Here is a 119,937-nt window from a genome sequence, read left to right as displayed (position 1 = left end):
CTCTTTCAGAGACATACATGTCTACATAGGATGTACAATGGGTATGGCAGGATCCAAAACAACTCTGGAGGGACTAATGTGTTGAATACTCGGTGACTTGTTGATGGCAAAGCTTGCTGATGACCTTTACTGTGGAGGGAACAGCATTGAGGATCTATCCTCAGCTTGGCGTAGAGTCCTCGCAACTCTATTTCTGCCCAATTTAAGATTATCTGCCAGTAAAACCAAAATATGTCTTAAACAAAGTTTAATTTTTTCAGTATTTTTTGTTTATTAAATCGTTATGTGAAACTACAGTCTAGTTGAATTAAAAAAAAAATAAATGAAAAAAACATTTCTTAGTTATTTCATTAAATTTTTTCGGTATGTTTTCTTTATTAAATTGTTATGTGAAACTTAGACTAGTCGAAAAAAAAAAACAACAAAAAAAAAGGTAAATATGTAGTTTAACACCATAATAGCTCCAACCAAAAACAATTGTTTTTTTTTTGGGGGGGGGGGCTGACAACTGATATTCAAGCCCATCGCAAATTTACCATTTGCATGGTATTAACACCTAAACCCAGGTAGAGAGAAGAGTAACTTATCTTGCTTTTGGTAACATTTGTTTGTTACTAGCAGGACCCGTTAACCGGCGTTGCCCAGTGGAAGCTTCTCCCCCATCACTCTCGCAAAAAAGTAAACTGTAGGTACTGTTTGAATTTGAAAAAAGCAAATAAGGGAATGCGTAAATCCGTATGCAATAATAAAATTAGGAATAATGGGCCATCAGAATAGGAATAGAAAGTATAAACAGATTTTTATAGAATTTAGGGATTCTCACTGTATATGAACTGTTTAAATTAATAGAAACTCCCATTGTTACATGGAAAAGGGCTGTCCCCTTTCCATGTAAATAAGAAGAATATTAGATTAGTAAAAAAAATGAGGTTAGGATAAGCCTAGAATCGAACCTTGTAGGCAAGGTTAAGAAATGGAATCTTAGAAATGAAGTCTATTGTTAATTCTTTTAGAAATCTGAATATTAAATATGTCAGTAAAAGAAAACACAATGCAAATTAAATTATATTGTTTAAAATAGGTTAGATTAGAATTGAGGATTCTTTTGTTTGTCAAAAGTGTGTTGGACAAACATATGTAAAGCCACATCAAATTGGTCACGTTTGAAAAACATACTTCTGACGTCATAGACAAAGGACATTTCTCCATGTGGGTTTGGATTTTAGTCAGCAAGAGAGCCACTCAGGCAGATAAGTTGACAGTCAGTCAGTTGGTCAGTTGATCCCTTGGAATCGAAGGGAAAACATTTAGACTACGTAGATCCAAATTTAAATTCCTGACGTCAATCGACCAGCCGATCAGATGAATAAAGAAGTCATCATTATATTGTAACTGTTGTCTTGTGTCATCCTTCATCCCGAACGAAAGGTAATTGTATTTATCATCTTATAATGAACATTGTGTAACCCTTCGAAGATTATGTATCTCCCCCTCCTCTGTGTTAAGAACTGTGCATCGTACATCACTCAGTCCGTAATAATATGAAACTCCAAGAATTGTCTCAGCCGTCGTCATGATGTAAAATATATAAATGTCATCATCATTCTAATATTCTTAATACGAAGTCTTCAATATAAGAACTGTATAAATGTTTCCATCATCATTATACATGTCCCTGTCATATTTTTATATGTACCCCTATTTATGGAAGCAAATAATACAACACCATCTTAAGAACAGCTTTCGGAATAGACACCACCAACATCCCCATGTAAAGAACATATATCGAAGCAGAGCATCCCCTTTTTAGTTGGGGATGGTAGATAAATAAATCCCCCAAATTTAACCGTGAAAATTGTAGGCAGTATACCCACCCACAATTGATATGGTTGGTGACAGTGTCGATAGAAAAGAAGTGGATTTTTTTATCACGCGCGTGAGTACAAATCTGGCAGGCATTGAATTACAGTGCTGAATACATGTTTATATCTCTAGAAGCACTTGTCTGTGCAAAATTTGAATGAGATTTTTGTAATCAGAATAGACGAAAACCCAGAAAAGTGGTATTTATAATGAAAAATGTGGAGGTAAACGTAATGTAAAAATTTACCCCCACCTCCCCAAAAAAATGTTAACGTGTGCGCGTGTAAAGAAATGTAACTGTCAACATCTATATATATAAAAGCCAAACGTCTGTGTGTATGTATGTATATTTGTTTGTAACGCTAAAACTTTTGAAAGACGGAACCAAACTTGACAAATTTGGTATCATATCGAAGCCCCATCACCCGGATGACAAATATCGAAATTTCACGTCAAACGGACCACTAGTTATCTTCGAGGGGGGCCCCCAAAAAACCTGTCATTATCTATATATATAAAAGACAAATGTTTGTTTGTAACGCTACAATTAGAGATGAAAGATTCCTCTCCCCTAAGAATAAAACATATGTTCAATATCTGCTTTTGTTTTTTCATTGTTTATACGGTCCCGAGCAACGCCGGGTAGCCCTGCTAGTTACTAATAAATGGCAAAAGCAAAAAAACAAAAATAAGCAAAGGTGAACATGTTTTGGTTGATTGTGCACCACTGTCACATCGCTATTTTTAACTAGTTTATTCAGCACAAAATAGTTACTAAATACTCTCCCCTCCCCATGTCAAGAATGTCTTTCAAAATAATGATGTCATTATTTCAGCACGGAGTCAAAAGAGCACAATTACCCATGATTATTTTTCATGGCAGGTTTTTATTTGAGGGGTTGGGGGCAATATTTCCGTGTCGGTAGTTCGTACATTTCTAAACTATGGTACTTGTGCACTTTTGCTACCTCTCTGTTTTCCAATAATTCATTCAGGTTAAATGCAAGCTTCATGATATCTTTCTTTTATGTAATTTTTAGGTGGAAGCACAGAATAGTTACCAAATACTCTTCCCTCCTTATGTTAAGAATGGCTTTTTATCATTTCAGCATGGTGGCAAAAGAGTACAAGTAGCCATGTTTTTTCTTCATGGCAGGTTTTCATTTAAGGGGATGAGGGTGATACTGGTAAATGTTGATATTGAAAATCACTGCAAAAAAAATCGTCTGCGTCCATCAAACTTAAACATCGAATTGGAAGCTTGAAAACAAAATGAAACAAACTTTATTTTTTTGTGTTACCAGTGAAGATGTATTTCTCCTGTTATTATTTTAGTAAGAACGAATTACTAATTCGTTATCTTTCTTACTAAAATGAAATAAAATTATTAAGTCTTTTATTTTTTCCATGCGTACTTGTGGGGTTAGAAAAGAAGAAAAAAAAAGAAAGAAAAAAACGTACCGGGCGTATCTGCATCACTCTTTGGGAAAGAAGAAGGAAAGGATGGCCAGCGCATTTGTATATGCGAAGGGCATCTTGGGAAGGCAGAGCATGATGGGAGAAGCTATTTTTTTTCCTGTCTCTTCCTTTTTTTTCTAGATAGGAGGATATAAAAGCAGGGAAAAATTCCCTGTGGCAGCAGAGAGAAAAGAGTTGTGAACATCTTCTCTTGAAAAGAATTTTGTATTGCTGACGTTCGGATTGTGCGGTGTGACATTGGTGGCAAGAGGCCAGGTGTGGTCGATTGGAAAAGAAGAGGGCAGAAACGTGCTGTTGTCGAGTGTGACTCACTTCTTCCCGAACCCCAGAACCGAATCCTGATTATAACCCTACAAATTCACTGAAAATGTAAGAAATAAATAACATGATGTAAGAAATAAATAACATGATGCTATTGGTCGAATAACACAACAAATAAGTAATAAAGAAGGCCAAAGAATGAAAAGCTCCCAAAACTGTCAGTATTTTAATTAAATGAGAATTTGCTAATAATTTGCCATGAATTGTTATTCAACACTTTAAATGCTGTACCTACTCCGTTTATTTTTTTTGTAAACAAAGCAATTTTAATCATTTGTTATTAATTACTTTGTAACTCCTCCAAAGGCTCTGAACTGTCGAATAAAAATTTACAGCTGTCGAATTCTTAGCAAATTGTCATAGTAAAAATAAAGTTTGTTTCATTTTGTTTTTGAATTTCCAATTCAATATTTAAGTTTTATGGATGCGACAATTACTTTTAGCAGTGATTTGGCCATGGTATTCTGATATCAAATGAGAATTTGCTAAGAATTTTTAAGCTGTGAATTTTTATTCAACAGTTTAACGGCTTTACCTATTTTGTTTATTTTGTGTAAACAAAGCAATTTCAACTGTTTGTTAATAGTTGCAAACATATACGGAGAAGACTGTGTATATATATGAATACTTATGTATGATAGTTCCATGTAGTTAACTGTTTGTCAGCGGTTAATAGTTTTTATTTGTTTATTTTTTTTAGTGCTCACTAGTGTGTCCTTTGGATAGCGAGAGAAGTGTAGATAATCGATGTAGGAAAATCCGACCATATTTATGCAAGTTTTTATATCTGTTGGTGTCTGTAGCATTATATGAGGCTAGCAATATGTAAATGTCTGTTTCTGAATGATTAATAATAGGTAAATGTTGGTCGTTTTAATGTTAGTGTCTCCTGTTGAGGTCGACGCCATGTTTGTCAAATTTTAGAAGTGGTCGTTAATGTAGGAATTCATTTCAATCTAGAATATGAGAATGTCCGGTTTCCACCAATCATAAGCGCCGGAACATTATCAGGGAGAAGTTAATAATTGTCTTGCGAAAACGGGAAGGAATATGTTATGTCTATGTATATAATCTTGCATTACAGAGGGTGTAATCTCGGTGGAGTATAAAAATGCAGGATCGTACCCAGTGACTACTAGTAGCAGTGGTAGGACTAAATCTATAGAGAGAAAAGTAATGACTCCTTCCTCTTAAAATGTTGTGATTGTGATGGTGGTTCTTCACGGATGTAGCATTTTAATATTACGACTGAATGTGTATGTAACGGCATGCAAAAGTTATATAAGATGGTGCGTAATAGTTTAGACATAATAAATCTATGTGGCATCTGTTACTGCAAACCTACCGTAATTTGATCCAGAGGGTAATATCTGCAATCAAAATATTATATACAGGAGGAATACAGAAAGGATATACTTGTTTCTTTACCACTTTTTCAGTTTGTTGTCTATAATAATAATTGCTAGAAATTTCTTTGCACTGTTTTTATTCGGGGGTGGGGGGTTGTACAAAGATACCACCATGATGTTCTCTCCTTTAAAGCCCCGACAATTACCTAAAAAGTCGTAAATAAAAAATAATGGCAGGAAAAAATGGGAGGGTGCATATTTAAAACTTTTATGGAAGGAGGCGCTGAAAAACTACACGGATCAAAACAGAGGAGGCTATGTTCTTTGCTGTGAGTACCGTCGACCGAGTATAATGTGACCTAACTTTTCCCAAAGTGAAAATAAGGCTCAAATTTCAAACTCCATTGTGCTATTTGCACCAAAAATAATAAACTTTTATTTTTTTTTACATTTCTTTAAATAAATTTTTTTGTAAGTTTAAAAAAAATTATTTATTACGTAAAAAATAAAAGTTTTTTTTTTTCATGATAACGCAAGAATTATTAAAACTAAAATTTTTTTAAATGAAATACTTCTTTATGGTTTCATATTTTGTTTTATGCTTAGTGACTTCCATTCCATATTTACATCAACTATATCCATTTCTGCCATCTTAATTTTGGGACGCAATTGTCAGAGATGACCTAAAATTGTCGCCAACGAATAGTTTTTATGAACTTTATTATCTAATGTATTCTCTAATGGTTTTCAATGATTGCCATTTTGGTTTTCACTTAAAATCATACAAAACAAAGTGAAACCATGTGTATGTGCATTTCGTTTTTACTGCAGACGATACAAAACAAATAAAAACAATCAATTTTACAGAACATTCTTTCAGTATTTAATAATTTAAACATAGGCAGATGATACCACCACGTGTATGCCAAGCCATAATGACATCAAAGCTTTAACTCAGGTGCTCACTGAATATAAAATGTCACAGCAACCATTGTCAACAGTAGCAAGTCCATTGGCCTGCGGTTGGGCGCCTGGTCGGAGATTATCATTCTTCCAGGCAATTTCCGTAGGTCAGATGACTTGGTTCATATCCTCGGTGTTTGGTTCAGATCCACAGCTGAAAAAAAATTGATTGGAGGTAGAGGCTAAGGTCGAATCGTCAATAGGGACTTGGATTCAAAGAAAATTATCTTTGTAAGGGGCGTGCTGAGACGTGCGCCACTTACATCTTTCTGTTGATTCTTTATTGCATGCCTGCGAACAACCTTAAAGCATTTTGAGCAGCTCCTGTTCTTGTTTCTTTGGAAAAGGGGAAAGCTGTATGTTCATAGACAGGTCTGCACGCAAAGTCGTAGCATGGGAGGCTTTGAGATGCCCGATCTGGTGTATGATCCACATGCTGAAAGGTTGGTTTTCCTGAGTCGGACTCTACTCAAAGATTCTCCATGGGTCCCTGCAATTGAGCACTCCTTTCCTTACCTTATACCCAACCACTCCATGAAAGGTCGTCGGAGACCGGTGTAGAGACACTGTTCTTTGCTAAATGCCAGGCCGCCTTTAGGGTATTGCTGGAGTTCAGTGACCTTGCTGAGTCTAGAAAGAGATTGTATAGGGACTGAGTGGAGGGTACTGCAAAGGATCCATTGGTGGAATGGCTACATATGTTGGAGAAGGAGGTCCACTCGCAGTGAAATTGGGCGCCAAGTCAGAGCTACCTAAACAATTCAAAATTTTCTTTGACCTGATGACTTGTCTGAGATGCACTGCTACTCTACCATAGACTTGCCAGAAACGGAGGAAGGGATGACGAGCTGCCTTTCTGCCCGCACTGCAATGAAAACAAAGATGAGACCATGGATCATGCATTCTTCCTTTGCAGTAGACTTCGGAGTCTCTGAAAGTATGTCAGAGAGATAACGGCTTGCATCGACCACGACCAGTCAGTGCTTTTTGATTTGGTGTATGTTGTCAACAAAATAGACCCGCCATTTACTAGGGAGAAAAGGATGGCTTTTCTCACGATCCTAGCAGTAGCTAAATTAGTGATGTGAACTTCATGTCTTGATGTGGTCTATGGGCTTGGATATGTTTCTGATCAGGATCTAGTTGCTTATTTTAAGCACCAACTTAAAGTAAAAATCAGATGCGATTGGAAAAGATTACATTGCATGGATTTCAATAGAAGATGGGTGCAAGACACTGGCTTGTACATCTGACGAGTCGCTGGGTTTGAGTACACATTCCTGCCCTAGCTATGGCACATGCAGTGCTAGGTTCTGCAGAACCCAGCCCTGACCAATTTTAGAGTAGGATAGAGTAGGTTGGTTAGTATGAGAGTTGTTCCCGGCCTTGCTTTATTTTTTCATCAGTACTAGATTTTCCCAATTTTGTCCTTGGTATGTTGCCCCTATATGCACATTTATCTTGGAAGACACCGTCCATTCTCTATGTTCCCATCCCAATTTAATTTGTTTTTGAAAGATTACCCTTAGGTCCTTCACTCCCTATTAGGAAATGACCTGCTTACTTTCGACTTTTATTGGAAAACAGTGGCCATTCCACACTTAGAAATAAGTTGGAAGGACCTTACTAACCCGCCTCACAGGCATTTGATTTAGTTGTTTTCTTTTTCTTTCTTTTTGGGTGTTTTTTAGTTTGCCTCTCTCCCCATCATCTCATGTTTAAAAGAAAAAAAATAAGTTTATATATAAATTTTTTACTTTTGTTGCTGTAAATACATGTTTTTTCTTCTTTTTACAGAATTGTAAATAAAAAATTACAGCATCTGGGGATATTTTAAGTAGGTAAACGCCATGGAGAGAATGGGGTATTATGGTGATAGAGACTAGTTTAGAATTAATTAAATTTCAATAAAGTTTTATCAAAGTAGTTAGGCCTTGACCTCCATTTCTCCCTACTGACCTTGAGCCCAAGTTCTGTGTTACCCAAATGAAGCTCTGGTAGTAGATTATGCTAGAGCCGGAAGCATTGAACTAAATAAAATCTGTTCTGATGCTACACCCAAGTTTTTGTGCTTAGTAAATGGAGGGGAGAAACCCTTCTATACTAAGGCAATTTTGTTTTTGTCTACTTCCAGAGTGCCCCTTTTTGAGGAGTTGGTTTTTCCCTACATTAAAAACGACCTTGTGCCGCATTTTGCTTTCGTGGGAAATCAAATAAATACCTATTCATATACTGTAGCCAAGACCACTCAACTACTTCAAACAAATATCAGTACTGTTCCATCATCCAGCGGAAAATCTCATTAATCCTTATGTTCTACTCGAGCTGCTTTGGTAATGGTAAAGCAGACAAACAAAGGGGTTCATATAACAATCATTGTAATGTTGGTGTTTCCTTGTTCTAAGATCAAATATCCTTAGTAAAATTGATCCTTAAAGTTCTCTCTTCTTATCATTTTGTTTTTGCTGGGGATGGGGCATTCTACCAGATGCCACACATTCTCCCATTAGTTTAATTACTCCAACCGAGAGATCTTTTTAAGATTCTAACAGTCCCTTTAAGTGTTATTGTTTGTATTTCTCTTGCACTTGGTTCACTAGATATATTCGCCAGATAGTTTTTGAAATTCATTTTCATTAGCCTGGTTGCTTCGATAATGACTGGTATGATTGATACCTTCTTAAGATTCCAGTTTCTCAAGTATAGCTGAAGTGGAGACTGCCAAATCCCTTCATTAAGGCTGCATACATTTGGCTGTTAAATCTGACAACATCAACTCGATTTAGTACTTTACTTTAGTCATAGAACTCTTTTTACAAGCATGCACTTTGACCTTTCTGCACACCAACTTGTGGTCAGTGTAGCATGCTGCACTATGCATGTTGTAGGCATCACCCTGATCTTACCTACAGATGATGAAGTCTATCGTGTAGCTATACTTAAATAATGGTTGTTACCAAGTAGCTTTTTGTTTGAACTTTTGATGAAAAATGTGTGAAGTTCAATCACCCTCAGACTGTCTCCATTCCATCAACGTTTCACATCATGCAATCTATAATCACCAAGAAGCAACAACTTGGCATTAAGAAAAAGCAATCTTTTTACACTGTACCCTCTTAGGGGATGTCCTTTTTTCTTCTCTGCAACCTCTTCCTCATAGAAGAGATGTTGCGAGTTTGTCTCTGCTTTATAGTTATTTTCAGGGCAAGTGGTCGACTGAGCTCCTGTTGCATACTGGTCATATTTAGAGACAAATATTATATGATATATTTGAGGGTTCATATTGTAGAGAGAGACGGGTACATTTTAAAGAGACATGTAATACAATTGGATGAGGGAGAGATATATTTATACCTTCTGTGAGTGTTTCTATTACATATATTTAGAGATGAGGATTATCAGTTCTTTTATCACAGGAGGGGACAGTCATTATTTCTTGATAGAGAGGAAGACACATTTCTTAAGGATGGGGTTTATACAAAAAATTCATTACTACGATGAGTGGACACAAAGTTCATATAAATGGTTCACAATACCTTTGTTTGTTGAGAATGATACAACACAAGACGCAGTTACAAAATGATGATGTTCCTTTTATTTCTTTGACCACTCAATGAATACATTCCAGAAATTCAAAGTCACTACATGATTTCAACTTCTAACTCTTCGCTTCCAAAGGAGGATTCCTTCTGACTCGACTCTCCTGTCTGCTGACTCTGTCTCCTTGTCTCACTAAAACTAGCCAACTATATTGAGAACTCATCTCCCTGCTATGACGTCATCGCATTGCCAAAAACATGCATGATCGATCCCATGGCCTGGACATGCTTCACGTGTCTTGTTCCCCAATGTCCGAGCATGTGCTCGACTCACGTGGTCCTGAACTTACGTGCACTGTTCACACATATATTCTTCTAACCTATTTTTCGACTAACCTATTTTTCAATATGTTTAACATTTTCTACTGTTCGCTTCTAGATAACCTTATTTTAATTTAATTTTCATAAACGGAATTGAATCATCAAATTCCTTTTTCACAATAACATTTCTAAACAATCAAATTCCTTTTCAAACAAACATATCTGCTATTTATTTTTAAACTAACAATCGGAATTCTCCTGAATCTTAATTCCAAACTTAGCTTTCCAGGTTCGAATTCTTGGTCTATCCTATCTCATTTTTACTTATTTACAAGAACAGGGGACTTATTCTTGTAACACTCCAATCCATGGTCCCCCCTCGCCAAACTTTCACAAGAAACACTCATCTAGTTGAAAACACTATCAATAATTCCCCCCACTCTTTACCTCTGCCTAAACTTAAATGTAGATTCCATGAACAAAGGTTCTTTCTTAGAACTGCACGCTTGTGGAACTATTTTTCTTTTGTCTGCTTTCCAGCTGACTACAATCTGATTGTCTTCAAGTCCAACATAAACAAGTTCTCGATGAGCTGTTCCACTTAAGTTAACAAATTTACCGAATTTCCATTGCTAACGATTACTATATTGTCCCATTGACTACTGTACACTCTTTAACCCTTATCCTCAAGTGGCCTTTGGGCCTTGATAAGTAGTTATACCTATGTAAAAAAAAAAAAAAAAATATGGGTGTTATCGCTAGTGAGTGATCAAAAACACAAATCAATTAAACTTTTTTTTACATACTAATATTCATTCTTTGTCACTTTTCCATTGCGTCATCTAGTGGCTGGTAATCGGCTATTTAACCCAGACAAATAAAAATTTGTATATAGAAACACAATAAAGACTTGTTTTAAAGGTTTTATTTGGGAGAGTAATTTTGTTCACTAGAGGAGAGACCAAAATTAATTCCTTCCTAGATCTTTTTTAATTTCTTACTTAGCCTTAAAATGATCAATGAATGGACAGGTTTCGTGGAAATATTCTTAGATTTTTACATTGTCGACAGGTCTGGTCTAGCCACTTCCTCATCTCGAATTGCTTCAAAACTGTATGTCTGGAACATGTGATGTTTTTATACAATAGCATTGACACCTGCTTCTAGCATCTTTTATCTAAGAAGCTAACCCTTGATCCCTCTCGCATCAATCACGGTAGGTGCAATGGGTCTATTTACATTTGTCACCAGGTTGTCCTGACATGTACTTAATGTAACCCTCGCCAAAATTTATAATAGTTAACAATCTCTACTTACTGGCATAGGGTCCGAATATATAACACTTTTGTTTGTTAGAAAATAGCATAGTTTCAATAAAGTTTTATTTATTTTTGTTCCAAACAGAGTGAAGTCATCTAGTGGCTGTTGATTGGCTTTTTAACTCAGGCAAATAAACTCATGTATGGAAACACAATGTCGAACAAGAGATGGTGAAACATAAAATGCAACAGATAACCATTTCTGTGTAATTGATGAATTTAAAAGTTGGAGTGTTAGAATATCAGAAGAAAGCAACAGACATTATCAGAATTTTAAAAAATTCTGAAATCTTAGCTGCAGCTCAAGTCCTTCTTTAATACATTGAAGAAAGAATTATATCCAGTATTTTTCACTGTGTCTGCACAAAATTTGTTGTGAAGCTTGGGGGAGGGGGGGGTGGAACAGTGCTTGTTCAGATCGGCACTTATGGTGGAAATTAAAAGTAAAGAAAAATTACAGAAAAGTCTGTTGATGTCATGTAACGAAGATGAAATATTAAAAAAAAAAAGAAAAATCACGTAATTTGATTGAGTATTTTTTTTTTTTTTTTTTTTTTTTTTTTAATATTCAAGAAAATTAAATTTCACTCCATGTCCATAACGGGGAGAAAAAAGTATCCGTGATGGTAAAATCAAGCGCAGGCAACTGATTTCCATTTCGAATTGGGGGGGGGGGGATAATGTCAGAAAGACACGGAAACGTAAGATTTAAAACTAAACAATTTATTAACATAAGATTATTGTTTTTTTTTTTTCCAAAAATAAACTTTTTAAATTATTTTTTTTTAGGCAGGCCATTTTATATAGGTTAAAAAAAAAATTTGAAAAATATTAAAATGGCTTCAGCCTTCAATTATTGGTAAAAAAAATATAAAATCTGTTTTTTGTTTTTTGAAAACGACAAAAAAAAAAATAAATAAAAATAAATAAATACTTGATCAATTTTTGTGATTTTTGAAATATTTTTTCATTCCTTGACAAGTAGGTACACGATAAGTGTTTTTCTTCATTTTTGTTTAATATTGCCGTAAGTGCCAATCTGAATAAGCACCGGAGAAAAAAAAAACAAAAAAAAAACACTTATTTCTTTATGATTATATCATAATGCTAGCGTTTTCATGACACTGCAACTTAACATGTAAGAGTGTAAATAATATTCAAATATTTCATATCAATATCAGTTTTGGAGATATTAATATGTCAGCTAACTTAAATAAAAAAAAAATAAATAAGAAAGACAACTCTGCCTGTGTTACTTTCTTTCAACGTAGTATTAGAGATTTTACTGATCTAAAATGCTACAGTGTAGAAGAAAAGACATGTTATATAATCCCAAATTAATAACAATAAGTCAAACTGAAAGTCCACAGCTGCTGGAGAAGAGCTGTAACAGCATGCTCCAAGAGCAGTGAGGAGAGAACAGACCAGCAATAGGTGTATCAGAAATTTGGAGGAATTTTTGACACCCCCCCAACAGAAAACTGCGAATAAAATATAAAAACTCGTAATTTCTCTTTAAAGTGGGTTGTTTATTTTCTGTATGGAATATACTTCCAAAATGAACTATTAAAGTAGTTTAAAAAAGTAGAAATATTATTTTTTATTTTTTAAAAAACAGTGTTTACAAAATGGTTACAAAATGCACGCCTTCATGCAGCCATTTTTTTTACGTAATGAAATCAATTGAATTTTACAAGTTAACTATTTTTCAATTTTTAAACTTTAAAAATCTATAAAACATTTTCTATTGGTTCAATTTTTACGATATTTTCAGGGTCAATGTGAAATTTTATGCTCTTTCCAATAAACCAAATATAATATTTTAGGCAAACGGTTTTTTTTAAATTCACCCCCCTCCCCCATTTTGAAATGTCTTTTAAAATTTTAATAATTAATTTATGTACCAAACTTTTATATATCACAAATTGAAGATAAAAGATCAATAAAGAAAATATTCGAATTTAAAACAAAAAAAAAGTATAAATTTTGAAAATTTACCTGTAAAGTCCAAAGTGTAAAATCTTTAAAAAAAAAAAAAAAAAAAAAAAAAACTTTTTTTTTTTTTTTTTTTTTAAATGAAAGCTCATGTTATGCTTATATCGTCAAGTAAATACCAAGTAAATATTTAGATATTTAAAAAAAAAAAAAAAATTCAATCGATAAAGAAGTATTAAAATATATCAATCAAAAACTCGTGTATTTCATTAAGAGAATTAAAAAAAAAATTTTTTAATCGGTGAACTGAATTTTTTGTTTTAGGGGGAAGAAATGTGTGTTTCTTTTTAACTACGGAGGACGAAAAATACTAATACATGCAATAAAAAAAAGAGACATTTATGTCCCTTTGACGAATCCATATTTGATAAATTTCATAGTAACAGGAGGAGCTCTTTTAAGCTTGGTACAAAACACGTTACGAAAATGCGATTTTCTACGACCCTCGCTTTAAAAAAATTTTTTATTTAAAAAATACATGGAATTTAAAATATAAATATGCATAAATTCTTAACAATGAAGAATGGAACTAAACATTCAATAGTATTTTTTTGTAGGTAAGTGATGTTTTGGAATTTATATCGATTTTTTTTATAATCGATGTAAGTTAAATTTCGTTTATTTTCTTCAAATCTTAAATGTTAAAGTACACAAGTTCTATATTTGAATACCCTCCTTCCACCAAAAAAGAACGAAAAGCATAATATGCTTTTGTAAGCAGCTTGTGAAAACTTACCGACAGCAATATTTTTACTCTTAAATTAGGTGAAAACTTTATTTTATGAAAAATATTTCTTGTCATTTAAAATGTCCGCCATGTATCCATGCACCTTGTGAAACGTCAAGTGACTACGCGCGTGTGCACATTTTAGTAAGAAAATGAACATAATTAAGAAAGTGAAAAAAATTAATGTCCATTTTTATATCGGGAAGCGGAAAAATATCTATGAGTTCATTTCGGCATTGAAGCCGAAAAATGTTTTGGCGGCCATGCTTTGGCTCCGTTTGGCTGTTTTTGGCGTTTTTTCCTAAATGGGAAACAAGATGGCCACCAGCAAAAACAATAGTGATTACGTTGGATACAGAATGTCTTTGCGTTTGCGCAAAAAATAAATGCGATATGCGTCCTCAGCGTACCCAAAAACCGATAAAGTCGACAAATTAGAGGTGAATGCTGAGGGGATCGGTAAACTAAAAAAAAAACAAACCTTTTTTCTACACAACAACCAAACTAAACACGATGAATAAATTATGACTTTAAGCATAAAAACTTTTACCAAAATAGCTGAACCCCCAAAAATGGGTTGATATGTCATAAAACCAAACAAACAAATTAAAAACCATGAATAAAATGCTTGAAGATATAAAGGAGAAAACATTTTTCTCCAAAATTACTGTATTCGGCATTAAAGAACCATGAAAGAGGTTGATATGTTAAAACAACAAAATACCGTGAATAAATGTTTGAAAATCTCTACAACTTAAAGCAGAAATAATTTTTTGTTCAAAATTACTGGATTTGGTATCAATAACCTAAAAAGGGTTGATATACTGTAAAACAAAATAACCAAACCGAGATCTAATGTCTTAATCGGTTCTGTTCAGTGTTTATTTGCTTCCCCACAAAAGCAAAATGTGACACAAGGTCGTTTTTAAAGTGGGGTTAAACCAGCTTCCTGAAAGAAAGGCAAAAGATGCTCTCTGGTTGGGACTAAAAATATTGTCTCAGTATAGAGGGTTTTCCCTCCATTGACCGAGACAAATTACCTTAAGAGTAGCATTGGAACAAATACTACATTTCAATGTTGGCCCGAAGGCCAAGAACAACAGGGTATTTATTTGCTCCCCCACCGAGCAAATTAGGCACAAGGCCGATTTTTAATGTGAGGAGTGAAGGGGAAATAGGGACCAGCTCCCCGGGGAGTAGGGGAGCTGGATAGTGACAATTGGTATGAAGGGTTGCCCCTACATTGACCAAGGTCTGATATGTGGGGTTACCCCCACATATGGTTTTGCTTGCAGTATCTGCCAGAACAGATACTACACTTTGATGGCCGAAGGCCAAGAACAACAGAATAAAGACGAGACTTTTTTCTATTTATTTAAAAAGAAAATACACCTTTGTTATATATGGACCTTGTAATTTACATTCATCTACAAAAGATCTAGTTAATTTGCATATTCTTTTAAACATTCATTTTAAATAATTCCCTATCAGTTTTTTTTTCAGTTTTCTGATGGGATAATCATCTTTAGTTAACTATTATGTGTAATTATATTCATGCAGATATTCTACATGATTTATACTTGCATAAAAAGGTTATAGTAAACACAAACTTCTTTATATATGTATTTATGTATATATATATATAACTAAATTTACTCACATAAAATTAATATACGAAAATATAAATTTATGTGTAAACTAAGTATTTACTTCAAAAGTGCTCAATACATAGGTAGAGCTAGTTACGCATAAGCCTGAAGAGTCTTAGAGTGGATGAAACGCGGAATATTCAGTGTAGCTTAATCGCCATAATATATATATATATATATATATATATATATTGGTTTGAAAAATTTTGCCTACCAAACTCCTGTCAGTTTTTGGTCTATAGACATGAAACTTAATACATAGGATATTTGATGCAAAACTTTATATTTGAGTTTTAGTCGGAGAAAATCGGTGCAAAAGTGTGAAAATTAAAAATATGGAATTTGCCAGGTGATGGTCGAGCAACAGCATTATGAATCTACATGCATAACGCAATAGCTATTGATACATGTTTTAATTTTTAGCCTTGCAGAAAACGTTTTCATAGCTCAGGCATTAGCATCAAAGGAAAAAGTAAATTGTAAGCTAAACGTTTTGATTTCAAATCTTGGCAGTGGCACACTTTTTTTATTTTTAAATTATCACTATATATTGGGTCCAATGTAATATAAAAAATATGAAATCTGCATTAATCAAAATATCATTTAAGCATATTTTACAACCAGGCAATGCTGGGTGGTCTGCTAATAATTATTAAAATAACATGACAAAACCTATTAAGTGATGCCCTGTTCTCTTCCCTGCAACCTCTTTCCCCACAGAAGAGACATTGCTAGCCTGTCTCTGGTCTGTCGTTATTTTCATGCCAAGTGCTCGCACGAGCTCCAATCTATGGTCCCCCCCTTTGCTAAACTTTCACAAAAAACATTTGACTAGCTACAACTACTATCTATGATTTCTCACACTCTCTATCTGTGCCTAAAGCTAAATGCAAATTTCATGAACAACGCTTCTTTCCCAGAACTGCACACCTGTAGAACACTGTTCTGCTGAACTGCTTCCCAGTTAAATGAAGCATAGTAGTCTCCAAATCCAATGTGAACAAGTTCTTGTTGAGGTGTCCCCATAAATCAAATTTTATCCAATTTACACTACTGACGATTACTACACTACCACCTTACATTCATTTACACTTATTAAGGCCTGAAGCCCACTCATGGATAAGTGAGACTAAAAAAAAAAAGAAAAAAAAAAGTAACCTTTTACCTTCAATGAAATGAAAATTCAAAATTTAGAATTAAAACATCAAATTCGGTGGGAGGGAAAAATTTATTTTCATGATTTTAAAAAAATTTTTGTTTTACAAGAAATGATTTTTGCTTTGGTTTTTTTTTTTTTACACTATGAAAAAAAAAAAAAAAGTTAAGATTTTAAAATACAAGTGTTTACAAGATTTATATAATATATATAAATGAAAATTAAATGACATTAAAAAAAAAAAGATAAAAGTTTGTAAAAATTTAATAAATAATGATAATTAGGCTTCATCGTCACATTCTGCTGAATGGTAGTGACCACGCGACCCTCCTCAAACTCATTTCATACATAGTTTGGTTCTTGTCCAGAATTCCCCATATATTAAAAATCAAAGATAAAAAACAAAAAAAATCGATACCAATGATGAAACAAAAATATCATATTCCGAAAAGTATGTAAAATAATTAAGTAGTTTTATTTTTAGCTAAGAAAATCAAATTTCATGAGTAAGCAAAATAGGAACTGTCTCACATCGTCATCTTGAAGAAAGAATGACAGATAACTCCAAAATAATTCAAACTTGCGAGATCAGCCTTGGAATATCTACAATTTCCCATTAATAGCTTTGTCGTTTAAAAATGATGTTCTTTTTAAAAATAAAACTACCTGATTAAGTTATGTAATTTTTGAAATATGATTATTTTTGTTCTGTCAGGAGTACGGACATCATAAAGACTTTCTGTATTTTTTTTTTTTTTTTAATATAGGGGAAATTCTAGACAATGACCGACAGTTTTATAGAGATTCAGACCAAATTGTGTTCAAAAAGGCATGTTTTTGTGTTGGTGTTTGTTTGAATGTATCCACAATTTTGTTTAATATTCTAAAAGTTTTATGTTTGCTCCATCGTTTTTAGTCTCTCAGCCTCAGGAAAGATCTTCATCCATTGCATTTTCATCACTGTCTCCTAAAGTAGCGGCTTCATCAGTAAATGATTTGAGGCTTTGTGACGACCGAGATTTCAGACATGCCTGAGCATTCCCACGCCGTAGTCTGAAGAAAAAGACAAAATAAAATAAATTTTAAAAATTAAAAAAACATGCTAATCAGCAAAAGATATGTAATGCATATGAAAAATAAATATTTGAGAGCTCAAAAAAAAAAAAAAAAAAAAAAAAAAAAATTATGACTGTATTCATGTTAGGTAATTTGGAAATATTTTTTTCCCTTCCAAACTCACTGTACACATAACGATATTTGTACCCAAGGCAATGCCAGATGGCCTTGTTGATATATTCTTACATGTGATGATGTCAGATTGAAAAGGAAAAAAAAAAAAAAATTTAATTAATATAGCAAGAAATGCAAACATAAGTTTCCCAGGAATGGAGATATTCGAATAACAGGTGTGATCTGTGACCCTGCCGGGATTGTTTGCAGCTGGTTAGTGGACAATGCTATAGACAAAACTGTCAAAAGATATTTTCTACAATCTAATTTGAGAAAGAGACAAAAGAAAAAAGAGAAAGAAAGGTTATCAGTTTAGAATCTCTACATGCGAAGCGGAGGGAGGAAGGAGACGCAAAACTTATCAATAAAAGCAAAGGCAAAATGCAAGTTAGTGATTTGTTTCTGTTTGCCAAAAGAAATTCCGTCATTCTTAGATAGGCTTTATACAGATTGTCCATTTTGAAGGGCTTTTTTAGGCTTTTCAAAATTTTTCAGAAATATTCAAGTTTTCAAAACAAAATTAGATATATAAACAATGATATAAAACAAAAAACTTAATTGACAACATTCATTCATCTTTTTTATTTCATAAAGTAGTTTTAAAGGTCACACAATTATTTATATGAAGTTCTCTAGCACGCAACAAAACTGGTCAATTATTTCATTCACTTTGTGTTTCGTGTCAGCCATGTGCAATTTCAAGGCACTTTCACCCATTTTGCTCAAAACAGAAGCATTTTTTCATACACAACAATCTTACTGTTGACATTCATATTTACATTTCCTGATCCACTTATATTTGGTCAACCAAGCACGATTAAATGTTATTTTCTTCATTTGGTCTATGTTATTTTCATTTTACTTTTAAATTTTGAATTTCCAAGATTGTGGATACAAGAGTTATGTCCCTTCATCACAAAACTACCCGATATTATATGGAAAACATCAGGTAGTTTTGTATTATTGTATCCACTAAGTTAAAAAAATATTAATATATGATGCAATTTACAAACAATGTATTTCGATTTTATTTTCAATATTTAAAAATTATTTTAATGGTATTTTTATTAATTATTTTTAATATTCTGACAAATTTTTACTGGACATAAAAATACGATTTTCAAACACATTCCAAGACATTTTCCATATTTTTAAGGATTTTTCAAGGTAAAAATAGAAATAAGGCCTTTTCAAGGCAAAAGTCAAAATTCAAAGACTTTTGAAGCCTGTGCGCATCCTGTGAGTAGGGTTGAATCAAATACAATTGTATTTGTATTTCAATTGTATTTAAATACAATTTTAATGTAATTGTATTTGTATTTTTAGATTTAGGAATAAATGTATTTGTATTTGTATTTTTAGACTTAGGAGTAAAAGTATTTGTATTTCTGGTAACCTAAACGAAAGTATTTGCATTTCAATAGTTAAAAGTCAGTATTTGATCCAACCCTGTTCACATACATGTTGCGTACGTGTACCAGTCTACCAGCCCTGTCCACTTCCAGTCACACACGCTGCTGCTAGTTGAGTGACGATAAGTCTGTGAGTCAAGTAGCTTCAATTCAGGGTTGCCAGCTTGGCTTTTTTAAGGCCAAATTTCGTGAATTTGGCTTTTTTTGAAGCAGTTTGGCTTTCAAAATTTTTGTTTGTTTTTTTTCAAATTTATGCTTCAAATTTGGCCTTTTTCGGATAATTTTATATAAATATTTATTAAATATGGATTATTAAAGAAAAAGTTATAATAAAGTAATTTAAACAGTTGTTTGGATGTCTAAACTTGTAGATTTAAAAAAAAAACTTTTGACCTCCCACTCCCATTCATGGATTTACACCCATCAAGGAAAATGGAGACATAGATAACATTGATATTTTGGAAGAAGAACTTGATATTTTGGAAGAAGACCTTGATCTGAATGAAGTCCTTGCCCTTCTTCCACCGGATCGGTCCAGTTGCTTTGCACACACACAACAAATCTGCATACGAGATGCCTTCAATGATTCCAGTGTCAGATGCAGCGCAATTGCAACTGTGATACACAAGTGCTGTAGTATTGTACCTATTTACTATGCCTCCCCACGGGACAGAGTTAGACACCAGGGTCGTTTTTTAACGTGGAGAAAAGGTACAAAAATAAAAATTGTCTCAGTCGTGAAGGATTTCTCCTCCACCGAAAGAGAACAAGAAATAGAAGTGCAGCATCTGAAGAACAGATACTACACTTTGATCTTGTCCCGAAAGCCAACTGCAATACGGCGATCTACTGTGGCAGCACCGTTCTTGGAAAATATTGGGATTTCACTGCAGGCTGCTAATGCTACTAGATGGAACTCTCAACTGACTATGCTTAAGTCAGTTCTCAAAGATGTCAATGGCGTCAACTCAGCTATTTGTCTCCTAGGATCGTGCAAGAACATACGAGAATTGAACGTAGTGGAAATATCAATGCTAAAAGAAGTGGTGCAAATTTTGGACCCATTCCAAGAGGCAATGTCGCAAGTGGAAGGAGAAAACATGGTGACACTTTCTTGCGTTGCACCAGTTGTATTTGGCCTTTTTTTTTTTTTTTTTTTTTTTTATTACATTTTCACCCCAAACAAGGCAAATTGCCACTTTGGTGTAGGGGGCTACTATCAGGGGCAACAACTACTGGGGTACTATGTAGGGATTTGGGCAGCAAGGTGTCGGTTCACGTTACACTTGAACTTCTGCACGTCAGTACTGTTGGGGAAGCAGGGACCTGGAATGGAATTCCAGAGTCTTGCGGTTCTGGGGAAGAAACTATTGGAGTAAAAAGATCTTTTACATCTAGGGACCTCTACAGTGTGGGGGTGGGATCTAGTAGCCTGTCGGGTTTGTCGAGGGTGCTCGCGTCGTGGGGGCACAAGTGATTGCAGTTCATCAGAGCATTCACCACTAAAATACTTGTAGAACAGGCAGAGGAATGCAACATTTCGTCGATGGGACAGAGGCTGAAGCTTAGATGCCAGTTCAGGGCCTATCAGATTTGCGACTCTCTTTTGAACCTTGTCAAGGAGCGAGAGACTAGTAGCAGATGCACCAGCCCAGATGTGGCAGCAATACTCCATACATGGGCGAATGGTGGCCTTATAGAGGTACAGGATACTTTCGGGTGTTAGTAGTTTTCTAGCACGGTAGAGAGAGCCTACCTTTCTTGCAGCGGCCCTGGCAATGCCTTCAATGTAATTGTTCCAACTCATGTTTCCTGTGAACGTTAGGCCAAGGAGTTTGAAAGATGGACTCTCAGATAAAGGGTCGTTGGCCATTGCTATTTGTGGTAGAGAGGGTTTCTTGTAATTATTGAATGAAACTAGTTTAGTCTTGGCAGCATTGAACGCGACCAACCACTTTTGTCCCCATTCCACTACAGATTGGAGGTCTTCCTCTAGTGTTTCTGCCATTTCTTTAGAAATGTGTTCATTCGTCTTCCTGTCGTGTCTGCCATAGAGTGTAGTGTCATCAGCATATATACCCATCTCAGAGGCAATGTTGTCGGGGAGGTCATTTATGAATATCAGGAACAATAGAGGTCCAAGGATAGAACCCTGGGGCACTCCCGCATTTATATCATATTGTTTAGATGTGCGACCGTCGAGGACTACCTGGATTTTTCTCTTATCTAAGAAGGATTTAATTATGTTAAGTATTCTACCAGTGATACCGTAAGATCTAATCTTCCTGAGGAGACCCTCATGCCATACCCTGTCAAAAGCCTTAGATATATCTAGAGCTACCGCTCTGCCTTCCCCCGCTTTGTCCAGTGATTGGTATATACGTTCAGAGATCACGGTGAGGATGTCTGCTGTGGAACGGGCTTGTCTAAATCCATATTGTTTGTCAGTCAGTAGTTTAGCATCTGTAAGATGATGGACTAGAGCATGGTTAATTATGGTCTCAAATATTTTGGCAAAAAGTGGGAGGAGGCTAATGGGGCGATAATTTGATGGGTCTGTCCTTTCGCCAGAATTCTTGAATACTGGTACAACAGAAGCAGTTTTCCAACAGCCCGGAAAGCAAGCTTCATTAAGACATTTGTTGTAGAGTTTGGAGAGAACTGGAGCTACTTCGGCTGAACACTTTTTTAATAGCACAGCTGGGATAAGATCGGGTCCACATGCTTTTGAGGTGTCAAGATTTTTTATGATAGCATGCACCTGAGCAGGGGTGGTTTTCAGATCGTCTAGTGTGGCGTCTGTCCGCATAGGAAAGTCAGGTAGGGGGTGGTTGGAAGGGTCCAGTGTGGAGTTTGAGGCAAACCGACTGGCAAGCATGTTAGCCTTGTCGGTTGCTGAGGAGACAACCTCGTGATTGTTGGTTAGTGGGGGAATTGTTGATTGCCCATTATTTACTACACTGTTGTAGATTTTCCAGAAGTCTCGAGTTCCTAGTTTTTGTGCTTCGATGCGCTTTTTAGTGGTTTCCGTAAATTCTCTCTTAGCTGTCGCTATTTCTTTCTTAACGTTATTTCTAGCTTCTATATACTTCAGTCTGTTTGAACTGGACTTATGTCGGTTAAACCTACGGTATGCATGCTGCTTTTGAGTAATGGCAGTTGCACAAGTCGACGTAAACCATTGGGGAGAGTGGGGCTTACTATAAAATTTCCGCATGGGAACATGCGCTTCGATTGCAGTTTTGAACCAGTCAGTGGTCTCGTTTGCACACTGTTCAGCAGGGAGAGAGAAAATATTTTTCCATGGAGCATCTCTAATTAGTTCCCTGATGGCTTCCCAGTCAGCCTTGAACACAGCCTCAAACTATTCATGGAAAGTAAACCAACCTACTGCTTAAACTTGGCTAATGCACTACAGTCTTCTATCAAAAAGAGATTGCATCCGTTTCTTGATAGGACTGATGTCATTGCTGCAGCTGTCATGGACCCCAGGTTTAAGCTGTCATGGCTGTCATGTGAAAAAATGAAAAATAAAAATATTTCAAAGATTGTGGACCTAATTATTTCGCAGTCAACTCGGTTGTCTTTGAAGAACACAGTTCAAGAGAGGAAGTTTTTCATGACCGTGAACACAAATCAAGACGAGGCTGACATGAATGCAAAACGCCCTCGTCTTTTTGCCTACATGCCACCAGCTGGGAAGCTAAATGTAAGTCCATCAATAAGCGACACTACAGCGGTAAAGGCAGAACTCGATTCCTACTTAGAAGAATGTGTTCTGGCTTTTGACGTCAACCCACTGAGGTACTGGCGGGAAAACAAGAGCTTCAAGATTTTGAAGCCTTTCGCCAGAAATATTCTAGGGTGCTGTGCAACATCGGCACCATCTGAAAGAGTTTTCAGCAAGGCTGGTAATTTTTATACCCCAGAGCGAGCCAAACTTGGCCCGGAAACTTTCAGAGCTCTAATGATGATAAAATGCAATGAGGACATGATATAGAGTGTAATGTAGATGTCAAATTTGGAAGGAAATATTTCTTCTTATTTCTTCGCATATTTTCAGATTGTTTAAATCAGTTATTGTATTTTTATTTGTATTTTGAGATTGAGGAATAAAAGTATTTGTATTTGTATTTTTAGCGTTAGTATTTGTATTTTTAGAGTTAGGAATAAAAGTATTTGTATTTGTATTTCTGGTAACCTTAACGAAAGTATTTGTATTTGTATTTCAATTGTTAAAAGTCAGTATTTGATCCAACCCTGCCTGTGAGATAGCCATCCAGATTGAGGATTGCTGTCATCAACTTAAATTGGAGAAATTGACACTCAAAAGCCAATCTAAGACTTTAAATAGAAAGTACAATTATATATTTTTCTTGTCCAACTCAATATTGTAATATTTATTGAAATAATTATTAATATTTTATATTTTGTTGTATATTTTTCATGCTTAAAAATGATCTCTGCTCCTTAGACCAACACCAGATGATTACACTCATGATCTTGTTACGTGCAAGATAAATGTCTAGGGGTAGACACACAACATATCTATAAAAGTGAAAGTGTCTGTCTGTGTGTGTACATCCCTACACAATAACTGTCAATTTTTAGTCTACAGACTCGAAATTTGATATACAGGGTATGGAGATTTGGGAAAATCTTTGTAATCCGTTTTCGGACAGAAATTTGGCTGTTAAGGAGTTAAAGTTCAACGATTTGACCTTTGAGAACTCTACCAAACTCCTCCAACAATTTTGGGTATAAACAATTGAAATTTTAGATATAGGTTCCTTGGACATGGATCTAATTGAATAACTTGATTTGAGCCCAAAACAATAAATGTTAAGGGGTCATAATAGTGGTCAAAGTTTTTAAAAATTTGATCTCTCCAGTCTCTACCAAATTACTCAGACAATTTCTGGTCTAAACATTTGAAATTTTACATAAAGGGTATTCAGAGATAGGGAAAGCTTTTTAATCGGTTTGGGTCGAAAATTTGAGCTACCAATATATAAATATATGTATGTATGTATGTTTGCATGTCTGCGTAAAACTTTCGACAAAGGCGACGGATTTTCACAAGATCAGTATCGTTTTGAAGCTCGACCCTTCAGATGACAAATACCGAAAAATTGGCTAAAAACATTAATTTCTTCACCCTCAACTGGGCACTTTTCTACAGGGAGGGGTCGCTTTTTTCACCGATATTTTTGAAAGTCATCCCCTCTTTTCGATTGTTTAGCCTTAATTTAAACCTACGTCATTTCCAGTTTGGCGGTGGTCGTAACAGCAAAGACGTCATGTTTTTTCCTGTTCTTTTCCTCCTTTGCGGTACGGGTTTGAGCCTGCCTTCCTACTACCACTTTTTTTTTTTTTTGCTCAACACACCTCCAAACACTCGGGCAACGCCGGGCACCCATGCTAATATTGAAAAAACTCAAAGTTTGGAAACAAATATTTACAAAAAAGGTAAGTTCTGTTACTAGTTTTTGTCATGGAATAATAATAGAGTTTGAGAAAATATAATATATTTTTACTTCGGGTCAGATTATAAGATCAGAAAATTAAAATTTACCAAGTGTCCATTTATTTTGTGAGGGGCCTTACAATCAGATTTTATCCCAGGAGTCATAAATAGTTAAAAGGTCGCCCTAACTTAGCGTTCTTTGGTGTTACTAGATCAGGCTGTCTGAAGATATTGGCTTTTATGTCTTAGAAGCACTGTCCATGGAGTTTTGTGCTAATGGTCAAAAAGTGATGCTGTATACGAAAAGGTTTGCTTGCTGGAATGCTATGAAAAGTAAAAGTCTGCGAGTGAATGCTAATGATAATCGGTAGTTTTAGTGTTGGAAAGCCTTCACCTTCACCCCCCCCCACCTGAAAAAGAGGAATGTTCCATTTGAGGAAAAGGAGTCAGTACAATTCAATTTTTATGGTAATAATTTTGGTCTTTTCAAGATTAAAGTCAATAGGAATCTGCTGTCTTAGCAATAATCATCTTTTGTCCTTGTTAGCACCTTACGTCAAGTGGCTTCATGCTGTGTCTTGAAAGATTTCAATTAAAAAAGTGTAAAACAGAACCCTGATGTGCTCCTATTTAACATTAAAGCTATCACTTAATGTGTTGATATTTTTTTTTTTTCTATATGGGAGTCATCACTAATCAAGGCCCGAAGGCCATTTAAGGATAACGGTTAATGAGTGTATGGTAGTCACTGTGATAACACCATATTAATAGTTAGTGGTAGAAATGGATTAGAAATGGATTATTTGAGGTGGGTAGGGGTGTGGTGCTCAACAAGAACTTGTTTACATTGTACTTGAAGATGACTATATTGTAGTCAGCTGGAAAGCAGATCAGCACAACAGTGTTCCACAGGCAAGTAGTTCTAGGAATAAAGCTTTTATCATGGCATTTGCGTTTAGATTTAGGCACAGATAGATAGTGAGAGGGAAACTTGATGGTCGTTGGAGGTAGATGAGGGTTTTTTGTGAAAATTTGGCAAGGTGGGGATAATTGAAAGTTCAGACACTAAAACAACCTTCACCAACCACTCATTTGATCCTAGTTTACACACATCAGACAACATCTCTTGGCACTGATCCATGATTAATTTTAGCAGTAGACTATGCAGCTTGATCATAGTCTCTCAATGTTTCTTACCTGCTTTGAAGGTGTTCTACTTGAACCTGCAAGTTACCCACTTGTTCTTCGTACTCTTCATTGGTACGTTGTAATTTTCTTACATTGTTAGCTTGTAGGTCAGCCTACAAAATATGTAAAACAGGTTTGTTCTATTAAAATATCAATTAAAAAAAAAAAAAAAAAAAAAAAAAAAAAAAAAAAATCAAATTAAAATAGGTTTTTGGTTCTTGTTCAGAATTCTCCCTATATTAAAAAAAAAAAAAAATGAAATAAAACTTGTATGAATGTATGTACCCATAACAAAATGAAAATGTCATATTCCAAAAATTATGTAAATTGATCAAGTAGTTTTATTTTTATATAATTAATGGGAATTCAGCGGCATTACAACATTAATCTCACAAGTTTGTATTATTGAGTTATTTCCATTCTTTTTTCTTAGATTGTTTACAACCCTTCCCTTGACTAGAGAAACAAACCTAGAAACGGATGATCAAGCCTTTATGTGCTTTAGACTAATTATGCAACACAACATTAGCTACTTTTACTGCCGCTCTCCCTCAACCCAAGACTGCACCATAATAAACAAAGTCTCTGACAGCATAAACACGGCACTCTCCCTCGACACTAGCGGCGAAGTACATGTATTTGGTGACTTTAATGTCCATCACAAAAACTGGCTTAGATTCTCTACTTATACAGATGCAGCGGGCAGCACAACTCATAGCTTCTCTATATCTCACTCCCTATCACAAATTGTTACTTTTCCAACCCGTTTCCCTGACCAGGAAGAACAACACGCATCACTTTTAGATCCGTTTTTGACCACAGTTCCTGATGATTGTATAACGAATGTTGACAGCCCACTTGGGAACGCTGATCATGCAGTGATAATGGTTGAAATTGCCCTAAATTCTAGAGCCAAAACTGAAGAGCCAGTGCTCAAAACAACGAGATATTATAAAAAGGCTGACTGAGAATCCATCAGAGATCTTATCAGAGATGCGCCATGGGGAATATTTTTTCTCTTCCTACTGAACATTGAATGGTTCAAAACGGCAATCGAAGCGCATGTTCCCATGTGGAAATTCTATAGCAAGCCCCCACTCTCCCCAATGATTTACTTCGACTTGCGCAACTGCCATTGCTCAAAGGCAGCATGCATACCGCAGATTTAACCAACATAAGTCCAGTTCAAACAGACAGAAGTACATAGAAGCTAGAAGTAACGTTAAGAAAGAAATAGCGACAGCTAAGAGAATTTACGGAAACCACTAAAAAACGCACCGAAGCACAAAAACTAGGAACTCGTGACTTCTGGCAAATCTACAACAGTGTAGTAAATAATGGGCAATCAACAATTCCCCCACTAACCAACAATCACGAGGTTGTTTGCTCAGCAACCGAAAAGGCTAACATGCTTGCCAGTCGGTTTGCCTCAAACTCTACACTGGACCCTTCCAACCACCCCCTACCTGAATTTCCTATGCGGACAGACGCCACGCTAGACGATCTGGAAATCACCCCTGCTCAGGTGCATGCTATCATAAAAAACCTTGACACTTCAAAAGCATGTGGACCTGATCTTATCTCAGCTGTGCTATTAAAAAAGTGCTCAGCCGAAGTAGCTCCAGTTCTCTCCAAACTCTACAACAAATGCCTTAATGAATCTTGCTTTCCGGGCTGTTGGAAAACTGCTTTTGTGGTACCAGTATTCAAGAATTCTGGCGAAAGAACTGGCCCATTAAATTATCGCCCCGTTAGCCTCCTCCCACTTTTTGCCAAAATATTTGAGACCATAATTAACCATGCTCTAGTCCATCACCTTACAGATGCTAAACTTCTGACTGACAAACAATATGGATTTAGACAAGTCCGTTCCACAGCAGATATCTTAACTAATCTCTGAACGTATATACCATTCACTGGACAAAGCGGGAGAGGGCAGAGCGGTAGCTCTAGATATATCTAAGGCTTTTAACAGGGTGTGGCATGAGGGTCTCCTCAGGAAGATTAGATCATACGGTATCACTGGTAGAATACTTAACATAATTAAATCCTTCTTAGATAAGAGAAAAATCCAGGTTGTCCTCGACGGTCGTACATCTAAATAATATGATATAAATGCGGGAGTGCCCCAGGGGTCTATCCTTGGACCTCCACTGTTCCTGATATTCATAAATGACGTCCTCGACAAAATTGCCTCTGAGATGGGTATATATGCTGATGACACCACACTCTATAACAGGCACGACAGGAAAACAAATGAACATATATCTAAAGAAATGGCAGAAACACGAGAGGATGACCTCCAATCAGTAGTGGAATGGGGACAAAAATGAATGGTCATGTTCAATGCTGCTAAGACTAAACTGGTTTCATTCAATAATTACAAGGAAACCTTCTCTACCACCTATAGCAATGGCCAACGACTTTTTATCTGAGAGTACGTCTTTCAAGCTCCTTGGCCTAACGTTCACAGAAAACATGAGCTGGAACAATTACATCGAGGGCATTGCCAGGGCCGCTGCAAGGAAGGTGGGCTCTCTCTACCGTGCTAGAAAACTACTAACATCCGAAAGTATCCTATACCTCTATAAGGCAACCATTCGCCCATGTATGGAGTATTGCTGTCATATTTGGGCTGGTGCATCGGCTACTAGTCTCTCGCTCCTTGACAAGGTTCAAAAGAGTCGTAAATCTGATAGGCCCTAAACTGGCATCTAAGCTTCAGCCTGTCCCATCGACGAAACGTTGCATCCCTCTGCCTGTTCTACAAGTATTTTAATGGTGAATGCTCTGATGAACTGCAAGCACTTGTGCCCCCACGACGTGAACACCCTCGACAGACCCGACAAGCTGCAAAATCCCACTCCCATACTGTAGAGATCCCTAGATGTAAAAGATCTTTCTACTCCAGTAGTTTCTTCCCACGAACCGCTAGAATTTGGAATTCCATTCAAGATCACCGCTTCCAACTGTACTGACATGCAGAAGTTCAAGTGCAACGTGAACCAACATCTTGCTGCCCAAATCCCTACATAGTACCCCAGTAGTTGTTGCCTCTGATAGTAGCCCCCTACACCAAAGTGGCAATGTGCCTTGTTTGGGGTGAAAATGTAATAAAAAAAAAAATTTTTGAAGTGGCAAACAAGACAGCCGCTTTCCTGTTACTTATAAAATTTAATTTTTTTTGTTAAAAAAAAAAAAAAAAAAAAAAAACAAGAAAAAAAAATTACTTGATCAATTTATGTGATTTTTGGAATATATTTTCGTTTCATCATGGGTACATGCACCTTATAGATTTTTCATTTTTTTTTAATATCGAGGAAATTCTGGACAAGAACCAGACTTTCTTTTACAAGACAATAGCAAGGGAATAATTCTCAATGTACATTTGCTGGCACTGCCTATCAAACCTCATTTTCCAAGCAATTGTTTTCAGTAGCAAATTGTATAATTTATTATTGTTGATTCACATAGAATTGTTTTCATCCAATTATTTCTTCATATTTGTGTCTAACTACTAATAAAATACACTTTATAAACGTATAAAAAAAAAAATAAATAAAATAGAATGAAACCATAAAAGGTTGACTAAATGAGCATACCTCATCTTCAGCAGAGGCCAGATCACGTTTTAATTCCTCTATCCGAGATCGTAATTTTTTTACTTCTAATTCATACTGTTCTGCTCGGCGTCGTGTGTGGTCAAGTTCTGTGTGTTTCTCAACATGAATTTTTTTCAATTTCGCATGGGCATGCCGCAGTTCACTGAGTTCCTAAAAAGAAAGGAAGGAAAAAAACAAAATAAATAAAAATATGAAAATATTTCTACATGTGTAAAATTTATTTTTAACATTTGGTGCTTGTGCATTAAAAACAAAAAAAAAAAACATCCAAATAATGAAAACACTAGTACTGAAAAAGCATGGCTGCCTATGCCACAGTATTTCCTTCTGTGACTGCAAATACACTACGCAACACACAAATATCTGTGCGTGATGTAGTCAAGCTTATCAAAGTCCAGTAAAGCAACTGGCCCTAATGGCATTCCAATCATAGTGCTTAAAAAGCTTCAACCAGAAATAGCTTCCATACTTACAATGTTGCCTTAAGGAGAAATGCTTCCACCATCAGTTTGCCCCATATTTCAAATTTCCAAAGATTGATCATCTGCCTATCAGTAGAGACCAATCAATTTCCTGTGTGTCAGGAATAAGTTGCTGGAATCTGTGATAAATAGGGAAATGGTCAATCACTTGAGCAAAAATAACCTACTCAGTGACATGCAATATGGTTTCCATTCTGCTATATTCTGCATTATTCTATAGTTGATGTGCTAGCTATAATATCACACAGGATTAGTGAATCACTCTCAACAGAGGTTTTATTTCTAGAGCAATAGCTCTTGACATATCCAAGGCTGTTGATAGAGTATGGCATAAAGGTCTACTTCACAAGATTTCCAGCTATTTCTTAGCTGGAAATGTCATCTCAACATACTTTCTCTTTGATAGGCTTATAAGAGTAGTAGTCAATCGGCAGAAATCAGAAGCTCATAGTATCAACGCTGACATTCCTCAGGGTTCCATCTTGGGCCCAACTCTTCTCAATCTTCATTAATGATCTCTTGAATTACATTTTTAGATCATTTGCAGACATTTATACAAATGACATCACAATCTATGGCAACACTTGAAATGACAAAGATCTTTGATTGTTTCTCTTCTGATCCTGAGCATGTGATGCAATGGGGAAAAAGGTGGCTGGTTAATTTTAATGCAACTAAAACAAAGCTTCTCTCTTTTCATCATAATCATTTTGACCACCATCTGGCCTCAACTGAAATGAATGACTTATGTTGGGAAAACACCATGTCTTGACTGACCTTCACTCCAGATCTGAAATGGAATACATATATCAAATCTGTTGACAAAATCTGAAAAAAAAAAAAAAGGTTGGATCATTTTTATTACTCCAGTAAGTATCTCACTGCCGATCTAATACTCTATCTGTATAAAAGCCAAGTACATCCTAAAATGGAGTACTATTAACACAGGAATGCTTGGCGTGTTCTATCTTGTTCAAAACTGGCTACAAAACCTAATAGGGTATGCCCTTTCCTCTTCCCTACAACCACTTTCCCACAGAAAAGACATTGCGAGCCTGTCTCTGCTCTATCGTTATTTTTGTGGTAAGTGCTCAACTGGGCTCCAATCTTTTTTTTTTTTTTAATTACATTTTCACTCCAAACAAGGCACAGTATCACTTTGATATAGGGGCTACCAGGAACATCAGTTGCAGGAATACTATGTAGGGAGTTGAACAACAATATGTCTGTTTACGTTACACTTTAACTTCTGCCTGTTAGTACAGTTAGGAAAGCAGGAACCCAGAAGGGAATTCCAAAGTCTAGCAGTTCTGGGGAAAAAACTATTAGAGTAGAAGGCTCTCTTATATCTAGGGATCTCTACTGTGTAGGTTGGGATTTTGCTGCTTGTCGGGGTATTTACATTGAAAGGGGACAAGGGCTTGTAGTTGTAGTTGGAGCATTCACCATTAAAATGCTTGTAAAACAGGCAGAGAGATGCAACATTTCGTCGATGGGACAGAGGTTGAAGCTTAGATGACAGTTCAGGACCTATCAGGTTGGCAACTCTTTTGAACCTTGTCTCGGAGTGAGAGACTACTAGCAGATGCACCAGCACAAATGTGACAACAATACTCCATACAAAGGCGAATTGTGGCCTTGTAGAGGTACAGGATACTTTGAGGTGTAAGTAACTATCTAGCATGGTACAGACAGCCCACCTTCTTCGCAGCAGCCTTAGCAATGCCCTCAATGTATCTATTCAGTCTCATGTTGTGTGGTTTCTGTCTGCAAAGAAAAATCAGAGAGGAAATGGTTTGCTGGGTCCAAAGTAGAGTTTGAGGCAAACTGATGGGCAAGCCTGTTAGCTTTCTTGCTTGCCGTGTAAACAACCTCTATTATTATAAATAAAAATTAATCTCATCGTAAACTGCAGTTTTTTGTAAAAAATAATTTTTGAAGGAGTTATCTAAAAAGAGGGACAATAATTCAGTTCATTTCAACAAATGTTAACATCTTTCTCAAAATGGCCACCACATGCATAATATGATAAAATTGAGTTTTACTAATAATTAAACTTCTACTTAATAATTTTTTTCATAAATTTTTGGTGAGGATATTTATTTTTAGAGTTTTTATTTACAATGTTGTTTTCATCTGTGTATATTTATATGTATAAGCACCCAAAACTAATTCCAACATAGGTTACTAATAAAAGAAATTATTTTTATCCACAAAATTCCTGCTAATATTAATCTTTGGAAATCAATGTGACCCAATAACCAATGTTTACTTACTTTATTTTTCTCAGACAAATCAAATTGCATTGTTCTCATGTCAGAGTCGATCAGTGTAGCTGCTTGTTGGTTCTTCTGTTCCAATTGTTCCTGGAGGTCTTCAATTTTTGTTCGTAGTTTTTTGCTTTCTCTTTCTAAGGCCAATTTGTCAGTTTCGAGACGTTCACGCTTTGCCCATTCAGAGGCATTTTCAGATTGCAGTACTTCTAACTGGAATTTGAACGCAAAAAAGAAAAAAAAAAAAGAAAAAAGAAAAACAATGTAAATTTTAAAATGAAAAAATATAAAGGGGCATATTGATAAGGCAGGTGCTTTTATATATATATATATATATATATATATATATATATATAAAAAATAATTTTTGTTTGCAATTTTTTGTGATTAATAGTATTTCGTAGCCATTACAAGTCTAATTTTAAAATCTTGATAGTTCGAATTAAATTGTCAAGATACACCATTCTCCTTTCCTCATAAAATTTGATTTTCCTAATTAAAAAAAAAAAAACAAACAAACAAAAAATTACTTGCTCAATTGACATGATTTTTGGAATATGGCATTTTCATTCCATGACTGACACATGCATGATAAAGATTTTTGTTTTTTTTGTTAGGTTGAATTCTGGACTTGCACAAAAGATATAAATAATCACTCCATTTAAGCTAATTTTATCAGCCAAGCCTTTTGATAACCAGTTAAGAGAGGTCAGGTGTCACAAAGATTAGAGTGAAATTTCACATTGGTCAGAAAATGATTCCTTGACCAGATGACAGTAAATTTTAAGAAATAATTTGCTGAGATTTTATTTCCCTTGGCCGGTGTAACAAAATATTCCCCCGTGAAAATTCTTTTTTATCTATAAAGAGAAAGACTATTTTTAAGATCAGATTTTTTTATTTTTGATATTTATCAGATAATTTTTTGTACAAAACATATCTAAGAACACTGCCAGACATATAAATTAGCTTTGTGTGAAATTTGCAAAAGATAAGCTCAGCTCTTTGGGAACTTATAATGAAGGGACTCACAAACACAAAGTGACTTTTATATAATAGAGATATGATAAAATTTTATCTTTTGGTCACTATTCAACTGACCTCTCATGCTACTATTTGTGAATTTAATGACCTCTGACCTAGTCACCTTTTGTTACATAGATTTTGTAGTTATTCAGGTCAGGATTAAATAAAGGGTTCTGTTCGTCATTCTATGCAGATTCCCAAGTTTGACAATAAGATTTTCAAGATACACCTGAAGAAGCTCTGAGATTACATTGACAGAAACGTTGATGAGAACAGTAGTCCGAAAAAATCCAAATAAGTCATTTAAAAATTCAAAAACAAAATAAAACTTGAGTTGTAAGAAAGACAAATCATTTTATAATCCTCAATAAAAATACGAGTTATTCCCCTTGACACACTGACAGCGAAATGGTTAATACTATAAGAGGATTGACATTCTTTACAACACTCATTTAAAACAGCCAACCTAGAAAACTGTCAGGAACCTGACTGATGGAATATGATAACTCAACAATAAAATGAGTGTGTGTTAAGGCATCATTCTCATTTCCTTCGTAATTTGATGAGATTTTGGTGAAATGTGTTGGGAGATTGCAAAACATAAAATTAAAATCCTCAAACTTACCTCTTTCCTCAAATCTGCCATTTTTTTATCCATGCCCAGACGATTCTCTTGTTCATCTTCGAGCTCTAACAGGAGTCGAGATACTTCGTCTTTGTGCTCTGCCTTTACACGCTCAAGCTTAAAGAATGTTTAAAAGAATAAAGTAAACATTTAAAAGTTTACAGAAAGGATAAAGCAAAATTTTGGTTCTTTTTTGTTATAATAGCAAAACTTGAAAATCAAAATATTGAATTTCAAGTAAAGCCAATGGTATCTACTTAATTCTCATGTCACAGTAATGAGCATATCCAAAAATTACGAAAAACAATAAAGTAGAAAATTATTAATGAAAATAGTTTTCAAAGATAATTAGCAAAAATTCAGACTTACAAAAAACAAAAAATGTTCAAATCATGACAAAAAAGAAAAAGGGAGATAAATATTTTCTGAAAATCATTGGTGAATTTAGCAAAACTTTATTTTCGATAATTGTTTTCAAAAACTATTTTCATCAATAATTTTCTATCTGATCATTTTTCATAATTTTTTTGATATTTTCATTACAACATTAAGTAGATACCATTGGTTTTCTTTGAAATTCAATATTTTGATTTTCGAATTTCCCTACAATAATGAAGAACCAAAATATATTTGTAGTTGCATGAATATTATTTATAGAAAAAGTAAGCATTAAAAATTTGCAGAAAATGTAAACATTGCAATAAAATATTAGTATTGATATATTATGGTTATAGTCAGCTAACATACTTCTTAACTTCCTGCATGGCTGCTACTGGGAGGGTGACAGTTTCTTCAGTTTTATTGTTCTTCAGTATTTCTATTGTGAAGCGATTAATTGAAATAAAATATAAGAAAACATTATTGAAAAATATACAATAAGAAATTAGCAAAATGATACAGATAAAAATAATACAATTAGGCATTATTGCACTTAATAACAAAATTAAAAAATAAGTTTTTATTTTATTTGAAATTTTATAAGAAATGTTTATGAAATTATAAAAGTATATTCTTTAAACTAAAGAATAAGTTTTCTATTTGAGTTTATATAATAAATGTTTATGAAAGTATACAAATGAAATTACTAAAATCAAACTAACAAATGAAATTACTAAAATCAAACTAACAAATGAAATTACTAAAATCAAACTAACAAATGAAATTACTAAAATCAAACTAACAAATGAAATTACTAAAATCAAACTAACAAATGAAATTACTAAAATCAAACTAACAAATGAAATTACTAGAATCATACTGAATGAAATTACTAAAATCAAACTAAAATTTCAAACAATAAAAAAAAACCTATCCAATGTATAATATTCCCAAAATAGTTTTTAAAAATAAATGAAATTTCTAAAATCCAAATAACAAATGAAATTTCTAAAATCCAAATAACAAATGAAATTTCTAAAATCCAAATAACAAATGAAATTTCTAAAATCCAAATAACAAATGAAATTTCTAAAATCCAAATAACAAATGAAATTTCTAAAATCCAAATAACAAATGAAATTTCTAAAATCCAAATAACAAATGAAATTTCTAAAATCCAAATAACAAATGAAATTTCTAAAATCCAAATAACAAATGAAATTTCTAAAATCCAAATAACAAATGAAATTTCTAAAATCCAAATAACAAATGAAATTTCTAAAATCCAAATAACAAATGAAATTTCTAAAATCCAAATAACAAATGAAATTTCTAAAATCCAAATAACAAATGAAATTTCTAAAATCCAAATAACAAATGAAATTTCTAAAATCCAAATAACAAATGAAATTTCTAAAATCCAAATAACAAATGAAATTTCTAAAATCCAAATAACAAATGAAATTTCTAAAATCCAAATAACAAATGAAATTTCTAAAATCCAAATAACAAATGAAATTTCTAAAATCCAAATAACAAATGAAATTTCTAAAATCCAAATAACAAATGAAATTTCTAAAATCCAAATAACAAATGAAATTTCTAAAATCCAAATAACAAATGAAATTTCTAAAATCCAAATAACAAATGAAATTTCTAAAATCCAAATAACAAATGAAATTTCTAAAATCCAAATAACAAATGAAATTTCTAAAATCCAAATAACAAATGAAATTTCTAAAATCCAAATAACAAATGAAATTTCTAAAATCCAAATAACAAATGAAATTTCTAAAATCCAAATAACAAATGAAATTTCTAAAATCCAAATAAATGAAATTACTAAAATCCAAATAACAAATAAATTACTAAAATCCAAATAACAAATGAAATTACTAAAATCCAAATAACAAATGAAATTACTAAAATCCAAATAACAAATGAAATTACTAAAATCAAAATAACAAATGAAATTACTAAAATCAAAATAAACGAAATTACTAAAATCAAAATAACAAAATTTCAAAAAAAAAAAAAAAAAAAAAAAAAAAAAAAAAAAAATGTATCCAATGTATAATATTCCCAAAATAGTTTTTTAAAATTTTAAAGTGTTTTCAATAATTCTTTTTTAAAAAAAAGAGCAAAAATAAAATAAAAAAACTAATTTCAAGAATTTTTAATTAAAAACTTTTCAATGATTATCAATTAAAAAAAAAAAAAAAAACGATTGGAAAAACGTAATTAAAAAGAGATTACATGCACAGGGGCGATATAGGCAGGAGAGAAAAAATGTGAAGTAACCGATTTGCCTTGTTGCTGCTTCCAGTAGCAACCATGCCGGAAGCTAGGAAGTATATTAGTTGACTATAACCTGCATTACTAATAAGCGTATGGCGAGAGGAAAGCAACAGACAAACACAGGATGAATTTTTAACTGATTGTAATATTCAATCATTTATTTTGTAATAATAATGGAAGAAATGGTCGTTTGGTGAAGAGATTTATTGGGTTTGTGTTACTATACACAGATTCGAAAACGTGGTCAAAAATCAAATATATAACACATGTCATCAAAGGCAAGATAAGTTACTCTTCTACCTATCTGCAAAAGGTTTTAGTGTTTTTACTCACTTTAAAACTTGTAATAGGTTCAACAATCATGCAGTGTTTATCGGTATATTTGAAAAAGCAAAATGGCCGAGTGCTCACTGTTGAATACGGTAAGTTTGGGAAAATGAGTTCAAACTAAATAATTATACAAAATACCGTTAGAAACTCACTCAATGTATGTTACCGTGACATAGGCGGACATATATTCGGTGGGTCTCTAACAGTATTTTGTAGGCACGGGCAAAAATGGGCGAACAAAAATAGGGGGACCTAGTTTTGAAAGCCGATTTATCATAATTTTTTGGTAGGTTTCCGACTACTTTTTGATTGTATTTGAAAGATTAGACACTAAAGTTAATTTCCTAAAGAAAAAAAAATATTTGTACACGTGAAAAAAAAAAAAAATATTATGAAAAATGTCTTCAAGGCTAGCTAACCAATTCAGCTAAATTTTGAAGTTAAATAAATTCATTGTAAAAATCCTTTAAAACATAAACATTAGTTTTCTGGGTCTATTTCAAAGATAATTAGTAAAGTCCTAAGATATTGAATTAAATAATAATAAAAAAAAAAACAGTTTGTTTGTGCAAAAATAACTTAATCAGCCCTCAAAAAGCAAGTAATTTACCGTTCGCCAAAAACAACAAAAAGGTTTGTAAACACGATTATAAGGAGGCCCAAAATTTAAGCCAATCGAAACGCTGTTTCAAAGTGAAGGCATGATAGTAAAAGGACGTAGGGGTGTCAGATTTCTTTATTTTTCTCCAGACGTGCATCCACACATTATTATTCTGAACGTTTGTATCAATTTTTATAATTTTTTTAATTTAATTATTTTTTATGTTCCTGCTTTTAAATTAATTTTTTAATTATTGTTTGAGATTATATAAAAATTATGTTACACCGAAAGTTTCACATTCTTGTGAGCAAGGACATTATTAAACTCTTGCATATAAAAATTATGCGAAATCTGTAATTAAAAAAAAGAAATATTTTTGCTATTATAATTTTTTTGTGTAAAAATATTAAATAAATAATGCTTAATTCAATGGTAATATTGGTAGTTTGAGAAATTAATTTTTCTTTGAGTGATATAGAATTCATTAATACGGACTTCAGGGGCTTTTTTCATAATGTTCCTGTAAAAATTATTTCCTTTTTTTTTTATTGTTACAAATTACGATGCTTTATTTATATAAAAAAATAAAAATAAATTCTTGTGTTTTATATTTACTGCTGAAAACCATAACTTTAGTAAAGGTATTTCTTGTTTAAACAAAATAAATTTCTACTCAGATTTGAATAAAAATAATTAATTCATTATATTCTGCGATCATTATTTGATAAATACTGAAAATTTCAATCAAATTAGTTAATTTCCTAATTTTTGGTGAATTTTTAAGTAAAGGGAGGGATCAAAATGTTTATACATTTTGAGCATCAGCATTGATTTTGCCTGTACCTAGTATTTTGTGTACTTGTGTAGTTTGAACTCATTTTCCCAAACTTACCATATTAAACAGCGAGCACACTGCCATTTTGTCTTTTCAAATATACCGATAAAATCTTTGTGTGATATTTTTTTTTTTACATAGGCATCACCACTTATCAAGGCCAAGAGGCCATTCAAGGATAAAGGTTAAAGCGTGTACAGTAGACAATTGGACAATATAGTACTCGTTAGTAATGGAAATTTGGTAAATTTGTTAATATATGGAACGGTCCATCAAAAACTTGTTTATGTTAGACTTTAAGACAATATTGTAGTCAGCTAGAAAGCAGAAGACAATTCCATAGGTGTACAGTTCTACGAAAGAAGTTTTGTTCATAGAAACTATGTTTAGGTTTAGGCACAGATAAAGAGTGGGGGAAATTATCGGTAGTGTTTTCTGCTAGACGGGTGTTTCTTGTGAAAGTTTGGCGAGGGGGGACCATAGATTGGAGCTCAGTCAAGCACTTGCCATGAAAACAACGATAAAGCAGAGACAAACTCGCAACATCTCTTCTGTGAGAAAGAGGTTGCAGGGAAGAGAAAAGGACATATCCTATGAGGCTACGAAGTCTATTTGTAACTCTGCCAAGGCAGGACAAGTCCTTTCTAGCAGCTCCTGCTCAGATGTAGCAACAGTACTCCTTCCTTGGATGTACCTGGCTCTTATATAGATAGAGAATTGCATTAGCAGTGAGATATCTACTGGATTGATAGAAGGATCCCATCATTTTTCCAGCGGCCTTAGAAATGGATTTAATGTATGTGTTCCATTTCAGATCAGGAGTATAGGTCAAGCCCAGAAGCTTGTCAAAACATGAGGCCTCCCCAAGACGAGAGTCATTCATTTCAATTGATGCCAGATGGGGATCAGAGCGTTGATGATGTAAAGAGAAAAGCTTGGTTTTAGATGCATTAAAAGCAACAAGCCACCTCTTTCCCCATTGTACGACATGCTCAAGATCAGGGGAGAGAGAATCGGAGAGAACTTGGTCGTTTACGGTCTTAGATGTGCTACCATAGATAGTAGCATCATCAGCATAAATGTCTATGAATGATGTAAGGATGTGATTTGGAAGGTCATTAATGTAGATCAGGAAGAGAGTTAGGCCCAGGATGGACCCCTGAGGGGCTCCAGCATTAATACTGTGAGCTTCTGATTTCTGCCCATCAACCATTATTCTTATGAACCTATCTGAGAGAAATGATTTAATAATTAAGACATTTCCAGCTATACCGGAACTGGAGATCTTATGAAACCTTTATTTCATACTCTATCAAAGGCCTTTGATATGTCAAGAGCAATTGCCATAGAAAGGTAGCCTTCATCAAGAAATTCCCTAATTCTATGAGATAACTGTAAGCACATCTGCTGTAGATCTAGCAGAACGGAAACCATATTGCGTATCACTAAGGTTATTTTTGCTGAAATGGTTGATTACTTCTCTATTTAACACAGTTTCCAGCAACTTACTCATGACGCACAGGAGACTTATTGGCCTGTACTGAGAGGGAGATGAGTGATCACCTGAATTCTTAAATTCAGGGCATACTGATGAGATTTTTCAGGGTGATGGGAAGCAATTCTCCTTAAGACAACGTTTAAACAGCTTTGTAAGTATGGGCGCTAGTTCTGGTTGAAATTTTTTTGAGTATTATAATTGGAATATTGTCAGGGCCTGTTGCTTTACTGGAATCAAGGTTTTTGATTAGTTTGGCAACATAAGATACAGATATTTGTATATCACATAGCGTATTTTCTGATACAGGAAGAAATATTGGGGGTTGGCGCCCTTGGTCGCAAAAGGGTAGAATTAGCTGCAAAGTTCTTGGCAAAGAGTTTGGCTTTGTCTGATGCTGATGAGATTATCTCAGGTCCATTGATGATAGTTGGGATAGAGCACACGCTTCTGTTCAGCATTCTGGTCACTGCTCAGCTACTTTAGACTTAACAGACTAAGCAAACAGCTCTCTTGTATTCTTTATTACATTTTTACAGTAGTTGCTGGCAGTCTTGAAAGCGGCTTTAGTCTCAGTACATTTATTATGTTGGAAGCAATGGAAAATGTTATTTCTGTGCGCAATGGCAGCAGCACATTCTGGAGAGTACCACGGCTGGTTATTAGGTTTTTGCTGGAACTTTTTTGAGGGTATGAAACGGTCTATAACTACAATTCATCATTATGTCAGGTCTGATACTATAGAGGACACATTTTTAAACATGGAATGCAGAGGTAGATCTGATATGAATGTATGGAAGCTACCCCAGTCAGCCATAGAGTATCAATATACTGTACGGTGGAGAAGTACATCTGAGGACTTGTTACATTTCATTTTTATCTTAACTGATACAACTGAGTAGTCGGAAGATCCAAGTGGAGACAGAACGGAAGCTGAACACAGTTCAGGGCAAGTTGTGAGAAAAAGGTCTAAGAGACTTGCATACTGTCCGTCAGTATCGAGCACACGGGTGGGTTCGTGAGCAATCTGAGCGAGGTCATAAGCAATGGAGAAATCATGACAGAACCTTCCCTCATCATCTGTCTTGTTTGAGTGAGTTAACCATTCCACATTTTGAACATTGAAGTCTCCACGGACATGAATATTAGCTGAAGGATAAGCAGATAGGACGTGGTCAATTTTCTCAGATATGCTTTTAAAGATAGTAACTCTGCTGTTGTGGGGGCGACAGAGACCAAATATAAATGGAGTAGTTTGAGCAAGTGCAACCCAGAAGCACATATAGGGTAAGTTAGGATCTTCTCTAGAAATGTTCCTACCACATAGAAAGCCATCTTTAATATAGGCACATATTCCATGCCCATGGCGATCTTGGGGGTCAGATTTGGAAGTTAATTAGAGTATCCTTTAATTACGAACTCATCTAGGGAAATAGTCTGTCCTATGCCAGTTTCACTTAGAAATAATATGTCTGGTTTAGTCTCCTGTAATTGGGTTTCAACCTCTGGAAGGTTAGAACGTAAACTCCTAATGTTCGAGAAGGAGACATGGTAGTAGGGGTCTACGTGAGAAGTTGGAGATCTGGGTTTGTGTATTTTTTCTTGAAACTTTTCATAATGGAGTTTTGGGATTTGTGGACTAAGTCAACAGACTTGCTTGGAGCAGGGCAGAGAGGGAAAGTAAGAGAGAAAGAGAAATTAATATTTTTTTTTGTAGCATATAAAAAGGTAAAGCCATAACAATTACACCACTAATATGGCATCGAGAGGCCCCACCAGAAGCTACTGCATGATCCAGAATCCATTCACCAAATGGCAATACAGCAGCCCCAGTATTTTGCACCTGCTTATAGGACAGCCTCCTTAGTGGTTAATCCAAGGTTCGGGTCCCTGATTATCAGACGGATAATGTCAGTCCAGATAAAACGTTTATCTCCAGCACCTTAACTACTACAAAGATAGACATAGAAACAAAAAATTTCTGACATCTCTGGCAGCTGTTCACGCAAAATACTGCCAACCTAGAATACAGCTTTTTCTTCTCCCTTTGTCAGAAAAATCACTCATTAAAGCAAATAAAACCACTAAAACCTTTTGCAGATAGGTAGAAAAGTAACTTATCTTGCCTTTGATAACATTTATTTATATATTTGATTTTTGACCACTTTTTCGAATCTGTCTATAGTAACACAAATCCGACTTCTTTAATGAAATTTGTTTTGACTCTCAGCTTTTTTTATGATAGCAGTAGTAGTGACACCTCAATGTGTTTTTTAGTTATTGTTTTGAAGAAAATATTCAAAGAAATGGTTGTCTACTCATTCAAAGGGGTGTCGTTACCGATAGTTCTGCTTAGTCTTACAGCTTTTTAATATAGTAATTCTCATCTTTGAGCACTGAAACAACAGTACATTGATAGAATAGCATAGATTCAGCTTCAGACAGATACCAAATCTCCACTAATAATTGTAGATTACTTACCTCTGTTATTAGATCAATTTTCGACTGTTTTATTTCTTCATGTTTTGTTTTTAGTTGAGAGAATTCTTCTTGCAGCTGGTCCACTTGTTTAGATAATTTGCCGTTTTCACTTGAAAAAGAAAATGAATAGAAAATTAATGGAGGTAAAAACGTACACAAACAAGTTTGGTAAATCGATTTTTCTTTTATCAAAATTTTTAATAAAAAAAATCATGAAAACATCTATGAATATACAGGAAAGATTTACAAGGTAGTTATGGACTATTGGTTACCATTTTTTAAATTTTATTTTCTAACTTAGAAAAAAAATAAAGATATGTGTTATATTGCGATGTTTATGTTGAATATTATTATTCTACAAAAACAAAAAACGTTTTTTTTATTGATTAGTATTACTTAGACTATTGTTTTCGTCTTAAGTGCTATTTTTGCAATCTTTCGGACAATGTAACCTCTGACAGGGCTCTACGGACAAACTTATCTTTAGCTGACCTAAATATTTTCGTTTACAAGCTAAACAAAACAGAAAAATTACTAGCCAAACCCACATGATTTTTAGAATATTTCGTTCATACTAGCCAAACCTTGTTTTTTTTGTTTTTTGTTTTTTTAGCAATATTAAGTTTTGAAACTTTTTTAATTTAATTTCACTACTTTAGCGATGAGGGGGTTACCTACCCTTTGTTTTGCATATAAATCCGTCACCCCTTTTATTGACAGGACATATTTTATTTTTTAAAAGAAAAAGGTAGTTTGCTTGAAGCATTTCTGGTAAACAAATATGAAGAAGTATATTCTTATACTCATCCATAGTTATTTACCAGCAATTTATTTGCTACAGCAATGCAGGGAACCAGGTGTTGAAGTGACATATTAATAAAAATAGAAAAATGAATGAAGGTCCTGTAAGTATTTTTTTTTAATAATTTTTTATCTTCATATATCTATTTTCTAACACAATCACAAATGCAATATGGACTTACTGTTTAAAATAAGCGGAATGTTTTTTTTTTTTTTACATGCGTGTTTCTGATTATGGCTAAACTTTGTGGCAACAATCAAACTCATGATTACACAATCTAGTCTGGTATTTTATCACTGAACCACGAGGCCTTGTCAAATTTTATGCACAATTTTTATCACTTTGGAATAGAAGATCTGTTACGTTTTTTTTTTTTTTTTTTAACAATATTAACAGTTTTGAAACATTTTTTAAAAATTTAATTTCACTTCCTTAATGAGGGAGTTACCTGCCCTTTGTTTTGCATATAAATGTGTCACCCTTTTTATTGACAAAATCTGTTTTATTTTTATTTATTTACTTTAAATATTTTTACATGCTCAGTAATAAAACAGCAGATTGGGGATTGTGTAGTCATGGATTCGATCCTTGCCCAATAATTTAGCCACACTGATGACGACTGATAGAAACTGATGCACTTAAAAATATTTAAATATTTAAAAAAATAAAAATATCTTTCAAGGCTTAAACTGGGCCAGATTTTGTATGCAGACATTTTCAATGTTATCTATTCTATAAAGATGAAGGACTGACATTATTTCCAATACATTAAAACAAGAGGTAGGAACGAGCTGGGCAAAGATGAAATAGGTCAAGGTCAAGGATCAAGTGTAATTAGGTCACTGAACGTGATGGAATTGTGATTGATTAACCACCCTGTGCAACATTGCTCAAGACTGCCGTGCATGGACTGCTACGGTTTGGGGTGTTATGTAGGCCAGAGAAGAAACAAATTTGCAACATCATAACATTGTTGCAATGTTGGGCTAATGGATAGAGTGTTTGTTTATGGGGATTCGCTTTTGGAGGTTCATGCCCAGCATCTGTTTTTCTTTTCTTTTAATAACACTATGAGCATGAACCTCCAAAAGCGAATCCCCATAAACAAACACTATCCATTAGCCCAACATTGCAACAATGTTATGATGTTGCAAATTTGTTTCTTCTCTGGCCTACATAACACCCCAAACCGTAGCAATCATTTCTAAAACGTAACATTTTAGTTTAAAAAAAAAAAAAATACATGTATTTCTATTCTTTTTAAAATTAAATTAATTTCAGTTTGTTTTATTTTTTAAATCTTTTCTCTCCTATCTTTGAAGAAGACATAAAAAAAAATTCTGAAGTTTATGGAATGTGCTTAGATAACCACCCACAAAGTAACACGGTTGTTGCAACAGACCGTAAAGAGAAATCTTTCTAGACTAAGGCAGCGTTTAAGAAATTCGCTCAAGTGGTATATAATCATCAAAAAAATGCACAATATCCCGGAAAGAGCTTCTCTTTGTATTCCTTTTGCCAAAGTATCTGGTTGAGTGGTGGTCAGGTACTTCTTTTTTTTAGGGCAATTACATTTTCACGTTTTTATCAGTTTTTTTTTTTTTTTTTTTTTTTTTTTTTAAGTAGGATTACTGTATATTTTGCTTTTGAAATTGTTACATTAAAGTACAGTTACCAAATCCCCCCACCATCCATATACTTGAATAGGATATCAACATTGCCCACGATGGAATTAACATATAGTTATGAAAAATTGCTCAGTATCCTTAGTATAGCAGGTGTGTCCAAACGAAACTTCATTTCTTCTATTTATTATTTGTGGTCCCGGGCCATGTCAGGTTTTGTTGGTCTATGAAACAAAGCAGTTATATGTGTGTATGTATATGCGTATATTTGTATGTCCAACTAAAAGTAAAACACTACAAAGCAAACACCCACAAAATTGGTATACTCTTGATCACTGTTGGTCTGAATGAATAATATCTAACATTAAGAAAAAAAAATTTTTTAATGGTTAAACTGGGCCAGATTTCGTTAGTGATGGATAGTTAAGCTTTTCCAATGTTGTTATATAACGGAGAAGGACTTACATTATTATTATTATTACTATTTCCAATATATTAAAACAAGAAAGAGGAATGGGCTGGGTGAAGGTGAAAAAGGGTTGAGGCAGAGGGATGTAGAAAAGTAGGGATGGGGAGAAACAGAAATATGGACTGAGTGACCTAGAAAGATAGAAGCATTTTATAATATAAAGATTTTACACACTTCAGCCCCTTCTATTTTGTTTGGATTTTTACCCAGCAATGCTGGGTAGCCCTGCTTGTAAAAGAATAAAATAAAATTAGAAACTTACTCGTGCTGCATTTGTAGGCTTTTGTGCGATTCTTCTAATTTAAGAGTCACCAACGAAAGATTCTCTTCAAGTTTTGAATCCAAGTTTTCCTTGGCACCAGATTTTGGCAATGTTGAGACGGGTGAGTCTACATGAAGCTCAAGCTTCCCGTAATGGTTCTCGGCAGAGTCACTGTCGCCATCAGCTGCTGCTGCTGCTACTGCACCAACTAAATCTTCTGGATCCGCATCGTACTGGATCCCTTCAACATTGTTATTGTTAATATTATTCTCTTTGTTCTCCACGCCATCCACCTCAACCTGGGGATTGGCATCAACAATGTCAACGTTCTCTTTTTTCAATCTTGGTTGGCCATCGAGTTCTTCGATCTTTTGCTTCAACGTGTCGATCTCGTTGAGTAGCTCCTGCTTCTCTCGCTTGTGATCGGACGCCTCCTTGACGAAAGAATCCATCTTGTTACGCAGCGCTCTGTTTTCTTCGATGGCCTTGTTGCGCTCATTGCGCACTTTGCTCCATTTTTCGCGCCAGTTGGCTGTGCAGTCTGACCACCAGCGCATTGTCTTCTCCATCTGCGCCGTTCGGGAGCGAGCCTCCTCGAGTTCGCGAAGGTGGATCTCCTCCCTCTCGACCCACTCATAGTCGGTCATTTGGTTAAATGAAATCGGAGTGCTGCTAGCAGAACTCAGGCGTTCTCTTCCAGATGTAGGAGACATTGGTAGGGTAGGGGTGGCCCGGATGTTGGCTACATCTCCAGCTGATGAGAGTGTGGATGACAATGGAACTTTGTGTGCAGAGCTACTAGACGACCTTTGGCTCATTAGGAAGCAGCAGGCACGGTTGGGGAGGGGGGTGTCAAAGAGAAAAAGAGAAAGAGAGAGAAAAAAAAAGAAAAGGGGGGTTTCTTTTCCTCTCTGTCCAGTCAGTTGCAGGTGGGGGCATCACCTGAGATCGATGGAAAACATTTCTCTTTTTGACTGAAAAATTACTCCACACCTGTGGGGGGGAAAAAAAAAAGAAAGAAAAGATTTTAGACAAATACATAAGACAAAATAAAATGAAAAATAAAAATTTGTATTATTTATTGATCAAATGTTCAAACACCATCCATTAAGTAAATCTATTGAAAAAAAAAAAAAATCTGAGTTGATTTTAATTTCATTGTGAAACACCTACATGTCTCACCACACTAAAGAGCCATGATTCAGCAAAACAGTCTGTGGATGATTGATCCCCCAACCCTTTACAACACACACTGCTTTCTTGGAGTTCCTAGAAATGATACTGTTTCATAGCAATATAAGAAAGTAATTTCTTTACAAAAAAAAAAAAAAAAAAAAAAAATAGTAAGAGGCTAAGAAGATATTTATAAAATTAAAACCCCTTTCGCTGCCACCACCACCATCACCCTCTAAATCTAGACTGAACCACACTTTACACAATCTGTCAACCACTTATTTACATCTGTTAAGTAGATCATCACAATAAAACTTGTGGAGAGACACTACCTCCCTTAATAACCCATTTGCTGACCACCCATTGAGAAAACAATGGGTGTGTGTGCACACTTTCCCCCCTGGCCAAGGTAAACACATGGAATCATGGTTTCTTTGCTAAATGCGGAGGGACTATTTACAATCCAGGAAAAGGTAAATTGCAGCTAACAAAATAGAAACTTAAACAAGCCGCAAACTCTATTAATGATGCACAAAGTTAAAAAGTGGAATGAAATAGCTGATTTTTTTTAATTCATTGCAAAAGTAAATTAAGGCAAATGTTTTTAAAAAAGTATATTTATTTTTCTGAATCTTTGTACAGGCTGGAACGATAAAAATGTCGCCCTAGAAAATTCTGTTTGATGAAAACCGTTTTTTTTTTTTTTTTTTTTTTTTTGTGCAATCAGATGGCCACTGGCAGACGTTGAGTGTGGCAACAGGACTCAGTGCCGGCTAACAGATCCAAAGAGACCCTTCAGAAGGAGTGTTACGATTTTGTACCTTTCTCTCACTGCCCCCCCCCCCCCTTACCGCTCCTGACCTGAACCCGCTGGGACTACTTCATTTGGTTTCTTAGGTTGAGAACATCAACATAACCTCTCACAATACTGAAGCCAGCCTGATCACTGATATCTACCGAATATTCGCTGAGCTTCCGGCGGAGCTTGTGGAAAAGGCATGCATCCAGTTCCAGACCCGTATCGAGACTGTGATTGAGGTTGAATGTGGCTACATTGAACAGATGTTAGCTTTACTACATAATAAAGTTACCGGTATTGATTTTTTCAATAAAAGTTTGAAAATATAGCTGTAGTGTTGTTTTCTTTTTAAGGTGACACTTATCGTTGCACCCTGTATTATTCAAACTAGGGTTCTCATCTTGAGTATTATTCTGTTTCATGTGATGTAAGATTCAACCTTCTTTAGGTTTCGATAATAGTTTGAATAATCCAAATTTTTTTTTTTCAAACAATAAATAAAGGATTATGATATATATATATATATATATATAAAAAAAAGAAAAATTGTGCCCAAAATGTAAGTTCGTGAAAAATTAAGCTGTTCTTTATATATTTGCTCGTGTATGCGATTAAAAGTTTTGGCAAAAGAATTACAAAAAAAACTTGGCAAATATACTCGGTAAACCAAGTGCAAGAGAGATTCAAACAATTGCACTTAAAGAGAATGTATGAGATAGCAGGTGAATGACATCCAGTAGGATATCCCACTCCCAACTGTAACAAAATTAAAAAGAAATCAAAAGTAATGGAAAAAGAATAATTTAAGTAGTTTGGAATATTCAGACTATTGTAGTGATCTTGATTGTTATTTTTACATTTTTATCTTTTAATTCACTTTAAACAAGACATATCTCTACTTGGACATAAGGGGCTACTATTTGGGACCATGTTTAGAGGACATGAGAAAAATGTTGATTTACATTACATTTAAATTCTGCATATTATTATAGTCAGAGAAACAGATAACAGGAAAGGCACTCCAAAATCTATCTGTCTGAGGGAAGAAACTATTAGAGTAGAGCGCCTTCTGACATTTAGAGACTCCTACAGTGAAAGGGTGTGATTTTGTTGCTAAGCAGGTTTGTCGGGGGTATGTGCGTCGGAAGGGGGGCACAAGTGCAATGAGTTCATCAGCGCACATTTCATCAAAATACTTGCAAAACAGATGCAACACTGCGACAATGAGACAGGGGTTGAAGCTTGGTTGACAGTGCGAACCTATTAGATTAGAAACTAGATGTACCAACCCAGATATGGAAACAATACTCCATGCATCAGTGAATGGTGGCTTTGCAGAGATACAGGATACTCAGAGGTTAATGAAACTGCCAACCCTCTTCAAGTGTATCTTGCTGAACTCTGGAATTTTTGAGATGAGGAATGGTTCTTCGTATTTGGATTCATCGAACTACTGTTCTCATTTTAAGTGTGATTTTCACAACATTTCGGTCGATGTAACCTCCGACCTTCTTCAGGTGTATCTTGTCAAACTCAGGAATTTGGACGGAATTTTGAGCGGAACCCTTTATTTACTTGGCTTCTTTTTTTCTTTTTACATGAAGATCACCACTTATCGAGGCCCGGAGGACACTCAGGGATAAGGGTTATTGCGTGTACAGTGATCAATGAGATAGTATTCTAGTAATCATGAGTATTGGAGATTTGATAGAGTGTCTTAAGAGAGCGGTTTGTCAGTAATTTGTTTATGTTGTACTTGAAGACATCCAAGTTGTAGTCAGGTGGGAAACAGGCAAACGGAAGAGAGTTCCACAGTCGTGCACTTCTGAGAAAGAAGCTCTGCTCATGGAATCTTGGATTTAGGCACAGATAAAGAGTGGGGAAAATTATTGACAATAGTTTCAGCCAGACGGGTGTTTCTCATGAAAGATTGGCAAGGGAGGACGAGAGATTGGAGCTCAGACGAGCACTTGCCATGGAAACAATGATAAAACAAAGACAAGCTTGCAACGTCTCTTGTGGGAGAGAGACTGCAGGGAAGAGAAAAGGGCATCCCCCACTAAGCTACGAAGTCTATTTTGTACTCTGTCAAGGCAGGATAGGCTGTTTTTAGCAGCTCCTGCCCAGATGTGGCTGACAGAACAAGAGCACGTTATGTGAAGTAAATAAAGGGTTCCGCTCGAAATTCCGTCCAAATTCAGAGTTTGACAAAACATTCCCTGAGTTAGACAAGATACACCAGAAGAAGGTCGGAGGTTATATCGACCGAAACGTTGCGAAAATCACACTCAAGACGAGAACAGTAAACTGAGGAATACAAATACAAATCTGGGAACCTGTATGAAATTTCTTAACGGCACCTTTTATTTAATCCATGGGGATAACATACTGCCATTCCATCAGTCATAACCAGGTAGAAGTCAATTCACAATTGTGTTCTTAGTATTGCCTGCACTGAGGATTGAACCTTCAACATCCAAAACTCAACAATCTATAGTAGTTTTTGTGATAATTTATTACAACCACATGTTACAGCCTGGTAAAACATATCAAACTTTAAAAAGTATTAATTTCTAAGAATCTTCCTTTATATTATTATATATATACTAGGTCAATCTAAGGTCAACATTTAATTTAATATATATATATATATATATATATATATATATATATATATATATATATATATAATTATATTTTTACTATTAGTGTTGGGATAAAAAATCAGAAATCGAAAAAAAAAAAAAAATCGGAAATTTTGGAGGTATTGGAATCGGAAAAATTTGTGCCTATTTTCTGATGCCAAAAACGATTCTTTTAATTGGCTTTTTTTATTTGATTTTCTTTATAGAAAAATCTTCTGCTGATAGTAATAGTAAAATAATGAATATCTTTTGATCTTAAATTATCATAAAACTAAAATCGATAAATTATCCCTCACAAGTGTCTTTACGTTTAAGAAAATATCTGCACATTTAATGTGTGTTTTTGTGGTAATCATGAAATAGACCAACTTTATAGTTCACTATTTAGATCGGAATCGGAAGCAGAATCGGTAATTGTATCGGAATTGGAAAAAATATTGGAATTGTCCTATCCCTAACAATTTTTATAACTACAGACACTACTGTTTCATGCTTATGCAATCATCAGTGTAGAAAGTGATAATTACTGCTGGCCTGGAGATTCCAATAGTCATAAAGCCACCCTCGACTGTAGGCTAGTGTCTCTCCTTTAGGCCACCAGCAATTAACAAATGAATGTAAAGAAATTAAGAACACAGTAAACAGAGAGAGTATTCAAGGACAGGAAGTCAGAATGATATGCATATATTATAGAAATTAGAAAGCCAAATAATGACATATTCTTGTTTTTTCTTCTACAAAATAAATTATTTATCTTAAAGAATAAACAAGCTTTTGACTTATAAAAAAAAAAAAAAAAAAAAGAAAGTCTTTATCAGGTTCTGACTCTTTTTTTGTAAACTATCTTCCCATTGAAAATATAACATCTCTCATGGATAGCAGTCTGTGGAGGTGTTAGTCACGGTTGGTTTAAATGTTTTGTGCCACACGTGGCTGCATGTTATGGATTAAGAAATATATATATATTAGTGATGGGATGATTCCAGTATTTTTCCCCCTCGATTTTGATACAATTAACGATTCCGTACTAAATTCCCGATTCTAATACAATTACTGATTCTGATTCTTTATAAATCTATAATTATTTAACTATAAAATTGTTATTTTCCCCCGATTTCTGTAAAAACACATGTTAAATATGCAGATATTTTCCTAAACGTTAAAATACACTTGTGGAAGATGATCTATCGATTTTAGTTTTACTGGTATTTTAAAATCAATAAATATTTATTATTTTATCATTATTAACAGCAACAGAAAATTTTTCTTTAAATAAAATCAAATAAAAAGACAATTAAAAGAATCGTTTTGGCATCGGAAAATAGGCACCAATTTTATCGATTCTGATACTGATTAATCGTCCCAACACTAATGGAAAAGTTTTAAAGTTCAAAACATTGCTACATTTCAAGATTACATAAGACAAAATTTTTTAAAATATTATGAATCCTAAGGAGATTAATAGTGTTTAGTATTTAATGCAAAAATGAGCATAGATTTAACAATATTCAATCATCAATTTTGTATAAAGTACTCATTCTAAATCAACAGTCCATAACTTTTACCCCTTTTTAAACATATTTTGTAATCGTGCTCCAAAATTCAAATTCTGAAACACATACATCTGAAGAAACATTGTTTAGTGATGTTGTGGTGGCAACCACTTATTTACATATGCGAATAACATAACACTATAAATGACAAGCCTAGGTTGGCCTTGGTGTGTCTTACTCAAATGCCACCGGAAGTGACGCCGAAGAGCATACATGTCCTCCCACCAAGACTCTCTGACTCGACACCGTCATTTGTACATATTGTAAATATACCTTTTCTTTAATACACTTATTATTGCGTTATCTTGTTGTTTGCGTCTTCATTGTATTTCCTTACTAATTATTGTTCAACCTTGCAACCACAACAAGTGATGATTTTTGAAGCACGATTACAACATTAATTATGTTATAAATTTTGCATTCTACTTAAAATTGGGTAAGAACACTTCAATCACTCGGACACTTGACAATGTTTAGATGGAGTTTACATAGAGATTTCGCTTACATTCAACAAGTGTTGGATAATAGCATAGGGATTAGAAGTGCTCAACAGTTTTGATTCCGGCATGAGACACTTGTCTAGCCATACTGAAGTGCAGAGATACAGCGAAACAATCCGTCTGTGACAGACCCATTGAATTCGATTGTATCAAGGAAAAAATTAGTTTGCAAATTTAAAAAAATATATATAAAAAGGAAAAAAAAAAATCTAAAATTAGTCTCTTCTTGCTCATTATATCCTCCCCCTCTATTCTTCAGCTATTGTTTAAATAGTATTACTACTCACGATATTTCCTTTTGTTATGTTGTTAATTTATTATTCCAATTTTGACAAACACCACATGAAATAAAAGCAGGGAGAAAACAAGATACAATGAGAGAGAGGATGAAACGTAGTAAGATGGATCACTAGATGAGTTAATTGTAAATTTTGATTAATTAGAACAATTAAAATGGATTCCCCCCCCAAAAAAACGTAACTCAATCCAAAAACTAAAGAACTCAAATATTTTAGCAGGCATTGTGTGATTGCGATATACAATAAAAAATTTTTAAAAAAAATTAAAAAAAACAAAAAAAAACGATTATTTCAGCTTTAGTATATCAGATAGATAACATGGAATTAATTCTGCTATATAGTAATGATAATAGTATTTACCTTCATTGATAAAGAAATTAATTTTATCAATGAAGATAAATACTTTTATTATTATGTGCTATCTGCTCATTTACTTGAATGACCGAAAATTCATTAAAGTGAATGAGCAGATAATGTGTCTGCCCTAATTTCTGACAAAAATGATGTAACATATGTAAATTTGAGTTCTACACCATGCAAAAAAAAGAAATGACTAAGTCCATCATTTTACCCCCCCCCCCGCCCCAAAAGTCCCCAAGGACTTAACATATTTAAATTTGAGTTCAGCACTATGCAAAACTGCTAAATATACATACACAGAAAATTTTGGACAAATATGGTAAAATAGTCCCCAAAATGGAGTGTTTTTTTTGTTGTTTTTTTTTAGCTCTAAAAGAGCCCCTGGGACACACCCAAGAGTTATTGCGAAGTATAGACAAACAAAATTTATATAGAAATCAGTTAGTTACAACTTTTCACAAAGTTTTATAAAAATCCAAGGCATCAATTTTTTTTTTTAATTAGCACAAAAGCGTCAATTTTAGCCATTTTAACCCGAAGCCCACTAGGGATGGGGGGGGGGGAGTTTTCCCGGAAAATCTGTTCTGTTACTTATTTACTCATATCATGCTTAATGTTTGTGCAAAATTAAAAAAAAAATTCAAAGGCATAGTTATTGATAAAATGCGAACAGAAGAACAGACGAGGGTAAATTTACAGGTCCACCCTCCTTTGTCGGAGGACCAAAAAACATGTGATATATGAAATGAGTGATATATAAATATGTGACAAAGGATACGAAGAGAAGAAGCTAGTCTTCAGATATTAAGCACTTTTGATGACTATATACCAGCGGGTGGGTACCCGGCTATGCCCATGCGCTGAAATCCCCCCCCCTCCCCAATAAATAAATAAATCAAAACTACTTTTCTTTCAATCAAAATAGCAGGGAGTGGTCATGTGACAAAAAGAGCTGTGGTGGCCGGGCTCGAAAACGCGAAAGCAAAAACTTATGGGTAAACACTTTTGCTCACGAGTGCTTTTGACGTCATAACGTTGCAAAATAAGCATTTTAAACATAGTTTTAGTTAATATGCATACGTGATTTGCGGAAAAAGACACACGAAAAACAGACCCCCTTTCTAAAAACTGGTCAAGTTGACCACTGCAGAATGAATCTATTTTTTTTTTTTTCCCTAATTTTCACATCATGCATCCGGGGCATTGCTCTTTAAGATGGTATCGCTTTCGACCCAGTTCCACGCGGATGGCAAAAGTTTTTAACAGACATACAAACACACAAACAGGTCCCCTTTATATAATAGACTAGCATGGATACCTGGCGTTGCCAGGGTCCACATGAAACTCCGTTTGGATACACCAGCTATTCTAAGGACATTGAGCACTTTTTCGTTACTATATGTTGACTCCATCGTGAGCAACGTTGATACCCCTTTTCAAAAATAAAAGAATGGATAAAAACACGAAAATGTAATCGCCCCAAAAAAGAAGTATGTGACAACCTCCTCACCAGATATTTCGGAGAAAGGATATGAAGAAAAGATAGCTGGAAAGGTCTTCTCAACTATTAAATCATTTCTCTCTGATAGGTTCTTAAGAGTAGTGGTTGATGGGCAGAAATCAGAAGCTCTCAGTATTAATGCTGGAGTCCCTCAGGGGTCCATCCTGGATTCAACTCTCTTCCTGATCTACATCAATGATCTTCCAAACCACGTCCTTAGATCATTCATAGACATTTATGCTGACGACACTACCATTTATGGTAGCACTTTGAAGACCGTAAACGACCAAGTTCTCTCTGACTCTCTCCTCTGACCTTGAGCACGTGGTACAATGGGAAAAAAGTGGCTGGTTACTTTTAATGCATCTAAAACTAAGCTTCTACCTTTACATCATAAACGCTCTGTTGCCCAGCTGCCATCAATCGAAATGAATGGCTCTCGTCTTGGGGAGGTTTCATGTTTTGACAAGCTTCTGGGCTTGATCTTTACTCCCGATTTGAAATGGAACACGTATATCAAATCCATTGCCAAAGTCGCTGGAAAAATGGTGAGATCCTTCTACCGCTACAGTAGATACTTCACTCCTGATACAATTCTCTACCTATATAAAAGCCAAGTTCGGCCAACGATGGAGTACTGTTGCCACATCTGGGCATAAGCTGCTAGAAGCAGCTTATCCTATCTTGACAGAGTTCAAAATAGACTTTGTAGCTTAGTGGGGGGTGCTCTTTTCTCTTCCCTGCAACCTCTTTCTCATAGAAGAGACGTAAAGAGCCTGTCCCTGCTTTATCGTTATTTTCATGGCAGGTGCTCATTTGAACTTCAATCTATGCCCCCCCCCTCACCAGACTTTCACGAAAAACACTCGCCAGAACCCCCAGAACCACTATCAACAATTCCCCACACTCTTTATCTGTGCCTACACCTAAACATAGATTCCATGAACAGGGCTTCTTTCTTAGAATTGCTCTCCTGTGGAACTCTATTCCATTTGCCTGCTTTCCAGCTGACTACAATCTGATTGTCTTCAAGTCCAACGTGAACAAGTTCTTATTGAACCGTTCCACCCTAAGTAATCCAAGTTACAAAATTCCCACTGTTTACTATGCTAAAATCACAATGACTAATGTATACGCATTAACCCTTATCCTCGAGTGGCTTCTGGGCCTTGATAAAAATTCAATATTCCAACTTCTTGTTGAATACTCTAACCGTTTACAGTATATGTGTCAAGTGTTGAGACATTATGTTGAACAAAGATGGCGTGCATGTATACCAAAAATGTAGGTAATAAATTGTTGATTTTGTTTTTTTTTTGACTGATGATATATTACTCGCCTTAAACTGTGACAACACTTTAAAAGATGTTAAAAATAAATTAAAGAAAAAATTTTAAATGGCCGATCTTGGAAAACAATCATGGTTCCTCGGTATAAAATTACCTGTGAAAATGAAACTATAACAATGAACGAATCACAGTACATTAGAAAAATTCTGCTCAAGTTCGGAATGCAAGATTGCAAACCACGTACAACTCCTGTTGAGATGTATATAAATAAAAATATAGAGACCGAAACAAAATTAATAGATGATCGATTATACAGAGAAATGATTCGAAGCCTCATTTATTTGATTACCGCAACTAGGCCTGATATATGTTAAACTGTAACAAAGCTATCTCAAAACTTATCAAGACCAACAATTAAGGACCTTAATCGTGCAAAACAAATCCTTCATTATCTAAAAGAAACCAAGGAACAATCTTTAATATTTAAAAAGTCAACATATCCTCTAAATTTAGGATTTTCAGATTCAGATTGGGATAACTCTAACAATAGAAAAAGTATAACAAGGTACTGTTTTAGACTGTCAAAGACTGGGCCCATAACCTGTTAAGTGTTGAGACATTATGTTGAACAAAGATGGCGATGAAGAAGCAGTGCAGTCCCGATACTGAGTGTGAAGTAATTGCCAGTAACAAAGATGGTGGCAAAGAATTAAATGCGGTTCGTGGCGTAGACAACAGCGAACTGATTGAATCCAAAATTTGACAATTTTTATAGTAACTTTGGAAGCTTTTCATTGGTTGGTTATTATAACGTGTGGTTATAAAAACCATCGTCAAAATCATTGGTGTCATACCCCCTATTAGGAGTCAAAAACATTTAACAATATGCATGTTAATTTGACGTTTATAGGCATTTAAAATCCCTCAATTTTTGTGTTCATTGCTGGTGACCTCGAGGTAGAATGCTACAAAGTCAAGAATAACTGTGACCGAGTTTGAATTTCCCTGACCAGCAGTAATTATCACTTTCTACACCAATAATTGTTAATATTTACTTATATGTATATGACAAAATAAAATGAAGAAAAATATAAATTTACATTATTTATTAATTCATTAAAGGTTCATAAACAAGGAATATATTGAAAGACTATCCTTATTTCATGGAGTTTCAAAAATTAAGCTTTTTTTCTTTAAACTAACTAGCAAAATAATACAGAATTTCAATAGAATTGCTAGATATGAGGAGCGTGCAATAAGTAATGCCCCTGACCCACTTCCCATAGCAGTAGAGCAACGAAACTTGGCACAGTTATTCTTTCTCTACATAGGAATCACCCAGAGTTATGCATTTCTCCCATCGTTTGATGCAGCTCTGGAGACCGTTTTTGTAGAACACCCCAGATTGGTCCTCCAACCACGACGTGACTTCAGAAATCAAGGCTGCATCATCTGGGAAACGCTTTCCTTTCAAAAACAACTTCATGGCTGGGAAGAGGTGAAAGTCACAGGGTGCAAGTCAGGAGAGTAGGGAGGATGGGGGAGGATTTCATAACCACACTCCCGTGCTTCTGATATGGTGACATGCGAATTGTGGACCGGAGCGTTGTCCTGCAGAAGGAAGGTACCTTTGCTAATCTTGCCCTACCTCTTGATTTTGATAGCTTCCCTTAATTTCCTCAAAAGTGAAGCATAATAGGCTCCTGTAATTGTGGTACCCCTTGCCAGGAAATCTCATCACTACTCTGTCCTGGTCCCAGAAGACTGTGAGCATGACCTTGCCAGCAGAGGGCTGCACCCTTGCCTTCTTTGGAGGTGGTGAGTCCAAGTGCTTCCACTGTATTGATTGGGCTTTGGTCTCTGGATTATAGTGATGGACCCAGGTTTCATCCTGTGTAATCAGTCTTTTGAAAAACTTTGACTCATCTTCTTGGCACATCTCCAAATTCATCCTCGAGCACTCAACGCGTTCTCGCTTCTGGAGGTGTGAGCAACCTGGGAATCCATCTGGCAGACACCTTATGCATATGCAAATGGTCATGAAAGTTTCCACAGACCCTGTACTAATCTTGACATCTTGGGCTATTTGGTGAATAGTAATGCGCCGATCTTCCAAAATGGCAGCCTCAACTTGATGGACAGATGCCTCATCAATGGCAGAAGGGGGCGACCAGGTCTGGGAGCTGTTTCCACAGACTTCCGGCCATGTTTGAATTCACGATGCCAGCATTTTACAAGGTCATATGATGGGGCATTATCACCATAAGTTTCTTTCATTTCATCAAAAGTCTCCTGTGGTGTGCGTCCTTTCAAATACAAAAACCGGATCACTGCTCAACATTCAGCAGGCTCCATTTCACACCTGACTCAGTTCAAACACCTGTAAAACAGAAACCACAATTAGTTCAGAGCTGTAATTTTCCACATAACCCGTAGAGATATAAATCATTGCACATGCAAAATTTCAGCTAGATCAGACAACTGGAAGTGGGCCAGGGGCATTACTTATTGCACACCCCTCGTATCACAAAACTGAAGAAAATTGAAAATAGTCCAGGAATCCAAATACAGTTCAAAGGGAGAATCCGTTCAGTGAATTGATTGATGAATAAATTACAAGTACAAAAATTAGTAATATTGACATGAATAAATTTACATATAAAAATCCAAAGTATATTTGACTTTTGTATGCATGTGTGTATACACATACACACAAATATAAACATTATCCAGTCGTAAAATACACTAAAATATGACAGTTTAATTCATGCAGATTTCGTATTTATAATTATTATATGATACTCAATATATAGTAGGGATTTCAAAAGTAAAAAAAAAATATATATATATGACTTGTGTGCTATCAGTTAGAATCAAAACCAAAACATGTAGCTCTCCAGCATTACATCTGAGCTAAGTCCATATGCCTATAAAAACTTTAAAAATAACGTTAAACATATTTGTGCATGCGTAGAAGATATATTGACTTATGCCAGTCAAGTTCCAATGTTGACACCTTAGCAGCTATTTTTACCTGCTGAAAAAGTGGAATTTGTTTCAGATCTGAATCCCCTGTATCAAGTTTTAAGTTCGTAGACCAAAAACTGACAGTTTGGTAGAGTGTTCTGCACACACACGCAGAATTACATCAGCCAGTTCATGCCAGAAACAAGACTACTAATAAGAAAATTAAAAAGGATCCAAACTAAAATATGTACCTAGGAATTGTGTATATTATTTAATGAAATGTTTAAAAGGAAAAAATGTTGCCTAAATATACCCACATACACGTGTGTATACGCACACACATAATTCCAGGTTAATATTTTTTAGAGGTGAAACAACCAATGAATTTAATGGAGTAAATATGTATGTGTGTGTACACACACACACGTACACAAAATCAAATATATATAAACTTAAAAACGCTGGTGAGACATGGTCTCCTTGATTGGGTATGCACATTTTATAGGAGTGTCACAAACCTAAAGAGGAGAAAAATGAAGAATATACTTGTTTCTCTTTCTCCTAACAAGTGTTCACAAGTTAAACAAACAACCCTATATTTAAATTATTTTCTAACACTCATACTAGACAAGAAACAGTGTCAAGCATTTCTCATTAAATGTTATTCAACATGGAGTAACTCTGAACCAGGTTTACAAATTGTAGAAGCTTAACAGTGCAAGTGCAGAAGTCAATCTAAAAAAAAAAAAAAAAAAAAAAATACTGAAAAATCTTTATGTACCTGTCACGGAACGAAAATGTCATATCCCATAAATTTATCAAATAGTCTTTTTTTTTTTAACTAAGGAAATTAAATTTTATGAAGAAGTGAAATGTGTCTTGATCAGCCATGTTTACAATTCACTGGTTACCTCCCTTTAACAACCTTTCCAGATATAAGAGATCATAATCAGCCTCATAATGGCTACTACTATTAATTGCTAAAAATCGTAAAATTTGATATTTTTTTTTTAGTTAAAAATACAATAAAAAAAAATACTTAATTTATGTGATTTTTGGAATATGACATTTTCGTTTTGTGGCGGGTACACATAAACGATTTTTCTGTAGTCTTTTTATTATTATTTTTTTTTTAATTAAGTTGAACTCTGGACTTGCACCGGTAAATAATTATATCTCATTGATACCTTTCAAAATGATTTGTATTTCTAGAGCAATCATTAGTGGGTTTCTTACAATCCGAAAGACTTCTGAAAATGTAGAGGCCTCCCTAATTCCGGAAAGACTTCTGAAAATTTCTTCCCTTGAATTGCTAGACTTTGGAATTCCCTTCTTGTATCCTGTTTTCTCGACTGTACTAACATGCAGAAATTTAAGTGTAATTTGAACAAACATCTCACTGCTCAACTGCCTACTTAGTGTCTCTGTAGGCATTGTCCTTAAGTCATAGTAGACACCCTTACATCTCAGTGGCAATTTTCCTTGTTTCAGGTGAATATGAGTTTAAAAAAAAAAATAAATAAATTTTTGCCATATTTCAACGTAATTCCTTACTTTAAATTTTCCCATGAAAGACACCGATCATTTGCCTAAAGTGAAAAAAAAAAAAAAAAAAAAGAAACACTTTAACTACTTTGATTCAAACCACAAATTTACCAAATTCAAAAGCAAAAAGGCTGCCAATGTTAAATCAATCCATATCATATGTAAAAATAAAAACAAAGCAATTTCTACATCCTATAATCTAAAAAAAATGTATACATTATATAAAATTGAGTTATTTGTCACACAGACATTGATATCAAAAACCAACTTTTCTATTTTAAAAGTGAATACTTCCTTATATACTTAGTTATGAATATATCGGCGACTTCAAAAAGGATAACTAATTTGCATATTCCTTTAAGAATGAACTTTCATTAATTCATTTTCTGTTTTCTTTTTGGATGATTAATTTCATTTCACTATTATGCACGGTTCGATTTGTGCATATTTTCTATATTGTGCATAACTGCATAACATTTGGAGATGCATTTAGAGTAAATCTGTGGAATGGTCTCTACAAAACTTGTTAACTTTTGGCTTACAAACTTGAAACTTGATATATTAGGTATTCAGACTAACATGCTCAATTATCTATTTCCCTTTCTTTTTTCATTCCCCCCTCTCTTATCTTTATAATTTTACAAATTTTTAATTTATCTTTTTTATTGCTTTTTCCGACCCTCTTTTCTTTTCCCTTCTCCACTTTTCTCCCTTATTTCCATTCTCTTGGTTCTTAATATCCATATGTAATCATTAAAAAAACAAAAAAAAAAAAAAAAACACATAGCGTTCCATTTTATTTTAACTTGAATCATCTGACGATATGGACGGATAATTTTTATCCTGTCTAATGAAACAATTTGTAATGAATTAAGTTAATACACTTGAGGTTTTAAAAATAAAAGAAAAAAAAAACATTTGGCTCTACTAATGTATTGAGCACTTCATGACAATTTATCCATACATGCATACACAAGAAACGTTCTTTCTTGAATGCGTTTAAATATTAAAAAAAAAAAAAAAAAACTGACCCAATTTCGCTCATACGGTCATAGACCAGTCGATATAGTAGAAGCATTGTTATCTTAAGATTGCACATTCGAGCCGAGATGTCAGATATCCCCCCCCCCCGATGGTTAAAGTTTTAATATTGAAACAGGGTTACTTATGTCATTTATTTCGTTCGTTTTTTTTGTTTTTTTTTATTTTTACATCACGTTCGCTGTTATTTTTTTGTTTGTCTGAGTTTTAAAGAAGTTTTAACATCGTTTGTTTTTTTGTTTTAATATTTAAACAAGATTATTACATTCGCTTATTCTTTATTTTCCATTTTGTTTTGATTTATCCCCCCCTCCTCTCACACACACGGGCAACGCCGGGTATCCCCGCTAGTGATTTATAAAAAACCATTTAATAATCTATTATATAAATAGCAGTTATATGTGTGTATGTTAGTATGTCTAGCTACAAATCAAAAACTACAAAACAAACCAGCACAATGTTAGTTTTTTTTTTTTTTTTTTTTTTACTCATGTTGCCCTGGATAAATAATATCTCAAATTTAGAAAAAAAATATTTGTCTGAGGGTCGTCTGGGCTGAGGAAGCGGTTTTGTAGCATTATTATGCATTAATCTGCAAATAAACATTCCAATTAATTCCTCAAAGAATCTATAATATAAAGGAGAGTTATCTGTTTGTATGTACATGCATGTCCAGTTAGAGAGGAATGGGCTGGACAGAGAGAAAGACGGTTTGGGGGAAAAGGAGAAGAAAACAAGTGAGGAAAGAGAAAAAGATAGAGATAGAAATTTTGATAGAAATACGTTAAATTTTTGCCCCGGGCAACGCCAGGTAAGCCTGCTAGTATATTAAAATTTTTGCTAATAAAAACAAAACTTTTTTTTTTTTAAATGTTAACATTTACGATTTACTTCTCTTTAAAAGTTATTTCGCCTTTACATAACTGAGCTTTTTTAAAAAAAAATATATGGTGAATTTTTGTGTACTTTGAATATCTTACAGATTTTGATAAATTGCATTTAATGTGAAATGAATTGTTAATCTTCAATTAATCCCACACAACATCGAGTCTCCTTGCTAGTAATTATATATTGTTCTCTCTTGGAATAAATATTATCGTTGGAATTAAAAATATTGGACAGTTAAAGGCGCGTTTCTTCATGTTTATTTACTGTTTAATTTTTCTTTCATATGTGAATATGTACTGTGTGCATGTGGGTACTTATATGTATATAAGACTGATGTGGCACCTTCTTTGTGGCTATACCTCCTCCTCCTCCTCCCGCGTATGCTCATCACTTTCACTACACTGATGAAGACTGAAGGATCGGTCGAAAATCATATACTTGTAAAAAGAGTTTTAATTTTTTTTCATAATATTTTGTATTCCTGCACGTCACCAATAGAAAACGAAAAAAGGTATAAGCTTTTATACTTTTTGTATTTTTTTTTTTTTAAATACATTTTCATATATATATATACTAGCATTTCATCTATGCTGTTACGACCACCGACAAACTGGAAGTAACATTTTTTAAAATTAAGGCTAGACAATCGAAAGGAGAGGATGACCTTCAAAAATATCGGTGAAAAAAGCGACCCCCTCTCCCTGTCGAAAAGTGCCTAGTTGAAGGTGAAGATATTAATGTTTTTAGCCAATTTTTCTGATATTTTCATCTGAAAGGTCGGGCTTTAAAACGATACTGATCTTGGTAAAATTCGTCGCCTCTGTCGAAAGTTTTAGGCAGACATGCAAACATACATACATTTATATATTGGTAACTAAAACTTTTCGACCCAAACCGATTAAAAAGCTTGTCCTATCTCTGAATACCCTTTATGTAAAATTTCAAATGTTTAGACCAGGAATTGTCTGAGTAATTTGGTAGAGACGGCATAGGTCAATTTTTTTTTTTTAACTTTGACCCCTATTATGACCCTTTAACATTTATTGCTTTGGGCTCAAATCAAGTTATTAAGTTAGATCCATGTCCAAGGAACCTATATCTAAAATTTCAAGTGTTTAGACCCAAAATTATCGGAAGAGTTTGGTAGAGTTCTCAAAGGTCAAATCGTTGAACTTTGACCCCTTAACAGCCAAATTTCTGCCCGAAAACCGATCACATAGATTTCCCCAAATCACAGTGCCCTGTATGTCAAATTTCGAGTCTGTAGACTTAAAATTGACAGAGTTATTGCGTAGGAAAATGTAGACACACAGACACGTTTACTTTTATAGAGATATACACACACACACGGTGTTCAAAAAGTCACTGAAGAGTTGAAAATCTTTGTCATTTTACCATTAATGATTTTTTTTTTTTTCTCTATTTCAGATATTTTACAGAAAATATTTTGTAAATTAAATATGGATAAGTATAGCATTGAACAATGTATGCAAGTTGTGAAATTGTTTTATCAAAAGCAGGCAATGCTTTGGCGACAACAATATCTCTCGCTATAGCAATATCGGTCACCATATTCTCTAAACTTAACTACCCCAGACTTTTTCTTGTTAGGATACCTTAAAGAAAGAGACTATGTTAACAAACACCAAACCCCACAAGAATTGAAGGAAAACATCAGGAACGAAATAAAGGAGTTAAATGGCAATCCAGAGATTCTGCAATCTGTCATAAATGATATTTTGGAAAGAGCACAAATATGCAAAGCTGAAAATGGGCAACATTTAAAAGACATTTTTCATAAAGATTATTTGAATTTTGCATTTTTTTAAAAATTCCTCAATGTCTTAGTCAGATTGTGTTAAAATTACAGAAAAATATATATTGAGATGGAAATATGACGGAGTGGGGGTGGAAAGAATCAGATAAAAACTATCTGATTCTTTCCTTGTTTTTTTTTGTTTTTTTTAATTAATATTTTCCCCTCCACATTTCCATCTCATATATATATATATATATATATATATATATATATATATATTATTCCTTAATTGGAATGTTTTTTTATTTTGAGATGAGCATTTTTATTTTTATGTTAATTTTATTTCGGACTACTAGTCTCATCTTTATTAGTTGTTGCTTTTTTTTTTTTTTTTTTTAATAAAAAGATTAAAAAAAAAAAAAAAAGCAACAACTAATAAAGATGAGACTAGTAGTCCGAAATAAAAATAAAATTAACATATATATATATATATATATATATATATATTCTTAATCGTTACTCATCCTGATTTTAGCTCTTGAGTGAAGTGCGAAACTGGTCAGCTAGCTTTACACTTATTTTTTTTTTTTAATTTATCATGATTCATAAATTTGGTTTGTACATATATACTACACACACACGTTAAGAGAAAGAAATGAACTGTTCTCATAGATTTGTAAAATGGAATTCACAGACCAGAATCCTAGATATTTGGTCAATTACATTGTGTAAATAATTGTGCAACAAAATAATTCCACTTCCATTATAATACCCTCGTGTAAACATTGTTATTTTCACACTGTATTACTTAAAAGTGAGGTGGAGTCTAACAAAATCATTTTCATGCAGAGTATCATATATTTAATGGGACACTTTTTTTTTTTTTTAATGTTATATTATTTACTAATGAATCGCCATTTATCAAGGCTAAAAGTCACTTAAGTATACAGGGTTAATAATATGGGCAGATGGGCAGTCAAATTATAAAGAATAACATGAGAGGATTGAAAATAATGAATCGCATGAATTTGATGCCTTATGGAGAGCAATTTATAACAAATATTCACTTACATTGGATTTAAAGATGGACATCCTGTAGCCCCCAGGGAAGCAATACCGTGATAACTACAGATGGAAAGTTCTTGGAAAGAAACTCTGTTCATGGAAACTCCGTTTGATGTTAAGACACGTGTAAGAAGTTAAGGTTATTTAGTGTTGATAGCAAGACTTGTATTACAAGGAAGAACCAGAAATTAAAGCATCTCCAATGGAAATGCAGGTATCTGATCATAATTACATAGATTACAAAAAAAAATAATAATACAAGTAGTGTGTGTGTGTGTGTGTATATATATATATATATATATATATATATATATATATATATATATATATATGTATATGTATGTATGTATGTAATTTTACTACTTGGGATAGTTATTGCTTACAAGTACATAGCACAAAGCTCTCATTGAGATAGCTTGATAGTGCAAAATGTTCAGCTTTCATTGGTAAAAACTTGCATACAATTTTTTTGCCGGAATGTTGGCATATAAATATATAATAGTTCATTAATTATAATTTTGCACAACCAGGCAATCTCATCAGCGCACATAAACAATTTTACAAAGTTTTCACATCTTATGAACAAGACTTATTAATATATAGTATCAACTCAGATATGCGCATGCAATGTGATGATGTATCGAAGTAAAACCTGAGGGTTAAGGACATGCGTTGCATGGAGAGAAATAATATACTTCAAGTTTTAAAGGCAGACTTAGATCTGATGAGTTTAGAGGAAGATTAAATTTGGACAGTATGAGATGCATGCAGAGAAAACTGTTAGTTTAATTACATTAAGATTGAATGAGAATGTTTAGCTATGTAGATGCAGAACAGTTGAGGAGTTAGAGTTACTTATAAAACTGAAAAATCTGGGAGAAAATGGGGCATTTGAGAAAGATGAATAAACACTTAAAGGTACAGGTAAGCTTTAAGTAAATTATCTAAAAACCATCTAACATCTGTCAGCATGTAACAGGCGTTACAACCAATGATGGTAATGGTTTATCTCTCTGATAGTGGCAAGATATGACACAAGGATCGGAAAGTAAGATTGAATAGTCAGCGTCCTAGAGCAAGATAACTCCAGCCCACAGAATGCCTGAGCAGCCCTGCCGGCATTTTCTAGTAAAGGCGCCTCAGGCAATTAGAAATAAACAAACCCCTTCTCAAAGAGAAAAGGCAAAGCCCGGAAAGGTGGACCTCGTAGGACTGCACAGAACCAGCAAAATACTGCAGTCAACAGGGAACAAGCCATTTAAATAATGACCTAGATTCTGTCGACTCTGAAGTCCTAAGGGATCAAGGCTGAGAGTTCCTAAATCTAGGCTAAAAATTTTTTTTTTTTTTAATTCCCACAATGGCAAAAATCTTTGCTCTATTTAGTTTCTATGTACATTGCTTCAATTATTTCAAGCTTTCAAGATAACACCTTACTTAGAAAGTACAACTTGTTATTCTAAAAATGGACAATGGTATCAAGATAAACACTTGAGAATGCACTTAAAGTTACTTCGGCCATTGAACTGGAAAGTAAAAGGTTGATTGATTGTTAAATATGCTTTCATGCTTTGAAGGGTTTCAGACACAAAGTTATGACATTTCTAGAGAATAACAAAGCCAATAGTCAATTTAGTAACTACAAGTCGGCAGACCCGGCATTGTCCGGCAATGAAAAAGAACTTCTGTGTACTTTTTCAACCTTGTGTTAGATATTGGCAGTGAACCACAAGAAAAAAAACATTCAATGAGTTTCACACACACACACACACACACACACACAAAAGGATTAAAATGTGAAGAATTTGAGACTTTCCACCATTGTCTAACAGAATGCATAATTTGACTCAGAAATATGTGAACAGATATCGGTCAAAAGGTTGAAACAGTAGACAAAGGAAATATTAAACATTCCAATAGGAAAAAATATTTTTCATAAATAAAATCATCACAGAGAAAAAGCTAGTCTGTCGGTCAGAGAAAGCGAGGCTGCAGCATATGTCACCATTTCTTCACTACTTGACATCCAACAACCACGCACCCCTTACGCCTTTTAGAAACATCAAGACACACAATAATAATTTGTCACCGAAAAGCTGATTTGTCAGTGTGAAATAAAAGCAATATATATTTGTAGATCAACCGTGTTGTGATTTTTACTTTGCTGTCAGTGTGTGTATATATTTTGTGACAGCGACAAAAGTAGATGTTCACATTATATAGACTGAACAAAGGCATTTTGAACAAACGGCCATAGCGATTATGTAACACTTAAACGCGGTATTATCATTAAAAAAATATTTTTTTTAATTTCTATGATTTTAGTTTTCATAATCTTGCATTGTGCAAGAAGTTTAAGACAATAGATACAGATGTGAAGTTAGATATGGTTGTTTGGTTGTTTTGTTTCACTATTTGGGGTTATTTAATGCCGAATCCAGTCATTATGATTTTTTGTGGGGTAGTAGTTTTTGTTTTACGGCATATCAACCCTTTTCAGGTTATTTAATGTCAAATCCAGTGATTTTAGAAAATTTTTTTAATAGAATATATTTTTTTTCAAGTCGGTTTCTATTTAACCCATAATTGGGACCCTAACAGGTACTACCACTCCGGGTCAGAGTGGACCTGGGAGCAATGGCAATTAAAGGGTGGCACCACATTCCCAAAGCTCGCAAACCGAGGCCTCCCCATCGGATATAGTTTAAGGTCATATCCAGGACCACCAGTCATTATGATAAAAAAATTTTATGCTTCAAGTTCTCTAAATCTTTAAATATTTAATGCAGCTAATTCATTGATATGCAAATTTCAAACTACAGTTTTGTAGACAAAAGTTTTTTTTTAGTTTTTTTTAAAGCTTTGAAAAAAAAACATGAGTGAATTTTGAAAGGAAAAGGAAAAAAAACATTAACATTTGGTGCAATTAAGTAAGGAAATCGATATCTTCGAACAGCCTGATCTGGTAGCAACTCAAATGTGGAAAAAGCTGTCAGGGTTGTTCAGAAGTTTTGTCACCTTTGTGATAGTAGGAGCAGATGCTGATATGATAGCAAAAGTTAATTCAGGGTTTTCTGCTTTTACTAACCAGCATTTGTTACCACTATTGAACAAGGTAAGAGTCTATCAGGCATCTGTACTCAGAAGGATGATTAAACCTAATGAGGAATGAGAATATGAATGGAAAGAAATGATATGAGAATGCTACAATGGATATTAATAACAGGCTTAGTTCTGATGAACTCAGCAGAAAATTCAATCTGGGCAATATAGGAAAATGTGTAATGGGCTTGGAATGCCATTTTTTTTTTTTTTTAATCATTCACAGAGGAACGCCAAAGGAATCATAATAGGAACTAATAAAAATGGAATTGAAAGAAAGAGGGATATATAAAAACCTGGTCAGAAGTAGGTTATTTTCGATGTCAGTTTCTAAATGCTGTCCAACACATGCCAGCATGTAAAACAGACTTAACTCACTCCAATGATGATAATGACGAGTGTTTCTAAATTTATGGTCAAAACAAAATTTTTGTAACTCCTAAAATTGACAAATTCTTTGTTCTATTTAATTTATGCATACATTGAGTTCAGAGGAACATTAAGTTTGAACAGTATAGGAAGATGCCTGCAAAATAGAAGACTTTGTTAGTTTGATAACATTAAAAAGACCTCGGTTTGCGAGCTTTGGGAATGTGGTGCCACCCTTTAAAAATAAAAGAATGGTTGCAAATGCTTGGGTTTGTAGATGTAGAACAGGTGAGATAGTAGGGTCAGTTGGCAGGTCAAGTAAAACCTGGGAGGAAATGAGGAATTTAAAAGAAAGATGGATGAATTTCAGATTAAGATGAATAAATAGAGACTAAAAGAAGCTTAAAGACCTTAGAAGTCAATTATCTAAAAGCTGTGCCAACATGTATAATAGATGTTAAACAAATGGTGGTGATGGGAAGTTCCCAAATTTAGGTCAAAAATACAATTTTTGGAACTCCCAAAATGGAAAAATTCTTCATCTCTTTGAGTTATGCGTACATTATTGGAATTCCGTTAATCTTTTAGCCCAAACTAAATATTTTTTTTTCTATTCTAAGTTATTTTTATTTTTTTAATTTTTATAATTATAAATTTCAAATTATAGATAAAATAAAATTAAGTAAAATGCCATCTTTACTGTTTATGGATGTCCACAATATTATTGTAAATTCCTCTATTAGAAAATTAATTGGAGTTCTGTTATTTATTTATTTATTTTTTTTTCAAAAGGGTGCAAAAAAAAAAAAAAAAAAACGGAGTGAAATAAACTTCTAAAAGTTGTTATATTCATTACTAAACATCAAAAGGTGTTAAGAAAAAAAAAAAAAAAAAAAAAAAAAGCTGACGTCCTCCATCCATACTTTCACTCCCGCTTTTCAACAATGTGAGAATGGCACACATCTGGTATACATCAGAATATTTTTAAAGTCTAAACTCGCCAAATAAAGCCTGAAATACACACGTTTTATAATAATCAACATTTATTTACCTAAGACCCTTTTTTATATATATATATTTTAATAAAATAAATATTAAAATATTCCTCAGTTTTAGGATGGAGTTATGTTTAAAAATTTGAATTGTTCTTATTAACTGTAATTTGCGATTTAATCGCCAAGTCACCCATCTCTTACTAAGTTTCTATCTAGTACTCTCACCCTCTCTCACTTTGTTAAACACTAACCCTCCAGGCTCTTATTCGATACAGTATCTATTACACTCTCTGTTTATTACAACTATAAAAACAAAAAGATTGAAATAGTCAATTACAAGAAAGATCACCACAGATATTAATGAATTTTTTTAAAGATGTTTTTTGTTTTGTTTTATAGCATATCAACTTTCTTTTTCATTTTTCTTCATCTTTTTCTTCTAGGGAGTGGGACATCCAACCAGATGTCTAACATTTACCCCTATTTTAGCGAGTCCAACCAAGAGATCTTTTCAGGATTCTAGCTGTCCCTTACCATATATGGTTATTTAATGCTGAATTAAGTTGCCAGCTATAATTCTATAGGTAAGATATTTATGCTGCGAGAAATAAATTGCTGTAAAAAAAAGTTTTTTTTTTTAAAGTTGTCCCATTAGCATTGGTAATCTTTGTTCTTAACACGACTGACCGTCAACCACTGGTTTCTAGTATCTATTTAAGTAGGAAAAAAAAAAGAAATGTTTTGATTTTTAAAAGACTAGCATTTCAGCCTGGCGTTGCCCGGGTGTTTGGATGTGTATGTTGAGAAAAAAAAACAAAAAAAAATAGTAGTAGGAAGACAGGCTCAAACCCGTACCGCGAAGGAGGAAAAGAACAGGAAAAAAACCCTGACGTCTTTGCTGTTATGACCACCAACAAACCGGAAGTAACGTAGGTTTAAATTAAGGCTAGACAATCGAAAGGAGAGAATGACTTTCAAAAATATCAGCGAAAAAAGCGACCCCACCTCTGTAGAAAAGTGCCCAGTTGAAGGTGAAGACAATGTTTTTAGCCAATTTTTCAATATTTGTCGTCTGAAAGGTCGAACTTCAAAACGATACTGATCCTGGTAAAATCCGTTGACTGTTGAAAGTTTTAGGCAGACATGCAAACATACATACATTTATATATTAGTAACTAAAACTTTTCGACCCAAACTGATTAAAAAGCTTGCCCTATCCCTTTATGTAAAATTTCAAATGTTTAGACCAGAAATTGTCTGAGTAATTTGGTAGAGACCGCAGAGGTCACATTTTTAACTTTGGCCCCTATTATAACCCCAAAACATTTGTTTTGGGCTCAAATCAAGTTATTAAGTTAGATCCATGTCCAAGGAACCTATATCTAAAATTTCAAGTGTTTATACCCAAAATTGTCGGAGGAGTTTGGAAGAGTTCTCAAAGGTCAAATCGTTGAACTTTGACCCTTTAGCAACCAAATTTCTGGCTGAAAACGGATTACTAAGATTTTCCCAAATCTCAGTACCCTGTATATCAAATTTCATGTTTGTAGACTTAAAATTGACAGAGTTATTGCATAGGGAAATATACACAGACAGACACGTTCACTTTTATAGATATATAGATAGATTGAATAAACTTGTAGATATGAGCATATAGCATAACTGGCCAATTTATTAGATTCGGCTTTTCTGATTTCTCATCTAGCTGATGTGAGGGCTCAGCCACCAGGATCCACATCTGGGCTCTACATTGCGAGTGAAACAGTCGCATTTGCGAGTGATTTTTCAAAGTGGCGATTAGAAATAATGAAACACTTATCGTTTGGCAGTTGTATTTCTTTCACTGACAATCTTCCAAAGCTCACTACTGAGTGAAAAATATTTTTTTTTTTTTAAATAAAATTAACAAAGTTAAATTATTTAAACAATAAAAGTTTAATAGAACAATATACTCTTTTTTAAACAACGTCTGTTTAAAAAAACAGACAAAGAAATCGGAATGTTTATACCTTCAAGTATCAACATAAAATTTGTTGCATATTTAGAATTACACTTATTTAAAAATATACAGAAAAATCTTTATGATGTACATACTCGTCACAGAACGAAGATGTCATATTCTAAAAATCATGTGGGGTTGGTTAGTAACTTCTCTATTTGGCTTGTAAACGAAAATATTTAGTTGTTAAAAGGTCAACTAAAAATAAATTTGCCCATAGAGTCCTGCACGTGCATTAATACTATAAAACTCGTAGCTAGAGAGAGAACAGCAAGAGAATAATTTTGGATTTTGTCTTTATTTTAAAAAATTTTTTTTACAAAGCTTTGTAAACTAACTTTTTCCTATTGCTGAAATTTTTTTAGATGAGGATTTGTATTTTTTGTATTATTTGAATTACTGTTCTCATGTTGAGTGTTATTTTTACGTTTCAGTTGATGTGACCAATTAGAAAGTTATTTCCATTATCGGTTCAACATCCACTTTACATGCTGGAATGTGTTGGACAGTTTTTAGAAATTGGCTTCCAAACTATTCTATTTCTAACTGGGTCTTTATTCCGGCTTCCTCTCAAGTCCATCCTCATCACTTCCTCCCATGTTTTGTTTAGCCTTCCCCTATCAACTGAACCTGCTAACTCAACTGTTCTGCATCTACTAACCCAAAAGTCCCATCTATTATACATGGTCATACAATCAAAGTCTCCACTTCTGCACACATCTCCCTATATTGTCCAGATTTAATGTTCCTTTGAGGTCATCAGACTGTTTTGTAAACGTCATTTCATGCAACTACCATATCATTATCATACAATTCCTCTTCATGCAACGGATGTCCTCAACTGTACTCTGGAATTAATATTTTAAGCACTAAAAAAAAGTATTATGCTTCTTTTGTGCTCCTAGACGAAAGAAAGTGAAAAGAAATTTCATTTAATTGTGTCATTATTGTAAAAATCAAAAGAAAAGAAAAATGCCAAGTTTTTCAATGGAAGACAAAATAAACAATAAAAGCAAAACAATCATTTAATGAATACACAAATAAACGGAACAAACAAACAAACAAAAAAATATCTGACAAACTTCCCACAGGGTGAACACTAAACAAGCTGGGTTTTATATAAGCATATTCACCTCAGAAATATACATATATATATAAGCGTGGGAATAATGTCATATGCCTGTGAGGACATTGGTGTATAGTATCACATGAATCTTGAAGAGGCATAAAGATCAGTTGACATTACAGAAGAAAATAGAAAGAGAAAAAGGGAACCAGAGAAAGAGTAGAAGAGAGAGAAAAGAGCGCGTCCATGCAAGAATGAAAAAACAACAAAAAAAAAAAACATACTAAAATTGTAGAGTAAAATGAACAGATTTTTGTAAAAATTAAAGAAGCGTATTTCCTTGTGTGTAATATTTTCATTTTACCTTCATTATATATTATATTTTCTTTTGTCTATTCCACTATTTCATAGAAACTACTGGTCTGATCTAGCTGAAATTTTGTATAGACCTTTGTTATAATAAGGTGCAGCGAACTAAGTATTATAGTATCTGTTTGATGCACAATAAGAGACTAATAAGAATTGGTTACAAATGGAGTACAAATTTAACCATAATCAACCATTAATATGGCAAAAAGCGTCCATTCTAAGTCAATGGGCTTTAACTTTTGCCAATTTTTAACAGACTGAAAGGTCTAGTATATATAAACTATCATCACGTGTTTCGTCTTTTGCAAACTTCTAAGTCTAGCCTTATTCAGCGAACGAAACTCGCACCTTGGAACTTCAGATATAAATGACCATGAAAGTCCAACTGTAATAGAGCGTGGACGTGAGTATGACAGCAGCAGCTTTATGCAAATGACCAAGCCGTGTGCAAGGTGACGTCATGCGAGGAAGACAAAGAAAAAGATTATAAAAAAGAAAAACGTGGAAAGTTTTTGTTAGGAGAGGGCCGTTTATTTATTTTTTTTGTTTTTTGGGTTTAATGTAATTATGTAATGATTTTCTAAAGAAAAATGTAATTGGAAAAAAAAAAAAAAAAAAAAAAAATGCTGAGTCAGTCAGGAGATGTTGAAATATTCCGGAAAGGACATTTCTCATCAAATTATGATGGGGTGGAGAGGGAAAGAAACTCCGCACTGTTGGATTGGAAATGCCCTGAAGGCTTCCTTAATATCTATGTGTAGCCATGCTTACAGGCTCACTATGTAGGGAACCTAGCAGCGAGATATCTGTACACATTACATTTAAATTTCTGCAGGACAGAGAAAGGAAATTCCAAAGTCTTACAGCTTGAGAGAAGGAACTATTAGAGGAGAAAGCTTTCCGGCATCTGGAGACCTCAACAGTGAAAAGATGAGATTTTACTGCTTGTCAGGTATTTACGTTGAGAAATACCAAGTGCTACAAGTTCAGACGAAATAAGATCCCTTTGACACAATTGTACATTGACTTATACGAGGAATAATGTATCTTCAGCTATTCATGTTAGCTCAAGTAATAGCACTTAACTGAATACTCCACCAGACCAGATGAATTCATGTCCTGGAATCCAGCAAGACCAAGAGATTACAAGAAAGAGTTATTATAACATAGTTAACTAATCATTTGAGGAAACAAAAATTAATTTTATAATTGGAAACCTTTGAGATGAGTAATTTGTATATTTATTAATTTAATTGCAGACTATTATCCTCATCTTTTTTAGTTGTTGCTTCACAACGTTTCGGCCAACTATTTCTCTGGCCTTCGTCAGGTGGTTAACTGCAACAGGATAGGAATGCCGAGTCTCTTAACAGTATCCTCAGTCATTACTGCCTTCCTCAATTGGCTAAAAATGTGGTGGGACGACAGCAACTATGGAAGGCAGTAATTACTGAGGATACTGTTAAGAGACTCAGCATTCCTATTCCGTCGCAGTTAACCACCTAACGCAAGGACAGAGGAATATTTGGTTGAAATGTCGTGTAACAACAACTATGAAGATGAGGAGAACAGTTCGCAAACAAACAAATAAATATACAAAAATTAATGTTCTTCACTTTTTTACTAACTAAACGTTGGAGTGTTAAACGACAATTTAGTTGAACATCAGGCATCTATGTATATCATAAATATTAATATGAATATCATAAATATTAAGTATTAGCCTTAAGAAAAGGTCCCTTATTTTCTAAGACTTTACACTAAAATAAAATGAGGAAAAAAGTAAATACCTAAAGCACTGATGCTGTGATAATGAGCAAAACATTTTTTTTAATTACAATCAAATCTTAATTATAAACATATGTGGACAGTCCAGGCGTCCTTGTTTGCTTGAATCTTTTATATATACATATAAAAGAGATATAAGAAATAGCAATTCTCTAAGTGCATTATTCTCTCATTCATTGCAGCATAATCATAGCTTTGACTTAAAAACAAGCAAAAATAGTTACATTTATTTCAAATAAACCGCGCCGGAGACTTCTTGAATCAGTGCTTATCGCAAATTCAAGCACTATTAAACAACGTGGACGTTTCTATAATGTAGCGCCATTAATAAGTAAACTTTTATTAAAAGAACAAAATTTAATTTAGACACAAGTTAACCCTACCATAGAAACACCTATAATAATTAATACACATAATCTCAATCAATAAATTACATAACAAAAACACACTCATTTCATTAGTTACACAGCTATACTTGATTTTTAACGGACATATTTTTCCAGACAGAATATTAACTGCGCCATATCTTTAAAAAATATATTAACGGCTATATGACGTTATTAAAAATATCCCTTTATTTAACAATGCAACCCCCCCTCCCATTTTTAAATTTCCAATGTCTTTTTCTGTTTTTTAAAATGGAACAGCGTCACACTTTCTACAAGAAAATTTTCAAATACTTGTACTGGTGTTTTTGTTTTAATTTCATTCATCCAGAGGAAGTCTCAAAATAAAGACGAAATGTTGATGAACACATAACTCGGTTTGTTCCTTTTTATTTCTCTATTTCGTTGGAATACTATTCCCATATGTATGTATGTATGTATGTATATATATATATATATATATATATATATATATGTGAAACTAAAAAGTTTGGACCCTTGAAATGCCCGGTTTATTTAAAATTACCATGGATAGGGGAGGGGAGTAATATAATTTCAAAACAGATTCGAAGAAGTATTTACGATTGCTTCAATTCGGTGACCTTGCGTGTGGTATATACTACGAGACCTGCTTTTCCGTCTTTCCGCAAGGATAGTTTGCCTTACATCCAAAATAGTAATATTGTATATCAGTTTAAATACCAGTGCGATGCTGGTTATGTTGGGCGAACATCCTTGCACCTTTTGACTCGTATAAACCAGCATGTTCCATCGAAGATCAGACAAGGGAGGATGGGGTTCGGTGGTCTCCCTCCTTCTGCAGCCTTGGACTCTGCTATTGGCCAGCATTTGGTTGACAACCCGTGCTGTGCCGATAGATATAAAATAGATTGGTTCGAGGTGCTACATAGAGCGGACTCCAAAAACCATTTAAAGATTTTGGAGGCCGTCTCTATCGCGGTGCGTCAACCTTCTTTGTGCCGGCAAAAGGAAACATCAAACGCATTGTTTCTCTTTGGGGAACTTTGAATTTTTTCTCCCGCTTTTTTTTTTTTTTTCTCCCTCGTTGTGCCAACATTTTTAATCGTTTTTTAAACGTAAATAAATTTAATGTCCCCGTACGTTGGCACATTAAATAAGTTCCCCAATAGAACTCTTTATTTTTGTCACAATACTATTTAGATTGCTATCGATTTACTCCTGAAGAGATGATAGCCGAAAGAGCTCTCGAGAAACTTCCGCCTACTATTTTATTTAAAACCATATACAAATTCTGTACCTCTAAACATTTATATATATATATATATATATATACACACACACACACACCTGACAGAAGAGACACCTATAGAAACAGTTTATTTCGATAAGCATAATTTATAGAACAAAATCAAAAATAAATGGTTACAAATTTAATAACTAATACTTGCTTAACATTCTTTTGCTGTTTTTAATGCTAGGACCCTTTAAGGAATGGCATTGATCAATTGACGAATATCATCTTGAGGAATTTCTTGCCATGTCTGACGCAATAATACTAAAAGTTCAAACTTAGAAGATAGATTCCTTCTTTTTGAAAAGGTTTTGGTCTAATATGCCCTAAAGGTTTTCAACAGAGTTCATATCCGTGAACTGACTTGGCCATGGAAGTTTATTTATCTCATTTTGGCTCAATGTTATGTTGTCCTAGCAGAGTGATAAGGAACTCCGTCTTCCATAAATTTATTTATAGGGAGTTAACTTAGTACATTTTACTACTTGAGAATATTGGCAGGCGTCCTTTATGTAATACTGAAATATATTTAGCGGAATTGATGTTTCCATCACACTCCACTAGGTATGAGCAACCGTCACTCCAAATTGCACCCCATACTATAACTGAGAAAGCCCCCCTTGTTTCAGCATTGATTGCAGTCTTTTTAAGTTAAACTCTTGCTGAACGAGCCTCCACATCCATACCCTTCCGCTGTCGGGAAATGATGTAAATCAAGAATCATCAGAGAAAATGACAGTGGTTCAAAAGTTCATAGGTCTCTCCATCATCTCACAAGCCCAATCTTCTCTGCGCTTCACATTGGCAGGTTGCAGTTCTACCATATGTGAAGATACCTGACAGCTGTTCTGGGATTGACACCAGCTTGTGCTGCAATGTCAGAGATTTTGCACCAAGGATCCTCTTCAACATTTCTTTTAACAAGTTGCAAGGTTCTTTGAGAGGGGCTGGGGTGACCTGGATGAGGTTTTGTGTCCTCTCTTGTCAATTGTGCGATCACTATTAACAGTAGAAAGAGGTACAGTAAGATTTCCTGCTATTTTGTGTTGACTAAGACAACCTTCATAGGTCTATGCTACTTTCATTCGTTTCAGTGTTGTTAGATGCAATTTTAATGAGATACTCTTAGTTATTTCAGCACTATTTCTATCTGTAAATATAAATAAACATATTAATCTAAGAAAAATATTTATCTTAGTGTCTATTCTTTTCTATCATGTTTGTGTATATAGGTGTATGTGTGCAAATCCAACCGTCTTGCATATATCACATTTAAATCTAGATAAGACAGCTGCACGATTTTACCTTTAAAGAATCGTCAGATTCAACATTGTAACTATTATATAAGTGTTTAAATACAGTACTTATTTGATAACTAAATGTTTTGGCATTGATTCTAGCTGATGGCACCCAAGTCATTTCTTTTTAGAACTTTTGAAATCACTGCTATATATTGAGTACAATATAATAATGAATACGAAATCTGCATAAATTAAAATGTCATATTTAAGCGTATTTTACGACCGGGCAATGCCGGGGAAGTATGCTAGTAACTAATAAAAATGTTTTTGATTAGTCAAAAATGAAGGAAGGGGAAGAAGCTCACCCTCCAACAAGCAAAGTCCTCCTCCTGCTATGTATGCAGTCCCTGCCTCATATTTAGTAAGAGAAATCTTTGGAGATTCACTGGTTAACAAAGGATTATTATTATTATTATTAATATACAAATACTAATAATACCATTATAATTAGAACTGCACGCCTGTGGAATTGTCTTCCGTTTTCCTGCTTTCCAGCTTTCTATAATATGGTTGTCTTCAAGTCCAACGTGAACAAATTTCTGATGAGCCGTTCCACTTAAGTTAACAAATTTACCGAACTTCCATTACTATCGATTACTATATTGTCCTTTTGACTACTCTACACTGTTTAACCCTTATCCTTGAGTGGCCTATCGGCCTTGATAAGTGGTGACGTTTATGTAAAAAAAAAAAATAAATAAATAAAATAAATACCAATACTAATAATACTACTACTACCAATAATAATAACAACAACCTTTATTCTATGTCAGTTTTCAAGCAAACAATTATATTTGTTTACTACCGGAGTTATAAAAAATCATTTATATTTAGTATATATTAATAAAATTCAGAGCTTTGCAGGATTTAGTCTTAGCACAATGGATTTATTGGCGTAGCCAGACTTACACGTTTCAGCAAGTCAGCCAATGTAAACAGGCAACAAATCGCTGTATCGATTCCGATGTTCTCACAGTTCAAGTGAGAAACGTTTAAATCCAAACAACAACCAGGGCTGTGGAGTCAGTAGCACAAACGCTCGACTGATTCTGCTTATGATTTCAGCCAAAGAGACGCTCTTTCAATAACCAGCTTATATATAAAGTAACAGCAGTTTCTTCTTTTCAGTTTCTTCGCTTTAAGTAAGTTTTTTTTAATGAAAACTTACATACTTAAATCTGTTTCATCAATCAATTATAGCAATTGGTTTGTTCTTAAAACTGAAAAATTAGGTAAAGGTTAAAATCATGATCAGAGAAGAATGGGTGAAAAATTCTGTATAAGTATTAAAAATAGTTTTATTTCGTTTTTGGTAAATATTATTATTAATATAATATTTATTAATAAATATTAAATCAGAACTCAATGTTAAAATTTGAGTTTCGTTTTTAGATAAAAAATAATATCAGGTCAAATTCGGTAGCCATTTTGTTTTAGTTTAACTTATTCACATAATGCTTGCATGCTTCAAGCGAGCTTTTATCAATTTTACATGCATAATTCTAAATGAATTTTAAATAAAAATGATTCCCTATCTACTAATATATAACAAAAATAAAGCCTATACAGAACTTTTTCTAGCATTCCTCTCTGAACAAGACTTTTAATGTTTACCAAAAATTGTATTTCCAACTGATTTTCATATTTAATCCTGTTTGATATTTTGTTTTTGATTAGTCATAAATAAAGGAAGTGGAAGGAGCTCACCCTCCAACAAGCAAAGTCCTCTTCCTTATGGAGTCCCAGGCTCATATTTTAGTAAGCGAAATTTTTGAAGATTCACTGGTCAAAAAAAAAAAAAAAAAAAAAAAAGGATACTTATGACAATAATAATAAAAAATTTAAACTTTTGATCTATGCCCGTTTTTCAAGCAAACAATTATTTATTTCTGTGGAGTGAAACATATTAGTCAAAGAAGCAAGCGCCCACCTGTGTGTGCTTTATGTGGCTGTATGACTTACCTTCAGGTGGGATCTGAGAGAGAGATTAAAGATGGCGGCCATGATTTTATAAGGTATGGTCTCGTGGAGATCACACCGCCCACCGCATACATATGCAAATAAAATGCAGTCGGTTTTTTTTTTTTTAATAAAATGCCTGTTGTCAGAGGTGAAAGGGACAAACACGTGCTGCAAGTCGAGAGAGAAAATTGTGAGGAGAAGGAAATACAGTGATGAATTTGTTTTTTTCCCCCCAAAATACCAGCCTGGAGTTTATTATCGGGTTATGAAAATTATTTGTATTTAGTATATATTATTAAAAATAAAAAATATGTTTTTAATTCAAGACTCTTTGAATTGTATTTGTTTTTACTGAACAAAATCTAAAGAGTTCAATTGAAAAAGTGATACATAATTAAAACAAGCTGTGGGTCAATAGTGCAAATGCTAACTTTGATACTTGAAACTTTAAAGGGTTTGATTCCAACTCAATGAACCTGCTGATTCAGACGCCATCAGATTCTGACTCCAAGACCCTGCATGTAACTAAGAAATATGTTTGTTCAAAGATTCAATCATGTTTAATTTTTTTTTTTTTTTTTTTTTTTTTTTTCAATTATTTAATTTTCATTCTAGAGGGGAAACTCTTCAGTTTCGATTAGTGTCTTAGTCACGAGATCAACTTCAATGCTAACAGAAGCAGTAAAAAGGGACAGATCAAAACAACTGACACAAATGAAAGTTTGCCTTGCAGTAATCAGTTGTCAATAAATCTACAATTTAATACAATTGTAAGTGGCTGGAGATCGCCAGTGTCAGAAATTGTACTGTGAAATGTGACTCACACTTGTACTCCTCCTCCTTTCACATTTCTAACCTCTCTTACTACAACTCTTTTCAATACTTGAAAGGTTAATTAAAGCGGGAGATTTAATGGCCATTTTTTAATTTTTTTTTTTTTTATTACAGAATCAATTGTCTCTTAGACATCAGAGTTTTGACATGATCCATTTGTTGCTCTCCACGATTATTATTTTGAGGTACCCCCCCCCCAAAAAAATTATTTTTTTACTGATAATATGAACTTAAAATTATTGAACTTCATTTGTTACATTGAAATGTTATTTACCATGTTCTCAACAATTATGGAAACAAACCAACACAGGCAGAAGAAATTTCATCTTGATTTATTGAATTTCCATTTGTTAAATTATGAACTCATTCTCCAATTCGATCAACAATTGTGGAAATCTTATACTACCAGGTTATGCTGCCAAAGCATGTGGACCCGACCTCATCCCAGCTGTGCTATTAAAAAAGTGCTCAGCCGAAGTAGCTCCAGTTCTCTCCAAACTCTACAACAAATGCCTTAATGAATCTTGCTTTCCGAGCTGTTGGAAAACTGCTTATGTAGTACCAGTATTCAAGAATTCTGGCGAAAGAACTGACCCATTAAATTATCGCCCTATTAGCCTCCTCCCACTTTTTGCCAAAATATTTGAGACCTTAATTAACCATGCTCTAGTCCAGCACCTTACAGATGCTAAACTTCTGACCGACCGTCAATATGGATTTAGACAAGCCCGTTCCACGGCAGACATCCTCACTGTAATCTCTGAACGCACATACCATTCACTGGACAAAGCGGGAGAGGGAAGAGCGGTAGCTCTAGATATATCTAAGGCTTTTGACAGGGTATGGCATGAGGGTCTCCTCAGGAAGATTAGATCTTACGGTATCACTGGTAGAATACTTAACGTAATTAAATCCTTCTTAGATAAGAGAAAAATCCAGGTTGTCCTCGACGGTCGTACATCTAAACAATATGATATAAATGCGGGAGTGCCCCAAGGATCTATCCTGGGACCTCTGCTGTTCCTGATATTCATAAATGACCTCCTCGACAAGATTGCCTCTGAGATGGGGATATATGCTGATGACACCACACTCTATAGCAGGCACGACAGGAAAACAAACGAACATATATCTAAAGTAATGGCATAAACACTAGAGGATGACCTCCAATCAGTAGTGGAATGGGGACAAAAATGGATGGTAACGTTCAATGCCAACAAGACAAAACTGGTTTCATTCAATAATTACAAGAAACCTTCTCTACCACCTATAGCAATGGCCAACGACTCTTTATCTGAGAGTACGTCTCTCAAGCTCCTTGGCCTAACGTTCACTGGAAACATGAGTTGGAACAGTTACATCGAGGGCATTGCCAGGGCCGCTGCAAGGAAGGTGGGCTCTCTCTACCGTGCTAGAAAACTTTTAACACCCGAAAGTATCCTGTACCTCTATAAGGCCACTATTCGCCCATGTATGGAGTATTGCTGTCATATTTGGGCCGGTGCATCGGCTACTAGTCTCTCGCTCCTTGACAGGGTTCAAAAGAGAGTCGCTAATCTGATAGGCCCTAAACTGGCATCAAAACTTCAGGAGGGGGGGGGGAGAAAGGGAAACAGAGGAGGGGGGGAGAAAGGGAAACAGAGGAGGGGGGGGAGAAAGGGAAACAGAGGAGGGGGGGAGAAAGGGAAACAGAGGAGGGGGGGAGAAAGGGAAACAGAGGAGGGGGGGAGAAAGGGAAACAGAGGAGGGGGGGAGAAAGGGAAACAGAGGAGGGGGGGAGAAAGGGAAACAGAGGAGGGGGGAGAAAGGGAAAGAGAGGAGGGGAGAGAAAGGGAAAGAGAGGAGGGGAGAGAAAGGGAAAGAGAGGAGGGGAGAGAAAGGGAAAGAGAGGAGGGGAGAAAAGGGAAAGAGAGGAGGGGAGAAAAGGGAAAGAGAGGAGGGGAGAAAAGGGAAAGAGAGGAGGGGAGAAAAGGGAAAGAGAGGAGGGGAGAAAAGGGAAAGAGAGGGGAGAAAAGGGAAAGAGAGGGGGGAAAGGGAAAGAGAGGGGGGAAAGGGAAAGAGAGGGGGGAAAGGGAAAGAGAGGGGGGAAAGGGAAAGAGAGGAGGGGAAAGGGAAAGAGAGGGGGGGGGGAAAGAGGGGAGGGGAGGAAAGAGGGGGGAAAAGGGAAAGAGGAAAAAGAGGATAAAAAGAATGATAAAACACGAGAAAAACTGTGAAAAGGAAAAAAGATCAAAGAAAAAAAGAAATAAAGTAGAAATAAAAGAAAAAATGGGTAAAAAGATTAAATTAAAAGAAAAATGTCCTTTTGAAGGAAAAAATATCTATTTTCGTACCTCCCTCCGAAGAAACCCATAATAATGGGTCAGTTTTTTTAAAATGGCGGAAAATTCAGTTTCCCAAAGAGTGTCACAGTGGATTTAAAATGTCTTAACAAGAATTAGTAAATATCAATGAAACAGGCACATTGTGCCCACAGCGGATGACATTTAAAGAATCATTAACAGTATTTAAATAATCACACAAATCGTGGTATTAACTTTGTCGGTGTAGTAGAAAAGAGACGGTCATAAAAAAGTCAAACATCTTAAATAACAATGAAAGAACAATTAGTAAAAATTAATCCTTTTACTTTGGTCAATATGTAAACTCATATCAACGTATATTGAGGTAGCAAACCTTCGATTAGATATGTTTCATTATATATGAAAGCAAAACTTTTTAAAAAGATTTGGCCTTTTTCTTTTTTTTAGTAATAAATGAAGAAATTCAATGATATTTTGGTGAGTGTGACGTTTCCACATGTGATAATTTCATCGGAAAGGCAATATGCAGTAGTTCAAAAATTGTTTTTTTTTGGTCATGTTTTACTATAGACAATAAACCGTAAAAGTGGAAAAGAAACAAATATATAACAAATAAATGTTACCAAAGGCAAGATAAGTTGCTCGCCTACCTACCTGGATAAGTTTTTACTGTCTTAACTAATTTTAAAGCATTTTTTTTATTATTCGAAACATGCATAGTGCCGAGTTGCTAAGTTAGAATGATAACAAGATAGCAGACATGAGGTTGTCACCTTTAGAGTCTCAATAATGGCTCAAAAATAAGACAAAATATTTTTAGAAATTCACCCAATAAATGTTACAGTGACAGTTATTGGGTGGGTTTCTATCACTATTTTGTTTAATTTTCGATTTTTGAACGATTATACAGATTGCCCTTGAGGACCGCCTCATGTTAGCCATCTTGTTATCATTGTAAGCAACTTGACACTACTTGGGTTTAAAAAAAAAAAACGTTTTAAAATAAGTTAAAACACCAAAAACTTATCCATATACGTAGACAAGTAACTTATCTTGCCTTTGGTAACATTTATTTGTTATATATTGGTTTCTTTACCACTTTTCCAGTTTGTTGTCTGTAATAATAAATGCCCTGATCATTTTTTTTTTTTTTTTTAAAGATTATTACATGCTTAACATATTAATGTTAAAATCAATTTAATATTATGTATGAAATAGGAGAAAAACATTTTAAATTAATAAATTAAAAGATATACTGGCATATTTCCATTACGGTTAATTGTTTTGTTAGGTGATACTAGTCAAAACAGTCATATTGGAAATATGCCAGTGTGCATTTTAATTTAAAGCCCCCCCCCCAATTTCATTCATAATGCTAAATCGATTTTTAAATCAATATGCATTCAACATATCATAACCTTAAAAAAAAAAAAAAAAAAAAATCTTTTGAGCTAACATATTGCCTTTCCAATGAAATTATCATGTCAAAAAACTTAATGTGTACTGATATTTTCATTAAATTAGGCCAAACATACTGATATTACCTATATCTATTAAGATGGTGGTCTAGTGGTTAATAACACAAACTGACGATCCAGGTGTTCCAAGTTCGAATCTGGTTCGTTCTACAAAAATCATTTTCACTTAAGATGCTGACAAGCTTTATTTACGTGGTCCCTCCCATGATCCTGATGTCTTTCTAGAAAAAATTCTGACTAGAAAAATATCGGGGAAACCAATGCCAACAATCGAATCTTCAGATTCATACAAGATGATGATATCTACTAATAATAGAAATGCGGTCGGAAGACTAACTATACTATTTCAAACTATTGTACTATGTTTCAATGCCCAATTCAGCAAGAGAGTAACTTAGTTGTTTATATCCTGATACGATTCTCCCAGGCATTACCTCCTCCTTTAGAGGGAATAGTGTAATATATGTTCATTTGTTTTGATACCATCCTCCTAGGCTAGCAAAAAACATGCCACTAGAGGGAGTATATATTTGCTAATCTATATAACGATTATGCTTCCCCTTTTAGCACAACCATAATGATTCCAATGATTATGTGTGATAAATCAAAGGGGGGGAGGGGTAATTCATCCAGTAGTAATAGTATTAATACAGCTTTTGATATTTATACAAGATAGGACCATGTTATCGTCAGCATATTTCAGACAGTTTGCGTAAACTGCTGGATGGTGCCAAAGCGCTTAGCTAATGAAAATTGCAATAGCTGACAATTGGCAACCGCTATAAAAATATTGCAGAAAATTCAATAAATTTGTGAAAGTTGTCTAAAAGTAGTCAGTTGGGACAGATGCTGCAGTCTCCAGAAGTAAATATTGAATTTTTGTCAATGGAAATTATCCGCAAACAAATCACCCTAACAGAAACACAACCTAACCCTTACTCTAATATGCATTAGATATGATTGAAAAGGAGTAGGGGGAAAAAAAAAAAAAAAATTTGCATTGTTTTGGCTTCTTAAACTTATAAATTCCAATTCAGATTAACATACAATGAGAAATATGATACGCTAAAACAATTTAATGTTTGGATGAATGTTATCACTTGATTACTTTTTAAAAATGGGATCGTATGATTGCCAGAGATGCTCTGCAAAAGAAACAATTTCATCGATGCCACTGTTATGTCGAACATGAAACTAAAATACACTTTATTGTCCTTCAGACTAGAATCAAAGTGTAGCAAGCATTTGTTTTATCGAAAGATGGCACAACAATGTTATGGAGGATCTGTTTTCATGCCGAACTTTCATAGAATGGAAGTCTGTTACAAATATTCACAAATGTTTCGGAAATAAACTTTCATAGCAATTTATATTCTGAAATTTCATGAACCAGAGTACTTAGATACGTACGTTTTATGTTAAACAAAGGTGGTATGATAATATTGTGGGGTTTGGATCTGCGTTTACGCCAGATGTTCGTAGTTTAAAATAAAGGTGTTGCATACACAAAAAAAAAAAAAACAAAAAAAAAAACTTGCAATATTTTTGATATAATAAAGAAGGGTATGATTAAAGAAAATTGGAAGGTTCTATTTATAGACACGGGTGATATGAACTGACCACTCAAATGGAGCTACACTGCTAACAATCACTCAATAAATCATACTGGATATTTTAGAATTGCCATATATAATTTTTCGTGTTTATGCGAGAAAAAAATCTTGCTCTTCTGCCCGCAAAACTTTTACAGTTCAAGATTTATACAGATTAGCTACCCACTGAAAATTATTTTTGATCTCAGAACTTATACAGATTAGCTATTCTTCTAAAATTAAACATGGCTTTCAATTTAAAAAAACGATTTATGAAAAATTAAAAAAGTATGGAATTTCCATGGGGTCCCACTCGCTATAAAACATTTTCACCTGATGAATCAAAAATAGAAACAATAATTTGACAAAATTTTTAAAAAGACTTAATCTATATGAAAAAGAACAAAAAAAAAAAAAAAAAAAACGAAAGTTTTTCAGGGCTTAACAAAACCAATGTTGCCTACAAATATGACAGAAGTAAACAGACATTACAAAAAAATACATGTTTAAAGCTTTAAACAATCATTATTTGTATTATTCGTTCTCGTCTTAAGAGATTTTTTTTTTACAACATTTTGGCTAATGTAAGCCCCAATCTTTTTCAGGAGTATTTTATCTTCAAACAGCCTGATCTGGTAGCACTAGAATTATAAATGAAATATTGCAAAAGTAATAAAGGCATCCTAAAAATGACGTAAAAGTCGGAACTGATCTTTCTAATGGATTGAAAAGTAATCACCTGCCAAGATACAGCGTTTTTTTTTTTTTTTTTTATAATTTGGTAAAAAGTTGGATTATGGTTCCAATTTCTCCATTCACGGTTGGAATTGCTTATGCTATGACTGCAAATCTATGAATAACTACTCCTAAAAAAAAAAAAAAATAAATAAATAAATAAAAAACACCCTAAATTTTATTCTGATATTAAAACGTTATTTTGTCCATCTTGGATTTGTTTGACGATTATAATATTTCTATAATTTTTGACAAAACAGATACTCTAACAATGGCTAGTGAAATAGTCGGAACCACTAGAATAAATGAAAATAAAAGCCTTAAAACATCAATTGGAAATGTTCTTTGTTTCTTTGGTGAGAAAAAAAAAAAACATCCATATTTATAAGAGTATATTGTAATGCTGTTTCAGTTTTTCTACACAATACGAATGAAACTATCCCTAAACTACCGTATCAAAAAAAAAAAAAAAAAAAAAAAAAAAAAGAACAGGACAAGTTCTTTGTCAGCTTTATACAACAAAGCATGTTATTTAAGGCAGACGTGCTTGCTGCTCAAGATGTGAAGTGGACCAGTGAATGACTGGAATCTGTAAGAAACGTTAAATCGTTCATGCATAGTGTGATTTCACAACAGCAAGAGAGAAGTTTGGATTATTTGTAGTGTATAATTTTTTAGTTTGGACTCATTTTCTTAAAATTAATAGCATTACAAGTTGATTTTTTCTTTTTAGATAATTGTTATTATCTCATCTTGAGTGTTATTTTCACAATGTCTCCGTCAATGTAACCTCCAACCTTCTTCAGGTGTATCTTGTCAAACTCAGGAATCTGCACAGAATTCTTTATTTAATCCACAAGGATAGCATACTCTTGTTACGCCATCCATGACTGGGTAGAAGTCCTAAGTAACTCAAAATTGTATTACTAGTGTCGCCCATACTGAGAATTAAATCTTCAACCTACTGTATAGTGAAATTTACGACTGAATTTTGCCAAGTATTTCATCCACTACACCACAGTTTTTGTATTTTTAGTGTCACACTTGTGGGTGACATTAACAATACGATTGGGGATTACTCATTTCGAAAATTCAGAAACATAATAGAAAAACTGTCATGAATTCAGATTTTGCCAAATCATAATTGTTTTTGTGAAAATCAAAGACATCGAGAAATACGTTTTACCTCTATTATTATGAGCCTTTTTGAAATTCAGCTCAACTTGAAGGAACATCTTTCAAGAACAAGTTGGATCAGGTATATAAAATTTCTGTAAAACAATCCTGCTTGAAAGGGTTAACATTTAGTAACAGAGTGTAGGCTCAAATGTTAATGTATCGTATAGTCTATACTGACTTCACACATTAAGCAGTCAACATGCCTATCTTAAATGGTCTCCACTTCCGGTATAGGGTAATCCGGGGCATTAGGCACCACTTTTTTTCACTATGTTTCATCTTAATCAAAATTAGTTTCCAAAGTTTCTTTAGATTATCATGAGCAAAATACGAGGGGCGTTCCAAAAGTAATGCCGTCTACATTTTTTTTTTTTTTAAATTTCATCTAAGTGAATCCGCTTAGTGGGGATTGTAGACATTGCATGGTTATAATTACTGAAAGTTTCATTTTTCTGTTGCACATATTGACGGGGTGAGACTAAGAAATCAACCACTGTCATGGACGTGTGTCAGGAACAAAGATGTGTTACTGAATTCCTGGCAAAAGTGCATTCAGAATGGTGGTGACTATGTAGAAAAATAAATTCTGGTGCACAAAAGGTCGCTAGTTTTAATAGTATCACTTGTGTCTTCGTAAATCTTTAACTTTTTAAGTAAAAATAATAAAGGAGTCTTTAATTTTGAAACGATTCTTGTATATTTGATTAGTGTTTAGGGAAGAATATATATAAATTTTTTTGAATATTTTTAAAACTCGGGTTAGCTTTTTTTTTTACATAGGCACAACCACTTATCAAGGCCCAGAGACCACTTGAGGATAAGGGTTAAGAGTGTACAGTAGTCAGCTGGACAATAAAGTAATCGTTAGTAATGGAAATTCGGTAAATTTGTTAACTTAAGTGGAACGGCCCATGAAAAACTTGTTTACATTGGACTTGAAGACAACCATATTGTAGTCAGCTGGAAAGCAGGAAAACAATTCCACAGGCGTGCAGTTCTAAGAAAGAAGCTTTGTTCATGGAATCTACATTTAGGTTTAGGCACAGATAAAGAGCTTTCAAACAAAATTTCAGTCATGTGGGACAACAGACACCATTTCCTGGGGCACTAAGCACCGGGAATAATCACACAATCATTCCTTATTTTGGAGGTGTTTAAGTGAAATGTTGATGCTGGTGCACTGTGATACTAGGAATTACAAATTTCACACTGAACCCAGTTAATGACATCCCTTCTACCACATTCGCAACATTTTCAGTGATGTTCATAGTGGTCTACTTTATCATGGTGATGATAATATCCCATGTCCTGGTGTTTTTATTACCTCTACTTTTCTGCCTTTCCTTTTCCACATCCTCCGGATGTTGTAGCAACCTCCTTAGCAGCAATCTCCATGAGTTTGTTGATATTTTCATCTGTTGTAGGGCTCTCCCATATCAGAATCGGGGTTTGTTTTACTATACACACAGATTCGAAAAAGTAGTCAAAAAACAAATATATAACAAATAAATGTTATCAAAGGCAAGATAAGTTACTTTTCTACCTAACTGGATATGTTTTTTTTTTTTTTATTCAATGCAAGACATTTAATCAGTTCAAAAAAATGCAGTATATTTGAAAAAGACAAATGGCAGCGAGCTTGCCGTTGGATACATTAAGTTCGGGAAATATATATATATATGTTACCGTGACATAGAAACCCATCGAATATATGTCGGCCTAATGGTATTTTGTATAATTTTTTAGTTTGGACTCATTTTCTTAAACTTAATAGCATTACAAGTTGATTTTTTCTTTTTAGATAATTATTTTTTCAACTTGCATAAAAAGAGCTATGCTTAAACCGTAAATCAAGTAATTCAAAAGTTATGAGAATTTTAAGTGCCAAAATTTATGCTTTTCCATGGACATTTTTCTTTAGAAAAAGTGGGCTAAATTATGGATCTGAACATTTCAAGAAATTTGGTAATTTCGCCACCATTTATTTATTTTCCAAGCTATTCTCATGAAACTTGACACTCTTATGTCAAATTGTGTGCTCTTTCTGATTAAGCAGTCAAATTTGATGCATCTCTTTACCATAAGCCATGAATTATAAATTCAGATGAACAAATTTCAATTTTTTTTAAACTGGCGCATGGTATTATACAGTGGGTGTCTATTCATGAACAAAACTAAGCATTATAGTGGTATTTAAATATAGCTTTATTGAGAACAGGCATTTTCCTGCCTCCTCACCAGAGGAGAGCTTAGTCTGAGGTGTAGCCATTGAATGGCTAAAGAGCATTCATGGCCGGTATTTACTACTCCCCTCAAAGAAAAAAAAATTGAGTAGATATGAATTAATCTCAGAAATAAATCAAAGAAAAATTTTCATATAGATTTTGGATTTCTGTAAAAGATGGAAATTTCCGTAGTCGACCAGAACTTATGCATTTTGGGACCAGTCCAATTTTCAACTTTGTAAATACTCGCTATCTGGCCCAAAATATACCCCTATTTTCTGAGATGCAACCATAAATCATACTGTACATGAATCCTTGATGTAGCTTTCACAGTACCAGGATACCAGGAATCCTGATAAGCAACAACTATATATTCACCAGTTGATGGTAATTTTCGTCATTTCTATTCTGTTGTTTTACTGAAAATTCAACTATGTAAACAAAGAAATAAAACGGTAATTTTTTACCTTGTTTCCACCAAGATTTAAAATGATTACTTTTATAGGTTTTAGGGTATGCTGAAAACGAATATCGCATTTAAATTTTCTACAAATAAGTAGTTTTCTAGATATTAAACAATGTCATTTCTTATGTTATCACTGGTGGCCATTTTGGTAAGTGTGAGCGCGCAAACGTAACCCCGAAAAACTATGTGCAAATGCACATACCAAGATGACCACCAGTAATAATATAAGAAATGACACTGCTTAATATCCAGAAAGCTACTTATTCGCGGAAAATTTAAATGTGATATTCGTTTTTAGCATACTCGAAAACCCTAACAGGTAGTCATTTTAAAGAAAAATGTTAAGGTGGAAACAAGGTAAAAATTTACAAAATGCATCACAATGAAATTCTTTATCGAACTGCCTAATTATTATTATTATTTAGACATCCTCAGTTAAAAAAAACCTTTTGTTTTATAGATGATTCAAAAAAAATGGTCTTGACAATGAGTTAAAAATAAATTCAAGTTTCACGATATATTTTATTTAATTGTTAGGTGAAAGTGCAGAATAGTTAACAAAACACCCTTCCTTCCCCATGTTAAGAATGGGTTTCTAAATAACGTTATTTCAGCATGGTAACATAAGTGCAAAAGTACCTTTTATTTGTGATATGTTTTTTTTTGTTTTTTTTACAATAACAGAAACGCATGTACTTTGTACATTTTGTTGTTTTTTAACACCTTTAGTACATGTGTACTAAAAGCATTAAAAACAACAAAACAGACTTGAAAATAAATTTTTTTAAATTGACAAACTCAGAATAAAAAAATGAAACTGATTTTTCTGCTTTCGTTTTGAAAGCAGAAAAAACTTTTTTTTATCATTTTTTAGTCAGCTGAGCACATAACATGCCGTTTTTCCCAAAGTGGGTTTGAATTTCTAAAAAAAGATAACATTTTAAAGAAATTTCCGCACAATTAATAATCAAATATTTACATATTATACATGAAAATAATTCTGAAACTATTATCTATATGAAAATATATACAGAATTATCTCATCAATTTTGAAATATTCTTCGTCAACTTTGCTCGGTCATAACTTTGCTTCCTCTGGTCATAAAAATATAAATCAAAGTCCAGTAGAGATGGATTTCTATGCTTATATAGCCTGTAAAATTTCAGCCATATCCAATTAAATGTATCCAAACGTAACATATGAAATGTAAACATTGAAAAAACAATTTCCCTTTTTTGCTGTCGTCATTTTTTACCGTTTTTTCATTTTTAACTTGGAACATAAAAATATTGAACGCATAAAAGAAAAATATATTAACATCATTGGAATGCTTATTCTATTCTCTGTCCAGCAATCTAATTCTTTTAAAAATTGACCGACAAATAAAAACGATATGACTTGTTGAATCAAATTAGGTATGTAATATTGCCGATGTCCACGAAAATACAGCATACGCTTGTAATGCTAAACTTAATGTATTCAATAGCAATCTAGCAGCAGCCATTTGTCTTTTTCAAATATACCGATAAACATTGCATGTTTTTTGAACGAAATAAACATTTTACATTAAATAAAAAAGCACTAAAAAATTATCCAGTTAGGTAGAAAAGTAACTTATCTTGCCTTTGATCACATTTTTTATATATTTGTTTTTTTGACAACTTTTTCGAATCTATGTATATAGGAAAACAAACACCAGAATCGCCATATTCTAGTTGATTTCTCTCTTGCTACAGATTGAAATTGGGGAGTTAGTTTTTAGGAAAGAAGTCTTTCAATACTTTCATAAAGGAAACGGGCATATCTAATAATGACGGTCCTGGAGTGGAGGACAGTGCAAACACCGGAGAAGCTGGTGTGAAAGAAGATGTGGAAGGCTCTGTTTGAGCAGTGACACCACACTGACTTTTCACAGTGACCAATTGAGCATTGAAAAGAAAGATGCCTGGGCAACTGAACCTCACTTTGATGATCTCTGACTTTTAGGCCGTAAGCATCATGGGAAGGTCCTTCTTTCCCATTGATCCCATGAGAGTTTGGCCAAACTTGATGAGGAGGGATCATCTCAGAAGTGAATCTTCAACCCCATCCTGTCATCAGATAACCCTAACCTGTGTAATGCTGTTGCTTTCAAATACTTGAACTATGACATTGGAAGATATAAATGTCTAACAGATCAAGGAATGGCTTGGGTCATTATTTTGCCTTTATCGCTTTAACAGACTGTTGCTTCCGTTTTGTTTTCTGTTCTTTCTGCCTTCATGCCGAGAATAACGTCACATCAACCTGTTTGATGAGGACCTTCCATGAATCAACCCATTGAGCGAAGAAATTCTATGCGGTATGTACAACAATTCTATCATGTTTTCATATCGTTGAGTCCAGAACATTACCTCCTCCCTTACAACCGTACAGGGCTGACTCTTTGGATGACAGTACCTTCCATTGCCGAGGGCCCTGCTATGTTTATACCTGGTTGCTTAATTGACAGGCATCTACTTTTCTATGATACCCTCGTATGCAGCAAAAAATCCAAAGCAGGTTAAACATGATATAATTGTCTTTCTTATTGCTTATACCACTGGAATGGATTTTCAAGTCTCTTCCTTCAGAGACATACAGACATGGAAGATTAAGCATCATCTTTTTTCAAAGATGAAGATATTCTTTGAGCAAATAAATTACATGCACGATGCTTAACTGGATATCAGTATCTAAATATTGATTTACTTGTCTGTACGTTCAGTATCACACAAAAAAAAAAAAAATTTATTGCAAACATTAATTAATGAGAAATGAATTACCGCCCTTTATAATCGTTCTTTATCAGTTAAAAATCATTAAAACGATTTCCTCTCCAAAAATTAACAAAAAAGAAAAAAAAAAATATGGCTGTCTGTTTAAGGTTTCAAATGGGTTTTATAATTTAAAAAAAAGTCATGTTGAGACGACACTAAAATTTTTTTTTATTTACAGTTTCTTTTTAAAATTAAAAAAAAATGTGCAAATGAATTTATTTCTATAAAAAATTATTCAGAGAATAAAAACAAAACAATGTGTTGAATTTTCATTGAAAAAAATGTCTAAATTTTTTAAAAAATCAATTCTTTTTAGCTTTAAAAGGTTAAAAACAAGAATCTGTTAAAAAATTGTTTTAAATTCGTTATTTGTTTTATTTTTATCCATTTTATTTATGTTTTAAAAAATTTTCAACTACTATGGAATTTCCATGGGTCTGCTAGTAAAGCCATTAACAAGCTAAAAGCGTACAAAAACATAAGTTGAATTTTGTAGCAGATTTAAAAATGTGTGTGGAAATTATGATTACATTTGACAGACTGTGGATGAAGACCACCAGAACATGCTTTCCAGCTCTGAAAAAAATGAAAACCTGAATTAAATTAAGTGTATAAAAATTTTGACACTTAATTTTGATATATCTTGGTGCTTCAGAAAAACAGGAACGCTTTGAAAACTTAGTGATTTAACAGAGGAACAAAGTTTTGTGCAGTCACCTTTCTGGAGTAAAAAGTTATAAAGTCAGTTTCAAAATAATTGAAGATCTAGAAGGAAAACAGCTTCTCAGTTTGGCATGAAATGACTGTTTGGTTGACTCAGTAAATGCTACTCTTTAGAAATAAGGCATGTAATTTGCCAATGATCAGACCAGCTTGCTGTTTATTGCAACACAAGACAACAGGTTTGTGAAGAATACTGAGATGCTAGTGCCTAATGGTATTTAATACTTAGGTTACCGTATTTATGTAAGAGAAGTAACTCATTTATCATCTGATATTAAAATCCTTACTCTCTTATTAACTAGCCTGGGTGCCCGGCGTTGCCCGGGTGTTTGGAGGCGTGTGTTGAGCAAAAAAAAAAAAAAAAAAAAAAGTGGTAGTAAGTAGGCAGGCTCGAACCTGTACCACGAAGGAGGAAAAGAATATGGAAAAAAAAAAAAAAAAAAAAAAAAGTGACGTTTTTGCTGTTGCGCACATGGCCAAACCGAAGTGACGAATGTTTAAATTAAGGCTAGTCAATTGAAAAGAAGGGATGATTTTCGAAAATATCGGCGAAAAAAGCGACCCCTCCCTGTCGAAAAGTGAGGGTGAAAGAACCAATGTTTTTAGCCAATTTTTCGATATTTGTCGTCCGAAGGGTCGAGCTTCAAAATGATACCAATCCTGTGAAAATTATTTTTTTTAGGCAAACATACATACATACATTTAAACAGACAGGTGAGATTTATATTATAGATTATCTATGCGTGTTCATCTCTTCTGATCTGATGCAACATAATTTTAAATATGGTGCAACAATAGAAAGACAGCAAACATAAAAGTGAAACTCAGTCTTGCACTCCATGCACGAGGTCAAATTGATAAAAATCTAATAAAAATGTACAGTTATTCTTCCAATATTGGATCAGTGACAACATTAATTTTGGGGGAGAAAAAGAAAGCTAGAAAGAAAAGGAACTTTTTATTACAAGAAAATGTTATTTTCTTTTTAACTGATAAGGCACCGTAATTCATTGCTATTTGCAATATTTATAGTGAAGATAAAAGACAAAACATCAAAAGCATAAAAAGAAGAAAAAAATGTTCATATTCCTAACACACAATACTCTTACAATCAGAAGATGGAGAGATAGGGACTCTGCAACCTTTGCGATAGTTGAAGGCCAAGTAAGCTTTGCAACCATTCCACTTCTGACATAAAAGTTGGTTTGGTTATTTTATTTTATGACATACTAGCCTGGGTGCCCAGCGTTGCCCGGGTGTTTGGAGCAAAAAAAAAAAAAAGTTGTAGTATGCAGGCAGACTCGAACCCGTACAACAAGGGAGGAAAAGAAAGTGGGGGGAAAAAAAAAAAAAAAAAAAAAAAAGTGTTACCTGTTGCGCCCATCGCCAAACCAGAAGTGACAAAGGTTTAAATTAAGGCTAGATAATCGAAAATATCGGTGAGAAAAAACGACCACTTCCTGTAGAAAAATGCCCAGTTGAGAGTGAAGGAATGAATGTTTTTGGCTAATTTTTCAATATTTGTCGTCCAAAGGGTCAAGCTTCAAAATGATATAGATTTTGTGAAAATCCGTCACCTCTGTCGAAAGTTTTTGCGAGACATACATATATACATTTAAACAGACAGGTGAGATTTATATTTATAGATAAACCCTTTATCAGATTATTTAATACCGAATTCAGTAATTTAGATTTTTTTTTATGTGCTTCAAGTTGTTTAAATTTTGAAATATTTATTCATGGTGTTTGGTTTGTTTGTTTTGTGGAGGAAAATTGTTTTTGCTTTTTACCTTGCAGAACATGATTAAGTTTAGTGCATTTTAGGCCAGGAAGCCAGTATCTTCAGACAGCCTGATCTGGTAGAACCAGGAGAAAAAGTTGGAATAAGTGGTCAGATTATTTCAGCCCCCTCCCACCTCAACATTTAACGTTGTAAACACGCATTTTGATTAAGGTATGTGCTATAATCTTGTGATTTTGCTGCGACCTTGTTATCAACTTTTTTTTTTCCTGACCTCAACTGACTACTCATTTCTAACGTAATAGTAATATTGCAAACACGGTTAATTTTAAGCCAATTTAACAAACAAAAATCAATTCGATGATAAAGCAGAAATTTTATTCACTAAAATTTTTAACTTGAATTTTTTGGAGGGAAGAAAAAACAATTTGAAACGCCATATTAAATTCACCATATTTACAAGTGATCCTTTTTCTTTAAGATGAGAATGTTTTTATGTATATGAAAAACACCAACATTAAATGATGAACTTTTTGCACTTATACCCTCTTGACGTACATATCCTCGACAAGCCCGTTTAGCAACAAAAATCTCACCCCTTCACTGTAAAGAGTCCTTAGATACCAGAAAGCCTACTCTAATAGCTTCTTCCTTCTGACTGTTAAACTTTGGAATTCCCTCCCTACAGCACTGACATGCAGAAGTTTAAATGTAATTTAAGGACATCTCGCTCATCTCCTTACATACTTCCTCATAAACATGGTCTCAATATGCCTTGTTTGGGGTGAACAAAAGTAAAAATAAAATAAAATAGACAATTATACAAAATAGTAAACTTAAAATAAATATAACTATTAATGTACATATATGGATAAAATCCAACGATATGAAATTTAAATGGAGGTGGAGAAACCTAGAGACTCGATGTTTTGCCCATCTTATGCAGGCTTTCTCAAAAGGGATGGTCAATGACTTGCAGGAAGATGAGAGTTAATGTGTAGAGACAATCCTGTAGTAATATGTATCGTATTAAAGTCTGTGTGCAGCAGTAGGCATGTTTACTTGCTAGTTTTCTCGCTGTCCCGAGACCAAAGGAGCGAGTTGTTAGACGATAGCCAGGAAAAAAGACGAAGAATTGCCATATTTATACATAAAGTCACATGGTCAACTTACCTGAGAGATAGTCTCTGATTGGGCAAACCAGAAAGGAAGTTGACCACTACAACCAATCAGCAATGATTTTATAAATCAAAGATATTCAAAATTTTATGCAGTGAGTATTCGCTTTTGATATACCAAGTATATATAAAATACTAATTAAGGCGAATGTACATGCAAAGAGACCAGCACGGAAACGAGATTAAGCATTTTCATTTTTGATGCCAAAGAGTAAACTTTGTTCGCTACAAATATCCAATTTGATTTGGGATTAGAAACAGGAAATAATACTTGAATCATTTCCTAGTGAGGATCAAGTAATAGTATTTAGTTCATTCTCAGGTTAGAACCAGGAAGTATTATATATATATATATATATATATATATATATATATATATATATATATACACACACACACACACACACACAGAACACATTTAAGTATTCACTTTTTAGACTATAAAACGACTAAAAGTATAGAGCACTCATTAATCCATTCTTTTAAATGTTCGAGTCCCTAAATGACAATGAAAGGACAAGTTGTGAAAACATTACAATTTTTTTTTTGGGGGGGGGGGAATCATGTGAAGGAACCAACAACAAAAAAAAAAAAAAAAAAAAAAGGACACAAAAGAAAAGGTTATTTTAAATCTACATGCACACCTACAAAACACCCATGCAATCGGAATAATAAATAATAAAAGAAGACAAGGTTACCTCAACAACTGAAACCTACATAGAAGGCGGTAGGTGGGAGTTTATACTCTCTGGCTTTTTCCGGCATTAAATATTCAAATATTTAAAAAATTTAATTTAATATATATTTATTTTTATTAGCAGTCATATAACATTTCTATCACTTTCTCACATTTAAATATAAACCTAAAACAGTTTTCAATAAAAAGTATCTTCCTAAAATTGGCTCTTCCAAAATTTTTCTAGTTATTTATAATATTTATCCATGATGTTTGGTTTGGTTGCTTTATTTTACAGTAGACTAAAATATCCATATACAACCCCAAGGTATTAGACTACAATATCCATATACAAGCCAAAGATGTATCACAATATCCATGTACCAAGCCCAATATTTAGACTGTAACAACCAACTGACTGCAAATAACGGTTCAATGTGCATGGTAAATTACAGATTTCACATCTCCGAGAATTGGTTATTAACCGATGCTTTGCAATCCATTGATCATTTTGAAATTGTCAGACAAGATCATGACAAGTTCGAGTATTATTATTTTTTCAGTCTGCATGAAACCATTGTCATAAACATCGTTTACAAGACTTGTTGGACGTATTCTAAGAACTCAGCGGCCATTTTCTTTCTAGGTTGCTGTGTCTACACATTACCTTCCCAGGGTTAAATGTGTGTCATTTGTAGAAGTACGCCTCTAAGAAGCAGAGGCCGAGTCTAAGCAAAACTCACGCTCAGAAAAAAAAAAAAAAAAAAAAGTGTTGTTTCACTTTACTTTGTTACAATGAAAACCGTCTCCTCTTGAATTGTATTTTTAGTCTAATTTTGGATCAATTGCACTGAATTGAATAAAGCGAGGCAGGGTGAAGTTTGATTAAAACTGGAAGAAATAAAATACGGTTCGGATTTAAAATAACAATGATAGATTGTAAGAAGTTGCATGTGTGCTTCTTTCTCAGTGCATAATTTGATCGACGTTGAGCGGGAGGAAGGAGAAAAAGAAATTGATCAAAGAAAATAAATTATTCAAACGAATAGAAAAGACTTCCTTTTTTTTTATTATTTTAATTAAAAAGACTAATGCGAGGCGGGGAATACAACAAAAATGCATGAACTAAGAAACAAAAGATAAGAGTGGGTACGGAAGAGGGAGTGAAAAGGACGTGAAATCTGAGGTGGAGGATGAGGAAGAAGGTCGGGGCTGTGATTTAAGAGAAAATTTTGGAACAGAAATGAGAGAAGACCGACTAAAAAGGAAGTAAGTTACTCCAGTGACTGAGACACTCGCGGGGGGGGGGGGGGAGAGAGAGAGTTAAAAGCCCAAAGTTTTTTTCTCTTAAAAAAGAAAAAAAAAAAGTAGTCAGGTCAACTTATTCTTATTAATTGTTATTATTTTTTTTTTTTTTAAATGAAATTCGGTTCTAAAAAGCAAGCTCAACTGCAAACTTCCATATTTACTTTTGCCTATCCACGAGGGCAACGTCAGGAAAAAAACTGTTTTTTTTTTGTTGTTTTTTTTTTATGTTGGAAAAATTCAGTTTCCCAAAAAGGGACACTCTGCATTTGGCCAAAAATTTAAATTGTCTCAGTCTAGATCAGGGGTAGGCAACTCATTGGACCTCATGGTCCGGATCGTGTTATAATGACGAGTCACGGGTCGAACGAAGGCATTAATGAAAAATTAAGGAAAATGGCATATGCATATCATTATCAACATATTTAAAACCATAATGAAAATAAACCCCGAAAAGGTAGAAAAACAAAACACATAACAAAAATTAGTGTTTCTCAACGAACGTCAAATTACTTCAAAGTGAAAAAATAACCACTGGTCATTTCTTCTTTTGCATTGTGCAGAACTCAAATTTACATATGTTAAGATTTAAAACTACAGTTCATTTTCACCAGGATTTGTCGTCCCCTGTGAACCTTTGGGCTAAATGGGGGAAGGGTGCTGAACTTAGTCATTTTTTTATGCCTCATCATTCACTATGCACTCGGGACCATGCATGCTTATTGCTTCACTTATTTTAATTAGATATTATTTATCCCAAGCAACGCCAAATAATATATCAGCTTTATTAGTGTGTCTTGTGTTGTTTTGTACTTTTATCTTGACAGATACAGAATTTTTATTTATATAATAGATCAACACCCCCAGCTACACCCCACCCTCCCGAAAAACATTAAAATTTTAGTAGCATCTCTTTTTTTTTTTTTTTTTTTTTTTTTTTGATCGGAAGGGTGGAATCGTAGCAGAAGGTATTAAGAAACAAATTTACTTTACATCTTAAATAATTTAGATAGCTGAAATAGGAAGTAATCAGAACCTTGAATTGGGGGAGTGGTTTTATTTTTCATACATTTTTGTATAAAAGAAAATAATGAACGAAAGTCAGTGTGTATTAAACGGTTTCACTTTCAATTTCTTAGTGGTATACATGTAATTTATCATTTTTCCTCAAGAAAATTTACATTGACAAAAATTAATCATAAAAAACGGCACCTGCAGTATACGGCCATCTTTTTTGAAGCGTTTTACTAAACTGTTGCCAGGTGGCACTTCTCAGTCAAAGAACAGGGGACGATAACTCATACTTTTTCTTGACCCTTCAATATTGCTTTAATTCGAAAAAGGTTTTATTAAATTTTATTTCCTTACGCAGACTTTTCGTTGACACATCAAGCCACAATTTTACTTCAAGTCAAAATGTTCCGGGGTGGGGGGGATCGAATGTTACTTTAATTCGAAAAAAATGTTTCATTTAAATTATTTGTTTGAAAAAACAATTCTACTTTATAATAATCCAATATTGTTTTATAAAATTGTTTTTGTTTTTTTTAATACTTTCTTACGCAAACTTTTAAATAAATGTTTTTACCATCATATATTGATACATTTTTATACAATAAATGTTTTGGTTTTCAAATAATTGTCTGTTCGGGAAAAAAATTTCTTGTTTGATAATTATTTGTTGTGTTATTTGATCAAGAAGAAATTGGAATCATCGCCCTCTAACAATAGCAGCTTTCGGTATACTGCAGAAGTACTTTTTATTTTGTTTTGTTTTGATTTTCGGAAGAGCGATATGAGCATAAAGAGTAGACAATCCAAAATTCTTTCTATTTTTTTTCTAACCAAACTTTGGTGATTCAAAACAAGTTTAATAAAGTAATGCAGTAACAAAAAACATTCATTACCAAATGAATTAATTTAAACTGTAGAAACATAAAATGCAACAGTCAAAAAGGGACATGTTTAGTTATCCTTCCTACTATTTTTCCCCACCTGATTTTGACCTTAATAGGTTTGAAAATCAAGACATTTCATGTAATATGCACAAACTGCAGACGATATCTGAGGTGTGTTATAGGCCTATTACCTCTCCACTTCCTCGATAATCGTAGATTTCTATATATTTTTCTGGTGAGAGTTCACTGCCAAAATCGGTTAACATCAATGGAAGTGGTCAAATCTTTTCTCTCTAATAAATTCCTCCTTACCCCCCCCTCGCCACCACTTTACACTGTTCACAAAGGACAGTTACGAAAGAACACCAGTTTGTTTTTTTTTTTGTTTTTTTTTTCGTAGTTGCTTAAAAAACCTGGAATGGACTTAACCAAATGGAAGGGCTATTTATGCCATTTTTCCTTTTCTTTTTTTTTTTTTTCGCTTTTAGCTGTTTTTTTGTTTTAGTTTTTCTCCCTGATTTTTTCGATTTATTTTTTAAAGAAGTTTTACGTTTGTTCGCTGTTTTTTAGCGGTTTTGGTTTCGCCAATTTTGTAAAGAAGTTTACCATCGTTTTTTTTTTTTCATTTTATTTTTTTTTCTTATTCAAACAGGGTTACTGCTTCGCTTATTCTTTACCTTATACCCACACACCTCCAAACAACCGGGAAACGCCGGGTACCCCCGTTTATCTCTCTCTCTCTCTCTCTCATATATATATATATATATATATATATATATATATATATATATATATATATATATATATATATATACTAGCAGTTCAGCCTGGCTTTGCTCAGGCCCTATGTACTGTTCATAACTTGCCCTACGTGTGAATACAAAAAGTTAAAAAGATTGACATGCGATCCCAACGAAATTACTCAGAGAAATTTTGGTCTAAACATTTGAAATCTTACATAAGATTTCAAATGTTTAGACCAAAATTTCTCTGAGTAATTTCGTTGGGATCGCATGTCAATCTTTTTAACTTTGACCCCAATTTTGACCCTTTTTTGGTTTCAAAGTTTTATCCATGTCCAAGTCGTCTACATCTAAAATTGGCAGAGGAATTTGGTAGAATCTGCAAAGGTCAACTCTTTCAACTTTGACCTTTTGGCAGCCAAATCTTTTCCAAAACTGCATGTCTGAATACCCGTTATGTATAAATTTCAAATGCTTAGACCCAAAGTTAGCTGAGTAGTTTGCTAGACACCGCAAAGGTCAAATCTTTTGAACATTAACCCCTTGGCGGTTCCCATTTTCAACCCAAACAGATTAAAAAGCTTGTCCTATGTCTGAATACACTTTATGTAAAATTTCAAATGTTTAGACCAGAAATTGGCTGAGTAATTTGGTAGAGACCACAGAGGTAAGATTTTTTTAAAACTTTGACCCCAATTTTCACCCCATAAAATTTATTTTTGGGGGTTCAAATCAAATTAAAATGTTTGATCCATGTCCAAGTAACCTATATTTAAAATTTCATGTGTTTAGACCAAAATTGGCAGAGGAGTTTGGTAGAGTTATCACCGGTCAAATCGTTGAACTTTGACCCCTTCACAGCCAATTTCTGGTCAAAAGCTGATTAAAAAGATTTTCCCAGATCTCAATACCCTTTATGTCAAATCTCGAATCTCTAGACTGAAAATTGACAGAGTTATTTGGTAGGGAAATATACACACACACACACACACACACACACACACACACACACACACACACACACACACACACACACACACACACACACACACACAACAATAGAAAAATACGAGCATGAAAAGTAATATGGTTAAGCTTAAATATCGTTAAGCTTAAACATGGAAAAGTAAAGGAGTAGTTGTTAAAACTGGAAAAGAAAAGGACAAGGTATTCTAGTAAAAAATATAAATTTTTAACTTAAAATATTGCAGCATTAAGAATTGATTATATAATATAAACTAGCATTTCAGCCCGGCGTTGCCCGGGTGTTTGGATGTGTATGTTGAGCAAAAAAAAAAAAAAAAAAAAAAATGGTAGTAGGAAGGTAGGCTTGAACCCGTACCGCAAAGGAGGAAAAGAACGAGGTAAAACCTAACGTTTATGCTGTAATGACCACCGCCAAACCAGAGCAACATTTTTTAAAATTAAGGCTAGACAATCTAAAGGAGAGGATAACTTTCAAAAATATCGGCGAAAAAAGTTACCCCCACTCCCCCCGTAGAAAAGTGCCTAGTTGAAGGGGAAGATATTAATGTTTTTAGTCAATTTTTCGATATTTGTCATCGGAAAGATCAAACTTTAAAAAAATAGTGATCTTGGTAAAATCCGTCGCCTCTATTGAAAGTTTAAGGCAGACATGCAAACAGACATACATACATACATTTATATATTGGTAACTAAAAATTTTCGACTCAAACTGATGAAAAAGCTTGCCCTATCTCTGAATACCCTTTATGTAAAATTTCAAATATTTAGACCAGAAATTGTCCGAGTAATTTGGAAGAGACCGCAGAAGTAAATTTTTTTCAACTTTGACTCCTATTATGATCCCTTAAAATTCATTGTTTTGGGCTCAAATAAAGTTATTAAGTTAGATTCATGTCCAAGGAACCTATATCTAAAATTTCAAGTGCATAGACCCAAAATTATCGGAGGAGTTTGGTAGAGTTCTCAAAGGTCAAATCGTTGAACTTTGACCCTTTAATCACCAAATTTCTGTCCGAAAACCGATCACATAGATTTTCCCAAATCTCAGTACCCTGTATATCAGATTTCGAGTCTGTAGACTAAAAATTGACAGAGTTATTGCGTAGGGAAATGTACACAGACACACACACAGATATGTTCACTTTATTTATATATATATATATATATATATATATATATATATATATATATATATATATATATATATATTAGATTGAATTTAAAAAAAAAATCCTTATGCTACAATATTTATGCTATAAATTTATATTTTTTACTAGAATCTTTTCCTTTTCAAGTTTAGACAACTAGTCCTTTACTTTTCTATGTTTAAGCTTAACCATATTACTTTTCATGCTTGCATTTTTCTATTGTAATCTCCTTTTCATTCCATTTCACTTGTTACTTCTCTTTTCGCGAGAATGGTGAATTGGTAGTAACAGTAGTCGTTGAAGTGACGTGGTTGCTATGGAAATCAGTCATAAAAAACGTTGCCCACCTTCTTACGTTTTTGAACACCAGTAAATTCATCATAACTTGTTTTACTGAACGAAAATTGAAAATTTTTTTTCACAATATAGCTGAGAAGGTGATCTATAAACTGTAATAATTGTTTGAAATTTGGTTGATAAATGATTGAAGCTTTAAAGCCGTTCTAAATGACTTGCAAAAAAATGGTGTCACGGAAAGTGCCCCCCTTGCAAGGAGTGATCCAGTTGACCACCACAAAATTAATCTGTTTAATTCTCAGATATTATGTGCCAGAGGCATCGCTTTTTCAGATGGTACCAGTTTTGACCCAGTCTGATGTAGCCGACGCAAGTTTTTAAGGGATATGCGAACAAACACACAAACCAATGTTAACAGATGAGACAACAGGGGAAATAACTCTAAACCTGTTTCTACAAAAAAAAAAAAAAAAAAAAAAAAAAAATCGATGTCGGTAATAATAATTCAAATTAAATTAAATCTATTATCAATGTAAATCAATTTTAAATAACAATCTTAAATCGAACAAAACAATCATCTCGGTATAAACAGTAACTAACATACAGCTACTTAGTAAAATCGATTTTCCTTAATGTAATATGCAAATGAGGTTACCTCTTAATTGTAGATTTTGCAAGAATCATACTATATACAAGTTAGAAAAGCATTTCATCCAAGGCATGAAAATTGTTAAACAAAATGTTTTTACTATAGGCTTTAAAAATAAAGGTACAAGATTCAATTTGAAATGTATTTATCTTCAAAGTGCACTTTTATAAATTTTACAAAGTAAGGTATAAAAATTTCATTTAAATTGAATTACCTTTGCACTTTGAACATAAATAAATCTCAAATTGAATCTTGTACCTTTATTTTTAAAGCCTATAGTAAAAACATTTTGTTTAACAATTTTTATGCCTTGGATGAAATGCTTTTCTAACTTGTATCTTATCTTTGTAAGATTATATTTTAAAACACTCCTCTCTATTTCAGTTTGTATTTCTCCTCACACCACAACTCATTTTTGCAACCCTCTCTTTGTATTATTACAGGTCTGAATATTCTGTTTCAGTTTGTATTTCTCCTCACACCACAAGTCATTTTTTGCAGCTTCCTCTTACAGGTCTGAATAATGAGAAAATCTGAAATTTTTTTTTAACAAAAACTTTAAAATAACTTTTTTAGATTACATTTTTTTAAACTTCTTTCAGAATAGAAAATCTTTAAAATTTAATAAGGAACATATTTCATAGGTTTTATTAACAAATATTCATTACATAACGAGAAAAATAGAGATGAAAATTTCAAAAGGATTGTATAACTGGTTACGGTCAACAGTAGTCCTCGCCAGCGAAAGTCTTTGTTATTGTTATTCTATTATTATTATTTAAAACATTTTGTGTCCTGCTCTTTCACGCGAGGACTAATAAAAAATAAATGAAATAGAAAAGTAAATGGACCTTTTTGTATATATTAATCAAATTGTAAACAAACTTTCGGTGCTACTATAGTGCGATTCCTACACTCACTTTTGTTCCTACCTCAATATGAATGATTCTAAAAAAATAATTAAAATAAATAAATAAAGCTAGATTGAACAAGTTTTTGTTAATATTTTTTTTTTACTAAACTAATGCTTCAATTTTGCAGTATTGACGACCGAAATTAATTCTGATTGTTTTAAGTTTGTTTACGTATTTTTTAGCACATTTTATAGAATAGAATATCTATAAATATAAAAGCGAAAATGTATGTATGTATGTATGTGTGTGTGTTCGCTTTTTCTGTATGTCTACAAAAGGCTTTTTTCAGAGAAGTGGTCTGTCATTTCACAACTTTTTATATCACATATAAATCATAATATCTCAGTTAACAATGAAGCTCGCCTGTCTATTTAATTTGCTCGATTTCGGGAAGATAAATATTCAACATTTGTCGCTCGCCGCATGTGGGTTAGTCTTTTTCCTATAACATCTTAAAATAATAAAAAAAAGCGTTCCGCAGTAAATGAAATACTATCCCGCAGTCAAACTTGACCTCATTAACTCATTAAAATGGGCATGTGCCAAATCCAAGTAATTAAATAAATTCAAACAAGTTTCCGTTAGCATCTCGCGGTGGGGGCAATGGTTAACGTCACACTTTTTTTCACACTTTAATTTGCCTCAAGGGTTCGGGTTCGATCCTCATACTTACTTTTTTTTTTAACCCCCCCCCCCCCCACCACCACCACCACCGGAGTTTCCACACACACACACACACACACACACACACACACACACACCTCCAAACACCCGGGCAACGCCGGGTACCCCTCGCTAGTGTAGAATAAAATAATGTCGAGAAATAATTAAGTAGTAGAACTTTGAGGATAGGGATCATACTAAAGCAGCCCCAAAATTTCTTTAATTAAATAAAAAGTCTTAATAATTGCAAGTCATTTTAGTACATTTAGTTAAAGTTTAGTAAAAGTCATTTTAGTACATTTAGAACAAAAAAAACATTAATTTTGGATTGTCTTCCCTTTTCACTAATATCAATCTTTCGAAAATTAAAACAAAAATACTGCCATACAGTGGCGGCTCGTGCATGGAACTGTGGGACTGCAGCACCCCCAAGTTATTTCTACACAATATTAATGATAAAATTAAAAATAATACGTTTGTTTATTATTATTATTATTATTATTTTTTTATTTATTTATTTTTTTTTTCTATGTGTACATTATAAAATCATTAACTTTAATGTCGGTATCTCCAAATTCATATAATAAAAATAAAACTTGCTTGGAGCTGTTAAATTCACAGTTACACTTTCTTAATGAAATTCTCTTGTACGCATGCGCGGATTAGACGCTTTCGGCAGCCGATGAAAGCTGCTGGAAGAACTGTCGCTCGGCGCAGTTCCGTGTCGTGAAATTCGTTGTTTGCTTAGAGTGTGCGCCTGTATAAATATGATAACATTGTTATTGAAAAAAAAGAAATAAATAAAAAAAAAATAAAAAATAAAATAAAGGAGGTTTACTTATATTTTTTAAAATTATTATTAAAATCTGCACATAACGTGTTCTTGTACATAAAATATTGTGCTATTTTTTTTTAAATACGCACACTTTTAGCGTTGGGATTTAAGTTGGTAGCAGACGGAAATATATAATATGCAGAAACTGTTTATTTTTATTTATTAAAAGTATTCGGGAATTTAGCAGTGAAGCTAACACGCGGCCAAGAGTAAAAACCAAATATACAATAAATAAATTTTACCATAAAAATAAAGTTACTTTTCCATCTACCTGCCTTTTTGTTTGTTTCTTTAAAGTAGTTTTAAATGCTATTTATTTTGCAACAACTAAACTTTACAAAAACAACTGTTTACATTTTTTCCTAGAAGCAAAAAAGCGAAGAAACAGTTTATGTTGAAAATATATTTTAGTTAGAAATCTTTTTAGCGTGTATGTTTTAGATATAAAAAAATTAGCATTTATTTGCCTCCGACAAGGACAATGTTAGAAGTTTTACACTTTGAAAAATGGATTTTTTTTACACAAGATTTTTTAATTAAAATGTGTTTGTAAGTAAAAAAAAAAAAAAACAATCTTTTTTTAATAATTATGCATTTTTAAACTTTACATTGAATTTGTTAGTAGATGGGTCAGATAATACGCATTAAAAAAAAAGTAATTAGAAATCCTTCTGGACTGAGACAATTTTAATTTTTTGTTTTTTGGGGAAGAAAGCTACATTAAAATTCGATGTTTTATAATGCTTATATATGACATCCTATTTTCTTATAATAACTATCCACTTTATGTCGATCTTTACCGGCATGGGAAGGTCAGTAAATAGCCAAATTTGTTCTTTTTATATAAAAAGCAAGTTTTTAAAAGATTTGTAAATAAAATTTTGTATCTTTAAATATTTTTGTTTGTTTGCTCACTATATAAAAATGTAAACTTTTTTTATTTTGCATTTTATTTACAAATACGTTTTGTTATAAATACATCTTTAAAAAAATAAATTTTGTAAATAAAACTGTTATTAAATAAAACGCTATTTTCAAATTTTAAACTCCTAAATAAACACTCGTAGGGAGGCAGATAAATTTCAAAGTTTTTCTTTTTTGTTTTTATAAAAAATAAGTTATTTTTAAAAATGTTTTTCGTTTGTTTGCAAAAAAAAACAAAAACAAAAAAAAAACGCAAACTTTTATTTAATCTGAAAAGTTTAAAAGGAATAAATATATATATTATTTTTATTCTGTAAAGTGTACGTAATTTTAAAAAATCTTTTTAATAAAAAAGTTTTTGCGTATTATCCATTTCTGATTGATTATTTGTCTTTGTTATATATTTGAATATTTATTTGAATGTTTGTTTATTATTTGATTAAATATTTATTTATATATTCGAATTCCTTTACACGATATTAAAAAAATATGTAAAATTTTTGAAGCAGCACCCCCACTAATCTCAGGCACGAGCCGCCACTGCTGCCATAGTTTAAAATTTCGGTAAAACTTGCAGAGTATGCGCTGTTTTACGGTTATTGTGAAAATGGAACGGGAATTTAAATTTCGTTCCGTTTTAAATCTGGTACATTTTTACATTACGTCTAACTCATCATTCACATTCAACATGTCAACTTTTATAGGTTTTCAGGTATGCTGACAAGGTTAGGGTGTCTATTCCAAAAGCCGTTCTTAACATGGGGAGGTTGGGGATGTTTATTCATTGTAAATGTACCCAAAAACCTATAAAAGTCGACATTTTCAATGTGAACGGTAAGTTGGACTTATGTAAAAAAAAAAAAAAAAAAAATACCAAAAAGATATACCAAATTGACTTTTTTCGTTGAAAAATTGAATTATTTCGTTTTTGTTAATAAAATTTTATTTCTATATATAAAAAAAAACGTCTTATACATAAAAAGTGTGATTGTTGAAAGTTATTCTTTCGCTAACTTTCATTTTTGGGCGGTACAAAAAAAAAAAAAAAAAAAAAGATTAAAATGGAACAAAATTTAAATTTCTGTTTCATATTTACAACAACCGTAAAACGGCGCATACCCCGCAAGTTTTACTAAAAAGTTTTGTTATTCACCCCAAACAAGGCACAGTGCTACTTGTACATAAAGGGCTACTATTAAGGACCGTATCTACAGGGACATAATGTAGGGAGTTGAGCAGCGAGATGTCTGTTCATATTAAACTTTTCAGTTTTAATGTGTGTTGGACACACAAACACAATCAGCCGACTCTTCATCTACAAGATTGTGGCCTCTGGAAAGCCCACTGGAAATGGGTGCAGGATCCTTTTCCAAGCATGACATGGCATTATAACCATCCCGATATTATACAATTGATGATATAGCAGTCACTCTAAGCACTACCAAAGAGTTAGGGTTCTTGTATTGTCAGTCGAAATACAACAGCCAGATAAATTGTCAAACTGGTACCCTCAAATCTGTCAGACTAAAGTATCCCAAAATAGTCACGTGAACATATGTGGCAATCAAGCACCCACTAGATACCCAATTTTAGAGGAAGAGAATGAGACAGTAGTAGGTGATGGCATTTATTGTTCTAGTCAGGAGACAAGGCTAAACAGTGTGTGTCTCTGCTGAATCCGTAATCGCACCTCTATGTCTGGTTACAGACAAAGAAAGAGTATAAAAGCTAGGTGATAGGCAGAGGATACCTACTCTAAGTGCACTTGTGCCAAAAATTCAATTTTAATACAGTAGAACCCCGGGATATGGTGATCCTAGTATACGTTTTTTTCAGGTTAAGATGTGGAATATGTTTTTTCCAGCCCCTGGTTACAGTATTTACCCTGCCTTACAGTGTTATTTCTAACGTTATTTAATTATATACATGTGTATTATATACTGTACTGTATTTTGTAACCAATTTTTAATGCCGTATCCTGGGGTTCTGTATTTTTGGTCCACCGACTTAGTTGAATTTGAACCTTAGAATTTACCCTAGTTCGTTCGTCTCAAAAATTCTCAATAACTACTCATTACATTTTTCTGAAATTTTGCATGAACTTACAACTACACAAGGGAGGGAAAGTAACATCCTCGGATTTTTGATAAAAATTCTGGTTGCGTCAAAATGGCCCAAAATAGCACTTTTCAGGACATAGAAGCTTTTCCAACCATTAGATTTTGCTGGAAATTATCCAAAAGCAAAATCACATGGACATAATCTCGAAATGTAATATTTGACCCTAAGAAAATTCTGAGGCTTGATCCCTTGGGTGTTTTAGGGGTGAAAAACAACTTTTGGGGCTAATTTTTATCCTAAAATTCAAGGCATTAGCGGGGTACCATATAGTTTTTGGCTTGTTTATTTATTTATTCTTTTATTTACTATAATTCTATTATTATTTTCAGCCTACAAAAATATCCATAAAAGCTAAAATGGCATTTGCACATTTTAGTTAGGGGAGGGGGGGGCAATATTTTTTCATTTTTGAAGAACTCCACTAGAAACAGGGATGATAATTTATCTTATAGTTTTTCAAATGTTAAAGTTCAATCTTATTTTTTCAAACAAACTTTTTAATGAACAGTCTTGCTAAGAAAATTCTGAAATTAATAAAAGTTGTCATTATTTGAAAATGAATGACTTAGGAAAAAAACAAAACAAAAAAAACATTTTTATAAAATTAAATTTTCGTAATTAGATCAGTAAACATCATTAAATAATAATAATGATCATTAAAATTTATAGTTTTGATATCATTATTGAAAAGTGTGTGCCGTTTTGTAGTCTTTATGATATTCTTGAATTGTCTCCCTTTGTTTCGAGTGGAGTTCTTCAAGCATTAAAACAAAAAATTGTTCACAATAACTAAAATACAAAACTTTATATTTTGAAACTATTAAATCTCATCAGAGTCACCACATACCAGCACTAAAAATCAATCCTAGACAATGGTTAAAAGATGGATAGATTTACAGTTGAGCAATGGTGAACACTATGAAAGGATTGAAAATGTCCACAACTACCCAGAAAGCAACAATTTTTCCCCATTTGTCAGAAATACTATTCCTAGAATATGAGGATTAAAGCACAAAATAGGAGAAAGTGAGAGTTAGGAGTTTGCCTTGCTATCTTATCCTTTAGTTCTCACATACCATTAGCAACGTTTCTGACAAAGGGAGAAGAACTACTGTTTTCTGAGTGGGTGATCAGTCTACCCATCTCGTTGAAACCCCATAGACGAGTGATTGTTAGCCGTAATAGAAACTAATTACCGCTTAGTTAAATTTTGTCGTTTGGCTAGGAACAAAGTGTAATATCTGTTCTGATACTACACTTTGATTGTTCAGTGCGAAGTCCTTATAGACTGAAAATTTTTTAATTTTTGTTCCAATATAGAGTCTTCTTTGGGGGGGGACTGGATTTCTCTTCATTAAAAACCGACCTTGAGTCACACTTTGCCCTCGTGGGGAAGCAAGTAAATAAGAACAAGTAATTGATTTTTTTTAAGATAAATTAAGAAATTACGTTTCAATTATTGAGTGGAAAGACGCGTTAGTATTTATATTGATTGACAGCACCATTACACGTTTTGTAGCGAGATGAAGGCTGAGCGTTATCGATTGAAACATCATTTTAACTAAACTTGAATGCAGGACGGCACACTGGAACATAGTGTCGAGTACTCTTCTGGTTTATCAAGGGTTTTTTTTTTTGTTTTTTTTTGGTTTTTTTTTTAATTAGTTTTAATTTTTCTATATTTTATTTCTGATTAATAAATCAACCAAATAATCATAATTCAACAAGTATTTTAAAAGGCCTTAACTCACAAAGGGAAGAACTCCCTCTATTAATCAAGTCCATTTTTTTTTTTTTTTTTTGTAATTCTTGTTTTAATATTAAAGTTATAAAAATACTAAGTTCTCTTAAAAAAAAAAAAAAATGAATCCATATTTAATCTTTATGGATATTTTTACTGTGGGTACTTATGCACTGCAGTGTGCACTACTGTGCTGAAATAATAACATTATTTAGAAAGCCATTCTTAACATGAGAAGTGGGGTGTTTTGTAACTATTCTCAACTTTCACTTAACGATTTAATATAAAAGATACCGTAAAACTTGAATTTAGCTTAAAAGTACTATTTTTTTAATTTTTTTTTTTTAAAGGGCACGGTACTTTGTTACATCTTTTGAAAAAAATGCAATGTAAATTTAAAACTACACATTGTAAAGAATGACCGACCATCTTTTGAAAGAGAATTTAGGACGCTAAAAACGTACAACAGATCAACTGTCGATCACAAATTATCTCAATTCTCTTTAAAATAAATTAACGAAACAAATAAACCATAAATATATATATATATATATATATATATATATATATATATATATATATTTATGTATTTAATAATCGTATGACGAAAAAACTAATTTAAATTATATGATCGTATTTTTTCCGTGCTTTTGCTTTGATCAGACCTGAAATAAATGCAATTTTTAATCACAAAAAATATTAAATTTTTAACTTTATCATCACATCGTTCTTTAAAATTCCGTTTAGCTTCTTTTTTATAAATCTAATTCTGATAAAATAAAGAAATAAAAGACTATGTTGAGGTTTTAAATTTCAGATTTTCTGTGGAAATTGATTGTCGAAACGTGAATATGTCCATTTCGACCGGGTTGAAATCGTGCGTCATGACTGCCTGTTATAATCACGTTTTTTTTTTTTTTCGGTACTACTACGAATAAATGGTTTCTTATGGATACATTCCATCACATATATTTTACTTATGTAGCTATGTCATATTTATCACTTTTAAAACATTTGATACCTGTAGGTCACCCCCACACACACAACCGATTCCTCGTCTCGCATTCAACAATTAATCAACACCAAGTGCCCCCCTCCCTTCATCCAGCCATGCTTTCCCCGAGATTTTTAAGATTTTATTTTCATAAATCGTTTAAGAGTTAGAACTCCATCTCCTGAACAGTGAAATTATTTTTTGTTTGTTTAACAAAAGTTCATTTGAAACACCGACGAAATATTCCAAAGTGAGAGTCACTAGAATTCGATCTGGAATTTGATGGACGTTGGACGAGAAATGGCTCCAAAGATTGTCATTTTTCTTGTTCATATTTCTTATTTGTAATTACTACTATTCGTCTATATAAAACTAATTTACTAATGTTTTAGTTCTTGTCCAGAATTTCCCCCTATACAAAGAAAACAAAAATAAAGAACGTACCGTGACGTCGTGACGAAACGAAAATAAAAAAAATTTGAAGAATCGGTACTCGTGCAGAGAGTGATCCGTGCTGAAATAACGTTATTATTTAAAAAGCCATTCTTAACATTGGGAGGGGAGGGTGTTTTATACCTATTCTGTACTTTAACCTTACAATTGAATAAACAAAACAAAACTTTAATTAAACGTTGAAATACGATTTAAAAAATAACGCGCATCATCACTCTCTGCATTATCACCAAAAATCATATAAATTGAGCAAGTAGTTTGATTTTTTTTTAGAAAGAAAATCATTTTTAAGCGATTAATGGGAATTCGTAGGCATTACAACATTAAAAATATTCAAGTAGCAATCGTGCATTAAACAAAAACAGTCACTATTTTATTATTTTTTTATTATTATACGGCTAGTTTACGTTTTCAACGTCCACAATTCTGTTAAAAAAAATGCGATTATTCGAGTTGTAGTTTTAAAATTACACTCCAATTTAATATCATTCCCAAAGATAACTTCTTTTAAGTTTTTTTTTTTTTTTTTTTTTTACTTCTTTTGCACTTTGTAGAACTTGTAGCAAGCACTTTGTAGAATAGAATAAGTTTTATATAGGATTGTCCAGTTAAATTAAGTGTTACGTTATCTTTTGTTTATTAAACCGCTATCCCCTCTTCATGTTAAGAATGGGTTCCTAAATATTTTTTTTTTTCCACCTACTTTTTAAATTCGGTCAATCGTCCTTCCTTACATCTGTGATGATAGACCTAAAAATTAGAGTTACTTAAGGATTATTGTTTCTTAAGTAGCTTCGCTTGTTGCATTTTTAAAAAATGAAATGAAGTTTTAGACAAGTAAAAATCAGCCCCTTCCTTCTCTCTAGAAATTATGATTTAAAATTTATTCAAACACTTTTAAATTAAAACAGCGTTTGAATAAACATTAAAAACAAAAAACAAACAACAAAACAGAATATGTAACAACTTATTGTAGACGAGATGAAAAGATATATAAACGAAACCTTTCAAATAAAGATACATAAAATAATGGTACTTCTACAGAAGTTGAATTGATCTGTATTTTTATTTTTTTTAATTTAATTTATTTTGAAATCAGTACTATTATTTTCTCTAAGTTTTAAGTTTAATCCGACAAAAGTCGACTTTAAGTTCTGTAGAAGCACCCAAATAGTTCTTTAAAAAATTCAGGATCATTTTAATAATAGCAAAATTGGTGCTCATGCATTTTTGGTATGGCGCTATTTTAAAAGTTTTTTTTTTTTTTTCAGGTTAAATTCTAGTTTCACGATATCTTATTTTAGTTAAAGTGTTAGGTGAAAAAGCACACCACAGATTAGTTAGAAAATACCATCCTCGCCCCTTGTTAAATATGGCTTTCAAAATAACGTTATTATTTCAGCACGATACCAAAAATGCACAAGTACTGTAAAATTTCATCTTTGCCCCTATTATTGTCACCGTAAAAATAAAAATGAGATTCTATTATTCTAACCAACAACCTGGAAATATCAGATTTTAGAGTGGGGTTCACTTTGAAGTATCAGTCACTTGTCACTTGATTATTAAAGCGTTATTGATAACTCAGTTCATCGCCAAGTAGTGTAGGAGGACAGAACGAGTAACCACTATATTTTCACAATAGTAGTCATTTTGAAAATATAAAGGAGTGATTACGCGTTTTTTTTCTACGCTATCTGACCAAGAACTGAGTGAACAATAATGCTTTCTGGTCAAGCAAGCGGGTGATCATTTTACGTTCATTGAACCCTTACTTTAAAATTTAAATTATACTTTTAACATTTTTCCATGATGCAGACGTGTAATCGCATGCAAAAAAAAAAAAAAAAAAAAAAAAATACAAATAATTTTTTCATCTTAAAAATTAAATGATGACTATCTTACTAGTCGCGTCGTTTTCTGCTACGTTATTAATTAAGTTGTTGAATACGCTAAAACTAATTTCTGGTGATTGAATTTACTGCTAAGTCAGATACATTAAAAAATATATATATAAAAAAATAAATAAACGTTTGTTTAAAACAAGCAAAGAAAGCAAAAGGGTATTTATAAAATTTACGGAGCGTGCTGAATCTGAATGCTGTAATTATTTATTTAGAACCTCAATCTTAGGGGGAGCCTTCTTAACTATAATGTAATTTAACCTAACAATAATGAACAAAAAATATCGTAAAAATTGATGTGAACTTGATAATCCTATATAAAAAAAAAATTGCACGGTCCGTAAACTGCAGAAGTACACAATACCGCTTAAACTAACATTAATAATCTAGCGACATCGAAGGAAGTGAGAGTTACAAAGATTTGTATGAGTCACGTGCTCACAGGTGCGCGCTGCCTGCAATATACCACCATCAATTTACAATGAAGAAAATAAAAACAATAATGTATTTAAAAAAAAACAATGAAAGATATAAATACATTGTGATTTATACGTACTTGTAAGTCCAAACTCAGAGTAGTACTTGTTGATAGATTTTACCCCCGTGCGAGGAAAGAGTAACCGCTACTTAATGTAAAACCTCCAGGACGAATCAAGTGATGGTGGAAGATGTTCTTTCTTCCACTGCGGCTTTTGTTGTTGTTGTCATAGCTGTTGAGTCAGATGTTACAGAGTTATCTGCCCTTTACACTCGGCAGATTGTTGCGCTGCAGGAGCCCCCCCCCCCTCCATGTAATCTATAATAATATTTTATTATTTATTTATTTATTTATTTGTTTACTTTCAAACGCACGCCAATTTATCTGACACTCGGAACAGACCGCTTTGTTTGAATGAAGTATGGCCACCCTTCCAAGCAGGTAGATTAGATATCAGATATGTTTCTATTTAGTATCAGAAGGGCATTCTCCCATGCATTACTTCCTCCTTTAGGAGGATATTAGTTTATTGTCGGTCATCTGAAACGTTCCTATCGTAGAATGCCCAGTTGATGGCAACTCCTGCAACGATCCAGAGTGGCCGCCGCCTGCACCGCATTTTGTGAAGAGGGCTGGGTTTTCTTACGTTAAACTTGTAGCAGCCGCTATGGCATATGCCCAGCCGGAATAAATGCCCGACAGGAACATTTCACAGTGTAAGATGTGCGATCGATGGGGTAACCAATCCATAATCGGGATTTATCCATTCATAGAACCGAGGTTGAGGTTGTGTGTTGCTATTTTTGTTGATGTCGGGAGTCACCAGTTGTAGAAGTGTATTCACGGGACCATTAAAGATAAATTTTACGGGATCGTCGATTGATAGAAAGGATTCACCAATCGACATCCTTACATCAAAAATAAAAAGGAAATCCGGAAAATAACGGCCCTCGTCAAAGAACATGAAATCGCTGAATTAACATGAAATAAACAACATTTATTTATGTGTTAGGAATATTAATTTAAATTGTTCCAACGTAAGTGTTTTCTTATATGGAATGTTCTAGATCTTATATGGAATGTTCTAGATCTTATATGGAATGTTCAGCAGACATTGCGAGGCCATCCATTGCTCTACCGTTATTTTCATGGGAAGTGTTTGTCTGAGTTTCTGTCCAAACTTTTACAAAAAGCACTCGTCAAGCTACAACTACTACCAACAATTCCCCCTACTCTCTAAACACAAATTTCACAAATAAGGCTTCTTTCCTAGAACTGTCCATCTGTGGAACTCTATTCTGTTAGCCTGCTTCCCAGCTGACTACAACATGTTTGCCTTCAAGTCCAACGAAAAAAGATTTTACTCCTGGCCCCATAAATAATCAAATTCTACCCAATTTCCATCCAAAATGATCACCAAGCTGTTGTCTCAGTGGCCATCTTACAATCATTATCATTTATCCTCGAGTGGTCCGTGTAAAAAAAAAATTTATCTTGTCTCTGTGGAAAGAAAGGTTGAGCATTTATTAGAATAACCAACAAAGCAAAAGAAGGAATGAAAAAATAAATACACAACAAATAAATGTTACCAAAGGCAAGCTAAGTTACTGTGCTACCTAGATAGTTCTTTTCTTTCTTTTTTTTTAAATGTTTTTAAATTATTTTAAAGTGTTTTTAATTAAGAATAAAGATAGCATAAAATATGGTGGTCTTATTAGAGACCTAGTTGAGCCTCGATAATTGCCTAACAATGGAAAATTAAAGAAAATACTGACAGAAACACACTCCAATGTCATCAATCATGTGAAAACGTAATGTTTTACCAATATTTTGTTTAATTTTCGATTGTTGAGAGATTATCGAGGATTCTTGTGCAATGCTTATGGCAATTATGATTTCTTTTTATTCTATTAGCGATGGGACGATTCCAATATTTTTCTCGATTCTGATACAATTACTGATTTCGATTCTTGATAAATCTCTGAACATTTAACTAGAAAATGGTTATCCCCCCCCCCCGATTACTGTGAAAACACATGTTAAATGTGCATATATTTTCTCAAACGCAAAAACATACTTGTGGTGGGGGGGGGTGACCTATAGATTTTAGCTTTACTGGTAGTTTAAAATCAATAAATATTTTATTATTTATTATTATTATTACTGCTAGCCGTGGAAGACTTTGTTTTAAACAAAATCAAACGAAAAAAAGATAATTAAGGGAATCGTTTTTGGCATCGAAAAATAAGCACAAATTTTTCCGATTCCCCATTAATCGTCCCAACACTGCTAACTGTATAGAGAGGACACGCGGTTTCTTTGGAGTCAAAAACGCTTTAAAATATATTAAAACACACACACACACACACACACACACACACACACACACACACAATATATATATATATACATATAATAAAAACTTACCAAGATAGGTAGAACAGAAACTTATATTGCCTTTGGTAACATTTATTTGCTGTATTTTTTCACCCCTTTGTTTTTTGCAGTGTTGGCTCTTGGTTAAAAGTCCGATTTAATTTTTGTTTGTTAATTTGGAATTTTCCTTTATTCTATTTATTTTAATAAATAATTAATTAATAGTAAAAAAATGCATATATCAAAGGTATGCAAAGGCGTGAACAATACACATAGGCACGAGATTTTGCTTGCTAATTTTATTCATACACCAGGTACTTGTACAGTTTAATCAAGACATTAAAAAATGAAAATATTGAAAAACAATTATATTGTATATACTCGTTAAGGAATAATTTGATTAAGTAGTTTTTTTACAGAAGAAAATCAAAATTTTACGAGATCGGTCGTGTAGCGGCCATCTTGTTTTTTCGCGGATGAGGAGGGGGGCGCCATGGGAGATAACTCCAATCACCGCTTAAAGTTTGTCAAAATTTGGCGAGATTGTTTTGAAACACGGACATAAAAGATACCTAGATAAATATTTTAGTTTTCTTCACTTTACAGTTTCTGCCTCCTTTCTAATCCCTTTCTGTGTTTGTCCTTTGTTAATCACGTTTTCGTTTAAAAGCGCACCCGCACCCCTTCCTCCTCGTCCCCGTAAATAGGCAAATGGCGACGATACGATCGATCTCATTAAAATTTGATTTTCCTCTGTAAAAAAAAAAAAAAAAAAAAAAAAAAACTTGATCAAATTAAGTGATTTTTTGGTCAATTTTTACGACGTGCCCCAGCGTATTATAAACACTCCAACCTGAGAACCTCCCCATGTTAAGAACGGTTTTCGGAATAAACCCCAACCTCCCCATGTTAAGAACGGCTTTCGAGGTTGGAGGGTGTTTATTCTGAAAGCTGTTCTTAACATGGGGAGATTGTGGGTGCTTATAATACGTTAGAGCACGTCGTAAAAATTGCCCGATTTTTTTTTTTATGAAAACTTTATTCCATAATGAGTAAGTACAATATAACTTTTTTTTTTTTTTTTCAATATTTTCATTTTTTTTAATGTCTTTTAGTTGTTCATTCATAAAAAAAAATATTCAGTTACACATGTTTCTACTATTACTACTAGTACTACTTATTTTGAGTTCTTAAAAAAAAAAATTTTTCAATGAAAATACGCAAGTTCAAATAATTAACCTACTTTTTTTTTACGGTGAAATAATCGCATATTTATTTTCTATTGTAGTTCATTAAAAATGACTTAATATTCGATTGTTGAAACTAAAGGAGTGGATTTGGTGTATACTGGTTGACTAGACATTTTCGTTTTAGTTGACCTGCCCGAGATTAAAGACATGAATGAAATAATGAATAGGAAGAAATCGGTTTTATCAGTTCACCTTAAGCGAGAGAGAGAGAGAGAGAGAGAGAGAGAGAGAGAGAGAGAGAGAGAGAGAGAGAGAGAGAGAGAGAGAGTTTGCTCTCAGTCAGAAAAGAAATCCTTCTTGACCAAGGTAATTTTAATTTTTATTTTCAAATCAAAGATTCCTTTGTTGGCAAAATTGACCCCTCCCCCCGACATTAAAAACCAAACGAGTAATTGTGGCCTGGTAGACGACTTTTCTAGGTTTTGGGGTACGCTGAAAACGAATATCGCATTTAAATTTTATAACAAAAAGACTTACATTGCTTAATATCCGAAAAACTCCTTATTTGTGGAGAATATAAATGCAATATTTTATGTTATAAGTGGTAGCCATTATTATACGTGCAAGCGCACACACACACACACACACACACACACACACACACACATATATATATATATATATATATATATATATATATATATATATATATATATATATATATATAAAGCATAACGTCTGTGTGTGTGTCTGGTCACGAATAGGGTCCTATATGGTTGACTATTATAGAAAACTGATCACATATAATGAT

At 33.5% G+C, this 119,937-nt stretch overlaps 1 protein-coding gene across 2 annotated transcripts; it reads right to left on the bottom strand.

Moving 5' to 3' along the window:
• Positions 1 to 16,734: 16,734 nt before the first annotated feature.
• LOC145277932 (coiled-coil domain-containing protein 102A-like) lies at positions 16,735 to 117,123 on the bottom strand. 2 transcript variants are annotated; one of them, XM_080130009.1, is made up of 9 exons: positions 115,639 to 115,823; positions 79,323 to 79,397; positions 45,584 to 46,576; positions 42,426 to 42,534; positions 34,008 to 34,124; positions 32,360 to 32,569; positions 29,581 to 29,751; positions 25,988 to 26,091; positions 16,735 to 17,734 (listed from the first exon to the last, which is right to left on the bottom strand). In XM_080130009.1, the coding sequence occupies exons 3-9, from the start codon at positions 46,399 to 46,401 to the stop codon at positions 17,608 to 17,610; spliced, it is 1,656 nt and encodes a 551-aa protein (XP_079986135.1). In that variant the 5' UTR covers positions 46,402 to 46,576; positions 79,323 to 79,397; positions 115,639 to 115,823; the 3' UTR covers positions 16,735 to 17,607. The 2 variants fall into 2 exon arrangements, with proteins under 2 accessions (XP_079986135.1, XP_079986134.1); XM_080130008.1 differs by lacking the exon at positions 79,323 to 79,397 and having other exon boundaries at positions 115,639 to 117,123.
• Positions 117,124 to 119,937: the final 2,814 nt, after the last annotated feature.

This window comes from Euprymna scolopes, chromosome 6 (genome assembly GCF_053919585.1).
Source record: "Euprymna scolopes isolate OS-2025 chromosome 6, ASM5391958v1, whole genome shotgun sequence".
Taxonomy (NCBI): domain Eukaryota; kingdom Metazoa; phylum Mollusca; class Cephalopoda; order Sepiida; family Sepiolidae; genus Euprymna; species Euprymna scolopes.
Note: the sequence above shows the minus strand (reverse complement) of the source record. Positions and strands in the feature narration are given on the sequence as shown.

Coding starts and splice junctions, on each gene's coding strand:
- LOC145277932 (XM_080130008.1), bottom strand. CDS start 46,401: ATGAGCCAAAGGTCGTCTAGTAGCTCTGCACACAAAGTTCCATTGTCA. Junction 34,125..42,425: donor AAATTGATCTAATAACAGAG/GTAAGTAATCTA, acceptor ACATTCTTTAAG/CTTGAGCGTGTAAAGGCAGA. Junction 26,092..29,580: donor TGGCCTCTGCTGAAGATGAG/GTATGCTCATTT, acceptor CATATTTTGTAG/GCTGACCTACAAGCTAACAA.